General features: G+C 43.3%; 8 protein-coding genes across 18 annotated transcripts; 2 read left to right on the top strand and 6 right to left on the bottom strand.

The window, feature by feature from the left end:
• Positions 1-6,326: 6,326 nt before the first annotated feature.
• hyal1 (hyaluronidase 1) lies at positions 6,327-10,972 on the bottom strand. Of its 2 annotated transcripts, none has more exons than XM_064298212.1 (4): positions 10,808-10,972; positions 9,052-9,981; positions 8,772-8,861; positions 6,327-7,862 (listed from the first exon to the last, which is right to left on the bottom strand). In XM_064298212.1, exons 2-4 carry the CDS (start codon positions 9,955-9,957, stop codon positions 7,542-7,544), a joined length of 1,317 nt encoding a protein of 438 aa, XP_064154282.1. In that variant the 5' UTR covers positions 9,958-9,981; positions 10,808-10,972; the 3' UTR covers positions 6,327-7,541. The 2 variants fall into 2 exon arrangements, with proteins under 2 accessions (XP_064154282.1, XP_064154283.1); XM_064298213.1 differs by lacking the exon at positions 10,808-10,972 and adding an exon at positions 10,482-10,635.
• A 2,767-nt stretch (positions 10,973-13,739) lies between these two features.
• Positions 13,740-24,452, bottom strand: hyal2a (hyaluronidase 2a). 3 transcript variants are annotated; one of them, XM_064298198.1, is made up of 4 exons: positions 24,237-24,452; positions 19,583-20,568; positions 16,894-16,983; positions 13,740-16,524 (listed from the first exon to the last, which is right to left on the bottom strand). In XM_064298198.1, exons 2-4 carry the CDS (start codon positions 20,552-20,554, stop codon positions 16,132-16,134), a joined length of 1,455 nt encoding a protein of 484 aa, XP_064154268.1. In that variant the 5' UTR covers positions 20,555-20,568; positions 24,237-24,452; the 3' UTR covers positions 13,740-16,131. The 3 variants fall into 3 exon arrangements, with proteins under 3 accessions (XP_064154268.1, XP_064154267.1, XP_064154269.1); XM_064298197.1 differs by lacking the exon at positions 24,237-24,452 and adding an exon at positions 21,359-21,792; XM_064298199.1 differs by lacking the exon at positions 24,237-24,452 and adding an exon at positions 21,139-21,223.
• Positions 24,453-27,137: 2,685 nt separating this feature from the next.
• tusc2a (tumor suppressor 2, mitochondrial calcium regulator a) lies at positions 27,138-35,522 on the bottom strand. 3 transcript variants are annotated; one of them, XM_064298210.1, is made up of 4 exons: positions 35,390-35,522; positions 34,037-34,278; positions 33,058-33,178; positions 27,138-32,304 (listed from the first exon to the last, which is right to left on the bottom strand). In XM_064298210.1, the coding sequence occupies exons 2-4, from the start codon at positions 34,183-34,185 to the stop codon at positions 32,239-32,241; spliced, it is 336 nt and encodes a 111-aa protein (XP_064154280.1). In that variant the 5' UTR covers positions 34,186-34,278; positions 35,390-35,522; the 3' UTR covers positions 27,138-32,238. The 3 variants fall into 3 exon arrangements, with proteins under 3 accessions (XP_064154280.1, XP_064154279.1, XP_064154281.1); XM_064298209.1 differs by having other exon boundaries at positions 35,270-35,472; XM_064298211.1 differs by lacking the exon at positions 35,390-35,522 and adding an exon at positions 34,811-35,243.
• Positions 35,523-37,180: 1,658 nt separating this feature from the next.
• LOC135234069 (ras association domain-containing protein 1-like) lies at positions 37,181-68,298 on the bottom strand. Of its 2 annotated transcripts, XM_064298206.1 has the most exons (7): positions 67,395-68,298; positions 64,701-65,426; positions 53,260-53,384; positions 40,268-40,372; positions 39,823-40,111; positions 38,416-38,531; positions 37,181-38,324 (listed from the first exon to the last, which is right to left on the bottom strand). In XM_064298206.1, the coding sequence occupies exons 2-7, from the start codon at positions 65,014-65,016 to the stop codon at positions 38,178-38,180; spliced, it is 1,098 nt and encodes a 365-aa protein (XP_064154276.1). In that variant the 5' UTR covers positions 65,017-65,426; positions 67,395-68,298; the 3' UTR covers positions 37,181-38,177. The 2 variants fall into 2 exon arrangements, with proteins under 2 accessions (XP_064154276.1, XP_064154278.1); XM_064298208.1 differs by lacking the exons at positions 53,260-53,384; positions 64,701-65,426; positions 67,395-68,298 and adding an exon at positions 48,833-49,367.
• Positions 68,299-69,203: 905 nt separating this feature from the next.
• On the bottom strand, positions 69,204-75,046 carry zmynd10 (zinc finger, MYND-type containing 10). The gene is made up of 12 exons (XM_064298204.1): positions 74,794-75,046; positions 74,387-74,495; positions 74,006-74,122; positions 73,789-73,842; positions 73,407-73,559; positions 72,858-72,946; positions 72,490-72,590; positions 72,102-72,274; positions 71,127-71,252; positions 70,646-70,767; positions 70,189-70,314; positions 69,204-69,763 (listed from the first exon to the last, which is right to left on the bottom strand). Exons 1-12 carry the CDS (start codon positions 74,892-74,894, stop codon positions 69,664-69,666), a joined length of 1,371 nt encoding a protein of 456 aa, XP_064154274.1. The 5' UTR covers positions 74,895-75,046; the 3' UTR covers positions 69,204-69,663.
• Positions 75,047-76,030: 984 nt separating this feature from the next.
• nprl2 (NPR2 like, GATOR1 complex subunit) lies at positions 76,031-79,445 on the bottom strand. Its single transcript, XM_064298205.1, has 11 exons — positions 79,197-79,445; positions 78,933-79,024; positions 78,573-78,741; positions 78,320-78,428; positions 78,052-78,188; positions 77,739-77,836; positions 77,581-77,617; positions 77,400-77,493; positions 76,984-77,101; positions 76,633-76,775; positions 76,031-76,346 (listed from the first exon to the last, which is right to left on the bottom strand). The coding sequence occupies exons 1-11, from the start codon at positions 79,272-79,274 to the stop codon at positions 76,279-76,281; spliced, it is 1,143 nt and encodes a 380-aa protein (XP_064154275.1). The 5' UTR covers positions 79,275-79,445; the 3' UTR covers positions 76,031-76,278.
• Positions 79,446-80,146: 701 nt separating this feature from the next.
• Positions 80,147-90,634, top strand: ifrd2 (interferon-related developmental regulator 2). Of its 4 annotated transcripts, XM_064298201.1 has the most exons (14): positions 80,147-80,292; positions 80,635-80,712; positions 82,150-82,218; positions 84,548-84,664; positions 85,956-86,040; positions 86,356-86,480; positions 86,994-87,151; positions 87,351-87,404; positions 87,662-87,840; positions 88,306-88,414; positions 88,595-88,729; positions 88,907-89,035; positions 89,542-89,634; positions 89,947-90,634. In XM_064298201.1, exons 2-14 carry the CDS (start codon positions 80,673-80,675, stop codon positions 90,025-90,027), a joined length of 1,374 nt encoding a protein of 457 aa, XP_064154271.1. In that variant the 5' UTR covers positions 80,147-80,292; positions 80,635-80,672; the 3' UTR covers positions 90,028-90,634. The 4 variants fall into 4 exon arrangements, with proteins under 4 accessions (XP_064154271.1, XP_064154273.1, XP_064154270.1 ...); XM_064298203.1 differs by lacking the exon at positions 82,150-82,218 and having other exon boundaries at positions 80,149-80,292; XM_064298200.1 differs by having other exon boundaries at positions 80,156-80,712.
• A 178-nt stretch (positions 90,635-90,812) lies between these two features.
• Positions 90,813-98,952, top strand: zgc:136971 (S9 family peptidase). Of its 2 annotated transcripts, none has more exons than XM_064298195.1 (22): positions 90,813-90,958; positions 91,575-91,704; positions 91,822-91,948; positions 92,169-92,256; positions 93,040-93,115; positions 93,257-93,417; positions 93,673-93,810; positions 93,903-93,994; positions 94,107-94,144; positions 94,236-94,357; positions 94,556-94,616; positions 94,832-94,926; positions 95,130-95,181; positions 95,413-95,501; positions 95,757-95,895; positions 96,145-96,228; positions 96,367-96,447; positions 96,644-96,732; positions 96,991-97,184; positions 97,293-97,395; positions 97,475-97,581; positions 97,972-98,952. In XM_064298195.1, the coding sequence occupies exons 1-22, from the start codon at positions 90,941-90,943 to the stop codon at positions 98,078-98,080; spliced, it is 2,193 nt and encodes a 730-aa protein (XP_064154265.1). In that variant the 5' UTR covers positions 90,813-90,940; the 3' UTR covers positions 98,081-98,952. The 2 variants fall into 2 exon arrangements, with proteins under 2 accessions (XP_064154265.1, XP_064154266.1); XM_064298196.1 differs by lacking the exon at positions 90,813-90,958 and adding an exon at positions 90,973-91,475.
• Positions 98,953-121,896: the final 22,944 nt, after the last annotated feature.

Genomic DNA, 121,896 nt, shown 5'->3' with positions numbered 1-121,896 from the left:
TCAGAAAATCAGGTGGAGGCCAATGGCCTGATTCCATCCGACAAAAATCTTGGCCGCCATTCCTGAGGCAGGCTGGAATGGGACTGCTGAGGTGTGCAGACGTCAGCCGGGATGGTGTTCATGACAGGTGACTGACAGGACAGAACAGAGGGCGCTGCCTCGTCACCTAACACCAACCAAGGTGTGAGGAGTGTAATAAGAGATAGCCCTGACCCACATCCCCCGGATCTCTTTTATCAGTATGATTCATTAATCACGGAGGCAAGGGCCAATTAAGGTCCTTCAGCAGGGGTTCCCTCTTGCTGAAGTTCAGTTAGTCAGGCACAGTGATATTCCATGACCTGGGCAATGCCCCATGAGACTGATGAACATGACATCCATAGGCATCCCATGTCTTTCCTGTATTCGTGTCCTCCTCACAGTAGTGACATGCAAGAATATGATGATGAGTGCACATATTAAACCTGCAAGGGGACATGATGTGACACTGTTCTGACAAAACACAGGAGTTTCTGGACTGAAATACACAGGCTAATCCAAAACATACCAGCTTGTGCTCCGAAAAATAAATAGCACACATACATAGCCTTTCTAAAGTACACACACATGCACATGCACATGCACATACACGCACGCACACACACACACACGCACACACACACTCAAAGCCATACAAACTCACAAACAAACCATTGTGATTCTACAATAACAGCGCACCATGAGCACCAAGCCACTTTGGGTTGTTGTCTGTTTTTGAAGGACAGAACAGATTTGGTGCTAGTAGTATATTTAGAGAGGGGGGAGCCAAACAGCAGCACACTCTTGCGAGGAGTGGTGGGCAGGAGGGGGTGGAGCTGTGGGGGTTTTGGGGGGGGTAACAATGAAGGGGTGTGCTGCCACCAAGCCGGACAGGGGTGGCTGGGGAGATGAGAGGATAGAAAGAGATGGCAGGGGGTGAGGGGCCCCAGCGAGAGAGGCACTCAGCCCACAATACCTTCAGCTCGTCCGATAACGAGTCCCGCTCCTGCCGCTCTTCCCACACCTCACTGGAGAATAGACTCACAGTGCTGCTCAGCTGCCGAGTCCTGTCTCCAGGTCAATTCAATTGAACTTCAAGGAGAAGCAAAAGGGGGGGAAAAAAAACAATCTGTGTGTGATTTATCTCCAGTGTCTTCCCACGGGGGCGACGTGATGTCTAAGTTGAAGGGGGTTTCCGAATTTCAGGAATCGTTTTTAAAATCAAAACGCTCTTCATTGGGTCCACAAGATATCGTAGTCTTATGCTGAGGATTACGTTCAATGTTTATTTGTTAAGTTAATATAGCATGATTAAAAGACATCTGGTTTTTAGAATGCATTAAAGATCGGGTTTCTTCCCTCCCCTGTTCACACCGAAGCGATGATGTGTTAGTGATTTTGTTGAGGTTTCGTGACCTTTCTTTCCATTAGTGCGGCGATATGTTTTCTGGCCACGTTTGGCCCCTTTCAGTCATTCCTTACCTCACCGTGAGTGTTTGTCACCCAGTGCATTTGTCTCGTCACACTGCAGAATCCGGCTGGGAATTGATAACTTGGAGCTGAAACAAAGCAGGGAGAAACAAATCAATGCCGAGTTCATACAAATGTTTAACAGGGTTTCACATTTCTGCTGGTTTTACACACTTCGCAGCTCAAACCTTTCTTACGAGATCAACTGTGAGCTTGCCGCCCTGTATCTAGTGAACAATTTCAACTCCTCTGAATAACTGAACCTCAGCCATTTGGGCGAATTAGCCCCATTATTTGCCATTCCTTTGACTTATATATGAATGGGGGCCTCTTTGTGTATATATTTCTAGAGGTATGTATATATTTTTGATGCAGATGCAGACACATTTTTCATTGTATGTTTTTGCTTATATTTTGTTATTAGCGTGTGGGACTGTGATGTCCTCATATTTTTGTGTACGTTTTGGGTCCTCTCTATTGTGCGCATTTACCATTTAGACACATGTGGGATGTATTAGGTGTGGCTTATATATGTTGTGTGCCACCTATTGTTATTATAACCCTGGAGAAGTCCTAGTGTAGATATGTGTTGGCCTTTTATTGCCTCATTCAAGCCCATTTATTGAAGGCTTTTTATCTATTTTTTCACCCGAAGACAGAGTGCCTTGGATTTTTTCCTTAATACTGCACTTTTTAAAAGTTTATTCACTTTCCAGAGGCATTTTTTCTCAAGGATTATTGTTCAGCATTAGCCCCAAAAGCCATTTAGTCTTGATGATTGATCCAATTAATTAAATCTGGGTTTCCACGAAGCAGAGAGGGAGACGGTGCTGGATCAGGACTTTTAAAGCATAGGCACTGATCCTGGATCAGCATCCACCCATTTCAGAAAGTGGTCAGGGGCAGGATTAGGGGCGGGGAAATGGATCCTCGATTTGCTGTTGGGGCAATAATCGTCCAGCACATTTTTCGACTAGGCTCGCTAATGTATTCCTGATTCTCTCGGATAATTTGCCTGCCATTAAAAATAAATAAACTGATATTTTAAAACACATTGGGTGTTTTTCTATTCATTTCAGCCCTGTTATTTATGTGTGTTTTACATATAATTGTGGTCTCTTTTAAAACCATATTTCATGAAAGCAACATTTTCATCCATCCATCAATTTTCTAAACCGCTTATTTCTGGTCAGGGTCATGACATTTTCCACAGATTAATATGATAAAGCCATTGCTTTCCATTGACGTTTTCTGCAGGTCAAAGTTTGATAGCGTGCAAGGTTCTATGTGTGTCATATCACCCACAACTCAATGGATGGTGCCACACTGCATGCCTTGTAGCCCCACTGGAGTAGACACACCATTCAGCATGTCTGGTGGTGGTTAATGCATCATCCTTCAAGGGAAAGAAAAAAATAACAGTGTGTGTGTGTGAGTGAGAGAGAGAGAGAGAGAGAGAGAGAGAGGAAAGGGAAGATGGGTGAGGGTGTCAGGGGGGAACAGAGAGGAAGAAAAGGGTGACTGTGAGGACAGAACATGGAGAGACACTGAGGGAGAGGGATTTGAGAGGAGGAAGGAGAGACAGGGTCAGAATGTAGAAAAACAGGAAAAGTAATGGAGAGAAGACAGAGAGAAAGGTGGAGGAATAAAGACCAATGGGGAAGAGGTCAAATTTTATTCTTTATTCTTTATTCTCTATTCGGCAGACAAACGTGATTCCAGGAGCAATACTATGGTCGATGGCAGAATCACCTCAATACAACTGAATCTGAGGCAGGTCCATGGCCCGTTTCTCCATGGCTGCTGATGTATTTCTATGCTAGTAGGGTGGAAATAGTAAAACCGTTTGACAGAACTAAAAACAAACTGAGTAAACACACAGCAGAGAGAGAGAGAGAGTCGTGTGGTGACAGCTGGGGCATTGCAGGAAACATAATTGATTTTAATGTAATCAGACCATTTTTTTCCCTTAAACCCAGAACGGATGGCCTGTTGGTGTGGAAACTCTGTAATGTGTAATGTTCTATATACAAGGCCAAACACAAAGGGGAGGGGAATGAAACATGTGCATCCAGCTGCCAGTTCCTTTCACTTCAATTACTGGGGGTCCATGCAACTGGCAGAGGCAGATCACATGGGCCCAGCTGAGCAGAGCAGTCTCTAGGATTCGCCGCTCAGTTTTCCCAAAGACACCATTTCTGATCTATAATTAAATTAGATTTGGTTTTCCTTTCAAGTAATTTGAAAGCAGATTGTACCTGTCAAACAAATTCAGGTTATCCTTGGACACAGCAGATAATTAAGTTTGTCGTTACTGAAGTCTCTTTTCCATCCATTGAGCAAAGGAGTTGTAGACGTGCGCGGTGATTGTATCTGATGACTTGAAATGCTAAAATTCAGCAGCAGTTCACCTGTACTTGCTCATTGCTAGATAAACCAGTAAAACCCAAATTTCATAGCTGTGCAATTCACAATAAAATAGCATTTTTTTCTCAGTTTATTGAAGTTATGAAACACAAAATGCCTGACTGAATATATGCAGCCTCTGGTAAGAAAAGAAAGAAAAGCAAATCACTACTTTTTATTCAGGAAAGCTGGACAGAAACTCCCAGTCTTAAATACAAATACATTAGTCCATTTTGGCTGAAAATATGCGACTTTGCTAAAGGTAATGATACCTGGAGTTTGAGATCATTGGGGAGTTTCTTCCATCCTATCTTGATTACAGATCATGACCCAAGATAAAAGCACCAATAAGCTAAATGAGAAAAATAAACTTCCAGTTACAGTGCTGCTTCATCTCCATCAGAAAGAACATTCAGCATGGTTGAGCAAATACATCTCGTATCAAGACCTCCTCAACATGTTTATATTTTAAATGTATTTATTTTGAGGGGGGGGCAGAACCATTCATCTTTAACCAATAAACCGGAGCATTTGATTCAGATTGGTTCCAAACCGTTTGGTTGGTAAGTTTCAGGAGAACCATACATTTCGGGATAACATTTCATTATCTGCACCCTTTCTGCATGTGAAAACTGGTAAACGTTCTGTATTGGTCTTCAAACAAAGTAGACAAGAATTATTATAGAATTTCATTTAAAGAACTGTACTGGTGACCAAATGCTTGGTTTACTTTTCAAATTAAAAACTTTTCAAGTCATTTAAGTTTATGAATAGTTTTTGACTTTGTGTGAGTGATTCCCACACTTGCAACACTATTTTAGTAGTATAGATTGTTTTCCATGTGCACTCGATCCAAGTTAAACCACTAAATTTGGCACTTTTTCTCAAATTTGATTCTCTACTACCATCTAGTGGTCATTGCAACCCAATATCAACCATCACAGATGAAACCATTTGACCTCATTCGATAATAAACATGCAGCAAGGTTAGAATTACTATTTCATGTTCAACATGCAGAATAATAAGAGTTAAGACATTAAAGCGGAGGGCCAGTGCTGCTGCAGCTCCTAAGATGGCTAAATTAATTCTAATTGCACCAAACACAAACTGATCACAGAATGTGGAAAATATTCAGTTGTAATCAAATTCCCATGATGTCACTGCTTAGGGGTCCTTGACTAGCAAATAAGCAATAAGAGTTCATAGAACACAAATGATTATGAATTATTATGGGCTGAAGTCCTTCACTGCCTCTTAGCCTCCCTAGAATGTTAAGGCTCTCACCCACAAACAGAACATCAGTGTGGTACAGGTCCTTCATTAGAGCCAATGGCAGCAGTGTCGACACCTTGCTGGATTTGAGCTGACCCGAACTGGACCTCCTTCTTTACCATGACTTACAAGGCCTTTGGCGTTCCCACCTTCCAGCCTCTCATGGACGATTCAAAATGGCCGTGTCATGGAGCCAGTAGCAGGTGCTATAGCAGAGTAACCGGTGACAGGAGAGCAAGAAATTGTGAGCCCCATCATGGGTGGAGCTATCATGTGCTGTCAATCACTGTCTCAGATCAACCAATCAAAGAACACAACAGTGTTTAGTGTAAAACTGTACCCCGAAGTGAGATCTACATCAGCAGAGAGAAAGAAAGCATCAAAGCATGAATGGTATAACAGAGCAAGGACACAATATTGCTTACACTTATTGTATTGTGTCAAAATAAAATACTGTGGTGGTGCTATAAATGCTATACGATCACTGCCCATAAGAGGGCAGCCTACATCCAGGTATGGACCACAGTTAAATCAGACAACGGAAATATCTAAATGATCAATTTTATAACCAAGCCAATCAAATGAACAAAATTATTACTGATGATTATAATTTAGTTGTCTATAAAAATCAAAACACAATTAAAAATACAAAATGATGTAACTATCAGCTAGAATTTATTCAGTGGAACCAAAACTGTAGCTTTAATAAAGGTAACTCAAGCCAAATTGCTCCACTATATTAAAAGTGGTTTATAACAATGAAGACAGCCTATATTAAAAAAGGGATGTACAGAATAAATGATTTGGTCATGAGACACTCGCTTTTCCTACTGAAATAGTTTTTGATACTCTTTTTCCCACGGTCCGCAGGAACTGGCGCCGTGGGCTATGCATGGCAAATTGTGGTCACTCACTCACGGACGACCTTTCAGGTCGCATGTGGGACGCATGCACATGTGGTGCTTCGTTTAGTAGGACGCATGCGCAGGTGGTGCCAGCTAAAATGTGCCTGCGGAAGTGAGTTGCGCCATGGGTCTGGACAGTTCTGTGCTTGTTAAGGGTGTGCCTGCGTGTGTGTGTGTGTGTGTGTGTGTGCGCGTGTGTAGTGGAGTCTGTTTATTACTGTATGTTATAAATGACAGTATCCTACACTTCAGAACAATGTTAATGGAATGTTTATTACATTGCGACAGTTATTGCACAAAACTGCAGCATTCTTACTGCAGACCCTCTTTGTAATTACCAGAGAGAGATGCAGAACACATCCCATCCTCTGAACAAAGGAAGTTAGAGATGACTGTTGAGATGACAATTACTCCATGACGATGGTTTGACTTGGTCTTTTGTTGTCTGCATCAGAAACAAACTTTAGGACTACTGTTCTCCATCACGCTGTATCATTTGGACCTAAACCATTTGAAAAGTCCTAGTGAACATTACCGTGTGGAAAGCAGCCAGAAATATTTCCTCCCAGCCTGTGGTATACAGATACAGCATCCAATTTGGAATGTAGGATAATTTGAGTGAACAATTTTGCTAAAAAATGTTCGCATATATAATGTTATAGAGTTCTGCAAAAAAATCTGTAAATGCATGATACACATTTTGTTACAATAATCCATAACAATAGATACCTGAAAAGCAAACAGGCCTTTGAAAATGCTGAGAAGAAATAGAATACAAATAGACTGTGGGATATTACACTACCATTGTGAGCTAGATGGTTTATAAATGCAGCCTTTACAAGTTACCTGTTACATGCTGTTTTATGTCTGTTCATTTGTGTCAGAGTGCTGTGCTGCTAATACTGTAGTGCATCGGAGGTACTTAAAAGCCCCAAAATGAGGACTGGCAACACCGATCAAGGATTGGTCCCTTACTCCAGCTGTAAATAGCTCTCTGACTGTCATGGTCAAGTCTCTCATCAAATACTCAGTGGTTTGTTTTAGTATTTGTCCAACCTAACAAAATAAAAAAAATAAAAAAGACAAAGGGAAAATGACCAGCATTAAATGAATTCCGTTTGTTCCAAATTACTAGGTTTGTGCTGGACTAGATTGTGCTGGCTGAGTCTTTGGCCTCATCAAACTTTCTCTATGTCGGCCATTTTTACAAGACTTCTGTCATAAAGTAGATCTGTTTTTCATCTCAAAGGAACCTTGCCTGCAGCCATAAGTCAGCTATAATTTTGTGAGTAAAATGCTGGAAATGTCGTGTCAGGTTTAGGGGCCGTTTCATTTAATGCCGCTTTAACCCAAGGTTGATCTCAATGTTTTTGTGAAAAAAGATTTATAGTGTATTATTTTTATATATATTTTTTTTTTAACTGTTTGCATTGGTAATATTAGTAGATTGACTCTGGATAGTAGTGCGTTCAGGCAGGCTTTTCACAGTGCTCACCACCCCAGCCAGGGTAACACTGGCATTCAAACTGCTTGACCATGTGCCGCGTGGCCCGCTGGCTGAGCTGCCCATGCACACTGTACCGGGGCGATCCCCTCGGGCCTGGGGTGGACAGTATGCTCCAGTCCTGGGGCTCCAGGTGGAGGAAGGCAGCAGAGGAGCGGTCCTTCCTCTGGCACCGCCCATGGCCGAAGCACACCACCTTGCTGCAGATGGTGGCGGCCGCGGTCACATTGACCACGTAGCGCCCCAGGATCTTGTCCAGGTAGCCTTTCACTGCCTGACATGCTGCCTGCGCGGGGAGAGAGGGAAGGTGGAAGGGAGAGGAGAAAAAGAGAGGGGAAACTGCAATGTCATCTACCCACCAATCTCCGTGAAAAGATAATAATTAGCATCCAAATGCAATAAATATACATTTAACCCCCCACCTGCATTTCTACCCGTGCCACCATGCCACACAATCACCATGTAAGGGGTCTGTCCTGCAACAGAGCTACAGTTTTCTAAATTATAGACAGCAGGGCACCACAGGAAACGTACAGCAGTCCCAATCAGGAGAGGATCACTGACAGTCAATGAGCAGAGACAGTATTAAACACGAGGATCCAGGTCAGGTTATAACCACCCCAACTCTGGCTGTTGAGGACCCCTTGTGAATCAGCTAGCAACATGACCTAGCCTATGAACCTGTGATGTCTAGGCAATATGTCCCTGTCTACTCTCAAAACAAGCCTCTTTACAACTGAGCCACTGAAGATCTGTTCAGTACCGTCTATCTACTAACTAGCTATGCAATGAATATGGGCTAAATCTGATCTTTGGATTCTTAATTATCAAGACTGTCATAATGATATAACACCATAAACAGTAAGGAAATCAAAGCAGGAAACATGAAACTGGCGTGGGAAGGAACTGTTCAGCACAATCATTTCACACCTCACATGTACAGGAAGTGTTTCAGCAACAAGTGTGTCAGCAATAAGGCAAAGACAAATGCTGTCAAACTGTCTAATTCAAATATCATGAACAGTTCTGGATTATAAGTATTAATATTCATAGCTATAACAAGAGACTAACAAAATGCTAAACATTAAAATAACACTTAATATCATTCAACCTTAGTGAGAGATTCTACAGCATTGAAATATAAGGGTAAAAGCTGTTGAGGTTCAACTGTTATTTTGTGTTTAAGAGATCATACCATTGATTTGGAAAAATTTCCATCTCCCCACAGCACAACTCCTGCTGCCCCAAGAGCTACGCTCTCCCCAATTGTGTGCACCAAGTCCTCCTACGTGAAAAAAAAACCACATTGACAAAAAACAACTAGTTTAGTGGAGATTAAACAACACTCGTTTTACAGATACTTAGGCAAACTTTTGTTTCTTTCACAAAACAAAGTTACTGAAAATACTTTTTTAAAAGATTAAGTAAAAAGATTTTTTTTTTTTTTTTTTTACAAACAAGGGTGAATGACTTGCCTGGGAAAGGAACTCCAGTGAAAAGGTGTAGGCAATGCGTGAATAGGGCAGCACTGGAAGGCCATTGGGTTTGACCTGCCCAGCTACCCTCATAGCCTCCAGAATGCGATGGTGGGCATACTGGCGGATGGCATCTCGCCTGCCCCGCAGACTCAGTTCCAGGTAAATGTGCGGGTAGAGGGCAGAGCTGGCGTTCCACAGCCAGGCCAGCTGATCATTCCTCTTCATCTCCAGCGCGGGGCACTCCCCGGTGTAGTTGGCTGTGACGTTCTTGTACTGGAAGTTGTAGCAGCCGGGGAAACCGTAGAAACCCCATAACCCCCCAGGTCTTACACTGCGGCCCAGCCTAAGGGTGTCCTCCATAAACGCCCGGCCTGCCTCCTGAAACTCCTTCTTGGCTTCAGCTTCCACCTGGGCTGGGGTCCAGGCTGGGTGTTTAGCCTGCACCAGTGTCCGAGACCCCTCCCGGTACACCTGCTTAGCGTCCCAGTTTCGAATCCACAGGGGCCGCCAGCTCTCCCAGTCCACAACGGCCAGCCCCTGGAAGTCAGGGGAAGGGATGTATGTCACAATGTTGGCCTGGGCATCCTTCAGGTGCTGCTGCAGGCTGGTGTTCTGTGGTACGCCTCCGTTGATAGCCTCCCCACTGGCAGTGTAGTATGGATAGTGGCCCAGCTTGCTCTCATAGAAGATGGTTATGTTTGTTCCCATGAAGCTTTGGTTCACGTTCAGCACGATGTGGAAAACACTTAGGTCCAGGTCCACTTTGTACTTGGACATGCAGGGTTCAGTAGGGGCATTCCACACCGTAATGAAGGGTAACTGGGCCATGGAGGGGAGAGGGCTCTGCTGGGCTCCCAGGGCAGACCCACCAACCCACAGACACAGAAAAACCAGGAGAGACATTCCCGGTAAGTTATTAACCTATACCTGCAAGACAAATATTATACAAGTATGTTGAATTCATTGAACAAAAATGACAAAAACATTCATTAAAGAAGTGCATTCCATTTAGTTTATGTATATGGCTCTACTTAAGAAACTTCCCCATTCTCTCACATCCTTAATTACTGCCATACGTAAACACTGAGCTGGGCAAAACAATACAAAAAGTATTTCTCAATACTTCCCCCACCCTGATGGAATGAATTGTAGAAAACTTGAACCCTTAAAAAAAGTATTTTACATAGATGTTTCAAATGTTGTATGTACTTGTTTCCTTTGATATACAGCCTACTATCCCTGTTTATTGCCTAACTGCTGAATGTTAACGTGTATCTGAATTGTAGGCCTACTTATCTGTCTAAAGTTTCTATACGTTATTTGTACGGAGGTCGCCCTTGCAAAAGATATCTTCATCTCAATGCGACTACCAGTGAAAATAAAGGATACATAAAATAGAATAAAATCAAGAGCCGTAAAAATTTGACCTGCACTGTAGTCAGGACTGAGTTAGATCTTATCTTCCAGTTCCAGATTCATTTTATTCCGAAACAGAATTGTTCCACGAATCACAATATGTGGTGTTGAAACCAAGAAGAGACGCGAATGGTAGCCTAGACACGTAAGGTCATATGCATAAATCATATACGCTTTAAGTCGGTCAGTTTACAGTGTTTTATCGAAGCTAATTTACTGCCAAGTAGCTACTCGTGTGCATTTTCCGATATAAGTGGTTGCCTAAATCCAATTTTCCTATAAGAAAAGCTTTTAGATTATACAACGAAATCAACTTGCGACAAAAAGACGAGCTTACCGATGCTCCCACCCACAGCAGCCTGATAACAAGAACCATGAATGTTGCTCATGTCAGGAGATCGCACATTTAACCACTGGTGTCTTGTGACTGCATAAAAATAATTACGTTTTGGCAAAAGTTTTCGGAAACCATTCTGGTTCCTCAAGCTTTGGAGAGGCGGAGTTAACCGCAAACTTCTCTTAAAGCAACAGTTATATAATTATATACCGAATATAAGTATCCATGTAATACATGAAAAGATCACAATAGTCAGTGTATGCCCTAATTAAAAGTAGCCTAATGAGTAGCCTACCGTATGCAATGTGATTTCACAGTATGACAATATAAAGAAATGATACCCCTTTGATTACTTAAATTACTGACTAAATATTTAAATGACTGAATATGTAGATCTAGGCCTACGGAATTCGGACAAAAGAACTGGCCATGTTTCGTGTGACTAATTAAAAAACTGCCGTTTTGCTGCTAGGTCAAGAAAAACTTTCAAATTTAAGATTAAATATCTTCTTGCATCTTAGGTGCTTCAACATACTTAGTGACTATTTTAAATGGTATCAATAAATGGCATAAATGGTGGATCCACAGTTAATTTTGTGGTCGCTGGAGGGAGGGTAACCTAAAGGCCACCACATGCTTCATCCGAATTTGCTGCATGTTTCCGAAACCGCAATCCCAATGTAGTAAACATCAGGGTGAACATAGTGGGACAGTTTATTTTAGCTTTCTGATTTAAAAAAAGAAAATACTTTAGCATTTGATTTTCCAGTTCTGTTAATATAATTTACAGTCCCCCTTTCCTTGGTGTTAGAATATAGCCTATGATATTTTCCCTCTTATAGAGTAGTTTAGATATTATAAATGCCACTGAATATCACTAGAGACAAATTATATAATATGTTGAGCAAAGTATGATTCCTCTTGTCCTCCTTCATCCATATGCACTTGTACCAAAGCATAATTAAACCCACTGCTGTATGAACTGTAGATACATTCAGACTAGAGATCTAGGCATCCAGATGTCCAAGGATATGCAAACCCTGAAATCACAATCAAGTATGTTCAGGGAAACAATCTGCACAGACAAACCAAGAAGTCCACCGGTCTTAAAGCTTGACAAATTTCAAAAGCTCAAGATATATTTTCACCTGAGGAATTACCCCACCCATATCATTACCTCAGTGTCATTTCAGTATCATACCTCAGTATCCTATATAGTCATATCCCTGCCCTTGCAGTGCATGGAATGCAAGCTAAAGTCTTGTTTTATTCTTCTTAGCCTCATAAGCAGTAAAGGAACTTGCTCTGCTTGTCTTCCTTTCTTCATTAGATTAAAAATGATTGCTCACACTAATTCTGCAAGGCAAAGTGTGAATTGACAGGGCACACTTTGTTTCAGAGTTTTTTTCTTACAAAAACAGTTGCAATCACAATATGTTATTGAGATCCACCCCCTGCTGATTGGCAGAGAAAACCTTCAGCGTCACAAACATGCAGGCTAAATGGTAGGGCCTACTCCTGCTGGGGGTCAGGGACCAATGAGGTAGTAAATTGAAGAGATCCCAGCATGCGTAGCTTAGGGTCTGGTTTAAGTTAGGAAACAAGGCCTTCTCTGTGCGTCAAGCCTAATAATGTTGCTTTTGGCATCAGAGGATTACTCTTTTTTTTCTGGAATGGATTCCAAAAAGGTCTCATCAGGAGCATGTACAAAGTGCAAAAAAAAGTGTTGGTGGTGCAGTACAGTAGTATTTAAAGTACTCACAGGTTAAATAGACTTCAGGTTAATATACTAGGATGAAATATTATAGGATTACAGTGCATCTACTGAAACAAACAAGTGACATCACATTGTGCATTTCTTGTTAAAATCTGGTTTTGCGGCAAAAAATCTGTAACGTGTATGCAAAACAATGCACTATAATTTATAAATAACAAATGGAGTATTTCAAACTAACATTAACAGGAAAATGTTGTTTAACTTATACAACTTTGAATGGAAAAACAAATTACATCGATTTGTGTAATCTTTGTGCTTCAGTTGTACACAGGGACCCAATTCTTATGCTTGGGTTTGACACCACAACTGCCAATCCCAGGAGAATTTCCCCATCATTAAGTATTAAATTTGTGCCCCATTCCAGCTGGTATGACATACGTCACTAATTATCACGTGACGCAAGAGTCGACTTCAAAAGCACAACTGGCATTGATGTAAACTTATGTAGCATGTGAGATTCTGATTCTGCAGGCTCCTACCTTGCTACGGAACCTGAGTAAGTATATGCTATTATGAATATTACACAATGACAGGCACTTGGATGGGTGATTCTGAGAGATGGCTAACAATTTTAAGTGTGAAAAGGCTTTTATAGGCTTTTATACATGGGTTAACCATTGTAGTATAACTGCTACAGAACTGATATTGAAGAGCAGGTTCTATTTCCATGCAGGACACTACCGTTCCACCCTCTGAAAAGGTAACCTAACCCCAATGACTAAATATCCTGATGAATAAAATTGGAAGTATAAACATGTAAGCAGTGTATGTCTGTAGTGTAAGTACAGACTAAGCAGATGTGTATATTATCTTAAAATGGTTTCTCCTCATGTCTTTAAAAAGTGCATTGTATAGCAGCATTCTACTTTGTTGGGTTGTGGGATGTTAGAAATTTATATCTAAAAATACTTTGAGGAAAAATACCTGGAAGCTTTGATTGAAGAAATGTGTAGACACAACAGGCAAATCTGGAAGTGAACATACTTGATTAGACAAGACATTTTCATTAATATGTAGGAGGGAAAAGTGATTTATGTACATCTACATATATGCAGACATACCAGCACCCTGCAATTTAAATTCCAAGACAACACTTGAGGCATGCTCTAGAAGGGAATATTGAATTCTGGGCAATCAAGAAATAAAAGGGGGAAATTAAACTTCAAAGTCAACGTTTAATTAGAAAAGCAAATCAGACATTTATTTATAGCACATCCAATGAAGGCCAATGCAATGATGAGAAAGTTTTATCATAAATAAAAAGAATGCAAGAGTAGAAGTCATCTTTAGCTTTTACAGATTTTATAGACACTGGTTACAGGAAAGGTTTGGTTTGAGGCAAAACAGTTTGCAAGTTTGATTTTAGATTTTTCCCCCACAGTACATGAACAGATTCTGCTTGGAGCCCCAACACATGTTTGTATATATCACTGTGTGTTGGCCTGCAGTGTGGAACCAAAACCAATTGCACTTTGAATGTTTTAATCAGCTGAGAAATGCCATTGATTTGGCCACTCTGTGAGCTGTTATTCACTATGATAGTGAGTCTGCAGGGCAGGTACACAGTTGCCATTGTCCCACTACTGTAAGTGCAGATTGGGTTTGTGTCACCAGGGTCCCTTGGGTTACCATTACATGAGTTCCTTCCAACTACGGACCAGGTTCCCAAAAGCAACAAGTTATTTTTAGGCCCAAGCCTCTCCTGATTGGTGGCTTGCGGTGTAGAAAACAGGCACTGGCTTTCAGGTACCTTACAAGCCAGTGACACAGTGCATCAGAGGAGTGCATGTGCTTTAGCTGCAGTGTTCTTTGTGTGGGCATTTACAGTGGTGACCGGAGACCAGCAGTATCCAAACTTAGTTTTAGTGATGGGCTAGCTGCTATAACGAAAACCTGCACCCAACAGGGCTTTGCTGGATAACACAGAACACCCCGACTCTACAGGCACACTGGCAATTCCAAAATGGTGAAAAAAAGACTTCTTAAAAAAGGTCCACGGATTTCATATAAAGATCCTTTTGAAATCGCTGAAACGGAATATCATAAAGCGATGGAGATGGAATGCTCTCAAAAGGGGCAGCGGAGCGGAAATATTACCACAGAGTTTCGCAAGAAAACACACACTAAAATGGGCTGCGATATTGTTCAAATACTGAATAAATATTTTCTGTCCATGAATTTAAAAAAATAATAAACACACCAAAAGATTCCCCTGAAGAGACAGGATCAAAACCTCCATGCTGTTTTTCTGGCTGGGCAGCCCCAAGTTCATGAGAAATTGATGTTTTACAGTTGCCAGAGAGAACACAGTCCCCTACTCTTATGCTTAGACTTTCTCTGCCCAAGTAAAACATAATCACACCATCCAGCAGATCAAGTGAAAGCAATTCTTCATGAAGGGCAGAATAAAGGCTATAAAAACAAAGTGTTCACATACAGTAATACACAGCTGCTCTGCGTGCACACTGAGGAACTAAAGTATTTGTGATATGAACGGACATAAATAGTATATCAAAGTCACATTACTGTATTCCAGTTATTCCCACGGAAAATATTGCAATATCAGAAGCTGGAAAAAGAAGATAAAATAGATTGAGGAGTAAGACAACAGACAGTTCCTAGTGTTTTTTTAACCATTAAAAAAAATAGCCCAAAGAAGCTCCCTGAAGCAGGGAGTTGACAGTAAGGCAGCAAATTCATTGGCGGTTTAACACCGTATTGCGCTGTTCCCAGTATGTAATGCTCTGTGTTGTGTTGTGACTGTGCAGAGAGGGTGGGGGGGAGAGGGCCCTGAGAGAAGGAGCACATGGTTCATCACCCTGATGCAACTTTTAGGACACAAGTTCAGGGCTACAGACAATCATGAACTAAAGGCCATGCTGTACAATATTATTCAGCATTTTTTACTCACACACCTTTAGTTTGTGAGAGTGAACTCATATTAAACAATTGCAGTTTCCCATCTAAAGAGAGAAAATAATAATGGATGGACTTTACTATAAATGAGGCAACCTGGTGCTCCTTCAATGATTTCCTCTGTGCACCCTAATTGAGCATTAAGCCTGGATTCAGACTGCGGATTGTGCTGGAGAAGTGGACAGAACGTGAGCGTACAGTAAAACCACTCTTTCCAGTCAGGATCCCTCCCTGACAGGGTCCAATATTCTGTCAACCAAGTCTACAGTCAGCAAGGACAGAGAGAGCTCTGTAAACACAGCGCCAAAATTTCCCAGCCAGCTCTCCATAAGAGTGTAAACAACCTTAAAACTTTGGCAATTCCACACTGCCCCTTTCACCTTCATCACGTTGGACAGTTTGGGTGCTTGGTTATCAGTGTTATTTCATTCACAGTCTCTGTTCAAGGACAGCCGCCCTTCTCGCTGTCCACCCCATGCCTCAGTGTGTGTGCGTAAAAAAGACCCACCACCAACAACCCCCCCCCCACACACACCCTTACTGTGGGTGTGGTTAGAGGCCTGGGTTCAGGGGCTCTGAGCCCCACGCGGCCTGTCTTTCCATGGCCTGGCCTGGCCTGGCCTGCCCGGGCTCAGTGCAGGAGCACATGTAAGAGCAGGGGCAGCAGCAGGCTGGCCTGCCAGGCGTGCAGGCCCGGGGAGGCCCCCTTCTGCTGCGCGGGGTCTTTCTTGGCGCAGGACTCGTCCTGGAAGCCGCTGTAACACTGGCAGCGGAACTGGCTGCGGTAGAGCGCTAGCTCGGCGGGGCCGGGCTGACCCTTGACCTCCAGCTTGCCGTCTCTGCTCTGGATGCTGTGGCTGAGGGGGCTGAGGTGCAGGTAGGTGTCGGTGTTGGGGCGCCGGCGCAGGCAGCGGCCGTGGGAACTGCAGCGCAGCCTGCTGCAGTGCTCCGCCGCCGTGGTGACGTTGAGCAGGTACCTGCCCAGGTGACCCCGCAGGTACTCATTCAGACTGCTGCAGCTGGCCTGGAGACAGACACAGACAGACACACACACACATTCACACATACATTCACACATACACACACACACACACACACACACACACATACATACATACACACACACACACACACACACACACACACACACACACATTCACACATACATACAAACACACATTCACACATACATACACACACACACATTCACACATACACTACTGTCAACATGATTGTTCTTCTCAAACAAGAACAGTGAACCACAGAGAAAGTATTTGGCCAACTATGCATGTCTATATATTACCTGAAAGACAACTGTCTTCAGTTAACAGCAGAGTAAATGCATTTAATTTATAGTGATGCTAAAACTGTGAATGACAGCGAGGACACTTGCCTTGCTGCTGGAGAAGGTGGCCTCTCCCCAGAAGATGATGCCAGCTGCTCCGAGCGCCACACTCTCGCCAATGGTGGAGATGAGGTCCATCTGCACAAATCACAAGCAACAGTATCTTCAGTCCCATACTGATCTCTGCAGGCCACCAGTGTAGGTCCATCCACAGACTTACATGCCAGGGAGGTGTTTGTTGTTCGCTGTTATACTGCACTATCCTGGACTGCACTCTGTACTGGGTGTAGCTGCTCTTTAAAACAACACTGATAATTCTATATCTTTCCTCTGGCATGTCTGGGAACCAATGGGAGGCTGCTTGTGAACAACATAACACACATACAATACTTGTACTGGCAGCCACAGCGCTGTGTAACAGGCCTTTTTACTGTGAGTGACAGGCGCCATCTTTTCCTATGGGAGCAGGAAAGGCCTGCAAGGGCCAGATAAAGAGAAAAGCTTTCAAAAGGATCTGGGGTTGAAGTGGGGACGGGATCCTATCGGCTCTCCACAGCTTTTGAGGGGGGTTGGGGTGGGGTGGTCTCAGAGCACCATTAGGCGGAGGGCAGGATGAGGGATGGGGTGATAATCAAGACCTGTCTTTTCCCTCCCTCGCTCCTTCCCACTTTATCCAGATCCCCCTTTCCTTCTCCAACACACGACCGGGACCCAGAGCCCCACAGTCCAGCGGGAAAGTAAACACCGCATCTGGGGGATGCCTGACAACACCCCATTCATCCCAGGGCCAGACATCCAGACGGAGTCTCCCAGGACCCAGACATAAAGCAAAGGCAATATGAGTACATCCTCAGCCTCCAAGTCAACACAGCTCAGGCTGAACCTGACAAGTTTAAAAAATAGATTAATCTACATGTGTTTGGGGGGTACAACTAAACAATGCAAACTCATAAGCTGGAAAAGATTCCAAATATTGCCACAAAAATGTAATGGAATATCTTTCTCTGTACATTATTTCATAATTTTACTGAAATAAGACATAAAATGTCCTGCCCATGAATCTTGTAAACACCTTTCACATTCAATTTAGTGGGAAAAACCAGGTCCAGGAAAGGTGAACTTACACTCAGTAACCATTCACATTGAATTTCCCTGATCAGTACAGTCTGAATGTGATGAATCCAGCACGTGACTAAAGGATATTTTTGTTTTGGGTGGCCCATATCCAAATTCTGTCAGCTTCCTGCCACCATTTTTTGTTGTGTCTCACAAGAAGCAGTGTAAACTCTCCCTTGGTAGGGTTTAATGCTGTTCACAACTCCTAATTCTGGTTTGTGGTGGTTTCAAACCCCCACAAAATATATGGCTGCACTGTGTGTACTGTATAGCCCTCAAATGTCAATGTGCACATTACAGGAATGTACAGGGAGTTGTATGCCCTCCTCACAGTGGATGGTTACTACTGAACCCCTGTGAATATTCCCAGAGAAATATGCAATCCCAGAGCACAGGGATTAGTGTTGACCCATTCAATTCAAAGTGTAGTGAGTGTGAAAGTGAATGGGGTTAAACAGATGAAAAGATTCTCCTAAAGAGCTTCATAAGCAAGGTCACTGAATAATGGATCTAAGTGCATGGTCTGGGATGAATGCAAACTGTGCCAGAGGTGACTGGTTCGGAGACACACGGAATGATGTGACTGTGACCAGTGAATGAGGGTATAAGATGGCAGGGCATCCCCTGAATCATCACTCGATAGCAAGTATTCAATTGCAACTGGCTGATGGATCACAGAGTGTAAAAAAGAGGTGGCAGCTGACCACATTCTTTTCACAGAAGGCTAGACTGGGCCTACTCTACTGTTGCAACTGGACCATCCAAATTTGAATAAAAATGGAAAAACCACAAAAAAAGGAAAATTATATAAAAATGTTGACTATATTTGTAAAGAACATTAAGAAATCCTCTCTACACTCTTTAAATATAAAAATAATACTATTGTTTTAAGTGTAGAGTTCAGGTTTAACCTTCAGCAGGAACACTTACCTTACTATATGTCTGATATTGGCCCAAAATGCAGTATCCAGTAAGACTGTTCTGACAGTTCTGTTCTGTTCAATATTAGCTCCTGTGCTTCCATATGACTGTCTGCCTGCTGCCAGAATAAATATTTAACATATTCTGGTCATTGCACACATACCCATACACAAACCTACACATGAACATATGCAGTTCATTGCCATTTCTTAACTTATGTGTAAAGCATTTATTTTTTAATGTTTTATATTTTGATTATTTAAATTAACGTCTTTTTACCATTTTCACGTTTGCTGCTTCAAGTTGTACAGATCTCCACAATTTACATCTGTACAACATACCCTTGTTTTTACAATGAACAGTGAGCTAACTTGATGACCTCTAAAATAAAACTGGACAACATTTGTCTGTGCTACGCTGTAGCTGAAAACGCCCTAGCAACAGGCTGAGGGAACCAGAAGCCCATTACACTGGTACAACACGGCAGTGGGAATGTCCAATGATTATGTCAATGGGATAAAAGCTTGAAAAGAGATTTTTTCTTTTTTCTTGAAATTGATTGAGAACCACCAAAAAAGGCCTTTAAGCAAATTCCAAATCAAGACATTATCAAAATAATAATTAAATAGCTAAATATTCAAATTAGATATCGAAGAAAAATAATAAATGAATGAAGTCATGTGTGCCAGAAGAGCCTCACCTGAGTCAGCTCTATCAGCTCATTGGCATAGGTGGGCCGGGTGTAGACAAAGACAGGGCGTGCGAGGCCATCACCCACCAACGCCAGCCTCATGCCCTCCCTCACCCTGTTCCGGACAAACTGGCGCCCGAAGGAAGTGGATTTCAGCACGGTTCCCATGTAAATGGACGGGAACAGGGCGGTGCTCTCGGTCCACAGCCAGGTCAGGTGGTCGTTCCGCGCCACCTCGGCGTCCGGGCAGCGTCCCGTGTAGTTTTCCAGGCTGTTCCTGTAGTCGTGGTTGTAGCAGTCAGGAAACAGGTAAAACCCCCACAGCTGTTCGGAGCGCAGGCTTTTGGCCTGCCTCAGGGTGTCCAGCATGAACTTCTTGGCTGACATCTCAAACTCCTGCTGAGCCACTTTGGCCACCTTCTCCGGGGGCCAGTCGGGGTTCTTCTCGGCGACCAGGAGGCGCGAGCGGTTGCGGTAAATGTCCTTGGTGTCCCAGTTGCGGATCCAGAGGGGGCGCCACTCCTCCCAGTCAATAACAGCCAGGCCCTTGGCCTTCTCAAGAATGTACTTATTCACCCCTTCTGGCATCTTCTCCAGGTGCGCGGTGAGGCTGGCGATCTGTGGAAGGCCACCATTGACCGGCTCGCCTTTTTCATAGTACGGGTACATCCCGAGCCTGTCTTTATAGAAAATTGTGAGATTCTGCCTGACAAAGCCTTCGTTGGGCGATGCTATAATTTCAAACTGGTCCAGGTTAAAGTGGACGCCGTAGCGTGGCCTGCAGTCCTCAGTTGGGGCGTTCCAGGCCAGCAGCACAGGCCTCTTGGAGAAGAGAGGCCATCTGGTCGGCTTCAGCTCCTCCGCTATGCAGCAATCCCACATCAGCAACAACACCAGCCACAGTCTCCAGCCAGGCATGAGCCAGGGAAAGCAAGACATTGCCTCTGTGATGAAGGAAGTCTTTGAGGAACACAACTTCATCACCGCCTGAGTTCCTGGTTCAAAAAAAAAAGCGGAATTAGCCTTGCTCTTCTGGCACTTATCTGGGTGTTAGCAAAGATATACAAAAATACACAATACAATAAATAATTCAAATATCCTTAGTACAAGTTGGGCCTTATGTAATTACACACTAGGACAATTAAAATATGTGTGTGTGCATACGTGAAAAAATTAATTTCATTGTGGTAACAATGAAATGTGTGGGACACTATTTAACAAGTACTACCACTGAAGACAAGTGCAACTTGATTCACGTGGATTTATGCTGTAGGTCTAGATTTTTCGATCAAACCCTAAATTATTAATTGCTCAGCCTGTGTGCAGCAGCCTTACAAATTAAAATAAAACACCGGAGCATGATCTCTTCAGCCCTGCTGACCGAGAGGGTCAGCCAACGTCAAGGAGAGATTTAAAGGATGTAGCCTTTACATTTTTCAGCGGGTCTGTTAATCCCTCAGACAACGATGCCATGGTACAAATGTACTTCACCCTGTCATTTGCGCGATGTGTAGGACCTCAGGATAAAATTCATGTTTCTGATGAATCAGTCCAATTTTACTTACCGTACGCTTCTACAAGCAGTTCAGTAACATGAAACTGCACGCGGATGCTTTAAACACTCGCAACACAAGAGGAAATAGGAATTTATGCAGTGCTGTCGCAATAACTTTGCAAATTACGGAAGGTTGCAAGCATAGTCGTATACATTCTAAAATTCATACGCAACCTAGCAAATGAAGAGCGAACAAGAAGACCTGCTATTCCAGAAACAGAAAATGTTACCTTGAATACGATGTAAACACATTCCCAGTGTATTCTTCATATTCCTCCCCACGCTGGATTTTTCGAACTAAGGAACTAGCAAGTAAATAAGCCACGTGTAAACACGAAATCATTCGACCTTTTTTTACATTTAAAATAGCGCGTTAGAAGCATTTGTTTTTGTGTTAGATTTTAGTACTACAACTGTAGTTTTCTTTTTTCCGTTTTGTCTTCCTCCTGTCGTCCCTTCCTGACCACATCCTAGATCTGGACGAAATCACGCAGTAAATTCAGCTACCTCCGCTTCTGTTGAGCAATTAAACATGCTGTAAAACCCTGCTTCGGCATGTTCCACAAGTTATAAAAGGTGTAAGTGATTGTTTCGTGTAAGTTACCAAAACACATACAACCATAATCAGGATACTGCTACCCAATATCAGCACTGTTCACAATATCAGGCTACGTCTGCGCGTACAGAAAATATATTTTCGTTACATTTTGCTCGTATGTGGCGCCGTCTGCCACGAAATCCCCCTTAAAAACGAAAATAGTTTAGTCCATAGATTTCGCTGCCGGGATTAGAAATATCAAGCGCAAATTCTACCTCCTGGAGTTTTGAGTTTAGAGACGTTTTGGGACGCAGTTACTTGTTTGTGCACGGGAAATATAGACGAGGTCATTGTTAGTAGCTACTTTAGCCTATAGAAAAGAAAAATCTTGTGAATTATATGTATTTTTCTATGACTAACCAGTCAGAAGTAGAACCATTCTAGACGTTTTACAAGCGATACAGGCATGCTGCTATTGATAAACTCTGGGATGTCATAGTATAATTAAGCTTTCTACATTTATGCCTTTTATTGATACAAGTAAAACATTTTCAAGCTATGTAAATACTCTGTATTAAAACGTTTTGGCTGTTGCAGGATGTTTTCTGTCACACACAATTTGTGTGCATCTACCCTTGGTCACTGTTATGTGCCACACATCCGGTGCAGCTTCATTTCAGAGTATAACACAATAGCCTCACAGGCAAAGTCTATTTGATTAACCCTATGTCACAAACATAACCAATGTGTCCTCAAGATATTATATTCACATTAAATTAACTTCACTGAATTTCTCAAAATATGTTTACCCATAGAATACATTGAAAAGTTCAGAGCCAAGAGTCTGAAATTCCTGGCCTATTGAATCAATTTGTTTTTGGCCTATTGTGTAATCAAAAAACTTTGTTGAACTTAGCTGAACTTAATTGAACTTAGGCAAATTCAAGCTGTTGGCATATAATATTTACAGTACAGGGATCCAGACAAAATTACTCTCTTATACAGATAGAACTGATATGCTGTTTTACCCCTAGAAAACAATGGAAGTTGAAGTGGCACATGACAGACAGGAAATGACCAGATCATGCGAACAGGAGGTGGTCCTCTTCCTGTAGTTGCTCTGTTCCTCAGTGTGTTCCCTCTGTTCCTTCTTTCTAAGGAGATCTGACTCACCTGGTGATGTCATTCTTATAGAAAGGGAGAGAGGTGCTATCCTGCCTAACCCCTGCTCCTGCTGTCCCTCCCTTCCCCTCTCCTCCAGGAGCTGACACTGTTATCTCAGTAGTTACCCTCAGCTGCCTCTGCCAGGAAGCCAGTACAATGAGGAGGGAAATGAACTGAAGGGCAGTTAGTCCTATAGTTCCAGCCTGCCACAGATTGAATGAGAAAATTCTTCAGGAAATTGCGAGGCCTACAACCCTTAACCTATATTGGAGGAAACGTGAATTAGACTTGAGTTTTTTTAAAGATGTTTGCTTAATGTTTAAGTGCAATGCTAATATCGGCTCTTTTTTATAATCTCTCATTCACAATGTCCCATGTTGCCCTTCTCACAAACATATCGTGAGCAGGTTCCCAGACTGCACTTTTTGAGAAGGATGACATCAGAGAGCCAAGAGACGTCTGTAAGGAGATGGGGACACCAACTTTGGCCAGCCCAGAGGTTAAGCCTTGAAAGCATTAAATGGTGTTGCCTGTGAAAACCATAATCTCGAAAGAAGAGTGTTCACTATGACGCGTTCTCTGTGACCTCTGGGAAGCGCTATGCGTTTTGTATATCAGCATAAAATGTTTAATAAATATCTTCAGTCAGTACAACACCATTAAAAATATCTGCCAATATTAATATCGCAGGCTATAGTGGAAGTGTTGTCACCTCCATGGCATTAGAAATAGAAGGCACAAAGAGGCAATTCAGGAGTTCTGAAATGTATATTTTCTATTTAAATATTTTTAGCCAATCCTCTTCCCTGGAGAGGGACATGGATTAGGCCAGCCAGCTTCATTTATTTGTTCAGCCATTCAGCATTATTGTTATGAGGAAAAATGTAAGTAGCTAAGTAATGTGTCATCCTGTCCAAATTAGAGTCTCCTTCAGACATTTTTTCAGTTTTTTCAGTGCAGGAAAAACTTCAGTTTTACTCCACATCAGGTTCAATAAATGTTAAAAAAAGATAACATTTACTAAACTGGGTACAAAACAGGGAAAAGTTTTACACTCTTCCAATGGAAAATATGAATGCTGCGGGCTGATGCAGTGTCATTTAGGATATTCAAATTCAGGAAAATTATAATCTTCATTCTCATGGACAGTTGAATTGGACAGATCCATGAACCTGTTTTTGTTTGTCCAATATGTAAGTATTACTCATCTTATGTTTTGAGTTGACAGTACATTTACAGTACTTTTTCCTTCATGTTATTATTTAAATATTTCCCCAATCTTGATAGTTTCAGTGAAGGAAGACTAAAAAAAACCCAAAGCACACATAACATTATACATCACTTAACCCATCAGTCAAAGATGGTGGTAATTGACCTATCTATCTCTCCCATGAATGAATACTTACCAGCAACGAGGCGGAAGCACACTGCACAAACTGTAATTCCGGGGTGTCTTGCCAGCTGTTGGGAGCAGCCGTCTTTCCCGAAAGTTCTAGATGTTTAGTTTCTTATGTTCTCTTGTATGACAAATAGACTTGTGAACTCTAAGGGGAGACGAGTGCAGTCTTCCAATGGACGCCCATCAGGCAGCGTGCCGGCATTTAAGAATGCGTATATTTTGGCATTAACCAACCTCCGCTTCCCTTCTGCAACTCCCTTCCTCTGCTTCCTGCCAGCAATGGAGGCCAGGAAGCTCATAACAAGGGAGCCACTGGGGCCGATACACCCAAATACCTCCCTTACTGATCAGAGGTAGCGAGCAGCAGCCAGTGGAAGATGAGTGAGTGGCTGAGCGGTCAAAAGTACTGGTGTGGGATTGGAACTCCAGTGAGACCACTAAGCCAGACATTGTTTTGCATCAAACAATCTCAACATTGTGCCTCAGAATTGGAGCAGAACACATGGGTAAATGCACACTGCTATAAAAGCATTAATGCGATGACATCATGTCAGCAGGTGTATCTCAACATTGTTGGAAAGTTGCACCTTTGGTATGCAAGACTAAATCCAAAAGTACAAAAACTTGCATTAGTATTAACAGAGTAACTTCATCCTTTCATTATCTATACCTGTTTGTTCCTGGTGGAGGTCGGTGCTGGAGCCTATCTCAGCATACATGGGACAAGAGGCAGGAATACACCCTGGACAGGTCGCCAATCTATCGCAGGGCACACGCACCATTCATTCACACTTATTCCTATGGGCAATGTAGTCTCCAATTAACCTAGCCTGCATACCTTTGGACTGTGGGAAGAAATTGGAGTACCCAGAGGAAACCCACTTGGACAGAATAGAATGGCCATCGACTACTCACTGCACCATGCCGCCCTACATTGCCCTATCGAGTTGGGCTGCTTTGAGGTGCTGGCACTTGGGGTTATAAGAAATACAAGCATTTCTCTGCTCCCAGCTTCGAATATTCAAAAAAATGCAGCTGACCAAAGCATCTCTTGGGACCTCAAGATCACCAACTTCACCATTGGCTGGTATCCACACTGGCATATGGTCAGGGATGACCCTTAATAGTGGGTGAAAAGCACATAATGTTATGTCTTTCTTTTCAAAAGATCATAAACAATTGCATTTCTTTTCTGCAGCCCAATGTACCATCTCTCGCATAAGGAAGATACAGAGACAGAGTACCTTCACAATCTTATCCGCAGAAGACAGACGGTAAGAATAAAAGATATAACATTGGTCCTGGCAGTGGAAAAAATGCACTGTACATAGAACACACTGGCCCGAGCTGCTGTAGAGTACACATAAATAGCACTTTGTGTTCACTGACATTCATGACCCTCGCAGCGGGAAGCAGTGGCAGTCAAGCACAGCGGGGATCCTCAGTCGGAGGCACGCGAGTGCGATTGAGCGAGCTGGGGATGGGGACGGGCAGGGCTACGGACGCCGGGTCCCAGGGCCGCCGCCCCCCCCCCCATCTGCCAAAAGGAACCTCTGGCCAGATCAGAGACACTGAGCCCGTCTCCCCCACACACAACAGAGCTGGAGAGCGGAGGAGCAGGACTTCAAAGGCCTTTCGAGAAAACAGACAGATCAAGGGCAGACGTTTTTGGACCAGCCACAGGCCTGACCTTTTTCATGGGGCTCCACCCACATTCTGTCCAATTAGGGGCAGTCAGGAATGTGTTACAGCCCTGGAAACCACAGGGCCTGCTGGTGCGTGACCAGGGAAAGGGAAATAGGACTGTACATGAAGTGTAGATTAAATTAATAAAGTAAAACAATCCACCCTTCCCTTTCTGGGCTGGGACACAGAGTCCTTTAATGCCTTTGTTTTCTAAACATGCTGTCCTCCAGGGAAATTCAAATATGCAGGAATAATTTAGAGTTTGGAAATTGGAGAACTCAAAATATACTTCACCTACAGTACCCTGCCTAGAAATATGTCAAAACGACCCCTTATGAAACGAGGCCATTGTTTTCATTTTCCCAAAGCCTAGCCCTTGTTTAATCATAATACTGGTTTTACGTGTAGACCATTGTGGTTTTAGCTGAACTGAAGGTCTGAAATTAACTGAAATGTCACATTAGACAAAATGTGGTTACGCCTGGAAGGGAACAGAGGTGCTGACAGAGGCCTGAGCCGGAGCACGGCTCTAAAGATTAGCTTGGCATTTGCAAGCTTACAGAGAACCATCCATTTCAACCCCCAGCTGCACAGCCTAACATAAAAGCCCTTATCCTCAGGAGGAAGACGCAAATACAGATAACACACAAATAAAACAAAACAATTCAAGGCTATTTTTGGGCTTGAAATGCCTTCAGTTTCACAATAACATGCCAACAGGTTACAGGAAATGGTTTCCAATAGAAACGTGCTTTTAGCTTTTAACTTTAGCCACGGGGCGGTGGCGGGGGACCCTAATAGGCTATTTGTTTGAGGGCCATGGACTGTTTCCATTCCTGCCTCCCGGCATAATACCATGTACGTCGGCAACATCCTCATTGAGATAACACTTTCCATGTAACCACCCACAGCTGTCAAGTCCATTAAAAGTGGGAGGGGGAATTTTCATTCCCATTTTGAAAGTGTGAAAGGGAAAAGAAAACATAAGAAAGGAACAACAAAATCCAGTGGACAACAGCGTAGAAAAAGCCTTTGCCTGTGAATCCTCACGCAAGTACGTAACAGTTCAGCTAGCATTTACCCCTCATTCTTATCCAGATTGGTGTCTGTTTTCCCACTCCTATCTTCCACTGAACCCATGACCTGCTCAACTTCAGTGTTTATTGAGTGTGTCCTGAGTGTGTGGGAGAAAAATAAACACTGCACAAACAAAGCACAAATATTCCCGTTACTCAAGGACTTTCTTTTATTATTTTAAAACAAATAAAAGGACAAGAAACAAAATTAAACAAGTATCCTCATAACTTAAAAAATAATCATTCATAAATATAAACAGAACTTATTTGTATTATCTACACAGATGGGTTAACGCCCCCCCTCATCTCCGAGATATGCAACATGTACTGGAGGTGCTGCTTGTGGTATATACACGTATACAGATGAGAAGATGGCTGTTTCCTTGGCCAAGCTGGTGGCTGTAGGAACATAATAGCACAGCACGTTCAAACACAGCTCCCATTGCTCCTTCAGGCAAGACTCCCACTTCCTCAACCGTGATAGTCAACCTCAGCTTACGCATTGCTTCAAACACCAACAGCAGCCATTTGGAGACTAGTGCACAAACTTTCAAATTTTAAGCTTGAAAAAAGACTCTTGGATCTGGAGACAGTACTCTGATTTGTCCCATCCAGACTCAAGGGTCCATTTCTGCTTTTCTTTAAAAATAAATGTGGTGGCCAGATGGGCAGCAGGCTTTGGTTCACAATGAAATTGACAGGAACGAAAAATAAAATAAATTAAAAAATATATTTTTTTTTTTAGTTTGGAAATGGAGTTTACCTTCTCCAAGCCTTCAATATGATCATCTCATTTGGGTGAAATTTATTTACTTTTGCCAGAAAAAATGCTCAGTGGACTTCAGTGGTACTCTATCATTGGCTAATCAAGACACACACAAAAATGAGCTTCTTATAAAAAACATATATCTTTTCCCACAATTTACAAACGCATTGAGCAATTTCTGTACAAAATACCTCCAACACTACCAGTCAAACACAAGTGCTCTGGTGGTGTCACGTGGTGAGCTGACACACTCTCTGAGTCATCATCCACCCCTCAGTCCAGCATACCAGACACCAAGCCACCCCACTGCTCTACCACCATCATATCCACTCAACTAACAAGATCATTAAGATCATCAACTTCACAGTGAATGCAGATATATATATATTATGGGAGGGGAAAGAGTAAGAAAGAGAGAGAAAGAGAGAGATTTGAGTGCATAAAGGACTCACCCTCACAGGACAGTCCACAGCTTTAGGAGGGAGGGAAAAGTAAAACGTAGCCTACTCACAGTATAATTACCCGAGGTCATCTGCTAGCCATTAAAAAGACACTTCACATGGTTCTGCACAAAAGTTCAATTTCCTAGGGTGGTTGTGAAGAGACTCGGGAATAAAGATGGTGGTCAACTCCAGCAAGACCAAACTACCAGAACCAAACCTCAACTGTGTGTAACGGGAGACCATAGACAAATTCCCCTCGTTACGCACTGGATTCATGATAATTGTCCAAGCAGCTTGAAAAAAAAAAAGAAAAAAAATTGAGGGCTGGAAACAACATATATAAAGGTCACCTACAATAGATTGCCAAACACCTGGCAATTTCTACTGCAGCACAACTGAACAGCCCTGAAGAACAAGGTTACTAGATTTGACGAGGTAAAAACTTATTGATCAGCACAGTCAGCATAAGGATTTTTCCACATTGCATATTCTCCGCTTGCCAAAAGCAGGCAAAAACTGAAACAATAACATGTGTGTCATGCGCTGCCCATCAAATTTGCACAGATAAATCAACTGAAGGCCAGCGATTCTACCACTAATTCAGCACTGTCCACAGCCTGAGCGAGACTCAGCACGTTACCACACGCTCCTAGGGTGTTACGAAGCACACTCTTCCCCCCGATTCTCAAAGAGCGCACAGCTGGCAAAAGAAAAAAGTCCCCCCCCCATCAGGCAGCACTGCTCTTAGCTTTGATACCTAGAAGTACTTTCTCCTCCTATCCAGTGACTAATTTGCACAACAGGAATGCACTTGCTTCACCCAAGTGCCAAGCGCCAGAACAAATGTGCTGAACTTTACAATCCCAGAGAGACACCCAGGTTTAGAGGAAGCCCCCTGCAAAATAAATGGAACTTCTGGACAAAGAATGCACTCGCTTTGAGATGACTCGCTTGCAAATGCCAGACTGTAGCAGGGTATTTTGGGATTTGCTCGTTTGAAAAAGTTCTAATTGGCCAAGCGCAGAAACTATACATAATACATATGCAACAACAACCATCTCTGCCAGCCATAGTGAATGTGAAAAGTCTTGAGTGGGGGGTCGTTTCACAGCTATGTTCCATCAGACAGTATTTTTTTAAAAAGAGCTAAAATAATATATTCTTGGGGTGCATATTTCAGATCTGAAATTTATCGAGTTAAAACTTTGAAATGTAGATAATCTGCGCACTTGAGAAAACACACTAGTTTCACATTACTCAGACCTAATGTTTTCAATATGAACCTGGCAAACAAACTTAATTAATCTGACCATTCATAGAAAAATGTAAATTCAAGTCCCTGCCCTGTATTGTCATGCTGACCCTCCAGTTAGGGTGGATACAATATTCATTTCTTGCATGCTTGGTTTTAAGGAACAATATTCAAGTGGGATGTGGGCCTGGATTGACCGGGCAGGTAAACACACTAAAGTCCTTCCTGATATCAGTAAAATGCTTGCTTTGGATGCCTTCCTTCAGGCTTGACAATGTTCCAATAGAAGCCGTTTAAAATGCTTGATAAACGTCAAGGCAAACATACATATGGACATACATGCTAATGATTAGGATTTGGCATTAGCTCTCCCAGTTATACAGGCTCTTGAAAGTTTAGATTGTGACAGCATCTCAATGTTCTGTTGGTCTGCACGCACTGAAAATGAAAACAAAACAAAAAACATCCGAAATAGGGTGTCAGCCAGTTTCCAGGAAATGGCTGATGCCCTAGTTACTCACTATATAGAGAAATAATGGGCCATTTCAGACACAGTCCAGGTCAGCGCATGTCAAGAACGATGAGCAGAGAACTAGCTGTAAACACACCTTGACATTTCCCAGCATGCATTTCCATTCTGGAGGAAAGCTGGGGATGGGAGGGGACCTGTCAGCTAAAAGAACAAGCCCAGCGTGAGCTGTAACGGAGAACTTTCCGGACTGTGGAATATTGGGCACGACTCTGATTGGCTGCTAAGAACAATGAAGGGCTTAGGTTTAGGGGGAAACAGCAGGGCAACCACTGCACTCATGGACTCAAGCAGAAAAGCCAACAGACCTAGAGGAGATGAGATTCAGAAATCATAACGGAGGAGGTAGCGCAATGGTTTGAAAACTGACACCACAATGGGCCTTCACCTGCTACCCCCCTGTGGCATGACAGGGCATTACACAATTTTGAGTACAGTATCAAATATGGTGGAATGTATAAGGTATGCCAATTTCATTTTTAGTTGAGGTTCTTCTGTAGTGGCAACCATTTAATCATGAAATAGTGACTGGAACACATTTTCAGGCCATTAGGAAAATTAAGAAACAACTGAAAAAAGTGTAAAAAGATGTTTTAAAAACTGTTAGAAAGTGTAACTTCGTCATTCAAACTACCCCTTACATTATGCTGGAACAGTGTCTGCATTTGAGATTTTAAAAATGGTAACAAATCAAGCTTTGCGTAGAGCAATGCAATGACAGATGTGGAATTATACGGTATGCCAGTGGATTCAAAAAGAACCAGCATTCTTACATAGATGCAACTGTGATGTTTCATACACTATGTTTGTAATGGTCCAACTTCCTTTCAAGGAAGCGGAAAAAAGAAAAGGACTACCACCTTCGATTAGGCAATTTCTGTTAGTGACCATCAGGAGCCCAAACTCAACCACAGGGGGCCAAACTGAAACCAAAAACACCTTCGTGAGATTATTTGGGAGGAAACACCTAGTTATTTATTAGATATTTCATATTTATTAATTCAGTTGTGGAATTAAGCTCAAATCCTTATAAAAAAAATTACAGCCAAAATAAAACTTTTAACTGTATCCCTTAATACAAGCAAAAGGACCACATCTAGAGGTAAATGTGGAGATAATTTGTGCATCTGAAGAGCTAAAACTAGCAAAGGTCAGCCCTCCTACATCTATGCTATTACAACTGACACCAAGTGATTGGAAATGCAGAACCAGCAGAAATATTTCTTTCAGAGCCACATCATGCATGACACAGTCAAAACATTTTACAAGGAGCTGAGAGGCTTTAGAGGACATTAAAAACCAAGCTTTAGACTTCTTCGGAACACAAACTCCTTACCAAAGGTCTAAACCAGATAAGCAAGATCACAGGTTTGAAAAAATCACACGCTAACTGGCAATACCCCCAACATGTTTTAAAATGAGAGCTGAGCAGGCACAATCAATGTGCAGTTCTGCTGGAAAAATGACATGACCACTGGAGCTGCTCGCTCAGTAGGTCAGAGAGAGCCCGGGAGAGCTGGGACAGAGCAGGTTTTGGGGCTACTTCCTTTGGGCAGAGCCAAAAACCAGCACCTGTGCTCAACAAAAATCTCTCTGATCTGTAAAGTTATTACTTAAGATTCATTTCCTAGTGTTGAAAACTAAGGGCCAGCTGTTCAGCTTCACACCTACTACTCTGGCAAGCAGTAGGCTACATCTATCTATCTCCCTCCATAACATACTATTTTATGAATTATCCATTGCATCACAACCTCAGCACTGACCTTCCAAAACCAAAACACGGGCCTAATCAAGCAATACACACATTGGGATCCATTACATTACAGAGAGGCTGGACTTGAACTTGTCTGAAATGTAGAGAAGAACAGTTTCACGTAAGAGCCACCTGACAGAACAGGGCTGTAGTGTACTTTTGAGACAGGTCAGAGAACAGGACTGTATTTTTTTTTCCTATTCATTCTTCATCTTCTTTTTTTCTCCCAAAAGCACTGTCACACATTAAGCTGGAAATACCCACACTAAATCCCTCAATTGAGCATGTTGCACTGCTTCCATAAGCTATGCCAAGGCAGCAGTCGTTCAGCTCACTGTGAGCCCTTCTAACCACACAGGGGCGCTGTGAGCCCTCTCTGAGGAACACCATGGTTAGAATGAAGTTCAGGATGGCAGGGGCTCAATGGGAGGAGTGAAGGGGGGCGAGGGCGGAGTTTGTCAATCGCTGGCCTTAGCCTAGTCTCCCAGAAGGCCCTGGGCATCGTCACACTTCACACAAAACGACTGGGAAATCCACGTGGATCCGGGGGTGATCCAGCTTAACAATTCCCTGCAGACAGAGGACATAAGCAGCATCACTGCAGTAGCTGCTTAAAGGTGCGGTAAGTTCATTTGCTGCAAGAACACTTCTGAGCATATTTTGTTAAATTTCCTGCACATTCTGACATATATCAATAAATTAAACGGAATAAAGAAAAAATCTGGTCTCTCTGACTGCCCCTGGCTCTGAAATCCACCACTCCAAGTTTTACCGTGCCAAATTCAGTCAAAACACAATTTTAAAGCTTTTAAACGCAAGACGAGATGGTAGTACCGGAGCTTTGTGTCATTTGGAGGTTTAGGTAACATTTCCTCCGCTCTGCTCTTATCTCTGTAGCCCTAGCCCCGCCCCCCCTGTTTGCTCTGGCAGCACAGTCGCAACAAGAGCAGGGCAGACAGCTGTCCTGATCGTTAGTTACAATTCAGGCGCAGTAAAATTTCGAGTGGCTGATTTCAGAGCCTAGGGCTGTCAGAGAGACTTATTTTTTTTCTTAGGCCTTTAAATTTATAGATATCTGTTGGGACGTGAAGGAAATTTAACCAAATATGTTCACAACTGAACAAGCACTGTTCTTCATCTCCTTGTTCTATATATTTTCTCTCTCTATAAAGACTGTTTTTTATGCAAATATTTGCTTGAAATAGTAAAGTACAGAAAATGACGGCGAGTGACCTTTTATGAACTGACAAACACTGAAAAACTCTACTCAATGGTCTCAGTAGTAACACTGCTGTAACACTGACCGACCATTCCCTAGCTCACCTGAGGTATTAAATTCTTTTGAATCCTCTTCAGCTTTGCCCTCTTGCGCCCATTCTTCGTCACAACCGTCTCCTCATAGAACTCGTGCGCCAGGTCGCCATCTTCGTCATAGTAAAGAGAGCTACGGACAAAGTAAAAGTCAGAATTGAATGCTGGGCAAGGCCTTTCATGCCCTCACCCACTATAGGCATGTTGGCACACTAGGCAAGTCAAACAGGTCTGAGTTCTCTTACATTAACTGCCAAGAGAGCTAAAGAATGATGTCTGAAAAGCCAAGTACCTCTAGTAATGTAAAAAAAGATTAATTGCTAAATACAGAAAGGCATATCTATGTAGAGAAATGATTTTTGTTCTCAACAGTATGAATCATCAAAACCTTTCTTTGATGCCAACATAAAAGACATATTTTTTTTCATAAGGAGAGTGAAATACTATCCATTTCAGTTGTGAATCTATGGCTCGAGGAGAAAGAATTTATGTTATGTGCTGACCGTGCTAGTGGTTTTACTTAATTCGATCTTGCACCTCAGGTGTGCATTTGCACTAAAGGAATATATAGGGAAAACTTTGGGAGTCTGAGAGATCTCCAGATGGCACTGCAGGAGTGGCTGCCAGGGCAACATGAAACTGACAGAGGGCTTAAGTTATAAAACAAATGGGTTGTACTTGTGATAGATGGCTGGAAGCTTTCATTTTCCCTGTGTACACTGTGATTAAACCATGATCGGTGTTCCCTGATGCTCCATCACTGTTACAGGGTGACTAATTGTTCATCAGAGAATAAAACAATCCAATGATTAAGATAAAAAGATCCAGCAAGTAAGGTTCTAAAATATTACATATCACCCAATATTATAATTTAACCCCCCACTCCCCAATCTCACGAGACAAACAAAATGTAAAAAATAGCATCAGATGGACTGTTGGAGCAACACAACTGCTAGATGCCTCGCGTTACAAAACATGCTCCTATATTTACCTCCTTCTTGTAAACACGAACGGTGTACCACTTCGGGAACTTCTGAACCTCGCCAGCGACTGTTCGTTCCCCTCATTGGCTGGATCATTGCCGGTACCTGAGCCGGCAAAAGGCCAAAAGCCTTTGGACTTGGAGCCACTGCCTCCCATGTTCAGCGCCGGAACATTATTTTTTGTCGTAAGACACCAAAGAAGTCTGTCACACTAGCTTAAACACTCCGAAACTCTGTCAAGCGTTTACACCTGAAAAGAGAGAGTAAATAAATAAAATTGAAAAAGTTAGCAAGGACACTAGCATCGCTATATCCACCATAGCCAAGCTGCTGGACAGCTAGGTACTCAGAATAAAAATTCAGATAACCAAACAGTAGGTGATAAATGCAAAACACGATCAACCTAACTTTAACTACGAAAATACTTATTGCATAACTAATCTTGCTGCAAATTTAGAATTATAGCTGCGTATGGTATATGATGTTCACACATACGTTGGATAACATTGTAGCAGTTGGCTACCTCCACACGAAGCAATGATGCATTACTGCCGCACCTCAAATCGAATTTATAACGTTGCATATTCAAAGGAGTCACAATCCACATGTATGCCTTGCATCTGCTGCAGACATTAACTAGGTAGCCAGCTAGCTAACTGTCAATTAGCCATCTTACGATGGTACTGTAGTTATACTAAATATGCTAGCTAGCAACAACAAAAAAAAAACTTAATTTCAGGCTTCGCACGGCTCAGGCAAATTTAAACCCACGTATTACCCACGTAAGAGAAATGAGAGCCTTATTCGGTTTCCATTCACAGAACTCCACCCGTCTGGTCCCAGCTTTTATGTAGCCTGTGGCGTTTTTCGTCTTCCAACGATTGACAACTAGACTAGCTACCTACTTCAGCTAGCCCGCTAACATCACCCAATTCAGAACAGGCAAGTCAGCGTTTAGCTACACAGCTAAGGTTAGCTTCTTAAGCTAGATACACAAAGCTAGCTAACAAAACAAGGAAAGAATACCAACTCCTATGTCATCTGCCGAAGATGTGGTTCCGTTATCTCTTAAATATATTAGCCACTTACCCAGTAACCCCACTAAGGCCTGGTAAAAATCAGGTCAAACATCATAAAGCTGATCAGTGTTTGCGAGTGATCTGGCTAGCAGGTCTGTTAGTCTCGCTAAACTAGCAGCGTCACCTCGCTATAGCCAATTACGACGCAATATTATATCATACCGATGCCATATGTTCGTCTTATTTCTGTCAATGCCGATATTATGAACGTCCACAATTGGGATGCTTCACTGTTAGTATTCGGTTGCTAGCAGGGTAACGTTAGCTAGATAAAATACGGACCCAGTTTGAGATCCAAACGTTTCTGTCCAGACTCAACCAGACGGCTACTAGCATAAGCATTAGCAACTACATCATTTCCTTTTCCTGTAACGCGTATCACGTGACAAAGATACCAGGTGCTTTCTCGTTTCTTTCTTGAAGATTTAAGTGTTGCAAATAGAGTCGTATCGCCACCAACTGTACTGGAGTATCGAATGCAGCGCACATTCGATGTCAGCGGTCAACATGGGCAGCAGTTACAGGATCCTTACTTAAATAAGCCTTTTCCTTAGCGCAGCGCTTTGAAAATACTATAATGTTGATATTTTGCAAATTCTTGTTATGGTGGGAATGGTAATTGGTTGTATATTGGTTTTTTAAAAAAGTTAAAGTCCCAATTTCGTCAGATAGGTAGTGTCTTAAATGCATGTTAACTATAATGAAACATGGATGTTTTCAATGTTCAATAAATGCTTCCATTCGCTAAATTAAAATATTTGTTGTAAATATATAATTTTTGCATATTTATGTTTTGACTTAAAACTTCATGTGGAAAGGATTTCTGGCTCCATGTCGTAAATGAAAATACTAGCTTGGCAATGTCAATTCAGCACCCATCCGAATGGTCAGGCGTCATACAAACTCGCTCATGTACATTAATCATGAATGGCATAATGGTTTATGATCCTTAAAAAATGTTACTAGTGGATACAAAGGCAGAGTTCCACTTACCAGAAAATAAAGGCAGATGGAATGTTGAGGTCAAGAATGTCAATTTCCAGGCACCACTCTCAAAGAGACGTTAATATCAAAAACACTTTTTGTGTTGCTATTTAGTGTTATTTTCAACAGATCTTGTGTCAAAGTTACTATTTTTGAGTTACAAATATACAGTGCATGTGTCACAAAGGGAGACTTTTTTTAAGGAGCTGCATTGAAAGTAACACAATGTTTTATCTCGTTGTAGACTTGGAGGCATTTTTAAAATTACACGTTATGTGTTGTTTTTAGCACGTTTTGAGTGTACTCTTTAATGCCACCCTGTTGATAGTTTCACACCTGTACTGACTTACTTTGACATAGGATCTACTTCGAATTAGTAATATTCATGCTAGTTATACCTTATCACCCCCCGCACAAGATCAGTGTGTCTGATTGAAGCAACTCTGGTATGCATGCATTTCTGCATTCCAAACTGCTGCCGAGACACCTGGATGTTTCTGTGGTAAGATCAGCACATGTACAGAGGAACATGGCTTCCAAATAAGGCATTATAGCACACCGTACATGTCAGCATTTTGTTTAAGTTCCAGCGTATGGCAATGCAACATGCCATGGATAAAGCCGTTACAAAAGAAACCTGTTAAACGCAGTGTAATGCTTAGTTTAGCGATGAGTACATGTTAGGTTTATTCAAGCATGCGAGTAGAGGAACAATGCATTACAGACGTGGGGAAAGGTTGCATTCTGTGACGTACACTACAGTAGTTGACCAGTTTTATTAATATACATGTGATAGTATTAACAACATCATTAATCATCAGTGTCCATTACTGGCACAATAAATGCATAATGCTGTAGACAGTGTTCTCATCTACAACAGTAAACTTCTCACAGAATAATGACATCATATTTCTAAATCCACTAAAAACTGCAGATTTGAGTCTAGAGTCAGGAGCCAGGTGTGCCCTTGTCTCAGCACCCTCAGTGAAAAGTGCACTGAATGAATGTGTAAGATGGAAAACTACAAGCACTGTAAAATCACTGTCCTCTCTGCACTCACACACTCACCCAAAGGAGAGTTAAAGACAGTTTTTTTGGGTGGGGGAATTCATTTATTGTGTACATTCTCTCTAGAATAGTTCACTTATAATTTTGTAAGAAATACTTCAAACAGTTACAGTATAAACTGCTTAAACAGGTAAGAAACAGAAGATGTGGGAAAGAAAGGCAGAACAATTAACAAATATAGCAGTAGTTGGGAGGTGGGGGGTTCTCCCAGAACCATGAAAAACAGATAAGTAATGTACTGAGATTTCATCCCCAAATAAAAGTTACAGAACAACACATAATGGTCAAAAAGATGAAAAAGAAAACAGTACAGAAACAGAATGGTGAATAAAAGGTATTAGAGGTCACATGTCATAGGTCAGTCATACTTCATCTTCCAACCATAATTAAAGGACTGAAGATCCAATTCCACCCCACCCCTTTAGGTAAGTAGCACCAATTTCCAGTTCAGCAATGCCTCAGGTTTCCAGAACTCTGGGCTCTATTAGTCCTGGCAAGCAATGCAATGGGGTCAGACTTCACATCCACACATCACACTGTCAATCACACAACTGTCCCAATACACTCCTGTCACTCACAGCATTGAAAATGCCACTCGGTCTCCACAGGCCTACTGGGGGTCAGGGGAGTTGCAGGAGTAGGGATCAGGTGGTAACAACAGCCGCAGCAGCAGCAGCTTCACAGCACTATTCTGTGCCACTTCAGTGCAGAAAACAAATCCGTGTTTACAATAAGTGCTGGAGGTGAAACGTGAGTCTAAACGGGGCTGACACAACTGGGTACAGCTAGACTTCACTAAAGCCACAGTCTCGCTCGCTCTCTCGCTCGTTCTCTCACAAGAACAACTCATTCTCTCTAGGTCGAAGGCACTTCATAATTCTCACTCTCTCTCGCAGAGGCCTGGCACCACTGTGGTGTCACTGCCCTGTCCTTACACACGGTCAGCTGGGATCTTTGGATTTAGGGATGACAGGTGGCCCTCTGGTGGCCACCAGTCGGAAGTGCGCCAAAGTGTGCGTCAGCCGGGTGTGCTGGTGGCCAGCACCTGCTGCATCTTGTCGCGGGCACGGGCGTAACGCAGCACTATCTGCTTCACGTGTTCTTCCTCCTCACGCTGCAGGATACGCAAGAAGTTGTGCAGCTCTGGCACGGTGAAGGCATCCCACTGTAGGAGAGGGGGGAAACAAAAGTAAGTAAGTAAAATGTGCTCTTTCCTTTGCAGGAGAAACAAAAGGCTGGCTGCTTCCTGTACTCACGTTGACCTCTCCTGTCTCATTCTCCTTCAGCACCAGGCTGAGGGCCTTCTCACTGGGCCCCGCGCACAGACGCAGGAGCAGCGGCCGCTCGTCATCACCCAGCTTCCGCAGGTACACTGAGAGAGAGGAGAGAGGGTTACGCATCACACACATGCACACACACGAATGCACACACATATCCTCCACAGCTATACTGAGAGAGAGAGAGAGGGTTACACCTCACATGCACGCACGCACGCACACACACGCATACACCCAACCTCCATAGCTATACTGAGAGAGAGGGAGAGAGGGTTACACCTCACACATATGCACACGCACGAACGCACACACATATCCTCCACAGCTATACTGAGAGAGAGGGAGAGAGGATTACACTTCACATGCACGCACACACACGCATGCACCCAACCTCCATAGCTATACTGAGAGAGATGGGGGGAGAGATCCATGGACGGAGTGTAGCACAGTGGGTAAGGAACTGGGCTTGTAACCGAAAGGTCGCAGGTTCGATTCCCGGGTAGCAAGGTACTTAACCGAAATTGCTTCAGTATATATATCCAGCTGTATAAATGTTTACAATGTAAAAGTTGTGTAAGGCGCTCTGGATAAGAGCGTCTGCTAAATGCCTGTAATGTAATGTAATGAGAGAGAGAGAGAGAGAGAGAGGTAAAATTAAGACACAGAAGCAGCTCAATCTCTTCAGGTACACTATAAGTATGTAAGTGAGAAACAGAAGGGAAAGAGAAATGGGAAGAGAAAAAAACAAAGCAGAGGAAGAGAAAGCCCCAAAACATGTTCAAACAATGAGAAACAAAGAGGGCGTTTCATAGAAGCATACACAGGAAAGCACCAGTCGCCCACTCACTGAGCAGAGGGAGAGTTCAGCTCTATGGAAACAGTACACTCAAGCAACCAGGGACATGACAGAGGTTTGGCACAGCAGCAACTTCTAACCTTATTTAAAATGACATTACACTCACTTAGCAGGCGCTATCATCCAAAGTGACTTACAAAAGTGGAGGACATCAGTGAGAATAACTTAAGAAGGCCCATGTCATCAATACACATAAAGCCAGTCAAACAAATCAACATTTTCACAGGCTTTATCGCACAAGAGCTCAGGATTTAGAGCTATGGGAAGTTGAGTATCGTATCTATACGGTTTTCAGGATTATATTTTATGTTGTGTTGTGGGCATTACCATGTGTGGTATTTTATGTTTCAGTGTGGTTTGCTAATGTGATAGATCAGTATTACAGGTGGTATGTTAGTGTAGGTCGTGGCAGGTGTGGCTTGTCAGCATGCTGTATTGAGTATGGCAGGTGTGGCCATGTTTTAGTGTGCCCTTTCATTATTTTCCAAGTATTACTGAAATGAATGAAAGCACCGGACCGGCTGACCCACCTTGATCATGGCGCTCGCTGCGCTCGAACAGGGCGAATTTGCGCGGGTTATCCACCACAGTGAACTTGTTGAGCAGCGCCTCGATGACTTCGCGAGCCCGGGTTCGCGAGCTGATGTGCAGGTGCTTGGCCGTGTCCTTGGGCAGGTAGAAGGAGGTGCGCCGCTTCACCCCCGTGGCCCGCCGGCCCCCCTCCTGGGGCGCGGTCCCCTTCCGCGGGGGGGGCACGGACACGGGCCGCACCAGCTTAAACTGGACCTTAATGAAGCCGGTGTAAGAGCCGTCTTTGTTCTGCAGGAGAATTCAATCAAACAAAGGCATACAGATCAGGCTGCAGAACTAGAGCGATTAAGAACGTGTTCAAAATTAAATGTTATATTTATATTATATTCTCATGATGTGTCGTCTCAGGATTCCAAGCACATGCAAGGGTGTGTTTTTACTCACAAGGGCCATGAAAAGGTTGCTGTTGATCTGCGCGTTGTACTCCTTCACTTTCTGCTCAATCTCACTGATAGAAAGCTCCTGCTTCCTCCACTCGATCTGCTCATCCTGACCATGAGAGAGAGAGAGAGAAGGCAACGCTTATTCACAAAGCCTTCATACCGTAACCAATTATTTTTATGGTCACTGAACTGACAGTGAAGCAGACAGATAGACTAAACCTGCCAAATTCTCTCTACATTTTAAAGAGCTGTACAATGTGTGAATTCAAGTGTCAGACTGAACACAGATGACTGATACAATCTCTACCACTGGCCACAAGGTGTCAGGAGAGGGCTTTGCTTGGATGGGGCTGCAACCAGAGGAGTGGCACTTACTTGCAGTTTCTTTTTGAAAAACAAGCCTTCACATTCTGAAAAAACTGGTTTCATAAAAAAAAAAGCTGTCGGCAACAGAAAAACATCTCAATTTTCCATCACTCACGCTCCAAGTCAACAACAGGACAAAGAAAAAATAAAACAAACGCAACCTTCCATTCAGTTAAAGTCAGCAAAATCATTCAAATTACACATTCAGCTACTTGGTTGATGAGAACACCACTTAAATTTCAGCTAGCTAATAAAAAAAGCATTACTGGTGTTTTGGGACTTTTATGTTGTCTTCAAGAACCGCCAAAAATATTTTTGGAGGACCACATATGAAGGAAGGTCAGTTGCTCCCAGTAGAACCAAAAACATTCTTTCTCTGGGGCTGGTATCCACGGGCCTGCTGTTTGGAGACCTTGCTTATTTACTCGGCCCTGTTGTGCATGCTGGTATCGCTCCCAGAAGACCCAGGGCGATTATGTGCCCTGGAAACACAGGCGTGCGCAAACGGAAATGAGGAGGTCAACACGCGATGGAAAACTGCGCACATCCACATGGGACAGAGCACAGTGACACGTGTGCTGGGAAAGACTAACGAGAGCTGAAAGCCAGCTAATGGAAGGAAGACTAACTTTAAATAAAACACCCCAGAGTCTTTAAGCTCGTGCACCTCATCTCTCAGATCCATTACACTGCTCTGGAGCAGGGCTAAAGCTTCCTGGCTGGGAAACTACCAGAGGCGTTCAATTAAACTCGATTCCAGGCCCTAGGTTAGTCTGTGCTTCATACACAAACACAAAATCGTTATTGTAACATGACCAGCCCAGTCTCTCCACTCTGTCTGATGGCACAGATGTCCAGGGCCCTGTGGGCGTTGAGAAACGTCGCGTGATACTCTGGTCATGCGCATCAGGTTAAGCCGCTTCCACGGCACACACACACACACACACACACACACACACACAGTCATCCCCTTTCAGAATCTCAATAGACAGCGCAAATTCAGCCACTCACCAGACCTGACCTTCTGAACAGGGCTGCTTTGATTACATTCAGAGAATCAGAAATGCCTCCATACGACATTTACAAAGGAGTCACAACCATTACACTCTGTCTATGTGAGTGTGGGGGGTACAAATCTTCTCTAAATGAAATCCCATTAAAGGACTCTTACAAGACATTCAGCCTCATTTTAATTAGAAATGGACTTTTGACTATTGTTCAGAGAGGAAACGCCAGAGCTTTATTTTAATCTCTGTGGCTCGGAGAGGTTTACAGGGCGAGCCAGAGGATATTGTTGGGGTGGGGGGGGGGGGGGGGGTTTTAGGGCGTGTGGTGGGGGGTGGGGGGTTTCGACAGACCTCCCCTGGGGGTGTGCACACGACCGTTCCTGCTGAGTTTAATCAGGAGCTGGGGGAACGGGGTCAGTGTGAACCCCGATACAGCACTTATCACATGAGCAGCTACCCCTGCCATCAAGCACCAGATTAATGCTGTCACTGCAATCCCTTTCTTCACATTTCTCACAAGCCTGTTGATGACCCCCCCCTGCCCTAGAATCACGCGTGTGCGTGCTTTATTAAATTTCCCAACGGGAGAGAGACAGACACTGTCTGAAACCCCATTCATCAATGTCCTCCACAAGGCAGGGGTACAATTCACACCTCCAGGGGGAAAACCTGTTATAATGACAGAACACTTTGTCAGAGCTCTAAAAAAAAAGAAAGGAAAAAAAATCCTGTACAAGAAATCATATTTATAACCTTGAGTCACCCCACCGCAGCATCCATCCACCCACCCACCCACCCCAGTTTCACATCTTGAACATTGAGCTAAATCTAAAAGGCAGCAAGATCAAGCTCAGTTCAAAACTGAGATGAAACGCTGTGTACACTGCCAGATCTGACAAGACTTTGTTATGAGAAACACAATGCTAACATTTATTTGCTTTTATAGACTTAGCAGAACAATGTGCTAACACCCACATGCAGACAATGGAAGCCCTGCAGTGGAGCCGTGTTGCATTTTTATGACTGTGTGATAGGCCAGGCTTTCAGCAGGCAGCCGAGAGCCCAGTGCTTGCTTCTGGTATCCGATACGAACACCAGCGCCACATACACTCCGCTGACCCCAACATGAGCCCCAGCTGTCCCACCTCCCCACACACTAGAGCCAGTGAACAGACCCTAACCGCACACCGAGCCGAACATACAGCAAGGCGACAGTAAAACACTGGGTTCCTGTGAGGGGCTGCCACTCATAACACAGCTGCTGTAACGCAGCGCAGCCATGTTATTTCAAGGGAAGTGTGTTTAATGGCTGGCGGCGGTACAGAATGCCGGCTGTCTTCTCCACTTCCTGAACACATGCGCTGCGCTTGCTAAGGGGGATTACGCGGGACGCTGGTGTGCCAGGCTGCGAGAGTGCATTTGTTGATTCCTACACAATCCAGGGTAATTACACCCATCATGAAATTATATGATGGCTGGATTTGAGAATCTATGCGGTAGAATTAAAAATGCAGGATATCAACCAGCGTAATACAATAAAAGAAAAGATTTTGTCACATTATCTGTGGCCTGCCAGTGCCTTCACATGTGGTGCAACTACTATACCGCATGCCTCAAAGAATGCTGTAAAAGCTTACGCATGACACACCAAATAAAAATGAATTGTAGAACACTGGCTCATGGGGCCTGTGGGGGGGGGGGTGGGGAGTGGGGGATGGGGAGGAAGCGTTTCCTGCATCTAGACTGCCATGACAGGACGGGGTGGAGAAGACAGAGGAAAATTTACACTTAGTGCTAAACCGGTAGACATAATCCACATATTCTATATCATGGTATTAATATTTGTATGCCAGTGTCCATAATAACAGTGCTATACAATTTCACACACTGCATTTTACACAAGCTCCATTAGGGGTAGCAAAATCGCTCCCTAATGCTAATGCAGGTCCCTCTACACCACTTTCTCTGCACACAGAGGCAATAAAGCACCCCTGTTTTAAGGACATTTGTTATTTCTCCCCATTTACAGAGATGAAATACGATTCCCCAAAATGTGTCTTTCCCCTCCATTGAAATCAAGCCTATTTATAGCCAACATTAGGCAAAGATACTCCACCAGAGACAATGTGTTACAATGAAACTGGCCTCAATGTATACAGAAACATTTCAGTTGGTTTCATCTACCACTAAGCATCTCATATTGTTTTGAGTCATGAGGTGGAATAACAACAAACTATCCCTGAAATGTAGGTTCAATAGAACCACAGAGTTCAGACAACGGTCTCTAAACCAGGCAAGAAACAAGTACAATGATATTAGAACTAGGTCCACCTCCCAGCCATAGCCCTGAACATGCATTCCTTCTACTCAACCCTCTCCACAGGGTTCTACTGTTCTAGTTTTCTACATCAGCAAGGCTGTCTACAGTAACAGGAAACATTTTTAGTGGAACGTCACCAGTCTCACTTCTCTGAAACGGTTGAGGTTGGCTTTCCCTGACTCAAGTAAGAGGACAATTCCAGACAGAAGAGCAAACCACATGCTATGTCTGAGGCCTACCACAGCATCTAGTAAACTATCACAATAGTGCTATCACTAAGATTTTAACAGAACGGTAACAAGTTTTTCAATCAACTAATCATTATTGTTGGGTAAATTTCTTAGTTGCATTCCATAGTGGAGCAGGTTAGAGGCAGCCACTGATACAGTTCTTAATTGTACCTTACTCATGCTAAAATATGAGTACATCCATCTTACTCAGCCTCACATAGCAGACTTAATGCAGATATTACACCGGCATCCTGTCTGAGCCCCCCACCCACAACTCCAACCACCACTCACAACTTTCCTTCTCTCACTTTCCCACAGTAGACCTGAGCTCCCTGTTGCATCAGACTCCACACTTCCTGTCAGCATGGCTTAGCATAGAAAACTATGATCTCATTGGTATCCAATCAGATTCCTTGGCTCCTCCCCCAGTGTGAAACGGGAGGTGCCGTGCGAAACCGTGCTGTTCTCTGCCAAGTTTGTGGCTACTGCATTCCATATCTCTCTGTGTTAATGTAAAAATAGTCGGTCAGATGGTCTCTCACCCTCCCTCTCCCTCCCTATGCCAGAGACGTTCACAATGCCTCCCTGTGTTTTACCAGGACTTCTGAGACACATACAAATCAGCAACGGTCTTACAGTTACACTGCACTTTCTGTCAGTTACACGGCTGTAAGGGGAAGTCTATATGTCATATATTCTGTCAACCTCCAGAGGCCTTACTATTATTACCAGGTTTCTCTTGTGTTTTCCTGATGAGCTGACTCACAGGTGAGCACACTAGTAATCATTTACTGTAATTTCATGCCCCCCTCTATACAGTCATGTCTCCCAAATTCAAACATTAAAGGGGAGGAAAATCCAAGCTATGGATTTTCAGCCATATCTGCAGCAGATAATAAATTTCACCAAAGAAAAATCCTCCTGACATATGGTTGTGATGTCAAAGACACTTGGACAATGGGCATATACAGGGATGGCATTTAATACTTCAACTAAGATGGCTCCACCTTCCGCTACACTGCTAAAGCCTGACCACACTACAGGACAGAGGCCAGGGACAAACGTGCGTCCCTTCCAGGGCCCAGAACAAAGGCCGACTTCCCCCTGACTGCCGAGTCCTAGGCCAGCCAGGGATTCAGACCGACAGGGTGGATCTCTGTTTCCTTCCCCTGGCCCTGGCCACTTCTCCTGCAGCCCCACACAGCAGGAATAAGAGGAAGGCCAGTGTGTCCTAGCACAAGAACAAGTGGAAGTTCTCCAAAGGAGTGTCAGCTGCATCACACAAATGTCAGCCAAGCCTTACCTTTTCCCAAACAATTTATAGACACAGGACAAGCCTGTCTTTATTCTCTGTCTAAACTTGTACTGTAGGTACAAACCCTTTGCCTTAAAAACTGAGACACTCTCAGCTGAATAAACATGCAACTAACAGCCAGGCTATTTTGGGACCATAGGGAAAAATCACTAAAGCCAGCACTTTTAATAGCTTTTCTCAGTCACCGTAGGAGCTTTCCGCAGGCTGGTCTGCGGTGCTTACAAAAATGTCTATTTTCACGAAAGGTCACAGCTGGACATTGAAATGCACTAAACAAAAAGATACAAACTCTAGTTTATAGAAATAGTTTCTAAGTTTATAGTAATTATGATTTGAAATTAAATGCAAAATATGACAAATATCACACAAACTGCTGCCACGAAGAGCCATCAGTATCACCATTAAATAACTCCGTGTAGAAAACAAAAAGGTGACTAGGATTTCAGAACTTAGCACAGGGTATAGAAAAAGAAAGAAAACTGCCATTTTGGTCGCAGTATTCATTTTTATATTCAACAGTATGAGTGAGAGTAGCAGATGTCCCTGGAATGAGTTAATAGGAAATGGCACTATTCTAATGAGCAAACATTGAGAAACATTCTGCATCGGTACAGATGTAGGGTCCATTGTTGTTTTATGTTGAGTTATACTTCATACAGTTCTTTGTGGGGATAGGGTGTGTCTGGGCTGGCTGTCAATGACAACAGTATTTGTGCACTCACACAGATAAGCAATGGCCTGATGGTCATGAAAAACTGTGCACATGATAGGTATTTGTGGCCAATCTAAAACTCTGCTTGCTTGAAGGGACAAATTGTCATTTTACGAAGAAATAACAAGATTAATGAAAAGCAAGAGCAGAATTTTGGATAATGGTCATTTTTTTCAAGTTTTTCTTTTCAGACAGTTGAACAGGGCATGGGTTCAAGGCCAAGACGGGAAGTGAAGAGTTTTAACTTATTTTGTGCTGGAACAGTGGGTGTGGACAGACTGGTCACAGGTGTGCTGGTCATCAACCACCATCATCACTTCAACCACCCCAACCCCCCACCCGAAATGACACACAGTTATGGAAAAAGGATGAGGAACTTGCCACAGGAAACAGCCTGCAGGAAACACGGGTTAAACAAGCTATGGACCAGCCGGACAGTGTGGATGGATTATGCAACTGTATACATGTAAAGACAAAGGCCACTGAAAGCTCACTGAGATTTGGGTTATTTGTAAGCTGAACGGCTCAAACTAAGGCAACGGTCCTGAGATACAAACTGCTCGGCGTTGGTGCAGTTTAGCCCAGCTTATAGAGCTGCAGAAAACAGCTGAGGCTTTCTTCAGCACAATTCATTATATCATAAAAATATACACTGCACACCGAAAGCCAAAACATGATCTACAGACCCAGAAGCATTCGGCTAAAGAGATTCCACACTCATTAACCGGATTACCCTTGCAGTTTGCAGGACAGTAAATATTCCAGTCATGGGATCAATATACAATCAACTGGAAGAGAGTGACTAATGTTAATTGCCACTTAAAGTCAGACTGAGAGATCACGGTAAGGGGGCTCTTTCACAAGGCCTTCACAACTGAAAATGGAGATCATACATAGAAAATGAACGATTGTACAATTGAATAGAAGCCAGTTTTCAGGTGATGAGTGATAAAACTGGAAACAGTTCTCAATCTAATTACTGCAGCTGATTATAGTGATTCCGATCAAAACTAGCAGAAAGCACTACCTTGGCTGGGGGTTTAGATTGTCCTGGATTCTGTTATCAGAACTGGATATTGCTTTTCTTCCTCGCTGACTCCCTTCCCCCAAGGTGTTACTGAGACAGTGTGAGGGGTCATTGGTCATTTGTCACACGTGAAACAAACTCAGGCGAGCACATGCTCCCTGAAATGACATTCATTACCGAAGCCTTTGAACTGATTAAATTACATCAGCACGTGCCAACCACAGTGCAAAATGATATGCAGGGGGCAGGAGCCACAATCTGCACAGGGAGTCTAGACTGTCAAGGAAAACAATTGCAGCCTGGTATTACTCAAGCTGTCCCCTCTAACACAAAGGACGTAAATGAGGGTTCTTTCGAAGGCCAGGGCCCTCTGATGGACATCTGATCAGTCATGATCATCATACAAGAATGCTATATGTTCTTTTGGTAGGGAGAGGGATTATGAGAGGAAGTGCTTGTTCATCTCCCTCACTAAACCTGTTATAAAACACAAGAATCTTAGTGTGTCATTTGTGAATAATGGAAGACCAGTCACTCATAAAAGGAACTGAATCATGAGTCATGCTGAGCTGATGGTGCAACAGCGGGCCTAAACTTGATTCATTTCCGAAACACAAGCCTGCGGGTGAGGGGGAAAACTGTCATGGGTGATCTAGCATAACAGTTTACCATTAAAAGCTGCAGTCTGAGAATTCTCCCTTTCCAATTTGCATTCATTATAATTGCAACAAAAGGCCACATCTGTGTGTTTAATACTATAACAGGATCATCTACTACACTATTCAAATCCCTTACCTCAAGTATCTGTTTCTGTATATTAAAAAAACAAAGGGTCAAACTATGAATGACACTGACACTGTCCGTCCCTACAGTTCTAAACTAATCAATGGCACAGGGTGAAAAATCATATAATTATAGGATATAATTGTTCTTTACTGGATAATATAAGTGAGGAACCTGTTCTGAAATAATAAAAACCTTTTATTGTCTAAAAGATTCAAGAATTACAACCAACCACCGCCTTTTACCAGCAGGTGTGCTTGAATATCATTAACTATAATGCAAAACACTGTACTTTGGATCACATTTTGCAATTTAACTGTAAAATACTGAGTTGTAAAATACTTCAACGATAATATATATCCTAAATTCTGAAGTCTACAACGGTGCATATACTGTAGACTTTTACCCAGGACATGCGCTGCACGGTTATCAGTGAGATGAAAGTAAGGAAGAGATTATATTAATGCAAATTGCACATACAAAATAAGGTCCATTGTGTTAACCATCAGTAGTATGATGCAAATTAGGGAAATTATCAATTTGAATAATGTGAGTACTAAATTATATACCTCCCCCTCCCCAAAGGCGTTAACAGCTGTTGGGTTAAGCCAGACCCAACAAAATCATTGTATTACGGTTTTGCATTGTGCGTGGTCCCTATTTTAACATATTTAAATATGTCTCAAAGATCATATAAGATCTTATGCGAGGAGAATGGGCACATTTAGAAATAGACGATAACAGTAAACATGTCGTAACGACAGCAGCGTTTTTGTTTCAGTTTTTAGTACCAGCCTGTGCCTCACCTTCTCTTTCTTGGGCTTGCGGATGAAGGATGTGCGAGCGGTAAAGTATTGCTCGAATTCGCAGTCTGAGTCCTCCTGACTGCAATAGCCGCTGCTGGTTGTACTTCCCCACGTCATCTCAAAAGAAGGGGTCTGATCCTCGCCGCCGCCGTCACTCATTGCCTGTGTATTCACTCGCAACTTTGTAGCTAACCGGCTCCCAACTTTACTTATATCAGTTGTTGCAGCAAGCTAAATTTAAAACGTCAACTTCTTGTTAGCGCGGTGTCCAAACAGCTTATTTACACGAATAATTTACACATACAAGAGATCCCTGAATGGAAATATTTGGACTGAAAACGTAGGACAATAAATTTAAACAAAATATACAATGTCGCCTATTTGATAAAACTGTTTACAAACTATCAGAGCTCAGAGATCTTCCTGCTGAACGTTCACTCTATCCGAACGCACCCTTTGCCCACGTTGAAGAACAGTTAATTGTCGTTGGGATGTGGGTTTACAGTTCCACCTCTACCCCTCCCTCGTTGCCCCTCCCTGGCCGTTAAGATTGGAAAATATACAAGACCAGGAAGGCCCCTCCCCGATTGGCTGCATAAGGAAATTCCAACTCCCAAATGACGTCACACCCCACCCTTTTCCTGTCCAGGGCGAATGAACCAGCGTGAGGATTTAACTCCATCATGGCCGTTCATCTGAAAATAACATATTTTACATTATGACATTAATAGAACGGGATTCAGAACAGGATTCTCCAAACCAGAACGCACTTAAAGCTCACAATGAGGAAGGGAACAACATTAAAAAACAATAGGAGAAAAAACTAAAATATAAGAAGATATCTTTAAACCCTATAGTCTTAATAGCATGTACTTGTCCTGTAAGAAAAATCTGAGGCAGATAGATTTGAACTACAGAAAACCAAATAGGAAAATCTAGCAACTAAGTAAGTAACAACTTACATATGATAAACTGAAAAGTACAATGAAACAAAACTGCAGTGAGAAAATAAGCCTCAGTGACATAATTTTAACCATGCAAAAGCTCTCTCTTTCTGCAATAATCTTCCCATATGCATGTTGTCCAATGTGATGGACCTTCCCCTGCACAGATCCAGAGAAACAGGGAGCCCAGATGCCCTTTCCTACATCTCATTATCACTCAGCTGACCAACAGGTATAAATTAATGTTGAATTCTGACTAGCTATGGAAAAAAACTCCTCATCCTGAAGGCCATACTCACAAATGAAGCCATGTAATATCCTGGTAAACAGAAAAGAGGAAAACATTGTGGTAGGCCAATGCACCTGAAGGTCTACCACAGAGACCTTTAGTAAAAAAAAAATACACCAAAAGAAAACTTGAACTCATGGTTATTTTAGTGGCAGGCAAAATAACTTAATGGAGCATTTCTATGGTAAAGAACAAAACAAAAATAAAATGGCTTGTATGCACGGACACCATGCTACAACACGTTGCCTTCTCTGAATTCTGTAAGCCTGTGGAACAAAGAAGACTGTGCAGGTAAAAGCACAAAAATGGCCAAAAATGACTGTTGCTTACATAACATGGAATGTTATGTTATTCACATGAACATTTGTATACTCTCTGCATTACAAGACAGCCAGAGGAAGTCAGGCTCTGAAAGAAATGTGGAGTTCCATCATGTCTAGACCCCAAGGTCAGCTCTCCTTTCAAGTGAAGAAGGTGTTCCAGCAACTGCGGTTCCATATGCTGGCCGCCTGCCGGTGTCCCTGGTCTGACCTGGGTTTCTCCATTAGTACGGTCCCCTAATGTTGCTAGGTAACCCCTGTTCCCCCTCTGCCTTGCCTCAAAATGGTATTGCTGGAAGGTCTTAAATTGTGACTGGCCATGGCATGGCATGAATAGGTAAGTAATAAAATACAGCTTCTGTGTGCAGATGGTACACAGAGACACGTGCCTCCCCGAGCCCTTAACCCTGATCCCAGGAGACAACTGGGGGGTCACCCCTTGAATAACCGACCCCCAACCCCCACCCCGATTCCGCAATGCACAATGAGGAGACCCCCGTTCTGTCTCTGAGTGTGAAAGCAAACAGCATGGGGTTATTGCCCGTGTAAATGGTTTTAATTGCAGCTATCTATTCCACACTAACACATTATTCCACATTAAAACATTGGTTTGTTCAAATTAAAATCCATGTACAGAAATTGTGATGTACCACTCAATCGCACTGTGGCCCTTAAACAAAAAATTCTGGATGAGACATGTTTCTTGACAAATCTGATATACATGTATGGGGTACCGCCAGTGATTGTGGGCCCCATGAAAAGATCTTGCATTGGGTCCCACCACCATTGAATGAAGTTATACATGTTCCTCCTTTATTTTTTGTGCAGCTAGAATTATTACTACCTTTCTCTCCAGCCACGATTGCACTGCATGTATGTATGTACAAAATGTATGTAGCCACCTACATTATATAGCCACTGAAATAATGCTCATATCACAGAGACATTCTGTTGAAGTGAAAATGAACTTCCACGAGCGTGTCTTTGAGATACAGACCTCAACAGTATTGAAACATTGCCAGAGTCATGTGCTACTAGTTAAAAAATGAGGACACTCTGATTATCTTGTTGAAAAGTGGGTCAGCATATTTTCCTGGCCTTCAATGTGCCCCTGTCTCTCCTAAAGAACAGACACTAATGAATAAGGAGGTACTGAATAATGAATGATCCGAGACAGAACTGAGGGGTACTAAAGCCCCTGGCAGCAGGTTGGGTGGGTCAGTGGGGCACAGGGGCAATGGAGGAAGAGTGATAGGAGGTGACAGGACAGGTAGGCCCATGCCAGCCCAGAGGGGACTGGAATTCTCGACCATGACACAGATGCTCTGCCCTAAATTAGGTAAAAACAAATCTTGGATGGGCCACCACATCAGACAAATGCGTAGCAGCAGGCTTCACAGAGGGGTACTAAGAAAAGCGTTTCAAGCTCTTAGCATGCACATATGTATGCACACATACACAACATGTGTGAGTGCATGGGTCCCATAGAGTTCCTTATTAACCATGCTTCAAAGGGGAATCCTCATCCCTCTTTCACTAGAGGTGGATCATAGTAACTAAAGCAGTAATTAGAAACTCATTCTGCATCATCATCTCTGTATGTTTTATACTGTTATAACAGTTTTCAAAGGAATAAAATCTGATTAATTAAATGTTTAATTCTTAAGGTAAAAGGGTCTGCAAGAATGTTTTTATCTCATACCTGTCTAGTTTTACACACAGCAACTTCCCAACTCCTGCAAGCTCTCAATCCACTGTGCACAACAATAATAATAATACTACTAATAATAATAATAATAGTGATATAATAAAAATAATAAAGAAAACAGGTTTTAACCGCCATTTAACATATGAATACCATACACTTCAAACATACAGGAGTCTTGTCTGTAGTCTGAGAAGCCCTGCCGTAGTTATGTTGTGTGTGCGTTTTTGTTGAGTTTGTCATTTGGTTTCCCTGTGTTGTGTGGAAGAGAGAGTGGTTTGAGGCACAGGAAGAAGTCGTCACTCACTGCCGGTCTACCATTGTGCTAATGTGAGAACAGGGGGGCAGCATTTAGCACAGTCCCATAAATCATGGCTCTCATCAGGGTTTGGGCTCGGGCTCAGGCCTTTTATGAGTACCTCTGCATGTGCAAACCTCTGATAATGTTTCTAGAAACACTCATCACAATGTGTAAGACACCCTTGCATTACATATTCTCACCATACCATTTGTAGGTTTTGATGCTGATAAGACATAAAAAGCCACAAGCTATATTTGGAAAATAAACAGAAGCTAATTTGATCTCACTCTGGTGGCATTTCACAATGCAGGGGGTTATTTTCACAATATAAGACAAACCCATGGTATGGTGACAAGGTAATTAAACAGTATTCAGGGGACCGCTAGGCCAGAGAAGGACACTCATCGGTAACATGATCCCACATCTTTGTACACACTGCTTCTTTCTCATGTGACAACAAGGCCTCTTACACTGGGACGTTTAATTTATGTATGAGAGAGAATGATCTTGTGTGTGTTCCTGTGTCCATAAAAAAAGTGCTGAATTGTGGAAAAGCTTCACCTCAGAAGCTAACTGTAATCACATCACATTTACCATTTACATCAGTTTAAACATCATTGTCACATGTTCAGTCTACCATTCTGTGAAATCACAGTAATTCTGAATCTGCATGCATCCATATGCAGATTGTTTCACAATGGAATTATTTGATATGACTATGTAAAGGAAGTTTAAGAATATGACAAATAGTCAAATATGGAAATATGAAGATGCTATACTTCAATGGCTTGCTTACCCCAGGGGAATAATGAGAGAGCCTGACCATATGCATTCAGAAGAAGAGAATTGGTTTTAAAGTTCCCCTTACCACATTGGTGTCTGTTTCTATGGTGTCCTCCACATTATCCGATTGGTCTGTGAAAGAAATGCGTCCAGAGTGGCAGTCTAATTGGATGAGAGCTCGGCAGCGATAATGGCAGGTGAACCTGCAATCTAAAAGTGAGACAAGAAAGAGAAAAAGGTCAGTTAAAAGGACATTAAATACAACAACTTGTTATACGGTATCATCATGTATTATACAGTATCATTATTCCAGCGCTACTGAACTCTAGCTCATGTGGGCCTCAGATTCTGCAGGCATTTGCACCAACTATGCACTAGACCACCTGATTTCACTAATTATTTTACCTCCCTGGTTCAGAAAGTAAGCTAATTAGAGATTTTAGGTGGTGTGGTGCATAGGTGGAGCAAATACCTGCAGACACTGCGGCCCACAGGACCTGGAGTTCAGTAGCCCTACATCAGTCAGTATGATATCCAGTTGACATTCCATCAAGCATGTAAGTGACTCAAAATGAGTCAACACATTGCGGATTCAAAAACTGTGAATCTTAGCACACAGGAAGAGTGAACCAAGGATGTGAAAACCAAGGATGGATTTTCATATGCTGAGTCATTACACGCCATATGGCCCCCAGAGCCACTCACAGCTCCCTAAAGTCTGTGACACCCACTCTGTGTTCAAAACAAACAGATGAGCCAGCCACTTTATGGTGGCACAGACATCTGCATGTGCAGTAAATAAGTCATATAAGTCACATATGCAACATATGCAAGCATATGTAAAAGAAGACACAACGGAGAGGTATTATCATATAAGACCAACACATTATTTTAGAAAACACATTTTGATACTTGTGTAGGGTACAAAAAAGACTTGAAAGACATACTGTACAAAGACAAGCAAAGCACAATACATGCACCATGATATTTACAGAACAGATACTGAGATATGCAATATGCATTTTCTTTTGTCCGCGTTTGAATTTATGTGTCACAAATTAGTGAAAGGAGTATTCTCAACCTTCATTTGTAAAAAAAATAAATAAATAAATAAAATAACATTTTGTCTTTATTGTTCACTAAGTGCAATTTCTGAAAATATAATGTGGATAGATTAAACAAAAAAATGGAGAGGATTCTTTGGCTAAGGTTGTATTTCTGGTCACACATGCCACTGGTTTAGGACAAAGGGAGGGAAAAAGTTAAAGGGTTATGTGGCAAACACGCCTGCCACAGGCCACCGAAGTGGCTTTCTTTGGGGCCCTCCAGCACAGAGACACAGGGAGAAGATGTTCAAAACAGTCCACATTTATTCCACGAGGGTTTGGCAAGATGGTAAAGCCAAATGAGCAGATGTTAACCCTGTCATGACGGAAGCTCCCTGGTGTGGGTGGGGATGGCAGATTTAACCTGTGCGCAGTGATTACCTCACTACGCACAGGTGCAGCCACTCCTGTTCCTGGGTCCAATTAGCCTGGCCAATTATCTAATTCTTCACCAATTATCCAATTGGCCAGGTCTAATTAGCTTGACCCAGGGCAGGTGTGGCTGCTTAAACCAGCCATCCCCACACCACATACCCCCAACGCCAAACTGAGGCCAGGGAGAACCACTGGCCGAAGCCTACATCCCCCCCCCCCCCACCCCCACACTCCCAAGAAAGCAAAAGACAACAAACAAAAACAAAAACACTCCAAACACGGTAAAAAAAATAATTTAAAAAAGTCAGGGTGGGTGGCCCCGGAACAGTCCAGTACATGTGGTGACCCTCCTTCGGACGACAAGGCAGCCCTTCTTCCTCCTCCCTCCTGGAGCACGGGAAGTCCTGGGCTGCTCTGCTGGCTGGTGGGGGCGTCACCGGCTTGGGCTGTTCCACGGGCTGTGGTGGGGTGGCTGGGCTGGCCGTGTGGTGCTGGGGACCAGGAACCCTCGTGGCTGTGGTGGCCGCCAGTCGGCTCTGCTGGCAGGCGGCTGCAGGCTTATCCCCTCATGGGCTCCGGGCAAACCAACCAGGCCAAAACAAAGAACTAAAAACAACCAAAACGGACGAGAAAGGAAGCAAAACGGCGCGGCCACCGCTCGTGCGCCGCCCGTGGCTGACCCGCCTTCCCGGCCAGGTGCAGCTCCTCAGCGTCCCAGCTGAGGATTGCCTCCTTCCCCTCCCTGGTCATCTTCCGCTCCCCATTTTTGGCCCGGAGGATCCGCCCGAAGCCCTGTCGGGAACACCTCAGCCGCCCCTCCTCCAGTGTGCTTCCTGGCTGGCCCTCCTGTGCCTCTTTGCTGTGCTGGAGGAGCCCCACGTTGGGCGCCACTGTGGCAAACACGCCTGCCACAGGCCACCGAAGTGGCTTTCCTTGGGGCCCTCCAGCACAGAGACACAGGGAGATGATGTTAAAACAGTCCACATTTATTCCATGAGGGTTTGGCAAGATGTTACAGCCAAGTGAGCAGATCTCAAACACTGTCATGACAGAGAAGCTGCCTGGTGTGGGTGGGGATGGCAGATTTAACCTGTGCGCAGTGATTACCTCACTACGCACAGGTGCAGCCACTCCTGTTCCTGGGTCCAATTAGCCTGGCCAATTATCTAATTATTAACCAATTATCCAATTGGCCAGGTCTAATTAGCTTGACCCAGGGCAGGTGTGGCTGCTTAAACCAGCCATCCCCACACCACATACCCCAACGCCAAACTGAGGCCAGGGAGAATCCCTGGCCGAAGCCTACTCCCCCCACCCCCACCCCCACCCCCACACTCCCAACAAAGCCAAAGACAAACAAAACAAAACTCCAAACACGCTAAAAAATTAAATAAAAAAAAGTCAGGGTGGGTGGCCCCGGAACAGTCCAGTACATGCGGTGACCCTCCTTCGGACGACCAGGCAGCCCTTCTTCCTCCTCCCTCCTGGAGCACGGGAAGTCCTGGGCTGCTCTGCTGGCTGGTGGGGGCGTCACCGGCTTGGGCTGTTCCAGGGGCTGTGGTGGGGTGGCTGGGCTGGTGGGCTGGTGGACTGGCCTTGTGGTGCTGGGGACCAGGAACCCTCGTGGCTGTGGTGGCCGCCAGTCGGCTCTGCTGGCGGGCGGCTGCAGGCTTATCCCCTCATGGGCTCCGGGCAAACCAACCAGGCCAAAACAAAGAGCTAAAAACAACCAAACGGACGAGAAAGGAAGCAAAACGGCGCGGCCACCGCTCGTGCGCCGCCCGTGGCTGACCCGCCTTCCCGGCCAAGTCCAGCTCACGGCGCGACCACCTCTCGTGCACCGCCCGTCGCTGACCTGCCTCCTCGGCCAGGTGCAGCTCCTCAGCGTCCCAGCTGAGGATTGCCTCCTTCCCCTCCCTGGTCATCTTCCGCTCCCCATTTTTGGCCCGGAGGATCCGCCCGAAGCCCTGTCGGGAACACCTCAGCCGCCCCTCCTCCAGTGTGCTTCCTGGCTGGCCCTCCTGTGCCTCTTTGCTGTGCTGGAGGAGCCCCACGTTGGGCGCCACTGTGGCAAACACGCCTGCCACAGGCCACCGAAGTGGCTTTCCTTGGGGCCCTCCAGCACAGAGACACAGGGAGATGATGTTAAAACAGTCCACATTTATTCCATGAGGGTTTGGCAAGATGTTACAGCCAAGTGAGCAGATCTCAAACACTGTCATGACAGAGAAGCTCCTGATGTGGGTGGGGATGGCAGATTTAACCTGTGCGCAGTGATTACCTCACTACGCACAGGTGCAGCCACTCCTGTTCCTGGGTCCAATTAGCCTGGCCAATTATCTAATTATTAACCAATTATCCAATTGGCCAGGTCTAATTAGCTTGACCCAGGGCAGGTGTGGCTGCTTAAACCAGCCATCCCCACACCACAGGTTAGAACCAAGTTTTTGTTTATGTACCTTAATCAGAAGTCTAGACATATTTATCTTTTAAAAGAAGGACCTGAAAGGTAAGTAAATAAGAAAATGGCACCCACACCTTCAGGCTTCCCCTCTGACAGAGAGCACACTCACTATCAGCAGCCATTTGGCCAGGCGCCTGTGTGACCCAGGGACTGGGACTGGGACCGCTCTCCCTCTGCACACAGCCCTGACATTGCTGGGGAGTTACATCAGCCAGGGCCTTCCTCATGAAAACACGCACACAAACACACACACATGCACACACACACACACACACACACACACACACACAAACACACACACACGCACACATGCACACGCATGCATACATACATACACACATGTGCGCACACACGCACACACGCACACACACACGCAAATGCACACACACACACACGGATAGCTCTCACTTGGCCAGCAGCTGAGAATGTGGAGGGGGCAGGGGTTAGTGCAAACGGAAAGGGGTGTTTCTGACAACGTGGAAGGCAGTATAGAAGTTAGCACACAAGCTAGTCGCCCCCTGCGGGAGGATGCTGAATCACAGGAGATATCTGTCACACAGCTCTCTCTTTCAGTTTCCTTTATATCTCATCTCAAACTCGTCACTCGCACTAAAAAACGCCTTGAATCTTTGGTCTATGGGGCCTTTTTGCCCCAATTCTGTGTTCCTGATGCGTCCGTTACTGCCTGTCTACAACCATGTCACCTTGGCCAGATGACCCTATATATAGTATGCTCCTCTGACAATCATTCACATGGCTGGACAGCACTGACTTTTTCAAAGTGGCAGCATTAGCGAGGGAAAAAGAGCCAACATTTTTAATTTCATAGTTCACCTATGTTCAGAATATCCTTAAGATATGGAAGCGCTTCTGCAAAAATGACGTCGGCAGAAGGCTTATCACAGAAAGCACTCTTGGCTGCTAATTTACAAGGAACTGTAATTTTAGGGAACCAGACACTGCGTCCAGGATGACATAGTCATGAGACGTTTACGTCTGAAAAACACTTTCTAGTTTTTCATGAAAGCAGACCTTGACTACTGACCTGAGTCATTCCGGGTTTACTGTTTCCTGGGCTCCCCCAGGACCAAACCAGGCTTTCACAACACAATTACATATGTCTCAAGGGAGCATAGGAGGAAGTCTCCAAGCTTGGTCATGTCTTCATTATTCATTTCTTTTTTTTTAACTAGCAGCATATGGACAGAATGAATGGAGTCAACGGATGTAAGTTTGCACTGCCCTCTAGTGGATATTCTGGTACAAGGATGAATTGGAGAAACTTGCTTCAGCCACTTAGGCATAGCCCTGTCTTGTTCTACTCCAATCCTATTTCTTTGATAATTTTATACTAATTCTAGTACATCATCAACAATATATATATACATTTTATTTTGTAGCCAGTAACACACCACATAGCACCTTCAGTGTTAAAGAGAAATACGTCTAATAACTACATTTCAAACAGTAAGAACTCTAAACATGTTTGGAGAAATAAAGCCCATGTTTAAGTTTAGAAAGAATATATTTAGAAAAAAGACCGTAAACACAAGTACTTGAAGACTAGAGCTCTTGGTCATTTCTTTGCTGCTGTTGTAAATGCTGTGGCTACCACACAGGCTATCAATAAGTTCACTTTACAAAAAGAGCAAAACAATCACGTAATACATGGAAGATATTCAAAAAAGTATCTTATTCATTATCCTCTGGCAAAACACAAAACTCTCACACTCACACAGACTCATACTGAAAGCCTGTGGGAGGATCTAACTGACAGATTACGATCTTCTTCCTCTATCATCCCTCTAATGCAACCCGCACTCTGACACGCTCGCGCCAGTGAAGCAGGTTTCATACAGCACTCCACTCACATGTCAAACACACGCACGCCTGCTGCTTTTATTTGTGCTCTATTCATCTACATGGAAACATACATGCTACTAACACACAGGCATACACATGAAAGCACACACACACACACACACTCACACACACACGATCTGCTGTTCCTTTGGTAACATCAAAATACAAGAACATACAAAAGGGTAGCACCCAGGAAAAAAACAACCAATAACACACACAGCTCACCTCAAATTTGGGAAGCTTTAGGAACCATGGGTAGTTCCACTGATTAGCAGCAGTTAAACATTAAATAACATCTACAACATGTGCAAACCACTGAGTGAATGAATAAGAAAGTTGGACTTAATTCTTAATTTTTGACCTTAGAAGAAAGTGTGACGTACATGCAGCCGATTGTTCAATAACTACCCACTGGTGACTTAGAGCAAAGCTCAGGCGTTGTGAGCTACCTCATAGCAAAGACCAATCAGCCATCAGCCTCCTGCATACACAGCTGATGAGGGGAAACAATAAAACCAGACAAAGCACCACAGTTTTCTTGTCTGTCTACAGTGTGCAGCAAGGCATGATGGGAAGAAGATGAGTCAGTGACACTGAGAACCACTGCAGAATCTGGTGGATTACCTGAGAAATACACGAGAATGGCAGCTGCTCACTGTGCATTACCCATCACAACTGTGATCTGTGTACAGCAGTGGTTCTCAAACTCGGTCCTGGAGGCCCCTGTGTATGCTGGTTTTGTTCCAATATTGCACAATATGACCATGGGAATTTTATTCTTCATAGCATTCACAGCTATTTCTGACATAATGTGGTTTAAGAGAGTAAATAATTCCTCTAAAGCATGAAATGCAGCCAATTAAGAAAAATTAACAGCTTTTTAAAATTCTGGGATTGCAATTGTGGTTGGAATGAAAACTAGCACACAGGGGCCTCCAGGACCGAGTCTGGGAACCACTGGTGTACAGGAAGCCTACTTCCCCAAACTTGACACAGATTTGTACATTTCACTGATTTCAGAGACTCAGTACACCCCCTCTGGGAGCAGCCAATGAAGGCCTCTCAAAGGGGAGAAGGAGATTATCTGAACCTCGAGGGGAGACGTCTGCTAAATCTCATCTCGACCGTAGCCTGCTCTGGTCGCCCATTCTGCCTGCCTCTCTGTGCTACTCCGGCTTCCCACAGCAACGCTCCCACCCCCCACTCTTATCCAGGAGAAGCGGGCTCCCCTCTGGCGACCGCACAGAGCACCCACTGTTTGCAGACCGGCAGGCGCACAAAGGCTGCGAGCGTCCTGACAAACGGGCCGGAGCGGAGAGGAAGCGCATGCACACAGCTTCCCCTGCATCACAGCGTGAATATTCATGAGCGCTCCAGCGCTCCCCGCTGGGCGCACAATCACCCCCTGTCTTCAACACCCAGCCATCTTATTCACCGACGAATCAGCGGGCAGCATTCTCCGCACTAATCTGCTTAACAATTGAGGGTTTACAAAAATATAATCATTAATATCAAACAGCTTAGAATATGAGGCACCTGTTTCTCCAACATGTACAATCTGGGGACAAAATGTACTAGAAAGAGAATATTATGATACACTTTGATTCATCAAAGTGCCAATGGTGAGGGCCGCAGCTATGTCGCAGTGAACAGAGGAAAGTTATCCCTGAGGCAAATCGCGTCTCTCTGACTGTCATCACAGCTGTGCAGGGAAAACTCTGCACAGTCGAGTCTTACAGCCCAGTCCCGTCCTTCATGTTGGATCATTCCTTGTAGTTCATAGATTGAAAATATGTTAGAATCGCATGAGGATTTTGTGTATCAGACACAAAAGGATTCGCCGCACCACATCCTCCTTGACTGACAGAGTACTTTTCTTCTGTTAGCTGAATAAGAGAACCTAGCAGACTATCTATCACCAAGACCAGATTTGAATGCTAGCACAGCATCTGAAGCCTTGTGGCAGGCTTTTCAAAGACAAGATATTATTTCAGGGCACTCCATTTCACTCTTAAAATGATGGATTATGGAATGAAATCAGCCTCAAAGTGTAAGCAGTGTTAATCCTTTAATGAGAGGATTACCCAGTGAATGCATGAGGATACTTCATTGCTGAAAGGCAAGGATAAAATGATTAACAAAACATTGATGCTACACTCTTCAGACCAATGAGGACCTGGTGGTTATGTGATCAGAGTCTTAAACTGTGTGCATGTGGGATAGAAATACCTGTCACACAGTGTTAGCAATGCTATAATGAGCTGGGACCGTTACAGGAGAGAGCTCGACTGACCTACTCTCATCCATTATGGATGGTATAGTAAAGATGCTTCATTCAATACCCATGCCTATCGAATCGAATCTCTATCCTCGATGCCGCGAGTTCTTTTCTGGTGCAGTTTGGAGTTGGGGGTTTAAGTGACAAGATTAAGAACAGCTCCCTCAGGCATGCAGTGAATGAAGCTGTATGTGTGTTGAGCACTAATCAGGCCAGTAAGGGGGAGTGGGGAGAGCTTCCTCCTGATCTCAAACTAGAGCTGGCAGGTCACCTCACAATATCATAATCCCACATCCAGGGGAAAGGTACATTTTCTTGCTTTCATCTGCTGGTGATACATACGCTTTTATTTTTGGTGTGTTGAAAAACCTACAGAAGGAACTCCCTGTGCTTTGATGTTCATGTCTTAAATTAAACATTGAGATATAAAACTAACACACAAACTGAAGAAACACACCCAAACACTGCAAAACAATGCTAAACACAGTCAAGAACAGACACTACGACATTTTAAACTACCTTTTTAAAAAATGAAAATATAGATAATCATTTCAGAGACGGCTGAAAATAATAGGAGAGAGTCGTGTAAAGAGTAAAGGCACAGCATTCAAAGAAAATTGCTACTTGGCTTTTTACTCCTTCATGTCTTTTGAAGCAGCTTTTACTGTACTGCTGTTTCTAGATTTGACCCTCAACCCTTTATCATGTTCATGTCCGGCTTCCTGAGAGGGAGAACAAAGACCCCTCATTTTTGCCCCACTGAAGTCCAGCTGTCAGCATTCTTAGAATGGAATTACACATCCCAGAGCTTCCTGTTCACATTGCACCCCCTCTCACCCTTTCCCCCAGCCTGCCCCCGTGCTCCCACCCTGATGCTCTGACCCCGCCCCAAGCTTCTACCTCTACCTCTGCCACAGTTTAGCTGGGGACAGGGACAGACATAAATCCTTTTTTTCCAGGAACACCTTAGAGTACCAAGGTTTGGTGTGTTTCAGGAGCGGTTTTGTGAAGTTTTACAAGGACACAGTGAGAACTGCGGCAGCAGGAAGTGGAATGAACATGTCTCAAGGGGTCTACTACTTAAACCAGTCGTTACACTACTTGAAAATGATTCACAAAATAACCACACCAAGATCATAATGAAACTGAACATACTATTTAAAAATATTCCAAAAAGAGGAAACAAGAAAACAAATAGTGGTTTATGCAGTTTACTGTAATGAAGATGCAAATTGTGTAGAAAAAAAATTAACTTTGCTTAAGCCTACCACTGAACAAGGAATGTTAAACAAACATCTAAGTGCCCATAAGTGCTAGTTAAGCGAAATGCATTTCCATTCATTGTGTGGGTGTCTACAAGTCATATCTGACTGTCAGATGAACTGACCAGAAGACTGGCAGGACATCTGTAGGTGGCCTTACCTGGTTATTCCCCAATCCCTACCCACCCTGCCCCTTTATCAAAACCAGCACAGACCAGTAACGGACAGGAAGAATCACAAAGTAAGTTAAAGCAAAACCTGCTGAAACCAGTCAAACAACCTTTGCAGCAGAACCTGAAGGAAATCCATGACTCGGAGGAAAAATGAGATGTTTATACAGTAAAATGAAAAAAATAATAAAGGAAAGGTAGAGAAAAAGGAGGTAAGCCTGGAAAGTGTGGTGGTGTGCTGAGATGGGTGTGACGTGCTGATGTCAGCAGCAACGCAGCATCAGCAGAGGGTAGGGTTACTGCCATCTCTCTCTCTCTACTTTGCACACACATGGTTTCTTTATCCTCCGCCGCACTGTAACTCTTATTGTCATCTGCGAAAAATCAGGTATTTTGCAGTAGACTAAGCCGTGTAACAGAAATCAGTGTTCACACACTGATTCCCAGCCTGGATATGAAAATAATTCCTGAGGTGGTTGAGGGGTAATTGGGGCACAATGTGTTTAGAGTGGATAAAGCAGTCTGAGGTTCAGTGTCTCAGGCCCAAACTAAGCAGAGCCTGAATTATTCTTTTAAAGACCTTTAAAATTAGTTTCTTCATTCGAACAACCATCGACTCTATATATTCCACCAAACAAGATGTCCGTCAACTTGAACACAACATTAATAGAGAGGCTACAAGGTTTAGAAATATTCTAATGTGAGGGCTTATTTTGAACATGGGCAAGTACTGTATTTGCCTCTAAAGATCTGGAACAGGGGGCACAGAAAATGACCTGCATATACTCATGTCTCACTATAGTTATAATGAAAAGATACGGAGCACAAGGGTTTGACGGCAAAGCAATGTCAGTCCAACCCAATGTAAATCAAACCTAAGGAAGTTATATAAGAACACACAGGCCTAAAGTAGTCATGGGATTTTGAAAGTTTCACAGGTAATCTCTGAGGATGTTCTATGAGAATGCCTCTGATGTGCTTTCTCACTGTTCCAAAGTGCTAGAGCAGTTTCAGAGTCCTGTGGACAATGAAAATAAAGCTTTATCAGAAAAAAGGTTTTGGTCAACTGCAATAACACAGACCCGTACTTTATTATCAATTAAAACATCCTTTTTCAAACAGCTGGGTTTACACAGGAGTAGATAACAGTGAGCGGGAAGGAAGTTTAATTTTAAACACCTAAGACAACTGAGAGGAAAAGAAATAAAAAAACATATGCCCTGCTGTCAGCAGACACTGTGAAATTGTGCTCAGATAGTGAAGGGTGTGGCCTGGGCTAGAAAATACAATCAAAGACAGTGCTAACTGAACTCTGACGTTATTTGCTATGATCAGCATCACATGTGCTTTCACTAGAACATTCGGGGAGTGAAAACGAGGTCCCTGAGTTCAGACTGGCTACATCCTAGCTTACTCAAAGCTAGAGTTTGTGGCAATGTTCTCTGTAATACGCAACCTCCTCATTAAACCCACTAAATCTATTCAAAGTTAATGAATGCAGAGGGGCATGAATGGGACTGCATCACAAAAAGCTTATTTATGCCTCATTGGGCATCGCGGCAACCTTGTTAGAGGAATGCATGGCTGCAGCAATGCCACACATTAAACTGTCCAATGTTAATTCAATTCTAACAGAGTATATATGAGTCCAATTGGGACCATATGAACTCTGTAAGGGTTGATATAACTTTTACTGTCCAGTACCCCTCCCCACTCCCCACCCAGCTCATCTCCATGGCAGTAAGTGCTACTTTGGCAGAGTATGAGAGATAGCCAAAGTCTCAGAGAAAGTTTGGGCTAGAGACATAGACACCGTAGGCATGAAAACACAGAATAAAACAAACGCCCAGAGAGACAAAAAGGCACATAGGCAATAAGATATGCATGCAGACAAGCAAACATCTACTGGCACACAGACTGCAAGACGGGCAGCCTATCAGACAGATAGCAGACACACAGGGAGATACAGTGCTGGCTGGCAGAGACAGACCAGGCTGTGCGTACTCACTGGTGCAGCGCAGACTCTGCTTGTATAGACCCCAGATGAAATCACCACACAGGTCACACCAGCTAGGGTGGGCGTGGGTGTACGGCTGGAAGTCGTGTCCCTCCCCGGTCTGATCGGTGAGATGTGGGTCTACGCTCTCCCCCAGGAGCCGAATAATCCGCACCCTGCTCAGCAGCTCCGGAACCTTCCCTGGGCTGATGCGTAGCGCGTTGACCCGCTCCAGGCGAGGTGTGCGGGGTGCAGGCGGAGGGGAGGTCAGCTCGATCCGGTCATCCAGGCTCAGCTCCTTAAGTTCGATCAGCTCACCCCGAGACATGCTGCCGCTGGCAGGCAGATAGGCACGCAGTCGGGCAAGGCTGACCCAGATCTGAGAATCAGTCACTGGCAGGCATGTAGATCCTCTTCACTGTGTACGATTAAAGACCTCTAACTCAAAACCATAACCCTGCCGGCATTCTTTACAATACCTATGCAGTGCTGCTATAACTTTGTGGCACATCAGATGTTTACAGGAAGTGAGAGAGCAACCTTATCCATTTTCATCAGTTAGCTTGCTTGACCACCCTGTGAACGTTCCACAGAAGGTGTTCACACTGCTGGCTTACGTGTGTCCTTTTCCAGTCAAATTCACCACAATAGACAAACATTTTCAAGCCATGGACAAGAAGCGAGTGATCGGTGCATCTCTAAAACATCAGTTCCTGCTATCCACTGTACACCAGCATCCTGCAAAAGATCAGAAGGCAAGAAATGGAATTTTGGTTCTGTTGAAAGTAATTTCAGCCACCTCCAGGAAGTTGTATGAAATTACACTGTTTTACGCAACATCTAAGAACTTTGCTTTTACAGGAATCAGGTAAATTTCTTCATCAAAAACCAGAAATCAAGACCAGAAAAATGTCTATAGAAGACCAGTGGTACAAAAACTTCTGCTCATCTGTGAAAGGGAGGAGAAGCAGCATGATTAAATGTACTGAACAAATCTACCCCAGAAAGATAGCCACATTGTCAGTTTATGTCAAAATCTGGGACAAAATAGAGTTTAATCCCAGCAGCTAAGAGAGCATGGATATGTACATTCCAATATATGACAGACACTCAAGGCAGTCTTCGCCAATATTTTATGTTTTTTAAAACATGGATAAAGGATTTTTAAAACATCACAGATTTTCTCTGATTGGTTTCTGTATTTTAAAAGCACACTGACAAATCCCTTGGGTGTAGTACTTCTGCTTTGACTGATCACTGGGATCTGTCCTCGCAACTTCTCTGTATGAAAACAAATCATTTGAATTGCAACCCAAATAAATGCAGCATGCAAAGTGAGATGTACCACTCCTTAAGCACAGCAAAAGTCTTCAAGTTTCACATTTATAATCAATCAAGAGGCTGCCAAGATTAACATGTGACAAACTGGCAAGGCAAGATAATTCTGTCAAAGTATAGGTTTATATTAGTATGTATAAACAGAGCTACTTTATAGAAATTATTTGAAATTACTTCCAAAGAATTGACCAGAACGAAGAAATAGTGAGTCTAATAGCACATAAGTAGATTGAAAGCTGACTTCGACTATGCTACAGGCATTTTTCCTGATTTTATGAAAAATCCCAGATATATGTTTGGTATGATGAATAAAACATGTCTAATAAGTCTTGAAACGGCCATTAACTCCATGCCCGTTTCATCTCGTGAAAGCGTCTCACAGCAGATGAGTAACGTGGCCATTCATTTTGTGGGGAACTGTTATCGATTACACGCATTTACATTATTGTTGTTGTTGTTGTTGTTGGTGGTGGTGGTGGTGTTGCTGTTGATAACATATTTTATTATTTGATATTTTAATCTTTGCCTAAGCAGGAGTAGCTTCCACGTTTTTCTACGTTCTTCCTCCTAAACGTAATTCTCATTGGATATTATGTAAATCAGAACAGCGATGAGCCCGTTAGGCTGTTTTTAGTCGAGTGTGCAAACATAAACTTTAGTCCTGTTGATAACAGGACAGCGAAGAACACTCGCGCAGCATTAAAATGGGTTATATGGTCTTACTTTATTGAAACGTTTGTTGCTCCTGAATGTAGGCTAATTCTCACTGAATATCATGCAAATCAGAAGAGCGATGAGCCCCTGTTAGGCTGTTTTTAGTCAAGTGTGCAATGATAAACTTTAGTCCTGTTGACAACAGGACAGCGCTGAACACTTGCAGTATTAAAATTGGTTACATGGTCTTACTTCATTGAAACATGTTTCGGTTGGGTGACAATCAATGCGTGACTAGCAGTGACGGAAGTAGCCTAAAACATATTCAGTGATGGGATGTTGGAATAGAAAAAAAACAAAAAAAACAATACCAGATGTTGCCTACTCGATGTTAAGATACACCTCCAATTTTAGCACAGCTTCTCCTTACCGGTTCTATAAGTAGCCTATGATGTTGTTTCCGTAAATGATGTTCGCTTATTCTATGCACATTGCAAGTTGTTAATAGGCTGATTCGTTAGGCTACGTCTCTGAACAATGACATTTAATGACCTTATATAGGCTAGCTACATTAAATCTACTTTGTAGATTACCACGATTCTGTAGCCTATGTGGCTATGTTTAATATGTTAGTCACATGGCTACCTATAGCCAAACAAGTCAATAAATGCATTTCAAACACATGTCATATAAATAAATTTAAAAATACATTACCTTGCAAAAATAGCTTATATTTAGGTCATCAATGCGGTGCCATGACTTCCAGAAGACAATTGTTCTCCCAGTCAGTGAACTGCGCGCAGATTGCTTGTTTTTTATTGAATGTATGGGAAACACACATGTGCAAGCCACATAAGAGTAAATAAAAGAACAATATTGATTACAGTTCCAGTTTGAGCGGGTTAGTTATTCCGTGACATGACCATCCATGCGAGTTCACTCATTACACTTTGAACATCCGTCTTCGTCGTCAGAAGCAGTGTACGACAGCCTAAATATTACACATTTGGTAATACCTTTTTTTTTTTTTACATCTTTGAAGTTGTAAACGTTGAATTACAGTACAGTGTGGCTGGTGGCCTCGTCTGTTGGCTTGTAACGCACGACTGTCACAGCTACAACAACCGAAAACGTTTGATAGATAATCCCTCCAGGACGGAACAGAGACAATCTCGCTTGTAGATTCAGTAGGCTACAGCCACAATCACTTTTCGAAACTAAAAGTCTTGGGTGGTTGAAGTATAGCTACATGACGTAGGCAACGTTTACCCGACTGATTACGGAAAACGTTCAAAACTTCCACAGAAGAACATATCTTGGACATCCCCTAGTAAAAAATTCACTAGCAGAGCCGACGCAGCTTCCATCCGAAGCTCTCCTTTGCATAGGCATTTTGCGTAAGTTCCCACAGAAATGATTGAGGAGTGGTGTGACAGTACAAATGTCTTTCAACACAACGGAAAAGCTGAACTTTCTGACCTAGAAAAGCGCTGAAAACCCGAATTAGTAAATATGTATGCAAATAAAGAAAAACAAAAACAGTAGCTGCAAGGTACTGCACATATTTTTCAACTGGTTTTCCTTCAAACTGCGAGTCCTGTATCTTGAGAAATGCTTGGGGGTGGGCAATAGGCGAAGAAGCCCGCAGTTAACTATTAATGGGCTGCAGCTACATTAGCATCGATTGCCAAAAACGCGCATCATGCCAAAACATGTGATACGGTTCATTATTTTAAAGAGAGATAGGCTAGATTAAAATGTAAATATGTGACCCCCATACAGTAAACTACATCAGTGGAACAACTAATGAAATTGTTCAGCATTAATGCTCTACCACTGATTTTGGTCCTTAGCCTACTGGCAAAGTCAAGTCGCACGGTTAGCCTACATAACATTCTTACAAGTAAACTAAACATTTAATGAAACCATTTAACGCAGATATATTTTTGGCAGTTAGTGAGTTACAATTTTAAACACTACAGGCTACGTATAATACCATGAAAGAGATGGGACATCTGCACATATGCGTAACGAGGTAGTTCATTAACAAAATGAGAAGTATTACTAAACATTTTAACAGACCGAGAGCAAGTCTGTATGAAGACGTGGCGATTTATTTGTCTCCACAGGATGAAGCTGCAGTGGAACTACGGTCCCCTACTTTTTTCATGGCTGCGGTTAATGTAAATCTGCTGTAAATGTACTGTGCTGTTTCATTTCAGTACAGAATTTTAATTTATTTATTTATTTATTTATTTTTTGTGGCATGGGTTCGAATGTTATTAGCTTCCGTGATATATTAATTAATTGATTGATTTATTGATTTATTTAACGTAGAAGACACGTTGTTATGCATTTTAAGAGACTGGAGATGTACCTTCTAAAGGAAACATTTCCCCAACAAGAAAGGAAGCATTTACATCGTCATCAGGAGATCCGGGGAGTTCACTGGGAGCGCATTAAGGATCTGAGTAATCTCCTGTCTGTCTGTATTAAGCCAGAGATCACAGAAGAAACAGAATCCTGTGTTCCAAACAATTTAGAATTATGTTAAAGCTAATGGGTACCAAACAGTACAAAACTTACAAAAAAAAAAAAAAAAAAATTAGGAACAGAGTAAATTATCAATTTTACAAACTCCTGCAAAACGAAATAATTACAATCGCTATTCTGTGATTTCAGTTTGAGGAAAATCCACTTGTTTTCTTACAAGTAAGCACAGGACTGTCAATCTATGACTTTCAACATGCAGATAAAACCTATAACTTCAGACCAAGTTTCTGTCACTGACATGACCATCCAATGTTATTTATCTTTATCGACATGCTTGGTTTACAAGATAGCCTTCATACATGTGTCAAGCCAATGATGTCATCTTAGAGATTAACAATTTATCTTTTTACACAACGTGGGTGAAAAGAATAAAACAGAGAACTCTGCTATTCTGGTAAACATTCCTCAGTCCGTTGTCTAAAACCAAAAGCTAAGCTTTGATGTTTAAGTCCCTCTGGAGTTTCTCTGTGGCATCCGCCATCAGTTGGCAAGCTTTCTTGTGTTTCGGCCAGTGCTTCACCTGGCATTCCCTGTAGAAGCACAAGAATACGTTCATTTACTGCAGCTGTAACATAGCTCCAATTGTCATATCTGCATCAGTTGCATACTGTGTTTGTACATGAGATGGTAACACTGTTGCATGGTCTTATATGCAGAAAAGCCATTCCATGCTAGTGTTGCCTCCATCAATGCCCCTCTCTATATTAGTGCTGTCTGCAGGAAAGCTGTGTTCTAGTGCTACATGCAGTAGTAAAACTCTCTGTGCTGGTCTCAGTTGTGGTAGTATTCTCTGAGGTAGCCTTGGGGTGAAGTCACTATTATCATAGTGGTGTTCCTCTTGTGGTGGCTTGACCTCCATGGGTCTTGTCTGCAGTACCTCACTCTGCGTCTGTCTGACACAGTAGTATTTCTCTGTGCGTTGGTCTCACCAGTAGGGTCTCTATGCTGGGCTTACCTGCGGCAGTACCACTCTCCCTGGCAGCGTGAGCAGCGCTTGCTGGCCTCAGAGCCACACGAGCCACACTTGGGCTTCTCGGGTATAAAGCTCTCAATCACATCCAGATTGTAGGTCTGGGCCAGCCTGTCAGGGGAAATGGGAAAGGAGGAATAACATGCTGATCATTCTGAGACACTACACTATGATGCCTGTTAACATTACATTTAATATCATTCTGAAGAGACAACCTTTGAACTATGTTACACTTACTTTGAAATCTATTTGTGTTTTAAGTTTCTCACTTGTGTCTCAGCTTTTCTTATCTGTGTCTCAGTCTCGCTCACCTGTGTCTCAGCCTTTTCTCATCTGTGTCTCAGTCTCGCTCACCTGTGTCTCAGCCTTTTCTCATCTGTGTCTCAGTCTCTCTCACCTGTGTCTCAGCCTTTTCTCATCAATGCGAGTTGGGTTTTCTCACCTGCATGCCTGCTGCCTCAGGTCACTTTCTGAGGGACTAAAAGCCTGCTTCACCTGGTACTTGGCAACAGCCTTCCACTTCCCTGAATTGTCCTTCATTATATTGTTCCACATCTCTGGAATCTAAAGGCGAACATTTAAGAACACTACCTTGACTCAAACAAAAGACACATTAAACAGCATAGGTGTATAATATGAGTGGAGGCCATATTTGTGTAGCAGGTACGCTTTACATTACACTACATTACAGGCATTTAGCAGATACTCTTATCCAGAGTGACTTTTACATAGCATTTACATTGCATACATTCATATAGCTGGATATATACTGAAGCAATACAGGTTAAGTACCTTGCTCAAGGGTACAACAACAGTGCCTACATGTCACTACCTGTGACCTTTATGTTATAAGACCAGTTCCTTACCCATTATACTACACACCCAATTGCCGCTCTACCCCCATATCCCTGTCTGCATCGTACCTGCTCCAGGATCAGGTCCTTTTTTGGGGGTGCTGGGTCCGTGACTGCCAGGTGACTTAGGAAGCGTTGTAACTCACCCAGGTTTGGCAGCTGGTCAATCAATACCTCTGTCAGGAAAGCTCGCAACTAGACAAACACAAACACCAAACAGGCAAACACACAAACCCCCAACACCCCCCCCCCCCCCCCACACACACAAACACACACACACACATACACACACACAAACCAGGATCATACAGACACCCTACGGAACACATTGTGAATGAACAATCTACCAGTGTAACTTTACATCTATCATTTGCAATCAACAAACAGAGATATGTGTAAATGGTGACTGGCTGCACACACACTGCAGACATGTAAAACGTAACACTACACAGAGCACCAGCACAAGTTCTGTATGCACAGAAACCACAGAAACCATTATGTTCCATACTGACTGTGTGCAGCATAACTATTGCACCTCAGTGAACACAATTCATTTTCTAGGACTATGCACTCTGCAGACACACTGCAGTCAGAGTAGCCACATGCATTACGCTAGGTAGGTTTTTAAAGGTGACCTTTTTTGTAACCACAACGTTTTTTCGTTTTTTAAGTCTTGGGTCAGACTAAAAACAGAATTTCTCAGTTTTCAAAATGTGTCAGCCAGGCTTCCATAATAAATGGCTCATAATGTAATGTGTCCTACAGTCTGGCAGGATGTGCTCATTAAAAGAAATACAGAACAGAGAAAGGAACTGCCACAAGCAAAAGAGCATCTGGTTCTCTCCTCATCCCCCTTAATCAGCAGAAAGATCAGTAAAGACTGAAGTAGACAATGCCCTGGCAGAAATTAACACATCCTTCCTAACCACAGTTTCTGTAGACAAGCAGCAAGGGTTGCTAGGAGGCAAAAAGTGCTTCTACACAGCCACAGGGGGAAGTACCTTCATCTTCAAGTAGAGCACTGTCTGCTCTGTGATACTGTACCTTTAAGAGCTGGCTTTTGTTGAAGTTGTTGAAATCATATTTCCTCTGGCATTCTGGCTTTAGCAGCAGGTTGAGCAGAGCGATCCACACCTGGCCATCCAGTTTAGTCATCTTTACCTGGTCTTCCCTGGGAATTTTCTGCCACTTCCCATCTATGTACTTTTCCAGCTGACCTGCAGAGGGAGGCAACAGGCAAGAAAGTTGTGTTAAGGCATGCACATTTACACATCCAATGAGCTTCTAGCTGAGTTGAAAATAGCATGGTATTATAGTCTCCTGCAAGTTAAAATCAGTGAATGTCAATTGAGAACAGCACATACAAGGATGTGCCTAAGGAGGCACTATAAAAACAAGTGATGTAATGCGAGGGAGCGGAAGGCCAGTGTACCTTTGGAGAAGCGAGACCAAGGGCAGTGCTCAACCAGCTGGACCAGGACACAGGGTAGATTATGGGTGCAGAGCAGTCTGGTGAGGGCACTCAGACTCACACTACATCACACAAACAGCAAACGATCTGTATTACCGTCATCATTCATTACCAATAGTATAATTCGACTTCAGAGTTGATTTTCCCAATTATTATTATCATTATTTTTATTTTTTATGTTTTATGTTTTTGCTGCAGGTCTGAATCCTTTGTAGAATAGTGCTGTTATACCTGGCCTTGTAAAATGTAACTGACTCAGTGAAACACAGTTTAAATTGGTACTATGCAATACAACATCCTGTCAGTCTATATAATCAGTGGTGTATTACCTGTCTGTGTGATCAGTGATGTACCGGAGAACTGAAAGTGCCTTCAGGGAGATCTCAAACTCTAAGGCCTCACTCTGCTTCTTTAGTTCCTAGAAGGTTAAAAAAAGGTAAACTGTGATACATGCCTGCTGCAGGGGTATGGTTATTGTTTCCTTTTTTACATCTGATGAGAAAATGGTATACCACATACATTTATGATAAATTAAGTTCTTAAAAGGTCTTGGGAATTTATATAAAGGGCACTGTCAGGCAATTGTGGCAGACTTAGATAGAAAGCTGCAATAGTTTTGGTACTGAATTCCCTAAGAGACCTGTAAGACACACAAGTCTTGTCCACAGTAAAGGTGTTACAGCACTATTCCTATCCACTCCTATGCAGATCAGTTACTTACACTACACCCCAATCTAATTCATCTCTGTATATAACATTTAATCAAACACCGCTCCTTCCCTCACCTGTACCTAACACAAAATGAGCAGCCAGTCCCACAAAATTCCTGTCCATACCCATACACAGATTTAGTTCAACACTTAGTCGTATGTCCTCACCTGTATGGAGGAGGAATTTACATCCACTGTGTGGGTCAGCCTGCCCTCAGTTGTGGGATCCTCCCTCTCAGAGCGGCCAGCCAGCAGGGTCAGCTTACGGTGACAGTAATCCACCAGGTCCAAGACAGAGTCCTCTGCAGCCTCGCAGGACTCCTGTGAACGCACACTACGTTCAGTACAAGAGATTCATGCAAACCTACAGCCAGACAGTTTTACAGCCACAACTATATCTGCTAACACAACCAACACACGGTAAAAAGCATACCCCTTTCTTAATACATAAAAGCAGAAAAAGCCTAATCGTTCTTCTTGAACATGTAACATTTTTGTGAGAAATGCATTATTCAATGCAAGAATGTACATGTAAATGTATCAAACTCACCCGGTGAAACATGACTGTCTCTAACAGGTTGATAATGGTAGCTTCATGATGAATCTAGGAACAAAACAAAAACAATGTTGACAGACTCACCAGAAAAAGAAAAGAAAAAACCCAAAAAAACCATGATAGCTGCCGTTTATACATCATTTATACAATATACATCAATTGTGTAGTGAGTATCGATCTTTGCAGTGTTATGTCCAAAATTACATCTTACCACCATATACAAAGGAAATGTGCTTTGCGGGTTGAAATCCTGCAGCTGACACAGAATAGGAAAAATCTTCACTTTCCAAACCTCCACTAAGATCATCTCATGGACCAATGTAGGGATCTGCACATGAAAAAGAGGGTAGGGTGGCTCTCAATAAATGGAATGAACAAGAAAAAAATGCTTTGTCTAAGAATATCCATGCTACACACTGCGACACAGCACCAAATAACACGATGAATAATCATGTATTAATAATTAATTAATATATTAATACAGAGTAGCTACATTTAAAAAAAAAAAAAAGATACTATTGCATCCAGCAAATTAATAAATAATGATTCCACGTCAACTGCTAGCAAGTTGAATTTTATTTATATGTTTTACCTTTCCCAATGACACAAGTAACTCCTTCACGAACTCATCCTGGCTTCCCGTGGCATTAAGAATCGCCTGCATGTTAAGCTTTTCGATGTATTCGTGCTGCTTGAACCACCTGCAATTCAATAAAAAGTGTCAAACATCGAGGCTAGCGTTACTGGCTGGAGGTTAACGAAACAGGCGTAAACTATCTGATCGGCAAATGCACTGCTTTTCTATAGCTAACGTTATATTAGCAAGCCAACGAGTATATAAAATACCAAAGGCTGCTGATCACTGAAATAACATTTGAAATAGCGATAGGCCAACTCTATTTTGTAAACGTATTTAATCAACAAACTTCACTGCGTTACGCTAGTGCTAGGTATCTTAGACTACGTTAAATTAGTACCAATAACGATAGGATTGCCTACCTTGGACAACCAATGTCCTTTAGCTGAAATATTTCCAAATTTTGTATATATCCTTCCGCTTCTCCAGGAAAAAGTACTTGTTGAAAGGATGACGTCTCCATTACTAAAAAAATTTGAGGATTAAAAACCCAACACAAGCAATATGCCCCAACTCTTCAGTCTCTCATTCAATACAACGCTGTCGTTATGGTTACAACTAACAACAGACGCACGTGTAAACCCGCTGCCAGGCATTTCACTGGAAGTTCTCAACCACAATTGTGCTGTACTACGGGGCCCAAGATAAACACTGCATGATGTATTGATCATTGGGAGCAGATTCGAACTGATTGTGTTGTATTTAACTTCCGCGAGCGTCCATCATAATGAAAAACCACTGTACATTCTTTAACATTACATTACAGGCATTTGGCAGACGCTCTTATCCAGAGCGTACAACCATAACCAGGAACAAGTGTGTCGAAAACCCTAGAGAGAAGTACCGTTCCAAGTGCAGGGAACAGCCGCATAGTTTAACTATTAACTAACTTTAAAAAGGCTACAACACAAATAGTTGCCTTATTCAAGGTTCACACTCAGATCATTCCCCCCCCCCACTTTTCAATCATGTGTACAAATGTATGGTTTTTGAATTATTTTCAGAGCAATAGTCAAGGTTAATTTTACCTATGGTTAGCTGGGAAAACATACTGAGGCATGTAATTTTCTAAATATTTTGTCTATAAAAAGTACACTTCAGAGTCCAGTGGCCAAAGGGAAATCAAAATACCATTCAATGAGCTGTCCAGTTAGCTATAGTACTGATAGTGTTTCGGACTGAGTTGCTTGGAGAATTAGCTTGGAGGAACCGTGCAGTATGGTGATGATTTTCAGCTACTTTGAGTCAATCAATGAGTCCACACAGTACCAAAGTATTCTGGAGAAGAACCTCTAAGACAGCTAAAAGCCTATTGAGATGGGTGGTAAGGACACAATTCTGTAATGAATAGTGGTTCAGAATTCCTCATAGGCAATGTGAGAGACTCATGAACATATAGAGGAAATGCTTAGTAACTGCTGCTAAAGGAGGTTTTATCAGTTATGGAAGCTTGGGTGCACTTACTTAATATTCCACAGAGATATTAAATGTCTGATGATGGAAAAGTTGTAATTTTTCTGTTATTTGGCAAATCACATCACATTTTATCTATATAAAATGTGCCAAAAACCAATAAATTACCATGGTGGAGCACACACGTTTATTCCAAAATGTATAGCACTTTATTAGAACTCTTTTAAATTAATGTTGCTGTGAAAATTATAGCCCCAACTGACCTTTAACATAAAGGTACAGAATTGGGATAGTTTAACATGTTTAAAGCAATGGTAACTAGCATTCTGAAATGACATTCAGTGCACTTCTAAATAACAACAAAATTAAAATTCTAGACTTTGTAAAAAGCTACTGCCACTGAAAATTCATCTAGGTCAGGACTGTTGGGAAATTTATTTCCAGCAAACTATGATGTTGGGGTCATTCTCCAGTCTCTCATCTAGTTCTCTGTAGCTCATTCCTGCAAAATCAGTGAGAAATATGCCCTCAGTTAGGTTTGTTGTCACAGAATTAAAATAAAAAATTCAAACAAATAGTAAGCTACACACCTTACCACATGAGCTGAAACAGTTTGTTAACATTGTCAAGAATATCCAACATGCTAAATATGTCTTAATGTATACGTACTACGCAAATTTTATTTTTGACTGTTATGTTTGGGCATTAGGTATACACATTATCTCTTCAAATGAATAAGCCTAACGCTTGTAGAAAGAGGAACCAGTCTCTCTGAACAGGTCACTCACCTGTTTTGCAGCATATCTCATCATAGCTATGGCAGCCAGTGTATAGGCGGGGTGGGCGAGACCTCTCATCCCGAATAGCTTTAACTGGATACTTCTGCAGCCGACGGATAAGACCTTTCATCAGCCCAAACTGGATCAGTTTCCTGGGAGAAAAAGAATGATTCATTACAATGGCTTACACTGAAACCATGACATTAACCTGCATGCACACATTCTTCAGCCCCATTTATAGCTAGATAACTTGAAGGTTGAGGACATCCTAGGTTGATAGTGCATAAACACCATAATATTAACAGCACAAGAGGTCAATGCACACACACACACAGCCATGACGGCACCTACAGCACTGACCTCTCATCAACCCGTTGAAGCTGCTGAGAGTAGCGGGAGCAGAGGTCACGCACTGTCGTGCCAGGACTGAGACCACAGTACAGCTGGAACACATCTCGTAGGCTGGCCCGCTTCTGCCCTGAAGAACAAACGCACACACGCTCACGCTTTCACAAACTGTGCATCAAACTCGTATCCCTCTTATCTGAAATATATACACAAACATACACATGCTCTGCCAGTGCTTTGAGTAAATTGAACAGAAAAAGGAAATATTCGCAGTTTATTTATCTATTACTATTATGCACGCACACACACAGACACCATGTATATAACTTGTCATTGACCTTGATCTCAAAACCTAATTTTCTGAGTCCCTTCCCTATAATGTTCCATATGCTGTCCACCCACAGCCCCCATGACCACTACAAGTTTACCAGGCTTGGTGACGAAGAGCAGACAATCTTCCTGGATAGATTTGTCATCCATGAGGTTTTGTACTTTAGGGGTGGTGCAGTACACATTGGAGTACTGAAATGGCAAATAATGAAATTTACATTGAGAGCAGCACTGATAAACAAAAACAATAATATTGAGAGGTTCATCTGCATTTTTTACCTGAAATATTGAGACCAGTGTTACAACCCCATAATACCTGTTGAAAGAAGGAGATCATTTATGTCCATAACAGAGAACGGATGTCAGTGTCAGGTTTCTAGATATTCATTCATTTCGGTCCAAACAACACTTTTCCATTTCAGCCGCAAAATACTCACAGTAAATTCTGCACAGCAATCCGAACAAGATTTAGCTCCACATCAGCTTCAGCAGAAATTTTCTGTATGTGCCTAAAACCATCAATATAGGCCAGGATCTGCAATACAAAACAAAACAATGCTATAAAAAATGGAAAACAACATTACACCAAACATATCCTCCTTCCACTGCACTGGTTGAAGTCTATAATTTAATGATGGGTGAAAGCCAAGACATTCAGACATAACATTCAGGGCGTACTGTGGTGTACTGCTACCTGAATGAGAGAGCAATCAAGGGTGGAGTTTCCACCTGAGTGATGGGACACAGTACCTGTTGAGTAGTCAGGTCCCACTGAGACTTAATGAAGTGGTCCTTGCACTGGGTGAAGACAGGTACATCATACTCTTGAACAATCTGAGGGTCCTTACGCTGCTCAATTAGCTTCAGGTGGATAGTGTTGGACTCATCTTCAGTACAAAAGTAAGTGAGAGCCGTTCAAGTACAATAAACAAAAACATCAGTTGTGTTCAGACAGTGACAAATACAAAGACGTACAAAACAGAAATTTGGATGCACGCATACACGCAGGCACACACACCAATCGGCAGAGTGCAGGCTCCTTTGGCATTGAGCTCTTCCAGCAGTGTAGACATGATAGGCACCAACTTCTGCTTACTCTCCTCATTTGAAATGAAGCCACTCTCTAACTGCAAAACAGGATCAAATACATCACTGATGAACCGCAATACATAATATCTTGTGAAGTGGTTTAGTTTAATCTTGCTTTCATCTTGCAAGTCAGTCCAAGAACATGCAAGGCCCATCAACATCTAAAACAAGGAAAGGCTTACCTCCAGTGTAGTCAAATATCCAGACAGCTTTTTCACAATAGGTTCCAAGGCACAGGTTTTTGTCTGAGCATCGCACACAAACCCAAGATTGAAGAGTAGGGCATTGCGACTGTACTTCTTGTGTTCAATGCACACTGGGCAGCCAATTAGCTTCTTCTCCATTGCAGTGCTACATCAATACAGACATTTACATGTGAATACTGTAATGTAACTGGACAGAATGTATTTCATAAAGTTTTTTTTTTTTTTTTTTTAAACTGCTGCATGTCATTTAATTATCACCTGTATAATACAAGCCATGCATCTGTATGAGGCAATTAAGAGACAATGTGTGCTGATAGGACAAGACAATATACTCACACTGTAATTAGTTTGTTTTGCAGTTCAGGCTTGGTGATGATATACACTTGCACTGTGTCGAAGAGCTCTCTTGAAATGTATTCTTCAGGAACCTAGATTAAACAGTACACACGATATTTACTGTGCACGGGAAATATTTTCAAACTACGGCTAAATGGGTTTAAGAAAACATTTTGCATGAATATGATTATTATTTTACTACTTAAGTAATCTTGTAAGATAATCAAACTTCGCAAAGAATGACCTTGCAAAAGAAAGACTTACCTGGTAAGTAATTTTCGGACCCAAAGTAGGATGAAACTCGCTGAAAAATATACACTCGATTCTGCTCTTGCTTCCCATATTTCAATAAATAAAGGAACAGTTTAATAACCGAAGGAAATGTATTTCATTTTAATGTACATTTTTTGATTAATGCTAAATATGTTTAGAGTAATATCGATAGCTGCTGATATAACATGTCATATAAAAAAACTTCAGGAAGCTCACCACTACAACAACAATGATTAACCCGGAAGTTATTTTTACTCATCCGTCAGTTGATTCAATGTCGGTGATTTGCCACAAGGTAGAGCTATTGTGGCCTGGCGCTGTGCAGTTAGATTGTTTTGAATTTATAATTAATTTTCATAGTCTTTTGCACAAAAATAATGTAAATGACATTTAAAAAATAAAAACACAAATATGATATGCGTTTATCCACTTTTGTATGAGCAAAAGTAAAATATGCATACCTGAAAAAAGTTAACCTCTATGGGTATATGGTCTTGAACTGAAACGTGGTAACGCTATTCCACATATTGTTATAATGACTTTGTATTTTGAAATCAGTCTAGTAACCCTGATTCAGAGCCCAGATGAAGAGTAGTAAATACAAACTTTATTAGAAATCTTACCTCTCAATGGCGAACTATTTTAACATAAATGAGAAATTATAATAGGTTTTGTGAGGCTACATCACTGGTTTTTGTTGAAAGGGAAAATATCCCCCTTGAAATGAGCATAAAAAGAGTGAAGTTTTTTGGGGGATTATTTTAAGCAACAAGGCTAACGCATGGTTTTAGCGCATAAAGCACCTTCGTTTTTCTGCAGACAGTGCGATAATGTATTGTGCTCTGATCAGACCAGCGTTGATCTAATAAGTGGCATAAATACACAAGGTTGCCGTTACCAAAGTCGGTAAAAGAGGTTACAAGGTGACTACACTACCCAGGTCCGCTTGCAATCTGCAATGAAGAGGTGGAGCGTGGCCGGCCTGTGCATGGTTAGAGGAGAAGATGGTGGAATCTGCGGGAACAACGTGCACGATACTACGTCCCAAACGATTCGAAAAATTCCGACCCTCGCAACCAGGCATTAGGTATCGCTTACCCGGGGACAATCATAGATAATATATATACAAAACGAGAAAAGAACCAGGGCTTAAAAGTTGTTGTTTTTTGTGAAACGTGGTGAGAAAGATTTGGTGGAGTGGAGTGGAGTGGAGCAGTTAGCTTTCTAGCTAACTTGGCTAGTTTTGTGTTAGGGAAATTTTGTTAGTACTGCCCTGCAGTCTTGCCGGTTTATTCGTTGGCGAAGCCGTCGGTGTCTGATGACTAGTTCGGTTGTTGGCGGTCAGGGATTCCGAGGAGACGCGCTTAACGAAAGCAATTCCAAATAGGATAAGTTGTATTTGCGTGTCTTGCTGTTAATATCGGCCCAGGTTTTATTTGAAGCGGAGAACGAAGCAACTCTGGCGCCATGCCGAAGAATAAAAAAGGGAAACGTGGTTCCAATAAGGGTAAGTTTGGCTTTTTATCTAAGTTACTGTCTATGGATAACGTTGGGCAATTTAACTACAGTGTTGTCTTTTAAGTTAAACAGCTTAGCCTTACGTTACATTAGTGCTTAACATTACATTAGCAAGTGGTTAGTTTGATAATTGGCTAATTAGCTACCTATTTGTGTCTATACATATCCTTATGTGTCAGGCACATTTAGCTAACGTTGGGTAACGTTACCAGTAATAAGCCGTTTACAAAGTCGTATAAGAGTGGAGCCACATGGCTAGTTAGCTGTCCAAAGCTAGTGTAAATTGGTCCAAGTTAGGCTTGATGGTTACCGCTACAGGATTAGCTAACCAAGTTATGACCTATGAGCTTTGTAGCTATTCTAGCCACGCTGTCAGTTGGATTGGCTTTGCTCTCTCTGAACAGCGAAAATATGCAGCTCAGAACGAATCCCAGCTGTAGGAAAGTGCCAGTGCTGTGGAAGATTCAAGCATGTTAGACTAACGTTAAGCATTGTAAATTGTTGTTGTTAGTCAGATGACCTAGCAGTAACACGCGTTAACTAGAATAGCTTATGCTTTTTCTTATGGTGTTAAGTTGATAAATAGTAGGTAAATTGTGACACAGATGCCATAGCTAATGTTGGTTAAGTTGGTGAACTGGCTAAAAAAAATAAGCAGGCTGCTTGGACAGTTAGCTGTCAGTAGTTTACAGTGCATCTCTTTGACCTTAATACACCCATTCCAGCTAGTGTAACTAACGTTAGTAGATTTAATTTATAGCTTCCTGTGTGCTTCATTAAAATTGAAACATAGCAGCTAGGGAAAATAGTTTAGGTAGATTTCTAGGTGGCGCCCTAAAAACGCCCTGAATGTGGGAGTGTTTAGGGCACGTCCGAATTATATGTAACATTTTACAAAAAGTTTTAGTGACAAGCCTTACCAATATTAGTATTTTGTATCTTTGATCACTGCTTTGCGCCAGTCTGTCTGTAAAATGGACATGGAAATGCCGAAAAAAACCTCCTGCGCTTATCCTATTGTGCTCGTGAATGCATGGCCAACCGTTTGTATGCCACGCTGTAGGTTCCAGGTTTAAGGTTACTCCAGATGTGCTCGTGACCAAGGAAATGTAAGCAATCTGATTGTGCCCTAGGTTGTTCGAGTCTATATGTACCCTCGAAATGACAGGTTTATGAAACACTGTTACATCAATTACATCAAGTACTCGTGTTCTGATACCTTATTTTAAATGTGATACAGTTTTGATTAGTGAACATTAGTGAAACGTGCTTCCTTATTTGCACGTTGAGGGTACTCAAGCTGTGTCATATTTTGTTTTGTGGTTTGAAAAAAGGAAGGCCTGTAAGGTTAACCTGTACCCCCTAGCATAGCTGATACAGGGGTTCAGCTGTCTTCACCTCCCCCTTCTGTCCTCTGCTTCCTCAGGCTCTCTCCGACAGGAGGTCCTACAGCTGCAGCTGTCGGCCAAGGCCGCTCTGCAGTGTAAAGGTGCAGGTACGAGGGGCGATGCTGAACGTTCCTCCAGCACACTCTCGCCACTGTCCCATTGCTCTGTCCGCATGCGTCTCAACCGGGGATGTTAAATGCCACTGCTTTCAGCATAGGTGTCTGCTCTGAAGGAATTACTTTGTAGATGCCTTTATCTGTTCAGTCATGTATATATATTAACCTTATTTTGATGTATGATTGGCAATACTTGTTTTTTCACGAGCTTCTTAGCTCTTTTGCGGTTCATTTTAGATTGCCATATTGACCCTTTCTTCAGCGTCTGAATTAAACTACATTTCCCAAAGGAATTATTTTATTTAAAAAACAAATTTAAGAAGAACATAGAGCAGAACAAAGTCATTACAACAGCAATGTTCGATTATTCATTATTTAACATTCCTTGTCGACATGTCTTTCTGCCTGAAAGTAGCATATTTGATAGAGACTTCAGTGCTGCAGTTTTAGCAAGTTTGGGGACATTTTGGTGTGACAGCAAGATTGTGTGGACCCCCAGTTTTGCCCTCTACAAAAGTCAAAACTGAATGGCGGGCATACAGTGCGAAATGTATCATTTTAGCAGGTCCGTTCATCTAAATCTTACTGCAGAAATGGCTTTCTCACTCCATGTTTGAGAGGCTTTTGTGTATGGAACTGTTGTGTTCCTGCCGTAAAGTAGATTAGACCTGTGGTCAGAATCTTTTGTACAGACCAAGACCAAGGTGTTAAACCATTCAAATCAGTATTTGAAACTAATAAGCTTCCCATGGGTCAAGGGGTTGTGGAGATTTGTTGCCTCAAAATGGAGTTTTTAGTTAAGTACATGGGAACATATTGGTGAGTGCTCTCCGTGTTCATTTTTTAATGCTCATGGCCTTTCTCAAGACCCTATAATTAGATTCAAACACCAGGTTTGTGCATATATTAAAGCAGATGTTAAGTGTTGGTAGTCATTCAGAAATAAACCCAAGATGTCCTTAGGATTACCAACAATAACCTGTGACAAATGGCTAAAACTGAATGCAGCTGAAGTTGTATTTGTATGTCATCTCTAGGTACGGATAACATTTTCTCTTCATGTTGAATGACGACTACTTTTACATAACTCCCATCATCTCTCCCTCTCCCATCCCATCACCATTCCCACGACAATGTGCTTTCACACTGACCCTTGTCTAACCTCACCTGCATTTATTGTATTCGTGAAAGCCGTTCTGCATGTCTGTTTACCACAGGAATGCCATCAGTAGTATGTAGTCTGGCTGTTTTTAATCACAGTGTGTTTAGATGTTCAGTTTTCCACTATTTTTCATTACTTCAAATGTTAAGTGTGCTGTCCAATTGACTTTTATTAGTCTGCTATACGAGTCAGCCTTGTGAATGGTTAGGCACTGTAACATGGATCCTGATTGGAGTTTGTCACAAGACGTGTCAGTACAGGTGGAAGTTCTCTCTTGAGTTGTCCCAAAAGCAAAGTTGTGATAACGGTGATAAGAGAGCACTTTGCCGCACAGTTTCTTTCCCTGAGGCATTGAATTGCTGCATCTGGTCAGGGCACATCTCCTTCCATGCTCTATCTTCAGGGCTCAAGGTTAAGAGATTACAGAAAGTGCAGTGAGTGACAGATGTGCTTTTTTTGTTTTTCCCCGGAGGCCCGAGTAGATATCCCCAGGAAGCTGGGTTAGATACACACCGACAGTGCTCCCTCATTGGCGTTGTTTAGCGGTTTTATAGAAAATATAGCGGGGATTGTACTGCTGCCTTCTCTCGGGGCAGCATGCACTGGGGTACAGGGCTAGGCTGGGGTCCTGCTGGCTCAGGGCTTTGCTGTGTCCCTGTGGATTATTGGGTAAAGTCATGTGATGAGTGAGCTGACAGCATTGTGTGCTGAACATTCAGCTCAGTTGTCCTGTCAGTCAGAGGCTGTGTAAGGTTCTTTGAAAGGTCATGACCTAAATGACATGCTTCCACGATAAAATATGGTACTTCATTTGGACCCTAGTTTGTTAAAACGAACCTGCGGAGTGGCATAGCTTTTTTGCTCCCAACTTGCCTTTTTCTACTGCAGCTGGTAGTTCAGCCAGCTTTGAGCTGTGGTGCTGCTGTACTGAGCATTCCGAAACCTGAATACTTGAGAGGGCCCGATCTTGCTGTGCACGCGACCTCACTCTCCCTGTTTAGCCATGCATGCATCAGCAGTGGGAAGTCTGACCCTGCTCTCTATTTGGACTGGGTCCAGGGAAATGACTGACAGGCACGGACAGCTGAGCCACACTGACAGCCAGGTGACAAAGCGCCTTACCTCTGTGCTTTTCTGCCCTCCCTCTCTGTCCCGCAGGTGGGAGGAATGGAGTGAAGGGAGAGTCTGGAGCGAGTGATGATGACCTGGCCAGTGATGTTCTCAGTCACTACAGCAGTGCCAGTGAGAGTGCCTCTGTCCTGGAGGAGGGCACTGGTGGGTACACACACACAGGTTCACGCACACGCACACACACACATACATGCACGCCGCGCTCACGCACACACACAGACATGTACATGCGTGCACACATACATGCACGCACACGCTCACACACACACAGACATGTACATGCACGCACAGACACACGCATTCATGCAAGCGCACACGTACACACGCGCGCACACACTCAGACATTTTTTAGATGTTATAAATGACCTTTTTTGGCACAGTATATCAATCAGCCTACGAGAGGGAAATTAGTTCTGGATCTGGTGCTATGTAATGATCCGGACAGAATTTGTAGGATTGAGGTAATTGAGCCACTTGGGACAAGCGATCATTCTGCTGTTAGATTTGATGTATTATGGCAAATTAACAAGGCCGCCTCTATGGCCAGAACTTTTAATTTTAGATGAGCCAGTTTCAACATGATGCGAGGAAATGTAAGTCATATTGACTGGGTACAACTTCTTACTGAAAAACTGTGAATGAAAAGTGGGACAGGTTCAGAAGGGTTATTCTTGAGGCCCAATGTAAATTTATTCCAAAGGTAAGGAAAAGTAAGTTGAAGAAGCGGTCTCCCCAGTGGATGAGCAAAGCCATACCGGAGAGTTGGAGACAAAAATAAACTGTACAAGATCTATAAAAAGGATAGCACTGAGAGTAATAAGGCTGAATATTGTAATATGAATGCTAAGGTTAAAAAAGAACTACGGGAAGCCAAGAGGCTCTTTGAAAGGCAAATTGCCCACAATGCAAAAAGTAATCCCAAAACATTTCTTTCAATGCTGTAGTAGAGTAAGGAAAGTCGAAGAGGATATCTGGTGCATCAGGAATGAAAGAGCATTTCTTTCTAAGAATAAAGATATTGCTGTTGTCTTAAATGGTTATTTTGTTGAGAGTTGTATTAGTGAAGAGGTTACTAATAGACTGGAAGGCCTATTCTGTACTTAGAGTGTCTTATCAGAGATTGAAATAGAGGACAAAGAAGTACTGGATGAATTACTTAAACTAAAGACGAATAAGGCAGCGGGCCCTGATGGCATATACCCAAGAGTACTCGGGTATCATTATCTTTAAACCACTGACAGGTATTTTTAGACAGTCCTTAAAAACTGGAGAAATACCTGAGGACTGGAAGCAAGGTAATATAATACCAATATAGAAATCTTTTGTGTGCATGTTGGCGGTGTACCATTTGTTTGTGAACTTTGTTACCGTGTGTCATGGTGTGAATCCTATTACTGTATCTATGTTGTAAGTGCTCTTGCTGTGTGTACTGCAGGCGTGGAGCCAGTGGATGAACAGACTGCACAAGAGGAGACTGAGGACAAGCTGAAACAGTGCATTGACAATCTCATGGACAAGAGGTGTGTGTGTGTGTTTGTACGGGGTATGCTGCAGTAGCACGAGTCATAAGGAGGGGGCAAAAGTACATGAAAATGACTTGTCGGTGTCACCCATTGAGGATTAATGGCGATAGCTCAGAGGTAGACGATTGTCTGCAGTCGAGGTTGCCGTTCAAACCGCCCTGGGAGTGTCGAAGTGTCCTTGAGCAAGACTCCTAACTCCTAACTGCTCTGGCGAATGAGAGGCATCAATTGTAAAGCGCTTTGGATAAAAGCGCTATATAAATGCAGTCCATTTACCATTTACCATTAAGCCCAGGATTGTGTTTCTTTCAGTGCAAAAACCCGTCTGGCTGGATTGGAGAGCCTGAGGCAGGCCTTTTCCTCCAGGCAGCTGTATGATTTCCTGCTGGAGCGCAGGCTCACCCTGAGCGACTGCCTGGAGAGGAGCCTACGCAAGGGTGAGGAGGGGCGGGGAGACCCCGCGCAAATGTGCCTTTGGGTATCGCAGAACACCACATATGGCCATAGGACAAAATCCACATTTTCTAAAGTTTTACAAGCACAGAGATGGCCCACTGCACAAGTAACCATGCCACCATTCATGATTTATATTCATCTGAGAACCAAAACCTGGAAACGTCTGCATTGCAAATAATGTTGTAAAATGAATTCATTCGCATTGCAAATTATCTGGTGGTTCAGTAGAAGTTAATGTGGCCATTGTGAATCGAGTAAAATTGATTTGGCAGGGTAGCCCTGCATATGAGCTGCTCATATACAGAATTTCCAAGCTTCCCAACTAGCAAATCCCTTGATTGTTCATATGCCGTTAAAATAATAGCTTGTCAAATGCATTACACTATGCGGAGGGCATTTTTCAGTTTCTGTGTGGGCGGGCGGGCAGGCAGGCAGGCTTGCTTATTTGATTCATTTCAGTGCAGGAAAGCGGTTTCTCACTTTTTCCTCTCCAGGCGGTGGGGAGGAGCAGGCGGCCGCCGCGGGGGTGTGCGCCCTGCTGTGCGTGCAGTTGGGCGGGGGGGACGAGGGCGAGGAGGGCTTCAGGACCCTCAGGCCCGTCCTCAGCTCCATCCTCAGCGATGGCTGCGCCAGCATCGCTGCCCGACAGAGCGTGAGTGCCCCCCTGCGCCCGGCCTGCGACGGCAGTGCCGTTCGGTCCGCACCTTCCAGCCACCGTGCATTTGCCTTTTTCCTTTGCAGCGAGCACTAGCCCGATGCATGGAGTTATTTATACAGTGTTCTAGACTTCATGCTCTCTCTCCCTCTCCTTTTTCCGCCCCCTCCCCTTGTGTTTGGTGACTTTAATGCAGTGTGCCACGGCCCTGGGGGTGTGCTGCTATGTCTCTGCCGCAGAGGATGCAGAGGTGAGCTTCTCCTTCAGTTTTAACACTTTTAACTGTTGCCTGCATTGCTGGTGATGAAGGGTCCTTGATTGACTGTTTTATCACTGGTCGCATCACAGATGTGAGTAAGCTCCAGTCCAATGAGATACCCAGACTCAACCCAGTGCAATAAACCCAAATATTGTTTATTGCACTGGGTTGAGGATTTGCGATCTGAATATTCATTGGCAGGTACACGCATTAATGGTAATTATGCGTGTGGTTGTGTGCTCTTGAAGGACCTAGTGAAATCCATGAGCAACCTGGAGAGTGTGTTCACCACCTCATACCCAAATCGAGAGGGCACTCTACCCACCCCAAAGCCAGGCACCCCAGGACTCCACTGCGCCGCCCTGCAGGCCTGGGCACTGCTAGTCACCTTGTGCCCTGCCTCACACCTCCACACACTGCTCGACATGTGAGTGTCAGGCATGATGTGGGCTGTAGTTTAATCAAAGGCAACAAGTTTTTTTGGCTGTATCATTTGTTTCTTAACGGCGACAAACACTGCATTCTGTTACCTGGCCCCATTTATCAACTTCACTTGCATAGCCCCCCCTTGTTTTGTGTTATACCTCCAGTACAATAAGTCAAGAGTTGTTTAAATTGAAAATGTTGCCAGTCAGTATGTTGCCAAGCAACATTTTCCTGTTGCATTTGGCAGCAATACAATGACTGTGAAATAATATCTGTGTACAGCAAAAACACCAATTCTTAACCACATTATATCCTAATCAAAACGTCTGCAGACCAAAATAACAGCCAGTTGCTGGCTTTCCTGCAGTGTAGCTTATATTTAGCAGTGTGCATTGCTGTTCGTATGTCCTCACTTGGTGTATTTCTCTTTCTCTCTCACACACACACACACACACACTCTGTACAGACACTTACCTAAACTGCAGGCCTGCTTGGAATGCTGCGATGTCAACTACAGGATCGCTGTTGGGGAGACCATTGCACTGCTGTTTGAACTGGGCAGAGATATTGACCGGGTGAGCCTAAGTACTGCGCAGCCCCCTCTTCACTGCACTCTCCCACACTCGCAAACCACCCTGTTCAGACCAGGTGGAAAATTTCGAACGCAGGTGTAATTTCTCTCGGAATAATCTTCCCTGATGTGACGTCCGTGTGCTTGTTTTGTGTGTGCATCTGTGTGTGTGCGTGACTTACAGGACTTCCAGTATGACGACTGTGACGCATTGTGTGAAATACTGAAAGGCCTGGCGACCGATGGGAACAAACACAGGGCCAAGAATGACCGGCGGAAACAGCGCTCCATCTTCAGAGAAGTCCTGCACTATATCGAGGTAAGAGCAGGGGATGGAATTTAAATAAATGCCAGTTTACATCACATTTTCTATTAAACATAGTTATACCATCCTGCGTCCCTGTTGTACAAGATATATGAGGAGAGCAGTTTTTGTGAGCCGTTGATGAGTGCCAAAAGGACTTGGTAATGGTAACAGAGCCCTGTACATTCACAGAATGAGGACTTCACGGAGGAGAAGATTCGCTTTGGCCTGGAAGGCATCTATATCGACAGCTGGATGCGTAGGAGGATCTATGATGCTTTCAAAGAGGTTCTAGAATCTGGAGTGAGACACCACTTGCAGGTCAGCAGGCTTTGGGGACAAACTGCACTGCACTGTCATGACCATTAAAAATGTAGTTGAATGGTGTCGAAATTGACCACAATCATCCAGCATAACCATACAATGCTTTATAAGAGCAGTGAATAATGTATAGTGTGAGAGGAATACCATGCTGGGGCCAGTGTTTTCCTCGCTAGCGGCTTTTCTACATTGTTGGTTTTCTGCCGTGTTACCGTGGAAACGGAATGACATACTTGCAAGATCGCCAACAATGCCTTCTGTGCTTGGCTGCTTAAACAGAGAATTGACTGGCCCCCAGGCAGCCAGAGATACGAGCAACATGAGAGTGATCCATCTCAGATGTCTTAAAAACACTGTGTCCTCTCCTGAATTTTTCACTCTGAACCTTATTTACTGTTTATTTTGTAAAGCTGGTATTGATTGTGTTTGTGTGATCATTTTTTTTTTTTTTTGTGTATAATATAGTGTAGTTATCACTACTGAGCCTTGTCTTGTTGTAAATGCAGTATAACCAGCTGCTGAGGGACATCTTTGAACTGGGACCACCTTTGATTCTGGATGCCTCTGTCAAGGCCAGCCGGATATCCCGTTTTGAGAAGGTGAAATGTGAACCATGCTGTCACCGCGGTCCCCTCATGTCAATAAGTGCCACTGGCATGTTGTGCATGCTCAGCCTGGTATAGCAGTACTCGTACTGAGCCTGGAATTCTTGTGTGTTCACAAGAGAGATTGTGCCACTGGCATGTTGTGCATGCTCAGCCTGGTATAGCAGTACTCGTACTGAGCCTGGAATTCTTGTGTGTTCACAAGAGAGATTGTTTAAAATTACTCATAAAGGTCCTTTCACATGTTCTCATTGACATTTCTTGCCCAAATGTACCCCCCCCCCCCCCTCCTCTTCCTCTTTACAGCATCTGTACAACTCTGCTGCTTTCAAAGCCAGGACTAAACTAAGGAACAAGGTGAGGGACAAACGAGCAGACGTGATGTGAGAGTGGCAAAGAGAGGGGACTCGTACCAGCCCCAGGGGACAACAGCACGCGGGAGAAGAACACTAGCCCAACCATATCTCTTCACTTGAAAAAACATGCTGCTGCCAAAACCGGGACATTGCAAACGATTCCTGTGTGTGTGCGTTTTATTTTTTTATTTAACACCACGGAATAAAATAAAACAACAGATGGGAATAATGAAAAGTATAATGTACCTTTATATTAACTATATGTAAGACAATATTAATCATTTCATGTGGAGTATTTTACCTTCTAATTTATTGAGTGGAAGACCAGAAAATGATTTTTAAACAAACATTTGCAGACTTTGTAATCAAACATGGGAAAGGTTTAAACAAAATGAAGACATTTTGTAGTTTTTCTATGTATATTTTGTATGCTGGTTTGATTGTGCATTATTTATCTTTATATGTATATATAAAATACATATGTATGTATAATGAAAGCACCAAGATTAAAAAAGGAATTGAGTGGCGGTTATTTTCCAGCTTTTGTCATCTAATTGACAGGCAGTGCTTATGTACCCAAAGGGTAAAACTAATTTGACATCTTGAATTAAAATAAAATCTAATAAGTGAGGAATGAATTCGATGTCTTAGTTTGTTAAACTTGAGTCTTGAAATGAGAAATTCTACACATCTTTGTATATATGGCAGGTAAGACATGGTCTCGGAACTTGAATTGTAGCAGTTCTCTCCATAACAACCTTGTAAATTTGTTTTAATTGGATGGGAAAAACACATTTGTTTTTTAATCGGTAAATGTATCCACCGATACGAAGGGTAAAATCTGAAACGAATGCAATTCGCCGGAATTTAATATTTTTACCACCCCCCGAGAGTTTACCTATTTTTACCACGCACACAAGTGGTACAGTCCACCCATCGGAAGCATGGTCATGGAGTTCCTGGTAAACATTTGCGTTTCGTTTGAGGGAAAGAATCAGTATCGATACTGGCTGCTCGTTCAAAGTTTAAAATTAATTAACCATGGCCTGTCCTGTTTCATTAACTACAGAGGATTAGATAGAAGTTTGAAGTTGACAGGTCTACAGTTCAGCTTACTGATTTATCAGCCAAACGCTGTATTCTTTAGTTAGCATAGCCTATAGTCACTGGTTGGCATCTGAAGCTAGCTAGCCGCTACATGAATTGTAGTCTTTAGCAGTAGCATTTCCTTCAAGTGTCTGGTTGCCACTTGCCCGAGCTTCCTATTTTCATACTTGCACTGGAAGCACGGCTACTATTTATTTTGAATGCAAGCTTCATGTATTGCAGCCTGCTAATGTTACAGACGTATTTTCATGCATTGTGGTTTAATTCATTTACGAGACGAGACGAAATTGCCGAAATTACCAAGCAAACGTTTTCAGTTTCCCAATACACCTTTGGTTTGGGGATAGTTACGGCCGTGCAGTTTCAATTAAGGTTGCTTCTGCTTTATGTTCGAGAGCTTATATAATGTGTCCCATAGTGTTACAGCTAGTCAGTAAGCGGTCTGACCCTTTGTATATATTTTATGTTTAGATGCAAACGGAGTCCGAATCTATTAGCGCAGTGTTCAAAGAATACAGCCAGTTCCCCACCCCAGTTTCAGTTACGGTGTGTCCGGAAGTACCAGCTAACCCTGGGACGAGATACATCAACTTATTTGCAGGTAGGTCTTGGTGTCCTACGTTAGCTAACAGAAGGTTTCAACATCATTTGATGAGCCTAAATTCCATCAGAAATTAGACCATCGGTACCATTGGGGTGACAGTCTTTTCTCCTGCAGAGTGGAGCCAGAGTGAGACGGACCGTGGAATAAGGTTGCGATATAACAAGCAGTACACCCTACTGTGCGATGACAGGGCGGTGCTGAACACGCTTCCCCCTGGTCACTGCAGCCACGTTAAGGAAGAGTAAGGATACTGTAACACAACACTCCTGGATATAAAGTTCTTTCATTCACTTGACCATGTGACAGTCACTCTGTTGCCGAGGGTACAGATGAAGTAGCCAGATATTTAGCATGGTGCCCCTCTTAAACAGTATCAATTCAGTTGATACTTTTAGTTAGTACTGAAAGCAATGATAGTAACCCTTCTCACTTTGATGGCTACCTCCTTCCCATTATTTCAGATTGCTCTGCAGTCACTCTCCCTCTGGAACACTCAAGGCTGTTGTCAGGGAAACTAGTTCTCAGGGCAAGGCTTGCCAATTTCTTGAGGTGAGATTCGATACCCCACGTTTATTGCATAAAAAATTTATTTATTGAATCTGAGTTATGTCTTTTGCTGGCTATGCAGCTGCAGGCAGGACATCATTTTCATTGTACCACCAAGGGCTGTGTATGTATTATTGAGTCTGGGTTTCTTGCATTATTGCTGATGATAGTCTGGAGCTCATGGGCTAGTGCCTGGGAGTAGTGTACGTGCATCAGCTGCAAGCAATGCATCCTGAGTGGGCCCTAGTTAGCAGTGTTAGTTGGTGGCACAACTGATTTCAAATTGTGGAGAGAAATAGAGGGAAAAAATATAATAAAATAATAATGTGTAATAAAAATCAATTCAGTGTTACAATCCGCCACAGACACATGTAGCTTTTGCTATTATATGTGGTAATAAAGTGGCAGTAATAGTAATACAGATTATATACAGATTATATTAACAATGTTACATTGATCTTCCTGATCTTAATATGATATTCTGTGATTACTAAATACTTATGCTTATGCTGCTGTAGGGATTTGTGATATGTTTGTAGTATGTTCGTTAAGATATTTATATTAGTATGTTGAGGTGTATTTGTTGTATATTGTTGTATTTACTGTATTCATTTAATTAATTATTTGGGGGATTGAAAGGAACAGGGGATGCAACTTCCAAATGCACCTGGGTTTCATGTTGTTTCCTGTATTTGTTGCCTCAGATAGGTTGAGGGGAGCAACTAATGCGCAAGTGTGACTTCTATACAAAAATTTTACTCTATGCTTGTTGCTTTCCCATTTAAGATATGGAACAGACATGGTTATGTGAAAAGCCTTGACCTCACCTCTTTAAACAAACATGGGAGAGTGTATGAAGACAGTAAGTTGGCATGCATTCTCAGTTTAAAGTTAAGATGTCAGATTGTGATGTCATCCATTTTGATTCTGCAACGATGGGCTTCTATCTGTTAAATGGGATCTTTAGCCATCTGGACCATCTTCTGACCTCTCTGTGTTCCAGCTCAGTTTGGCTGCCTGGCCTGGTCTGCATGTGAAGGCAGGGTGCTATATGTCGCAGAGAGGAGGCCCTTTAAGGCAGAATCATCTACTACTCCAGAATCCAGACCAGCCAGTGAGGATGCAGTAGCAGGGCATTCTGGAGAGGAGTTACCTGCTGGGAAGGTCATTTTGAACTACTCAATATAATTCACAGAGGAAAGGGAGCGTTTTGCTTTCACATAATGTTCTGATGACTGAAATGGACTGTTGTTAATTGCTGAATACTGTATGTGAAGTGGGAATTGTTATAGTGATTATGGCATATTGCAATAACATGCGATTATCCTTCTTCCATTAAAGTGAATAGATATTTCTTTTCACTTCCCTACTGCTTTCTGGTTCTGTATATCATTGGTTCCCTTTCTGTTTGTTCAAAAGGAGGACCAGAGTGTGTACTTGGAAGACTGGGGAGAAGGCCTTAATAATAAGAGCGTCCCAGTGTTGTGTGTGGCCGATGTAGGCAAGTGCACAGTCACAGTGCTGCAGGGCGTACCCACACAGGTGTCCCCTGGCCAGGTGAGTCCCAGTAAAGCTTTGCAGTGAAAGCCTAACATTCCCAGGTGTGTATGATGTGTGGGCCAGACACTCCTTGCGCTCTACACCCTTAGGCACTGTGGGCCCCAGGGGACGAGGGTGTGCTCTTTGTGGGGTGGTGGCATGAGCCTTTTCGACTGGGCCTGAAGTTCTGCTCCAACCGGAGGTGAGAGACGGCCACACGTTGTTATTGCTGAACAAACCCTACTGTAACCCTGTGGTGTTCTGTTCAGCTCTCTGTTCCAGCTGTAAGACCCTGACTTCTGTTCTGATTCCAGATCGGCTCTCTTTCATGTGGACCTTGAAGGGAACTGTGGTGAGTGCGTGTATTTTTTACATCTCTGAACAAAAGCATTTCTTTGTGTTGATCGATAATTCCGTTCTGTCTTTTCGGTCCCTGTGGACAGAGTGTCTTTCCTCTGACCAGATCGCGGTCTCGTCTCCTCGTCTGAGCCCAGACAGCAGCTGCGTTGTCTACCTGCAGGGCCAGGTGTTCGGGCCCCACAACCAGTGTCGCAGCCTGCAGCTGGTAAGCTCTGAGCTGTTTCTTCTCACTTAGCCTCGCACATCTCAGGAATGTTCTTCTGTTTTTATGGGAGTTTTAAGACTGTAGTAAAGTATATGGTTGTAGCAGATTCCTCATTTTGTCTATAGAGGGAACTGTAGGTATTTTCTGTAGAGATGTGAATTTTGAAATTTGAACCACTCTCTTGGGTTGTCTCTGCAGTATGACTGGGAAACTAAGAAGACCTCTTTGCTGGTAGATGTAGTCAAGAGACCACAGGATGGTATGACCCCTTCTGCATGATCGGAGGTTTGAAAGAAGATGAAATGAATTGATTGTGGACTAAGAGAGAGGAGCAGTTCTCCATTTCAAGTAGATCGTGTTGATGCAATCGAGCTGTCAGGTGGAACTGCAGGGTTTAGCTTTGTTGCATCATATGGGTGTAAGTGCAGCTTTTCCTAGTGCGTCCTCCAGCCAGGCTGTTCCCTTGTCTCTCAGGGGAGTTTGCGGGGCTGTATGAAGCTTTGCCCTCACGCTGCTGGTCTGCAGACAGTCAGAGGGTGGTCTTCAGCAGTGGCAGGAGGAACTGGAAGGTACGCAACATTGAGACTGATAGACAAGTCAGTCATAGTTAATCTCTTACATATAATCTTCAGTAGTAATCCAGTTGGGAAGATTTGTGCATTGGTCTGGTCTTGTCCATCTCTCTTATTCTCTCCTCACTTTCTTTGTTATCTCTCTCTCTCTCCATGTATGTTTATTTTCCTGTGTGTTTCTCCACTTCTCCCATCTTAAGGAGCTCTTTGTGCTGGAACGATGCACAAAAAGAGTCAGTCGTCTTGTTGACAGTAAGTCCCCAGATCTCCTTTGTGTGAATAACAAAAATACAGTGTTTGTACCTTGTCTGGGATTCTTGTAATGCCATGTTTGTGTCACCCAACACTGAAGTAAAAAAAAAAAAAAAACATCTTATTTCATGACATTGTATCCTGGTTTTTTTTGTTTATGAGTTCATGAATATTGCATTAGACTGTCTGTACAGATCATAAATGGTAAGGTTTGGTCCTGGGTTCTGTCAGATGAGGAGTTTGGAAGCTGGAAGCTGCTGGCCATTGAAAGAGACCTGATGGTGGTCAACTGTTCCTCACTCAGCAGGCCTCCGTGTCTGGTATGTGTAAAAGAGCTACTTCAGATAGTTTATGGGGAATAACAATCAGCACTCACCACTTCTCCAGTCTGCTGCGCTTGTGTAAAAATATGTGAAGAAATTTGGTGCTTAGTGTAAATGTGAGTATCGGTTGTATGAGGCTGTGTTGTGTAGAACAGAAAGTGCGATGAGTCTTTTTGTACAGCAGATGTAAATAAAGCTGTAGTGTACAGTGGGCAGCAGGGCTGATCTCTGCCTCCCTGGGTGCTCCTCTAGAAAGTGGGGTTCCTGCCCCCAGCAGGGGGTGAAGCTGGGGTGTCCTGGACCGCCCTTAATGAGCCCCATCAGATCCCACTCCTGGAGTGGAGGGCCCTAAATGTCACCCCTGGGCCCCAGGAGGAGAACACTGAGTTCTGTAAGTGTGAACACCTACAGGCCTCCTGATCTGCTCTGACACATCACATTTTAAAGCAGCCATGTAATTAATTGCATATCTCAACGGTAACTGTTCTATGAAGGATTTATACTTTTATCAGTACAGGTATTTTTCTTACTTAATATAAGCTTGCCTTGTATGTTATGGAAAGAAAAAAACAACTTTAACAGTTATTTTGAATACTGGGTAAATGGTAAATAATAAGGTCTTTGTTCTGTTTTGGATCAGCTGGTCTGGATTTCGGAGCTCTGCTGGTGAAACCCCGTGTTCCCCAGTCTGGGGTAAAGGTGCCCCTGGTGGTATTTGCTCATGGTGAGAGGGTGAGAGGGAAATCAGCTGAGATTGTTTTTAATGACTATCCTCAGTGAAAAAAAACAATGTTAACTTTTGTGTGTGTGTGTGCGTTTGTGCTTGTGTGTATGTGTGTGTGTTATATAATAATATCTGCAGGTGGCCCACACTCACAGTTCTCAGCAGAGTGGAATGTCTCCTCTGCTGCTCTGGCCAGGGTGGGCTTTGCAGTGCTCATGGGTAAGAGAACACAGAACCTTTCCTCTGTGTTTTACTCCCTCACAGAAAACTGAATATGATGTAGTGCTTCCTTGTTTCTGCGGTTTCAGTACATTTCTGTAAAGGAGTTCAAAGTTTGCATCTTAGTAGCTTTGGAACCAAAGAGAAGTGAAATGAAATCAGCCTGTTCCCTTGTTCCCATTGTTTTGTTTGGCAGTGAACTATCGGGGGTCCACTGGATTTGGACAGGACAGCATCCTGTCTCTTATTGGGAACATTGGCAGCCAGGATGTCAAGGATGTGCAGGTGCTGTGAAATTTCAGGCTGGATTTTGCTTAATCGCTCTCAATCAAATCTTGGCACCACCTTGAAGTCAGTTCAAGTCTCACTGTTGTAGGACTAAAGTAAGCCACTGCTTTACATTTATTCACCTTTAATGTACTTCTTCGTTCACGATGTACTTTTGGTTTTAAGAATGTCCTCACTGATCTGTGTAGTGCTCTAGGGTATAAGATATAAATAATGTACTGATTCTTCTGCCATTTTTCCATCTTCATGTCCAAGAGAGCCGTTCTGACTGCCCTGCAAAGCGACACGACCCTTGACCCCAGAAAAGTGGCTGTGATGGGTGGCTCTCATGGAGGGTTCCTTGCCTGCCACCTGATTGGCCAGTATCCTGATTTCTACAGAGCCTGTGCAGCCCGGAACCCTGTCATTAATGCTGCCACCTTGCTGGGCACCAGTGACATCATTGACTGGTGAGGAGACCCGTCCTGCCTGCATGTGCATCCCCCTGGGATCATAAGAGAGAGAGACAGAGATATGGCAGCTTGTGGAAATGATGGCCGCTCTGTTCTGGGGCACAGGCGGTACTCTGCGGTGGGGCTGCAGTACTCGTTTGACCGGCTGCCCAGTCCGGATGCTCTGACCGCCATGTTCCAGGTGTCTCCCATCGCTCATGCCTCCCAGGTAAGTATGTGCGCTCTGTCTATTACAGTTCCTTTGCTGGGAAAAGGCTGCTATTTCAGTTCCTCTGTGCTGCTTGCAGATCAAGACACCAGTACTGCTTTTGTTGGGAGGTAAAGACAAAAGGGTGTCCCCCCACCAAGGGCTGGAGCTGTACCGTGCCCTGAAGAGCAGAAACTCCCCTGTTAGGTAAGAGCTGTGAGCTTGAGTCAAACAGGAACATCTGATTGGTTGTGCAATCCTTTGCATCCTCTTTCATTCCCCAGTTTCACTGAAAATATTTACATGTATTATTTGGCTGACAATTTTGCCCAAAGTGACTTTCATGGCCAATATGGCAATCAATAACTTTTTGTTTGTTGCATAGTGTATAGATTCAACCACAATTGAGAAAAGAAACTAACTGTAAGAATACAGTGACCAATACTAACTGGCCAAACACAAAGGACATAGGACACACACACACACACACACACACACAGGATTGCCTGGTGATATGTTTTGTCTACCAGTGGATGAGCTTGTATTATCCACGGTTTTTGCATGGTCTCTGGTGCCAGTGTGTGCTTCATTTTACAGGTTGCTGTGGTTTGCAGAGGACGGTCACTCACTGGCTCGCGTGGACACCCAGGCCGACTGCTTCCTCAACATCGTCCTCTGGTTCCAGAAGCACCTTGGCCTGCGCTGAGCTGCCACAGTGGAGGGGTTGCCATTACCTTACAGAAGTAACCGTTCTCTTAAAAGGCAATGTTGTACAGTATGGTGGAGCCTCAGAGATCTGAACTGGAGGTCGTTGGGAAATCTTCTTGGCTTTGAAAGTGGCATAATAATATACTGAATCCTTTTTTGATTAAAATCTATACTTGCAATACTGTGGCCTTATTTTAATAGGCCACTCCCACTTTGTAGCTCATTCATTCATTTTCTTCAACATCAGCTGTCTTGACAACACAATTAATTCTTTTTTTTATACACTTGACACCTTCATAGTATTTTTTAACAAAACTGCTAACAGATGATCTTTATCTATTTTTGTTTGTATTTCCTTTTTTTATCAATGGAGCTTAATGAGCTATACTTGTTTGTGCTATATCTGGCTTATGCCTTCACTGATGGAGTGGTTGGTCAGTCCATAACCTTTAAGTATTTGTTTTAGGTTTTCTTGTGTTACATAATATCCAGTGTTCCCAGGCTTCCTAATGCCTGTCGCAATGCATTTCCTAAATGTTCACAGCATCTTGCAGTATCCAACAGGCATAACTAGCGGCAACACAAGAGTCACTGTTAGCAGCAATGTGATATTGCGACTGTCAGAGGAGCTCTTATGTAAAGTGCCATTGAGAAATATGCGCAGTGTAATAGTAACCAGAAGTGAAGCTGTTTAATGCGGGTGGGAGTATCCAGTTACATTCATAGCACTCCACTTAATGAACATTAGAGGGCAGTGTTGGATCATGTGTCACTTAAATGCACTGCAGCTGTCAGACAGGACAACATGGCTTTTAAATCAGTTTATAGTTAACATGTTATTTGGGTAATAAAGCAAAACTTTGTAACATACTGCTGAGTACTTCTGAGTCTCCATGCTTTTGTCTTTGTCCTTTAGAAAATGTGCATATTCCCAACGGCTCAAAATCAAATCTGCTCTGATAAATTGCTTGCACGTGCTCAGTAATTAATTAAGATTCTTCTCAGTCATTTTATTCGCACCTCCTCTGCAGGAAGTATTATCTAATTCTTCACCTCAGCTGCACAGACTGTACTCTCCTCGGAGTTCTACACTGGAGGAATTAACATCTGAGCAAAGTTGGTGAAAATTAGGTCAAATATTATATCCATAGAATTGCAAAAACAAGGCAATATTGTACCGTAATTGAAATCCTGTCTGGTATTCTTCATGGTGACACGTGCTCTACAACATAGTCACAATTATTATAATTTATAACTGCATGAACCCAACCCAGTGTACTCAGAACATATTTAATTGTGGTTTGTAACGTGTTTCTCGTTATTAATTTGAATCTGGAAATATGAACAAGTTCAATATGCTGTAGTTAAAGGCAGTTCCATTGAGCACCACTAGTGGGTAGTGGTGTGCTCCTTACCAAGTGGTGGTCTGAATCTTATTCGCACACCTTTTTTGTTGATGTTGGCCCATTTCCACAGTGTATAAGCCAGGCAGCTTATAGTCCGCCACACTACTAAAACAAAAAATCAGAGCCAATTAGTCTAGCGGTAGGAAATCTTAAGGCCCCTGAGTCGCAGTTCTCTCGTGGCAAATGTTATTGGTTTTTGTACGTGCAAGTATGTGTCTGCGATTTGTACGTGCAAGTATGTGTCTGCGATTGTTCTTCACGAGACTGGAAGGTGACAAACGGCCTCTCCAGAAACCATACACACAAAGAACATTGTATTATACTTTATGCCACACGCTTAAGACGGACAAGGTGTCGGCACAACAAAAATGTGCATGTGGCACACTGCAGCTGAGAGGTGGAAATGACTCTCAGGTTTGGTGTCCAGGTCACAGGGTGTGGCAGTTGGAGTGGGCTGTTTTGAACGGATCTTTAGGCTTCGGGGTCCACCCCTGGAGCCCCAATGGAGATCTTAGGACCGAGTACGAAGAGTCCCACACAAGAGGAACTCAGTCAGCCCATTCATTCTCTCATTTGGTGGTCCATTTAATGGAGAGACCAGGAGAAACAGTCCTCCCCCTCCAGAGCAGGGCCTGCTGATGGCTTAGCCTCCAAACTTCACCTCGCGTCTGTTTGTGGCTCGCTGCATACAACAGATCCGCCCGGCTCTGAGGTCTCAGTCATTACTTTCATCTGTGGCCACGGACCTGCGGCCCAGCCCCTCTCCAATGTGAAACAGAGGCGTCTCCATGGACACACTGCTGGCTCTGTATCCCCTCCTCAAGACTGACATCAATCACACGCCGACTCACGGCTTTGTCCACTGGAATGCTGAGGGGTTTCGGGTGGGGGGGTTAAGTATAGTGGAAGTATAGAGAGAGGGAACAATTTAGTCAATGTATAGAGGGAAAGATTTAATGAAGGTATAGAGAGGGGGAGTGAAGGATCTTGGATTTACAGATGAGGGAAAAGGTAAGGATTTAGTGAAGATATAGGAGGGAAGAATGAATAAAAGCATAGAGTGGAGAGAGAAGAATTTAAGGGCAGTACAGGGTGTGAAAGAAGTTGAGAGTGAAGGGAGGTAGATAAGGAACCATGGAGAGATCTTAAAAGAGGAAGAATTGAGTAGAGGCAGCAGGAGAGATATTGCTGGGGGGGTCCAGGGAGAGGGTTTGGATAGAGAATTGTAGTGCGAGGGCTGAACAAAGTTCAGCAGATCTGTCGCAATGCTTTCTTTCCCTTAACAGAATGCATTCCCCCCTATCAAGGGCAGGCCTGGTTGGTTGTGCTGTGACTCAGTCAGGCCCCTCTCTGCATTCCCATCCTGGACATAAACACATCACGATTAATTTAAAGCGGCCATGTGCAATTTTTGCATTTTATTTTGACATGGTTTATGGGCGATTGAGAAATTTAAAGGTTTTCTGATGTACAGTCGGGGCCGCCAGAGGCATCGATAAATCAAAGCAGCGGGGGGTTTTTGGCATTTGGATGATCCTCCCAACCCTCCACCCCCCTGAGGAGATGAGTATTGTCAAGATTAAAACTCGTTAGGAATAGAAAGCATGCTCTGCTGGGTGGAAGAGACGATGAACACTCATTATTGTGCTCCAGTCATGATTGATCTTTAATGTGGCTCTGCATTGAATAAGAATAACTTTATCAATAGCATTTGTCATGGGGGTTGCGTAAGATTTTGAAGTGTATTGGACCCAAAGGGCTCCTTATGGCTCCAGCCTTAGCTCTTAGTTACTTAATCAACCCAATCAGTTTCCATCTGTCTATGGTCTTTACATTATTGCTGTAATTTCTGCTGTATATTGTGGGAGTTGCAATGGTGTGAGTGTGTTTAAGGTTATTTACTGGGCCAATTAAACCAGGGAAATTGGTTAGAACTAAATCCAGCATGACCCTTAAGGAATTTAGTTTGGGACCGTTTATGTAGCTCCGCATGTGTATGTGACAAATTGCATTCACAGTGGGGAAATTGCATTCACAGCTGAAAACTATTGAGCTGGTGCTGTGCATAGTAATATTAAAGCAGCGGGGAAATCAAATTAATTTGAATAAAATGTGCCCTGCCTAAGTAAAAATGGTTTGAGCTGCTATGTGTGTCAGTTAAAAAAGGAAACTTCACAACTGAGAGTATCTCTCTCTTGTGGCATGTTATGGAAATTGTTTGGCATTGTTATTCAGGAAAAACTACAATGTAGAAAATTAAATATGCAATTCCTTGGCCTTATAATGTTAATTGTGACGTTGTGTTGTGAAAGGGCTGACCAGTCAATCAATGTATGTTGAGCAACAGTGGGAGGCCGTGGTCTTCACACTTGCTTTCCATAGAAAGTCATCTGTCTTGGTGCACTGGGGTACGGGGGCCCAGGGATACACAGGGGTAACTGGGCCCATTGGACCAGGTGCAATTAGTACAGGAAGCAGCTGCAGCATGCACTATTCATCTCTCTGTTCGTGCACACCACCACTCTACACTTCAGCAGGTCCTCACTGAGAATCCCCCGTTAGATTATGTTGACAGTGGGTCAAAATGGGCAAGTCCATTAGGTGGAAGAGCCGGGGGGGGGGGGGGTTCCATTTCTCTCCCCCATGAGGTAAAGAATGTTCTGCTGTCAAGCATTATAAGATCAAGATGTAAGAACATCATCAGTGCACATCTCGGACTGAACTAGGCAAATCATCGTATTTTGGACCATAATGCACTGTGATTTTTAAGAGAAAAATAATTTCACTTCAGTTGATGTTTCCTTTCAGCGGTGAGGTGTTTTATAGAAGCCAGTGGTGAGAGAGAGCGGTCGCAGACTCAGGGTACTGCTAGCGAACGAGGATGGCTTGCAGGACTGTGGGGGGAAACCAAAACGAGAGCAAAATAACAAACGCGTAATGCGATCGGTAAACGCAGAAAACCTCAAACAGGACCCTTGGTGCAGCTGGGAGACTGGAGGCTTGTTATGTGCCTGTTCTCCCAGCAGTCAGGGTGAGGTGTGCTGGGCTCTTTGTTAAACCTGCAAAGTGTTTGACTGGTTACAGAAACCCTGACAGAACTGTGAGCAATGCAGTCTGGGATATGAGCTTGTGTGTGTTTGTATGTGTGTGTGTGTGTGTGTGTTCATATTGCTGAGATGAAGTGCGATGAATACTGCAGCCATTGAATTAAGACCTCCTGTATCTCACACCAGGCATATCTCGCTAATTTACATAATAGTTGGTGTTTTACATAAAATGTATGGGAGTTTTAAAATATATATAAAACTTTGCTTAAGTCATTTTGTGGTAGATGTCATGTCAAGTACTTGTGCAGACATCACTGCATATTAACTTGAAACCACACAGGCATAGCTGCACATTACCTTGAAATTTGTTCTGAACTGAAGAGTGTTATCACAGCTAGGCACGCATTCATGTCCGTGTCCCACAATGATTTGTAAGCGAAATCCCTTTCAGTAACTATGTGCAGCGGCGCTTATTTGTCTTGTCTTGATTTCATGAATGTTCTTTAATTTTCCTGGGCTGGAGAGCAATAGCTAGATTAGCTCTGCTAGATTAGAGCTAAGATATACGTTATTACTCTGATGCTCACACAGTGAGTTATTGCCCTGTTCCCTCTGAAACCCAATCATTTTCACTTCCCTCCTAATTGCTGTTCCGAGTTGGGCTCCAACCTTTAATGGCTGTTTGGGATTAGATGTTTGGCATGAGATCACAGGGCAGTTTTGTAGAACTGGCACAGCAGGACTAGAGGAGGGGAATGGGATGGGGAAAGGTGAGGAGACAAAAGAGAGAAACAGATTCAGGAGAGAAAGAGGGGAGAAAGCACAGAAAAGAGAGATAAGAGATGGGAAGAGCAGAGAGAATGAGAGAGAGACAAGACTAGGGAGAGGCCAGAAACATCAGAACAGAGGAAAGATAAGTTAAAGAGTACAACTTTCCACAGTGGTTGCAATCAAAGGTCAAGGAGTAAGTAGAAGGAAATGAGCGCATCAGTATAACTACACTTCCAAATGAATTGCAGTGATCCCGAACGAGCTGAGATGACTTCAGTCCACACTGATGGATGCTAGGTCATTGCCAAATCCGGGCACTCCTGGGGTCAGGAGTTGAAATTCCTCTTCTGAAAACAGCTTGAGACTCTTCCCTGTGCCCGGTTCAGGGTTTCATCATCACAACACAAAAATGCATTACTCTTAAAATGGCTGATCCTTTCCTGCCCCCCTTGCCTTCTATAGAACATCTAATGTGCTCAGTGAATGAGCCCAAACCGATGTAAAGCGGTTTGCTGATAAAAACGGATCTTAAACGTTCCCAGTAGCAGGCACTGATTATTGTCTCAAGCGGAGGGAAGCGAGCATTCTTTGTAAAAACTGAGCGCATTATTACCCAGGAATTTTTAAACACATTTCCAGCTTCTCAGACTGAGATGAGATGCAGGCTGGCAAGGCATGCTGCAGATACCCAGGGGAGATAAAGCGGATGGCTCTACTCTCTTGAATTTTCTTCCCCTTGATGGGGGTGGTGCATTTTCAGTCAGTGTGTGTGTGTGTGTGTGTGTGTGTGTGGGGGGGGGGCTGGGGTGGGGGTTGGGTGTGCATGCGTGTGTGTGTTTTTGTGTGTTTGTGTGCATGCACGCGTGTGTCTGCATCCAGTCCTGGCGTGTGCACATGTGTATTTGTGATTTGTGCTTGTGGGAACCACAACACTGCAGTGTCTCGGATCAAATGAAGCAGTTAGAAGCAAAGTTGAACCTGTGTGCTGTATTGAGTGTCCTCTGGGGATTCTTGTATTTTTGGAGATGTGTCTCCCCATATCTACAGCCTAGAGGAATGACAGTTTACCCGGCCCCCTCCTCAAAGCCCTCTCAGCACATCAGATTCACTTCATTAGAACTCCAGCTGAGGTTGAGGGGGCTGTGCTCTACTGTGGGCTCCAAGTTTTGCACGTGCGCTGTCTTACATATCAGCCCAGACCCTGCATGCCCGCTTTCAGCGGTTAGAGACCTTTAAGCCCTTATTGAGTGTGTACTGCTTTTTCAAGATCCTGTAATGAACTGCGGTGAAGGAAATGGTCAAAAGAAGTCATGGTAAATAATTTAAAGGTGCAAATCTATTGAGGAAGAGAAAGTGAAACACATGTCTCAAATATAGTAAGAAACAGTCCCAAGGAGGAGAGATGCTGTAAGGGCTGGATCCAATCATGTGGCCTGTGGCTGGAGCACCCTCTCATTCGTCACTGTAGTTCCAAATAGTTTTAATAGATGAAGCTCACTTGGCTGACCAGTACTGGCAGAGCGCCCTCATTCTCTCCCTCTCCATCTATCCCTCGCCCCACCCCTCTCCCTCTTTCCAGATAGTGCTGGGTTTGCCTTTTCTGTCTGCCTGCCAAACAAAGTTGCATCATGTTGTTTGACACTATTTGTTTCTGTATGCTCAGCGAAAGGGCTGCACTCCTCATTTCAAACTCGTCATGGTCTTACTGCTCCCATGCATGCATCGCAAATTAAAGCCTCACTTCAACAGAAAAGTTGTGGTGATTTCAGGCAATTAGGGCCAGAATAGCACTCAGAGTAGATTAATGCCTTGGGTTGGTGTTTTTCAGAAACACATTGCTGACCTTCATTGCAGTTTAGTAGTAGTGCTTTACCACCTGACTGCTCCACCTCAGCCCTTTCTCTGCTGAACAGTCTCCTCTCCTGCAACTGCCTACTGTGCCACTATTATTCTTACAGTCAATTCACCTTTATTTCAATCTCAGAAGATCATTGAGGGTGGCCCTCATTTACAATGGTGCTGAGTTTACAGAAAAAATGTTATAACAAATGAACATCATAAAACAAATAAAACCGTGTGAATAATCATTTACAACAGCTACAAAATAAGACAGGAAGGCTTAAGATCAAGTTTCTGATATTTCCAAAGGGTATAAGACTGTTTTTGATTTTTAAAATGTGTCGACGCTTAGTTCCAGGAGTCCGGTGCGCAAAAAACAAAAGCAGTCTTTCCCAGCTCTGTATTAACGAGAGGAACCTGGAGCACTAGCCAGTTGCTGGAACAGGTTTAATAAGGTCCCAATGATGTAATATAGGGAGGCAATGTTTCAATAAGATTTTTGTAAATAAGCAAATACTGATGTTTGTCATGCCTCTCAGACAAAGAAGACCAGCCAGCCTTCTCATATAAAATACAATGATGAGTACCATATGCATCACCAGTGAGGGCAAAATAATATACAGATCTTCAATGATATATCCATCCTCAACTGTCTAGCCTTGTCCCCTCTTGTCTACACCTGTCTACACCTCGTTTCACTGCCTTGCATGTGCTCTCTCCACACGCCTCCACCTGTCTACCCCTGTCTACATCTATCTCCACACGCCTCCACCTGTCCACACCTGTCTTAAAGCCTAAACCATTGAATAACGTGGGATGTTATTTTCTCTACACACACACACATACACAGTGAGTGAGAGAGAGGGAGACAGCCTACTCCATTTTGTGCTCCGGTCTTGTACCCATTCCCTGTGCGTTCACCCAGCCTCTTCCCTGCTGTATTCTCACGCCCTCATCGGCCTCCTGTCAGTATTGGCATTCTCGGTGCCACCAGGCCGAGCTGGCAGCCCAGCGCGCGCTCCCTCACCACACTTTCACATGCCCTTGCACTGCAGGGCCTGCCACTCAGAGGGGTGGCATAGGGAGTAATTGAAATTGAAATTTAATTTGCGAATCCGTGTCCGCAGGTCCACAGTGCACCGCAAATGGAGCCAAATGGCCTGCTGTGCCCTCCTAAGGAAACGGAAAGGAGCATTCAGACTGTGAGCAATAACTCCATGATCCTTGCTCTTTCTCTTTATTCTGGAGTTTGTACAGGTCTTTTAACATCCGACAAATCGGCACATAAGTCTGCACAATACCAAAACTGCCATTACTTGTGATAAATTGACATTTTTTGTACAAGGCCATGGCCCAGTGGAATAGACTTAACTCTGAATTGGAATTATGTGCATCAGAGAACAATTTTAAATAATTCTTAAAAAGATGGCTTTTAAATACTGTGTAGCCCTAGTTGTTTTTTTAAGATCTGCCAATCTGCCAGGGAGCTGTCAGTTCTGTGCTGAATGTATTTTCCTGTCATGTCCATCTGTATTCCATTAACTTTCTTGTATTGGATGTTTTTGTCATGTCAATGTTTAAATGTTAGAGGATCACAATGGAAATAAGCCTGCTGGCTTTCTTGTGTTTCTATTCTCGATAATTTTAGAGGATAACTGTCTGCTATGCAGTCTTTTTTTTAAATTGTCAAATAAAATCATTAATTCACTTGATTTAAAATGCAGTCTGTTCTACTGCCCATGAGAAATGTATAATATCTATATCTCAGTTTCTCCAGTAAGCACGCTTGTGTAAGTGAGCTATAGAATGTGGAGTTGTAAAGTAAATGTAAAGATTGCTGGTTTCCTTGTCTAAAGGTGCTTGATAAGCAAATGAATGTAGTGTAAAGAGTTAATTAATGCAGTCTAATGATGAGAAGAGAGAGCAGAATGTGACTGAGGAAGAGAATGGTGTGAGCTGTAAAGCTGAAAACGCTGTATGTCCAGGGTCACCTGACCCCCTCTCCCCATGCGACTGGCCCCCACATTCTCAACGACCCCCCTCCTCAATCCCAGTGATGAATGGTCCCCATGCTCTTCCCACTTCTTCTCTGCTCCCTGTGCTAACATTTTGCCTGTTGATTTCTGACCCTCCTGCTCCGCGCTCACTGCTCCACATATCAAACCCCACCCCTTCATCCCACCGCTACACCCTCCCCTAAGATTCAACACTGCATTCTCTCAGTAACATCCCCCTACCCCATGCTGGGGCTCTTGTTGCCCTACCCACATCCCTGTGTGGGTATCAGTGTGTGTAAAAGTTCAGCCATGCTCAGATCCTGCTTCACCCACAGGACTCAAAGGGCTGACTCTAATAAGGTTGAAAGGGAGGGGGATGAGAGGGAAGTTTTCCTTTTGTTCTGCGGAGATGAACTGAGCGGGGTTCATTCGGCCATTCGCTGGAAGCCGTGTTTCTTGTGCTGCTAGCTGTGTGATGTGGGCAGAACAGAGCGGCGCCCCCTTCCTGTGGGGTTAACTGGTCTCTGAGTGTGCACTTGGTTAACTGCTCTCATTTTAATGGAGTCCAGGGTGCCCTGAAGCCTGGAAAGGGGTTTTAGTGCTAAACGTGCCGCACTGAACACTATGGGCAAGGGGAAATGTTTGTGATGACTTATTGATTGAGGAGGTGTTCCAGTGGGGTTTAAATATTGGGGGGGTTATTATATAACTAGCCTTGAGGTATTGTAATTTACCTACGTGTTGTTGAGGATTAGGGCCAATTAATTATCTGGGGGGAGGTTTTTGGCATAGGATATTTAGTCTGGACTGGAAGAAGGTATGACTCCACACCCCTCACCCCAGTGCTCTGTCCTCAGTCCCTTGTTCCCATCCCCATCCCCTGCAGACACAAGACCTCTCAGTTACACTGGGGCTTGTTTTGGTTTGGGTGACTGGGTCAGAACTCTACAGGCTTGAAGATGCTGAGAGTTGGGCGGGGGAAGGCTAGGGGTCCTACATTTGTGCTTTGGGAAGGCACAATAGTGGAGGAGAGAACCAGAACACAATAAAAAAATAAATTTATTTGGACAACACCCATTGGGCTCCATCTGCCTCCATTCAGAAACCCACTAGAACAGCCTGCAGTTCACTTAGTGCACAAAAAATGAAGAAATCCCACTCAATATAAATTGGGTGGCGAGAGAAAATGAAAATCTGTTTTCAATGAACAGCCCCCAAGACATATGAGAAACAACAGGCGAGGGGGTAAAAATATTTCAAATAAATTAAAGAGGAGATGAGAGGAGGAAAAAAGAAAAGCATACATTAATATGTGGATGGTTTCCATTGCTGTGGCAAGCTCAGACCCTGTCAGACTCTGCTGTTAATGATTTAATCGAATTCCAGAATCCCCATAGGCTTATGGGGAAAGAATCATCTGGCATTGAAGCCTGTCATTCTCTTCACAGTGAGCTCCAGGCCACATCTGACTGCCTGCACTGCACTGTATGTTAAAAGAGTACCAACAATGGCTATGGTAGATGCAGCATTGCTCTCCACAAATCTGTTTATTCTCTCAGACAAAGAAGACCAGCCACAATCCCACAATCATAGCTGTCATGATTCAGCCCTGCCCCATATTTTCTCACACAGTTCTTTTGGTCCCAAGCACTTATGCACCACTGTACAGCTTTGAACATAAAAGAGTAAAAAAAGTAATTTAGCTATAATATGTGGTGTATTTATTTCCTAATTGGTTCAAGGGATGTGGTCATTTCTGGAATTCTGTATTCTTCTGCACAACTTGCATCCATAAATTGACAGATAGTTTAAATGATGCCTCAATGTTTTAAGGGCTGGGAAGCTGCTTGCTAATCATATTAGTAACAGAATCGTACACACAAGCACTTTGCCTCAATTGCATTGGTTAAAAAAACTGTAGCTTGCTGTGTATCAGTATCCATTTAATCATGCACATCACACACAAAACGCTATACATCTTATGTGTGTAATGCTTCTCTCTCTCTCTCTCTCTCTCTCTCACTCACACACACACACAAGCATATTTAACAAAGAGCTGACATACAGCTAATTCACCACTCTTCTGGCTCTGGATGGTTGTATGTGTATGGAGCTTAAAAGCTGAAAGTTAAACATCTTCTGTTGACATCTGTCATTTGCGAATAGCTTACTGCTAACACTTGTAGACACTTGTGGATCCCTTCATGTGTGCACAAATGGAACGAATGGAACCATTAGAAATTTTTTTGCTGCCAAATCACTTCTGTAAATCAGTGCATTTCAGTCCAGTTTTTCATAAAGAAACACAATCTTGTGCAATGTTATTTAAAGTTCTTCAGATATGGTGTTGTTTTCAGGAAATATGAAACCCAGTGAGTTAATCAGATGTGCCAAGAGACATCTATGACACTTGCTTGTTGTGCCCAGAAAACACTTTCCCTAATTTTTTAAATATATTAAAATAAACAGCTTAATGTCTCTTCAGACTTGCATAACGATATACCATATGTTCCAACTGTTTATAACTGCAGTTGGTAAGCTGTATGTGCAAGTTCTGAACTAAAACAGTGGGTGTGTTCACTCATTGTTCCCACATAGCTGTGCTTCACTGTGTGTACTTCATAAAAGTCCTGGGGCAGCCTTTCCATTACGCAGAGCGTGAAAATGAAAGAAAAATAAATCAGCCTCGACAGCTGCTAAACTGTGATTATGTCCTAATGCAATCAGCCCAGAGGACTTCCAAAAAAAAAAAAAAAAATGGGTGTATAAACTTTATACACTACAAAGTGATCCATGCACTGTCCCCTTGAAATCAGAAGGTGATTACACAGGCATGCCTCCCGGCCTTTCTGCGAGCAGCCGTAACTGTCAGTTTCTGTTAGAATGTGTGGATGGTGTGGTGGAATGCTGCCCAAATTTGTGCTTATTTCAGATTTTTTTTTCCTTCATGAAGTGGTGTGAACCTGCCTCTGCATACATGGAATATTTTCTGTAGAGGTCGGGGTGGCCCTCACCAAGAGACCAAGAGGCTCTGAAGTACTTCTAGGAAGTGTTGTTTAAGGCTATGCTTCTATTCTTATCTCCCTCCGCTGACTGCTAATATTTGCTTGTATCAAAATCAACACCTTGGTGCTAGCCTATCGGCCAGGTAAAGGGGCCACTCTGTTTTGACTTCAAAAAACCATCAGACACTGCACACTAGCCAGACCTCTCCAATCTGCTAGTTATGTCATTGTTTTTACTTTTGCTTACAATGCTAATAGTTTCCAACTTAACCCATACTGGTTATAAATGGGCCTTTTGTGCCTTCATGGTGATATCACACTTTTGTATTCTTGGGAAAAACAATGATGTTATCCCCCCTGGAAAAGAACATCATTCATTAGTCCCCCAACCCCCCCCCTGGATTTTGGTTTTGAATGTGGCTTCTCTCAATGCTGTATCTGTGGACGGAGCTGGGTTTAAGGGGATGTGTAGAGGCCATGATCTTTGAACTAGAACACTGTCAGTGTTTAAAGGTGAAAACTGGGAGAATCTGCAGAAAGTGGCACACTCACGCACTATGACATTATAATGAAAGTGGACTGTGTTGCAATGTCCGAAAATAAAACTGGGTGTAGAGTTATACCTAGTGGCCCAGGGATCCAAAGATCCAGCCTGTTTTTGAGTTCAAGCCACCCAGTAGCTATAAAACAGTGCATTTAAAAATATGATCACTTAAAAAACATTTTCAGTGTACATTTTCCTGAGATGTTTGAATTAGATTAATCTTAACGCATTCTTTATGCATGTTTAATTCATTCTTGCACAATCCGGAGATGGATGCAAAGTTTGAGTTTCACTTATTTAAACAGTCAAACGTGATTAATTGCTGTTTTGTTCTGCTATGTTTTAAAAATAATAATAATACATTTTAAAAAGCTATCAGTGAGTACAGGCCATTAATGTCTAGGGCCATGGCTGATAGCTGAGTTGCTCTGGGGGAACGGTAGATTTGCTATGTATTTTCAAAATGAGGACACTTAGTGGGATATGTATGTTAGGAGTGCATGTCATTTCCTCGTTTCTGGTATTAAATAAGGAATGACCACAACTGAGGACCGTTTGAAGTCCGTGGTTCTGAAAGCCCCAAGAGTGGGTTGCTTGGTAACCAGTCTGCGCACTCTGAACTTAACGCCAAATTCCATTTTCGTTGGAGTCTCTGACAGTCAAAATTTACTCTCCCTGTTATTAAATGTGCTTCCTGCTGGGGTTTAACAGTTACAATAAAAACAATTAAAAGGACAGAAGGGTGAGGGCTGGGAGGCTGTGAGGGGCAATGGTTGTGCAGGGGAACAGGATGGAATTGAATCGGTTCAGAGAGAAACAGGAGACAGGTGAGGAAGAGATTTAAGTGCTCCCTCATTTTTTATTCCTTTGCACGTAAAGCTCCTGTTCACCTGGATTGCCGTCTGTTTTTCCATGCTCTCACTCTCTACACCCTCTGTTAATCCTTCCACACTTATCCCTCTTTTGCAATGCCTTTCTCCCCCTCCTCATTTCTCTCTCCTTTTTATACGTTTGATAAAAATTCATTTAAAAGCAATCAAATATTTTAAACCCACACTTCAACTCTTGCACACAATTGTAAAATGTCACACACAGCATGCACAAATAGGAGCACATACACACGCTTATGTAGTGCAAATTTCTGGACAGGAGAGATTGTATTCAGTCAATATCCGTCAATAGAATAGAATTGTTGAGGATAGGGAGAGAGAGACTGAGAGAGGGAGTGGAGAATGGGGGAGCTCTCTGACTCTAACAAGGCTCTTACTCTAAGTCATAAACAATAACACAGCAGAAGAATGGGAGAAAATTCTGCTCTATGATTGGAAAAGTTTGATAAGGACACAAAAAATGCCTGAAATGAAACCTTTTCATCTTACTTTAATGTGCTCTAGAGTGAAGCTGAAAGATATGAGTCCCAGACTCAAACAAAGGATGAATGTTGGGAGAAACAATGCTTATAGATTGTTTTATTTCAGATAATTTTAAAGTTTAGGATTTTGTTTAATGTACAAACACAACCATTTGTAGATTGTTCACACCCATTCATGGTTTATTTGCAGGATTTCCCCTCATGGTTTAAGAGTGAGTGACAGTTGAAACAACCCCTGTTGAATTGAGTCTGCTGGGTTCAGCTCACTCAATATATGGATGCAATTTAAAAGCGATCATTTGAGTAAAGCAGAAAGTATGAAATATATGATGTCATGGACAATTTTTAGCAACAATAGCTCTTCTCGATCAGGATTGGTTAGCAGAGCCATAAAAGGATGGGTCTAATCCTTAGGGAATCAAGTGGCAACAGAGGAATGTTGAGGAAGAACAGTGGTGGTGTGGTTATAGAAAGAGTGAGAGGTACAATGGGGTGGGTAATGAGAGGGCAGGGAGGTGGGGGAATCAGGGATAGCAGGTGTTGGCCATGTGTAAAGGACAGACAGTGCAGACTGACAGCTTCTTGGCAAGGGCCTCAGTCTTCCACAAAGGAGATGGAGAGAGAAGGAGTGATTGAGTGAGTGAGTGAGTGACCTTAACAGTCATGCACGCACACATTCACACATGGAGAGAGAGAGAGAGCAAGAGAGAGAGTAAACACAACTGAGCAGAAGCAAAATGCCTTTATTTAAATGATACACTCTTCAGCAGGACATTTCGTTTCTTGCTATGACCTAGTTTTAATCTCCAATTTTGTGTTTTGCTGTAACGAATAGCTCCAAATTCTCCCCAGGAAATGTCCTCTGTCTGAATGAGAGGAAGAGGAGGGTCCATGTCTGCAGTACATTCAAGGGAGAAGGACAGACACAGAAAGGAACACAGACTGTAGTGGTTATAGCCATGGAATATTGATGTTCTGAGACTTCTGAAAGCTTTCTTCTTTAAGCTCGTTCATGGGAAATTTAGTATTTTGGTGGTTCAGTATGAAGCAGTTGCTATCAACAAATTATATTTTTATGTTTTTGATTTGACGACGCTGTCTCTTTTCTCAGGAAATGGGTGATGATGCTGATGTTGTAACCTTCAGTGGTGCGTGCTTTTATTTTTTTCATGGGACAGTGTTTGCCTTTGTGTGTGCGTATGCCTGTTTGGGAGGTTTGACGTTTCTGAGAAGTTTCATGGGGTGCGTGTCCATGTGCGTGTAATGCTATGGAATGTTCTCTCCCACAGACTTTAGAGAGACTGAAGGTGTCCAAATAGGGCAAGTCCCAGAACACTGTTTTAGGCAACAAGGCTCTCTCAAGCCATGTCACGGTGAGGCCTTCAATCAGCACCCCGCCAGCCAGGGAGATCATCGTCCAGTTAACCCCCTGCCCCTGTCCCTGTGCTGGAACGACACCCAGAATCCCCCAGAGAGCGCCAATTAGGCTCTGTCTGCCAGAGGAGCCCACAGAGCGGCCCAGCGGCTAGCCCGATTTTTACAAGGAAGTCGACTGATCGAAGATGATAAGGCCCTACCGTGACCACAACTCCTTCCTCAAAAAGGTTCATCCCTCCTCCGTGTTCCGTAGCATGACAGCCCTCCCCATCCTAAAACACGGGCAGAAACAGGCCCAGAGAAACAATGAACAGCTTTGATAAATTCGGCTGCGTTTCTCTTGCAAAAAATTGTCCGCATTGTAGAGATAAAGTAAGAACACGTCTGAAATTTCATCCTGTTAATTACATGCACGTGGATTACCGGAGAAAGGAGAGGGGGAACTGAAATTCCATCCTGTTAAATGCATGCATGTGTGCTGTCAGGGGAGCTCAGATGGTATGTGGTCTGCTACTGCAGCAGAACGGCATGGGTCTATGGTGCCAGGAAGCTGGTAGCGGAAACCTCTACGCTTTAATGTGACTTAATGGAACTGGAAATATAAGGATGGATGGACTGAACTTCCACAGCTGTTGTGGCTTTCGCATTTCCCTCCCAGGGTGTGTGTGTGTGTGTGTGTGTGTGTGTGTGTGTGCACGTGTGCATGTGAGCCTGCTTGTGTGTTTGTGTGCGACAAATAGGCATGCACATATAGATGTTTGTTTGTGATGAGCAGAACCACTTATTGGCCCAAATATGGCCTTTTGAAATGAATGCACAAGTAATTTAATCAAGAATAGGGAATGAAAATCTTGATAGAAAAATACAGTGTTGTTTAAAATCCAGTGTGTATCCATGATCTCAATGAACTGTCTTTCAATTTGGTGCCAGAATATTCACATTTCTTTTTAATCTCGAATTCAAACATTTTCCCATGCAAATTTCTGCAATCTGCTACCTGGCAAGCTTACAGATTTGTATGCCACCATCTACATAGGAATAAACTACTTTCTGTGATTTCTTACACCACATATGCCATTCTACGCTCCACTCCTCCCCTCCCAAGGCCACACCTGCCTTACATCAGTGTGGGGATCATAGCAACCAGCTATAAAACCAGCCATAGCAACCAGCTATAAAAACACTGCTAAAAGGGCACATGTCCCTGATAAAATTCCACACATGGTCATGCACATTTATCATAGGACAAATTGAGTATTAATTTGTACGCCTTGGATCAGAAACAGAAAAAATAATCTCCCACTTAAAGTCCATACAAAGCTTACATTTGGTCTCCATGCATGGCAGCAGAGCTTGTAAAGGAGCTGATTGTGAGGGAACTTTCTACCTGTCACTCACAATAAGAATGTCCTTTGGGAGCAGACAAGCATCTGAATAATAAAACATAAAATGGGAGGTCTTTCTCCTGGTTCAGCATTAAGTTTTTACAAAAAGGTAATGGTGTTTTGCCCCTGTGAGAGATTTTCAGAGATAAGCGCTTTGTTGGCTGTTTTATTCGCTGTAACTCAAACCGAGTGCTCACTGGGGGTTATCTGTGTTTCAGCGCAGCCGTGGTAACATGATCTGCACAGAACTCCACACTGAAGGCTTGTACCCCAATGCCTGGCCCAGAAAGAGAAGGGAGACCAGTTCAAAGGGTACAGTGTGTGTGTGTGTGTGTGTGATATTGGTGCATAATCGTGTGTGCGGGTCATGTGTGTTTGCATTTGTATATCTGTCTAGGGTTTGTGTGTGAGTGTCAGAGAGAGTCTATATGTGGGTGAATTCGTCTGGATGTGTGCATATAGGCATGAAAGTGAATTGAATAGCAACACAGTTATTCAATATGTAGACTGAATGAGTGCATTTGAAACAGACTCGGATTAGCAGTTATTTATTTTTAATGAATGGGTTGAAAGAAAGACAGAGGGGTGTCAGGAAGGAAGGGAGGAAGGGAGGAATAATGAGAAAGGGACAGCTCCATCCTCTCGTGATGTGCTGGGCCTCAGGATTAGGCCAGGCCCAGTGGGGTCTTTTTAAGACTAGGCTTGACCTAGGCCAGCAGGGGACAGACAGAGGACGTGATGAAAAGGGAACAATATGGTGACGAAAAGGCCAACTGGGCCAGAGAGCTGTGTGGGCACAGAGAATGGCATTCGGTGCTCCAGCAGAGCACCACAAAGGCAACTAGAGGCCACAGTGCACCCCCCACATAAATGAAGAGGGCAAGCCAGTGTCAGGGCCCCCTCGCTCTAGGGCAGGTGGAACTCGAGCCCCAGGCTGCAGCAGGGCCTGTGACTGAGTGGTGTTTTGTGTGTGTATGTGTCTGTGTTTTCTATAGGCCTACAGTTCATACTTTTTTCTATTTTGAGGAGGTCCTGGGAGTGACCGTTCTCCATGTGTCCCAGCAAATCTCTCCTCTGTGTTTCATTAGAGCCGGGGTTTTATCTCTTCATAATTCAGTCACAGCTCGCCGCGTTACGCCTTGAGATGTGTTAAAACCCAGGTCCCGCGGGGTTCCGGTTTCAAAAACCGAGAAGGATCACTGCTGTTGTACGCATGAGAAAGGAGATGTTTCAGCTACATCTGTAAAATTACAGGATTTATTGGTGGGAAATTATAGGTATTGTGGGTTGCCTACTAAAAAGAACCCTGGGTATTGTGTTTGAAAATAAGCCAGAGGACAGGGCCAAGTTCTTATGTGAATCTACAGTAGTTTGGACAGGAACCTATACACTTCAAACCAGCTAGGCCAGGCCACTCCTCTCACCCATGAAGAGCATATCAGTTGTGATGACATGCTTTCATCATCTGGAAGGAGAACATCATGGGTGAGACTCTGTGTGCCGAGGAGGACCGACCCAGCATTGTATGGGCAATGGAACCACAAGGCTGTATTATCATGTTCCAGATAGAGGACAGGTACCAGTGTTGAATGGTAATAAGTTCCCCTCCATATGCATCTTTCTACTATCAACCTACAGACGACAGAGCCCTCTTGTTGTCCGTGAGAGGACTGCTTGTGCCTGTGCTGGGCAGACAAGACTATGGCAAACAGACCTGTCAGTGAAGTCTCTCTGATAACATAGCCCAGCATATAATCTGACACTGGGGAAGAATTACCTTTTTAAATACATACATCTGCACAGCTGAAGGACAAGGCTGTTTGATAACCCTCCAGTGCTTAAACAAGCATAAACCCCCTGACCCTCACAAGCAAATGAACACATATATGGACATGCTCTTATGCAGTGTATGGAATTACATGCTAGGAAAAGGGAGCATTGCCTTACGTACTGTACCATTTTCTTCTGACAGTCATCTTCAGCGTCTTTTTTTTAACTAGTGGATAATGCGAATATAAATCTTGTTACTTGTATCATAGAGTAATCCAGGTTCTGTTTGGCGCCTGGTTTTTCTGTAGGATGGACAGCTTTAGAGTCTGGGGTGAGAATTACGGAGCACAGCTACTCTCACTAGAACCGGCGTGACGATATTTCTTTCATTGCTGCATGTGGACCGTTCAGCCTAATTTACAGGAAGCCTGTATATCTTTAGTGCAAAAGAAACAGCACTGGCAGCTCTGATTTAAAGACTTTGCTGTCCGGCCCTGTTTTTCTTATTTCTTTGGACGTCAGATGGCCAGTCGGATGTGGGGGCTGCTGCTCTCTCAAATGATATTATTCACTTAAACAGGGAGTGGCGAGTGTTCGAAAACAGCAGTCTTTTTTTAAAAACACTTCAGATATATCTTTTTTGTTACCTTTTTGAAAATATAATCCTGAATTGTGGTGCTGCTGGGTTGGGAGAATTGGTGAGACGCGCCCACTACCTACCATGACAGAATGGAATGAGCGAGGGATTGAACAAAGAAAGGGTCTCCTTCACATGGAGGGGGCATGAGGAGGGATGGACTGTACAAGACTGACATTCCCCTGGGATAAGGATTGGGGGGTGCCCTCTCCTGACAGGTTTATCAGGGTGCGTCACAGTCTGATCTGGCGTGGGGATGCCAGGGGCCCCTAAGTGTGCTCTGAGGGAAGAGTCACCAACAGCAGGAGAACAGTGGGGTCTCTTTCACAAACCTGAGACAGACAGCCTTTTTCTCCATTACATACTGCACTTTTGAGGAGTTTTCTGATGCGTGACTGTCATGGACATGCCTCTTCCCATGAACCTGCTGGCATAATGTCACAAATTTCCTTATAGTGACCATTAATCAAATAGCACAGACAAGTTTCCCATATAGAGGAATTCTTTGTGAAAAAGCATTTGCAATGCTACGTAAAACACTGACCTGAATTTCATGCATAGCCCATAAGTTAAATATTCTGTGGAAATATGGAGGGTGGCTCTCACACTCATTGCATCATTGTGAACATATGCGCACTAATATTATATTAAATGGGTATCAAAAATGCATTCTTGAAGGGATTTTTAACAAATATGAGCAGGTACTTCCACGTTGACGCAAAGTCCATATATTATTTAAGAGGTTATGGACTTTGTGGAATTTGACTTTCTCTTCACCCTTCACTCTGTGCCCCAGTCAAGTGAAAGTCCAACCAGCCCGCCAGAGTCTGGGCTAGGAAACTAGCCTTGGGAAGGCCTCAGTGTACCTGGGACCTGACTGTGTGAAATCAGGCCTGGAGACCTGGACTCTGACCATGGCCTGGTGGGACGGCAGGCAGGAGGCGAGGATAGCTTTCAGCAAAACTCAAAAGACAGCTCTCTGACAAAAGGTCATACTTTATGCACAAGTCAATAACTGTTGCAGATGTGCCTCAGTGGACTTCCTACCTGTCATGTCCCATTCTGCGTCCCCGGCATCTCATGTGCTGTGACCGGAATATAGTGTTGCGGGTGCAGCAGAAGGCTTCTGCAGATGGATTCGGGCAGCAGAGAGGGGAAGCTTAACGTGGTTATAGAATTACAGAGCCTCCCATTTAATTTATGGGAATTTATCCCATCTGATACGGCGTCCCAAATGGACCTACATACAAGGCTTAGCTTTGTGGTGTTCCAGAATCACATCCACTTCCATTATTGGCTAAAAACAGTGTTTGAATTTTTAATGGATTGTGATTCCAAACTTATTCTGACATATTTAGCATACATTTTGTCCATTTATTTTAATAATAAGAGCAGCGAAGGCTCTGTTGTAGCTTTGTGTCGATGAGGGTTTTCCCTTCCTCAATGTGAGACTGTAGATGTGAGTGGGAGAAAGTGCATCCCCCTGGAAGACCTACATTCCCACAATATGAGTTCTGCAGTGCACGCTTAGAAACGGGGTCTTTTCCAGGAGAGAAAAATGATTGCCATTAAATAGGGAGGATATTGTTCAAAGATAAGTGAATTGTGCTGATTCTGGAAAACCTCCCGGCTGTGAATGCAGACAGAAATGGGACTTGAACCGTGCAAACCTTGTGACCTTGTAAACATGGCACTTGGACGACATCTTTTCCTTAGAATTCATTGGATTGCTGGATGTCTTTGGATGAAAGCATTAATTTTATTTTGGACTTTACTGCCATGTTGTGTGTACTGTGGAAAATGTTGAATCGCCTGCTGAACAGTCCCATCTGCATGTACCAGACAATCAGCCGCTGCAGTCCTTCAGTTGCTCTGAAGCCTTAGGAACAAAGCCAGAAACAGGAACTGACCCAGTTCTTTGATTGAAGAGCTCCCGGAATGACCCATTGACACAGTGGTGAATGGGGGTATATGTGTATATGTTTTTACATTGTGTGTGAGTGTACTGTATGTCTTACGAGCACCTTAATGAGTGTGTGCACGAGTATATATGCCTATATTGGGAGTGTGTATGAGTGCATTGTGAATGTGTTGTGATTATGTGTGTTGGTGCATGCATGTGTGTGCGTGTGAGTGTGCGTGTGAGTGTGTGTGTGTGTGTTCGTCTGTGTCTGTGAGTGCATATCAGATCCGTCTTCCGGGCAGAGCTGTATGATCTGAGATGGGACATGGGGACTCCCTTTCCTGTGGCGGCACACCTCATCTGTCAATCTGGATTCATGAAGTGAGGGAGGAAAGGTGGGGGGGGAGCAGTTGTCATATTAAAAATGTACATCATATCAGATATCAAAGTACTTCCAAGCACAGATCAGGCTGGTCCTCATGCCTAATATCACAACCCGCTAAGCTTTTTATCTACACCAGCCATTCATGCATAAAAAAACTGTAACGTAATGAACAGCCGTGAAACATCAGTGCTTCTCTGACTCTGCAATAAGGCTGTTGCTCCTCCATTCCACTTCCTGCATGTCCCCTCTGTGCTTTGCCGTTTGTTTTTAATGTCGACAACCCCAAATAAACGCCCATGGAAGCAGAAGCCGATAACCTTTCCCCCATTTTCTTATTATAGTGCTTCTCACCCTCCTCCCCTTCCTGGCTTTGCGTGCGTTGAACTCAGTCAACATCCTCAGCTTCAGCTTATTGTCTTTTTCCCTTTTAGCACAGAAAGCAGTAGCGACTCATGTGTCATATCACAAGAGAGGCAAATACCATATAGTGATCCAGTTAAACGGTTAAAAATGAGCAGAAACCCTGTTAAAACATGAATTGAAATGGTACTAATGGGTATAAAAAATGAATAAAACCAGATTTATTTTTTATCTCTCTTCTCTGTCTCAAACTTGAGCAAGCGTTGCCTCCCTTGTCTCCTCTGACCACTGCTGGAAACATGAGGCAGGGAGGCCACTGTGTTCCCCTACGGCCCCCCGCAGTACAGCTTTACAGTCAGGCTACATCCCTGCCCTCATATAAACCAATGCATGTGGAGGACGGCAGGAAGCTTGCATTAGACAATACAAGCCTGACCTTAAACTCCCACAGTAACGGCGGGCCCTCAGAACGCTGGAGGTCAGTCCCGGGAAGGCGGAACGGAATGCGTGACAAGTGGAGTGGCGTCCGTCCACAATTCCATCACGCATTTTATTAATCTGCTGGGTATTTTCACAGGCTCGGAATGACTAATTGCTGCAAAATACACGAACCAATAAATATAGGAAATAGCTGAATGATAATTAATCTTTAAATATGACCGTACATGTGCTTTATATTCTTGCAAGGCGTTTATCGAGGTTCTGTGAAGAAGAACCATGGGGATCATTTTCATGTCCTTAGTAAACTTGAAAACTGATAGTAAGCCGGTAATGTAAATGTCAGTAATAATAACTGTTCAATAAAGAAGTTAGAATAAAAAAGCAACTGGTACCCTTCCTGTCTCTACTGAATTTAGGAAAAATAATACTGCATGACCTCGCTATATGACCTCACTTCTTCATGTTTTAGTGCAATGCTCTTGTGATAGGAAAACGCTTAAGCAGCCTTAACGATGAAGAAGTGGAGTGGTGATTTTTCCGCTGGTGCAGTGGAGCATTTGATCCGGAGTGGAGCGCTGAATTGTATACCGGCAGAGCTCCAGGGTTGACCCTTGTCTCAGACAGCATCCCGTTCCGCCACGTTGCGCCCCCCTGTGCCTGGGTTCAGGTCCCCCGGGACGTGTGAAGGCAGGTCTGGAGGTTCCCCGCGCGGTTCCCCCGTGGGGTCTGTCCCGGCATGGGGCCACCGCTCTGCCCTGATCCCCCTCTCTCATCGTCCCAGGCTGCCACATGGAGTCATCAGCACTGATTATCCGTGTCCAAACAGGCCACGCTCACTCAGGACTTCATTTACCCCGCAGACTGAGGAGGAAAATTGGTTCCAGATTGACCTAATCTTTTCTGGAGGGGAAGAAATCAGCGGGCATGAGTGCGTGTGCATGCGTCCCCTGTATGCGTGTGAGAGAGAAATAATGCGTGTGTATGTTTGTCCCCTGTGTGTGTGCGTGCATGTGTGTGTGTGTGTGAAAGACTGAGATTAAGTGAGTGTGTGCATCTGCATGTTGGTGTGCATGATAAAATGTTTACAGTCAGAAGTGGAACAACAAGGGCCGATCTGTTTCTCAGGCAAATGGTTGGAACAAAAACCGGTGTACAGACCGGCCCTCCAGGACTGGAGTTGTGCACTCCAGGTGTATGTGCATGTGTGCGAGTTTATGTATGTAAGTTTGAGTGCGATGTCCTCGATGAACCAGCTGCTCGCATTACATATATGTGTATTTCTGGGCGAGTCTCATGATCAGGTAATGAGAGAGTAATTATCAGTAATCAGGACCGGGGCCCATGGAGCAACAGAAAGGCACGTACCCAGCTGCAACTCCCTGCTTGCTGGCTGGAGTTCCTGGCCTAGCCTCATGGCCTGACATGGCCCCAAAGCAATCTGAGAAAGAGCGGGATGAGCGCACAGTCTGGGGAGGGCAACGTGCTGTGGTACTCTCACCCCCGTCGCTAATATTAATCTGTGACCGAGGGATTGGATACAGAGATGGCAAAGGTCTTTTTTTTCATTTAACCTCA

Source organism: Anguilla rostrata, chromosome 11, assembly GCF_018555375.3.
Source record: "Anguilla rostrata isolate EN2019 chromosome 11, ASM1855537v3, whole genome shotgun sequence".
Taxonomy (NCBI): Eukaryota; Metazoa; Chordata; class Actinopteri; order Anguilliformes; family Anguillidae; genus Anguilla; species Anguilla rostrata.
This window is presented reverse-complemented; position numbering and strand designations above follow the sequence as displayed.

Excerpts from the sequence above, each read along its gene's own strand:
- hyal1 (XM_064298212.1), bottom strand. The coding sequence starts at position 9,957 with ATGTCTCTCCTGGTTTTTCTGTGTCTGTGGGTTGGTGGGTCTGCCCTG. Across the intron at positions 8,862-9,051 it reads CACTGGAGTTCCTTTCCCAG|GAGGACTTGGTGCACACAAT; the intron begins GCAAGTCATTCA and ends TTTTTCACGTAG. Across the intron at positions 7,863-8,771 it reads GAAATTTTTCCAAATCAATG|GCAGCATGTCAGGCAGTGAA; the intron begins GTATGATCTCTT and ends CTCCCCGCGCAG.
- hyal2a (XM_064298197.1), bottom strand. The coding sequence starts at position 21,398 with ATGAAGAATACACTGGGAATGTGTTTACATCGTATTCAAG. Across the intron at positions 20,569-21,358 it reads GTGTTTACATCGTATTCAAG|GAACTCAGGCGGTGATGAAG; the intron begins GTAACATTTTCT and ends TTTTTGAACCAG. Across the intron at positions 16,984-19,582 it reads AGCTGATAGAGCTGACTCAG|ATGGACCTCATCTCCACCAT; the intron begins GTGAGGCTCTTC and ends TGATTTGTGCAG.
- tusc2a (XM_064298210.1), bottom strand. The coding sequence starts at position 34,185 with ATGGGAGGCAGTGGCTCCAAGTCCAAAGGCTTTTGGCCTTTTGCCGGC. Across the intron at positions 33,179-34,036 it reads TTCGTGTTTACAAGAAGGAG|CTCTCTTTACTATGACGAAG; the intron begins GTAAATATAGGA and ends CTTTGTCCGTAG. Across the intron at positions 32,305-33,057 it reads AAAAGAATTTAATACCTCAG|GGAATTGTTAAGCTGGATCA; the intron begins GTGAGCTAGGGA and ends CTCTGTCTGCAG.
- LOC135234069 (XM_064298206.1), bottom strand. The coding sequence starts at position 65,016 with ATGTCTCGGGGTGAGCTGATCGAACTTAAGGAGCTGAGCCTGGATGAC. Across the intron at positions 40,373-53,259 it reads TAGAAACAGACACCAATGTG|GATGAGCAGATCGAGTGGAG; the intron begins GTAAGGGGAACT and ends TCTCATGGTCAG. Across the intron at positions 38,325-38,415 it reads ATGAGACAGGAGAGGTCAAC|TGGGATGCCTTCACCGTGCC; the intron begins GTGAGTACAGGA and ends CCTCTCCTACAG.
- zmynd10 (XM_064298204.1), bottom strand. The coding sequence starts at position 74,894 with ATGGAGACGTCATCCTTTCAACAAGTACTTTTTCCTGGAGAAGCGGAA. Across the intron at positions 74,123-74,386 it reads TACTTGTGTCATTGGGAAAG|ATCCCTACATTGGTCCATGA; the intron begins GTAAAACATATA and ends TTTCATGTGCAG. Across the intron at positions 69,764-70,188 it reads GGAGAGTGGTACTGCCGCAG|GGAATGCCAGGTGAAGCACT; the intron begins GTAAGCCCAGCA and ends GTGCTTCTACAG.
- nprl2 (XM_064298205.1), bottom strand. The coding sequence starts at position 79,274 with ATGGGAAGCAAGAGCAGAATCGAGTGTATATTTTTCAGCGAGTTTCAT. Across the intron at positions 77,618-77,738 it reads ATTGCTGTGCAGAATTTACT|GTATTATGGGGTTGTAACAC; the intron begins GTGAGTATTTTG and ends TTCTTTCAACAG. Across the intron at positions 77,494-77,580 it reads CACTGGTCTCAATATTTCAG|TACTCCAATGTGTACTGCAC; the intron begins GTAAAAAATGCA and ends TTGCCATTTCAG.
- ifrd2 (XM_064298201.1), top strand. The coding sequence starts at position 80,673 with ATGCCGAAGAATAAAAAAGGGAAACGTGGTTCCAATAAGG. Across the intron at positions 80,713-82,149 it reads GAAACGTGGTTCCAATAAGG|GCTCTCTCCGACAGGAGGTC; the intron begins GTAAGTTTGGCT and ends CTGCTTCCTCAG. Across the intron at positions 89,635-89,946 it reads GGATATCCCGTTTTGAGAAG|CATCTGTACAACTCTGCTGC; the intron begins GTGAAATGTGAA and ends TCCTCTTTACAG.
- zgc:136971 (XM_064298195.1), top strand. Across the intron at positions 91,705-91,821 it reads ATACATCAACTTATTTGCAG|AGTGGAGCCAGAGTGAGACG; the intron begins GTAGGTCTTGGT and ends TTTCTCCTGCAG. Across the intron at positions 96,448-96,643 it reads GGGCTTTGCAGTGCTCATGG|TGAACTATCGGGGGTCCACT; the intron begins GTAAGAGAACAC and ends TTTGTTTGGCAG.